The 131,461-nt window shown below is 41.7% G+C and overlaps 2 protein-coding genes and 1 long non-coding RNA gene across 8 annotated transcripts; 2 read left to right on the top strand and 1 right to left on the bottom strand.

The window, feature by feature from the left end:
• The first annotated feature begins 12,663 nt into the window (after positions 1 to 12,663).
• Siah1 (siah E3 ubiquitin protein ligase 1) lies at positions 12,664 to 31,280 on the top strand. Of its 3 annotated transcripts, none has more exons than XM_034523135.2 (2): positions 12,664 to 12,806; positions 29,884 to 31,280. In XM_034523135.2, the coding sequence occupies exon 2, from the start codon at positions 29,886 to 29,888 to the stop codon at positions 30,732 to 30,734; it is 849 nt and encodes a 282-aa protein (XP_034379026.1). In that variant the 5' UTR covers positions 12,664 to 12,806; positions 29,884 to 29,885; the 3' UTR covers positions 30,735 to 31,280. The 3 variants fall into 3 exon arrangements, with proteins under 3 accessions (XP_034379026.1, XP_076771676.1, XP_034379024.1); XM_076915561.1 differs by lacking the exon at positions 12,664 to 12,806 and adding an exon at positions 21,886 to 27,398; XM_034523133.2 differs by lacking the exon at positions 12,664 to 12,806 and adding an exon at positions 27,405 to 29,054.
• A 6,974-nt stretch (positions 31,281 to 38,254) lies between these two features.
• On the bottom strand, positions 38,255 to 121,777 carry Lonp2 (lon peptidase 2, peroxisomal). 4 transcript variants are annotated; one of them, XM_076915559.1, is made up of 16 exons: positions 118,271 to 118,368; positions 117,794 to 118,221; positions 113,374 to 113,608; positions 110,526 to 110,657; positions 108,743 to 108,865; positions 107,237 to 107,400; positions 105,905 to 105,999; positions 102,076 to 102,334; positions 93,355 to 93,496; positions 85,496 to 85,646; positions 83,724 to 83,850; positions 79,733 to 79,866; positions 46,312 to 46,454; positions 41,893 to 42,100; positions 41,345 to 41,535; positions 38,255 to 38,643 (listed from the first exon to the last, which is right to left on the bottom strand). In XM_076915559.1, exons 4-16 carry the CDS (start codon positions 110,646 to 110,648, stop codon positions 38,422 to 38,424), a joined length of 2,082 nt encoding a protein of 693 aa, XP_076771674.1. In that variant the 5' UTR covers positions 110,649 to 110,657; positions 113,374 to 113,608; positions 117,794 to 118,221; positions 118,271 to 118,368; the 3' UTR covers positions 38,255 to 38,421. The 4 variants fall into 4 exon arrangements, with proteins under 4 accessions (XP_076771674.1, XP_076771675.1, XP_034379022.1 ...); XM_076915560.1 differs by adding an exon at positions 114,989 to 115,113 and having other exon boundaries at positions 117,794 to 118,346; XM_034523131.2 differs by lacking the exons at positions 117,794 to 118,221; positions 118,271 to 118,368 and adding an exon at positions 121,134 to 121,777.
• Positions 121,775 to 123,651, top strand: LOC143434935 (uncharacterized). Its single transcript, XR_013104808.1, has 2 exons — positions 121,775 to 122,068; positions 122,773 to 123,651. It is a non-coding gene; the product is annotated as an uncharacterized LOC143434935 (long non-coding RNA).
• The last annotated feature ends 7,810 nt before the right edge of the window (positions 123,652 to 131,461 follow it).

Raw genomic sequence — 131,461 nt, 5'->3', positions numbered from 1 at the left:
AGTGGCAAAAAGTGGGTCGTGAACTAAATGAAAAAATTAAATGTGAAGGTGATGGTGCAGTTAATCCAACACTTTTTTCATTCTGGGGTATTATTAGGGACATTATTGAGGATGCAGACAAAGATTCGGGTAAGCGCCAGCTCTTGTCGGTCGCAGAATACTGCTTATCACAATCGTGCCCTGGCTCCGCTGGTTCCTCCCGCCCGCCATCTCAGGCCTCTGTTCCTTTTACACTTATTGATATGCCTCATGAGTCTCAGCTTCCCTCCTCGTCCGATTCTCCTCATATTTATCCTGATTTGTTGGCTTTGGATTCTTCTCCCCCGGCCTCGCCTGTGCGCCCTTGTCATAGTTCTGCACCCACGGCTCCTTTGCCCCGACAATATGTGCCCTTCAAAGGAAATATAAAAATAGGGATTTGGATGAGATGATTCGTATTTGCAAGGATGTAGATCCCTTTGCCCAGAGGGTCTCACAAGCCATCAATCTGGCTGTGGGAGCAGCCACTTCAGCCACTAATAGTGGGGCAAATGCATCCACCTGTTTTAGATGAGGTCAACTGGGTCATTTTGCTAAACAGTGCCCTCAGGGTAAACCCATGGCTCAGCCCCCACCTCAATGAAGGGGGGAACGTTCACTTCCAATGACCCTTTGCCCTCGCTGCAGGCGAGGCAAACATTGGGCTACTGCCTGGCGTTCCAAAACTGATATTTTGGGCAATCTCCTCCCTCCCCTTCAGGGAAACGGGATGCGGGGCCAGCCCCGGGCCCCTCAGCCAGCCTCCTCCTTGCCAGCCTCGGGGAACAGCCAGGCAGGGCCACATCAAACCTTCCATCAACAGCTCCCAAACCAGCCTCAGCCCTTTGTAGGGCTACCCCAGGGAGTGCAGGATTGGACTTCTGTGCCTCCTCCAATACAATATTAGAAGCTGGAGAAGGAGTTCAGATAATCTCTACTGGTGTCTTTGGGCCTCCCCCACCCCAGACTTATCTTATTCTGGGCAGAGCTTCTGCCACACTCCAAGGCATTACCATCTTTCCTTCAATCGTTGATAACGATTACTCTGGAGAAATTAAAGTATTGGCCACTAGCTCCAGAGGGCCCCTTCACATTTGCCAGGGGCAGCAACTTGCACAGGCCCTTCCCCTTCCATTAGACACCTCCACACCCTCCTTGGGCCTGTCCCGGGGTGCTTCCACCCCGGGGTCCTCTGATGTCTATTGGGTCCAAAAACTTTCACAAGAGCGCCCACAATTAAAACTTAAACTTAATGGCAGAACCTTTGAGGGCATTCTTGACTCAGGAGCCGACTCCACAGTTATTTCACAGGCCTCTTGGCCCTGTCAGCCTTCTTTAACTCACCTTCAGGGCATTGGCCAGTCCAACAACACCCTCAAAGCTCCCAGTTGCTCACTTGGGAGGATCCTGAGGGCAATACTGGACATGTTAGACCATTCATTGTACCTGGCCTCCATATAAACTTATGGGGTCGAGATATATTAAGTCAAATGGGAGTTCTTATGTTTAGCCCCTCTGCAATTGTTACCCACCAGATGCTGGACCAGGGGTTCATCCCTGGACAAGGCTTGGGCAGACACAACCAAGGGATCCCCACCCCAATTGTAATTACACCAAAGACCTCACGCTCAGGACTAGGTTATGATTCAAATTTTTCCTAAGGACCATTGCTCCTCCTGCACGCCAGGCAGATAAGATCACCTGGAAGTCAGATTCCCCTGCCTGGGTCGACCAATGGTCCCTCCCTCAACACAAACTTTCCGCAGCCATGCAGTTGGTGCAGGAACAATTAGATGCTGGCCACATTGTACCCTCCACTTCCCCTTGGAATACACCCATTTTTGTTATACAAAAGAAAGGGGGCAGATGGAGACTGCTCCAGAACCTCAGAGAAATTAATAAGACTATGGTTCCAATGGGAGCCCTCCAGCTAGGCCTCCCCTCCCCCGTGGCAATACCTAAGGGTTACAATAAAATGGTTATTGATTTGAAAGATTGCTTTTTCTGCATCCCCTTACACCCAGAGGATTGCAAACGTTTTGCCTTTAGCCTTCCCGTTGTTAATTGCATTGGGCCATCTCCACAATTTCAGTGGAGAGTCCTACCTCAAGTCATGGCCAATAGTCCCACCCTTTGCCAAAAGTTCGTGGCTCAGGCCATCGATCCTTTTCGCATTAAATACTCTGAGTTATATATTGTCCATTATATGGATGACATTCTTCTGGCTAGCCCTGATGAGACCTCCTTGCTCAGGATGGGCCAGGAGTTGGTAACTGCCCTCCAAGACCTCGGGCTACATATTGCCCCCGAGAAGGTCCAGCTACAGCCCCCACATTTATTCTTGGGTTTTGAGCTTCATCCCTCTAAGGTTCTCTCTCAAAAAATTGAACTTAGAAAAGATTCCTTAAAAACACTTAATGATTTTCAACGCCTCTTGGGAGACATAAATTGGCTGCACCCTTATTTAAAAATAACAACTGGAGAACTTAAGCCTCTATTTGATATTCTCCGAGGAGATTCTGACCCCTCCTCCCCTTGAGCCTTAACCCCTGAGGCCACCTCTGCCCTCAAGCTCGTAGAGAAAGCCATTCAACAACAAACTGTTACCTATTATTCTCCAACCTCCCCCTTGTGACTATTGGTTCTTCCCACCGTGTTTGCCCCCACGGGATTATTGTGGCAGACTAAACCTTTATATTGGCTTCATTTGCCTGCCACCCCTTCTAAAGTGCTACCTGTTTATCCCTCCTTGGTGGCACAGATCATAAGGATGGGAAGAGAGACCTCCCTGAAGCTTTTTGGTAAAGATCCTGACCTTGTCAGCGTTCCCTATGATGCCGCTCAAGTTCGGTGGCTACTTCAGACCTCAGATGATTGGGCTATTAACTGTATTTCATTTTAGGGAAAGATAGATAACCACTATCCCTCTGACAAACTTGTACAGTTCCTTGAACACCAAGCGGTGATTTTCCCTAAAGTGACTAAGAACATTCCCATTCCTCAAGCACCACTGATTTTTACAGATGGATCCTCCTCTGGGGTTGCAGCCTTTAATATAGGTGGACAGGTCTCTAAGTTTCAGACTAAATTCTCCTCAGCACAGTTGGTAGAATTGGTTGCTGTTATTCAAGTCTTTAAGACCTTCCCAGATTGTGCCTTTAATCTTTTTACTGACAGTGCATATGTAGCTCAATCAGTGCCTCTGTTAGAGACCGTTCCCTTTATAAGGCCGTCTACCCACGCTTCCCCCCTCTTTTCTGAGCTTCAAGAAATAATTTTGGCTAGGTCCCATTCATTCTTTGTGGGTCACATACGTGCCCACTCTGGTCTTCCTGGACCCTTAAGTGAGGGAAATGACCTCGTTGATAGGGCCACCCAAGGGTCTCCACTTACCTTGGCGACCTTGGCCTTGCCTTCTGATCCTGTACAACAGGCACAAAAAGCCCACCAATTACATCATCTAAATGCCCAGACCCTCCGACAGATGTTCTCTATTACCAGAGAACAGGCACACCAGATAGTGCGTCAGTGCCAGGGATGTCTCACCCTCCTACCTGAACTACATTTAGGGGTTAACCCTCGTGGTCTTACCCCAGGAGAGATATGGCAAATGGATGTTACTCATTTTGCCCCTTTTGGTAAGCTTAAATATATACATGTTTCTATTGATACCTTTAGTGGTTTTCTTTGTGCCTCACTACAATCTGGTGAGGCTACCAAAAATGTTATTAGTCATATGATTTCTTGAAGTCATTCCTGCCATTGTGTAACAGAGCAGGAGGTGGGAATTTTAAGAACTGGACCAGGTTTTGATGGGGATGTGGAGACTATGAGAAGGCAGTCACCTCTGGACTGGGTCTCCCGGGCATGACTGCTCTATTTTTGTTAGACCTTCCGCAGGAAGCTAGTTTGAATAGAGAGAAAAGGGTGGCCAGGAGCTTCCCACGCACAGGAGGTAAACTATAAGCACAGTGGAGCCCGGTTGCCAGCGCTCAGGGCCTCAGGAGAGCGGACTTCTGAGAAGAGCCCGGTTACCATCCTGCCCCAGTTCCAGGGAGTCAATCAGACACTGATGCAATCGCTCCGGCCCCAATCACACGCCCCATCTCACAGGTTCCCTACAGATGGCGCTTTGTATTCCTCCTCTCAGAGGAATCGCTGCCCTTTCTCTTCCAGGCTTTCAGCAGCTCCCCTTGCTGTACCAGAGTCCAAGGAGATGGCAATTTGAACCGCTTGGATTACCAGGTTTCATTAGGTAAGGACAACTGATGCAAGATGGCCCAAATAACCTTCGTGGGACAGACACGGCTTTTCGAAGCCAGCAGAAGTCTGCCAAATTGAACGATGTCAGATGAAGTTCTGTGAATATCTATGGCCTTCTCTTTGGCACCAGAGAGGACTAATTAAATGCTCGTGGAGTGCTTTGAAGTTTTTAGCTCTTAAGAGTTATTATTCTGGGTAATAGAGGGAAGTAGAATTTTTGGCTCAGATATAACAGTAATGATGTAAGCCTCAGCACTTATTTTGAGCATAGCTTTAAGGCTGCCTTTAAGAAAAGGAGAAAGAAAAGAAATGCAATACATTATTGAAAAGTCAGGTTAGGTAATTCTTCCTATTTTACACTGGGAGTTGGACAGACCAGAGGAGTGCACCATCGCTTACCTACATCCTCGTATTTAGTTATTTTTCTTGGGGTCTTCCTGTGAAGTTCAGGCTACTCTCAAAAATCCCCATCCTCTTGCTTAGCCTGCTGTTTGTTGAGACTGGGATTAAGGATTCACTCATGGGGGTGACACAGTGGCTGGGGATCAGTGGTTAAGAGTACTGGCTGCTCTTCCTGAGAGACCCTGGTCCAATTCCAGGACCCACCTCATGCAGGTCACAGGAAGTCTCATGGTCTCTGACTTGTACATATCTGTTAAAAGTCTTCAAAAGATGGCTTCTGTGCCTAGTAAATCACAGAGGCTTTATTTTGGGGGGAATTTTGATGTACCCACTGATGCAATAGAAGCATGACTGGTATGTGGCTAACCATTTACCCCCACTGGATTTGAGCTTGTTTCATAAGAACTTGGTACTATAAACCTGGTCAGAATCTCCCTATCTGGAAAGGTCACTTTACTGTTGTTATATGGTCATGATATCAAACTGCCTTCTAAATATTTATGTTTCACTGATTCGTGTTACTCCTAGCCTTGGTGAGAGAAATTGGTTTGCAGTGGGCAATGGTTAATTTATGACCAGTCCCGGTCCTGAGGATAGGAGGCTTTGAGAGCTCTGCCCTAAATGGTCATCTATAGCACTCCCTTCAATGGCAGCAAACACTGTGGGAATGAATGGAAAGAAAGTAAGAGCTACCAGAGAGAAAGGAATGCTATAGAAAACTCTCTTTTGAACACGACTGTCATGTTCATGAACTCAGAGCAAGAGTAGCTACCAGCACAAAATTGGGTTCATCAAGATTCCATTATGGATGGAGGAAAGTTTCATAAGGCTCCACCCCTTTCTGGAGAGCTATGGGAAGTTCAGGGATGCTGGCGTACCCACCTGTAAGTTGCCCTTTCTCCAGATCTCCATTTATACTCATGTAATTGACCCTAGTAGGATGAAAATCAACTATGGTGGTTTGAATGAGGTTGGCCCTCAAAGTACATGTGTTTGACTACTTGGTCCTCAGTTGGTAGAATTGCTTAGGAAGGGGTTAGGAGGTATGATCTTGTTGGAAGAGGGATCTCACTGGGTGCAAGCTTGATGCTTCAACACTTCTCACCATTCCCAGTACACTCTCTGCCTAAAGTTTATAGATCAAGATGTGAACTCTCAGCTCCTCTAGCTGCCTGCTGCCTTGTCTTCAAACCTCGGCTATAGACTCCAGCCTTCAGGGGTCATACGCCCAGATAAACCCTTTCATAATTTGCTTTGCTCATGGTGTTTTATCACAGCAATATAAAAGTAGTAAAGATGCTAACCAACTAACCAACCAACCAATCACCCAACCAACCAATCACCCACCCAACCAATCACCCAACCAACCAATCAACTAACCAATCACCCAATCAACCAACAAACAGAATGAAAATGGGAGGAGAAATTAATGGGAAGATGAAGGGTCTGGGTGGAACAGTGAAGAAAAGATAATGTGAGGGGAATATATAACCAAGGAACATCGTATATATGTATAGAATTATGAAAGAATAAACATTTTATTACAGAGATGACTCTATACCTCTAAAAAAAGACATTTGGAATGTAACTGTCAGTATCACTTGCCTGCATGGACCACCAAAATGACAAAATAATAAAAATATGATTTTCTGACTTGTTGCAAAATGTGGTGGCCAACATGACATCGAAGGAAGACCACAGTCATTCACAGCTGAGGGCTTATGCATTTTCTGACCATTCGGGAGCTTCTTTCGCAGCTAGCTCCATTCTTGCATACCTCAATTATTCCTCCAACTTTCTACCCTGTTAAGAGTCTTTTCTGGATGCTGTTTAATGGTTCTCAGACCCCAGAGAGTGAATGGACTGGGACAGGTGTGTCTGAAAAAGAAAACATTGTTTCTTCTCTGCTTTAGGTGTGTCTGACATGCCTGGGATGATCTGTCTTTTATTATTATTATTATTATTATTATTATTATTATTATTATTATTATTATTATTATAGCTGATAGGAATCTGGGAGGGAGGAAGAAAGTCTCTGTGTCTAGCTAACTGATGGCAGAGTGAAGCTTTGAGGGAATAGGGGTATGTCTCCAGGGCTGTCACTGCAAGTGTGTGGTAAATGTGAGCCATACAAAAAAAGAGATAACATAGCTGGGCCCTTGCTTGTATGATCCTAGCACTTGAAAGGCAGAGACAGAAGGATTGCTCTAAGTGTAGGGCTATCCTGGGCGACATAGTGTAGACAGGACAGCCAGGGCAAGAGAAAGAAATCTTGTCTCAAAAGAAAAGACCCAGTCAGCGAGGTGGCTTGCCACCAAGCCTGAGGACCTGAGTTCAATCTCTGGAACACACGTGGTGAACAATGAGAACTCTGACTCACACACATACAGCTTGACAAGTACACAGGCACACAGATTTAGAAATTAAAATAACAAAAGTAGGAGAAAAGGGGAAAGTGTCTTCCAGGGTGAAAGACACAATACTAGACTGTAAACAGGGCAGGCAGGAGACCTAAGTAGGTGGTTGTCGTGTGAGGTGGTCTGCTGTAGATAGTCGCATGGCATAGAGTCATCCGGACACTGGAGAGCAGCAGTAAAGTCTTGACTGGTGTGGTCAATTTGGCAGCATTTTTGTGTTTCCTTCCTTCCTTCCTTCCTTCCTTCCTTCCTTCCTTCCTTCCTTCCTTCCTTCCTTCCTTCCTTCCTTCCTTTCTTGTTAAAACATGGTCTTGCTATGTAGCCCAGGCTGGCCTCCAGCTTTAAAAACTGTCTCAAATATTGAGAGGACAGATGTAGCATGTTCAGTCTGACAGGGACTACTTTTTTAGTACACACAGAGGACACCAGGCATTGACAAAAGAGATCAGGCAGCCAGTGGGCTTCTTTAAACACCAGTGATGTGTTCATTCATCAGAGTGAGGCATCAAACCTTAGTGGCTTAGTGAGGAGAGACTTGAGAAATAGGTTTTCTAAAAATGGATGGACTATGGAGACCCTGGAAAGCTGTTAACCAGTGAAGCAGCAAACAAGAGATGAAATAAACCCAGGATCTGTGCTTTGGAATCTGGCACTGCAGGTTACTGGAGAGAGTCATGCTGGCTGAGGCAGTTTGAAAGTTACTGTGCTATCACACTGTATTGGAGGAGTATATTTGGATATCTGAGTTATACACATACATGAAGCTTGAATTCACCTCTGTATATTTTTTCTTTCTGAGATAGAGTCACATATACCCCAGGTTGTCCTTGAACTTGCTCTACAGCCCAGGGAGGATTTAAGAGTAGTCAGCACACCTACCTAGCCAGGTTTACAGGCATTCCAGAGTACTTGAAACTTAAATAGAAGCTGGGTGTGATAGCACATGCCTATAATCCCAGCACCCAGGAGGCTAAAGCAGAAGGGCACAATATAGAAACCAGTGTGAGCTACACAGCAAGATGTCTCAGGAAGAAATCGGGAGAGGGTATGGCAATGCAAGACTCTGTCTCTTTAATCTACTTGCTCTTACTTCATTTCTTAAGAATATCACCAGGCATCACAGAAAGACTTCTTGTTGAGGCAGTGCCAGGAACTGAGCATCTGACCAGTATTAACTATCAGGGTAACGTGGATCCATAGAAAACCCTCAGTGGGGATACAGTTATGGGTGCCACCACACTTTATTCTTAAGAGGGTCTCACAGGTCAGGTGTTTTATGTCCCACCAGAGATGTGACTGCCACTTGACAGGCTCTTTCAGACACCCTTATTCTCAAATATCTTCTTCACAGGGCCTGAAATCGCCTTATTTACAGCATTATTCATTGTTTACAAAATGCCTTTCTGGTCTAGCAATGCAGCTTAGTAGCACAGTGTTTATGAAGCAATAGCAGGGTTCTGGGTTTGACCCCAGCAGGGCAAACATTAAAGTAGTGCTTTTCTATAGTTTCATGGAAATCCCATTATGCTCTATTATTTTACTTTAAAATGGGGGTTCATTGACTTTTTAACAGTGAGGTTCATGTACTACCCATAGCTATCACCTGGACTTAGCCAATTGGGTTTCTTTTTTCTCTCTCTCCTCTTCTCCTTCTTCTTCTTCTTCTTCTTCTTCTTCTTCTTCTTCTTCTTCTTCTTCTTCTTCTTCTTCCTCTTCCTCTTCTTCCTCTTCCTCCTCCTCCTCCTCCTCCTCCTCCTCCTCCTTCCCCTCCCCCTCTCTCTCTCTCTCTCTCTCTCTCTCTCTCTCTCTCTCTCTCTCTCTCTCTCTCTCTCTTCTTTCTTTTCCTGAGACAGGATTTCTCTGTATAGCCCTGGCTGTCCTGGAACTCACTCTGTAGACCAGGCTGGCCTTGAACTCAGAAATCCGCATGCCTCTGCCTCCCAAGTGCTGGGATTAAAGGCCTGAGCTACCACTGCCCGGCACCAATTGGGTTTCTTAAATCTCATTAAAATCCTGAGATGAAATAAATCTGATATTAGCTTTGTATAAAAAGAAATCAGAAAAAAAAAAAAGGAAGAGAATTTTGACTTTTAGAGGCGAGCAGGTTTGAAACAAGGGAAAAGCGACAAGTCAGGAGAAAAACCGTGAGAGAATTCTGGAGGCAGAGCAAGATTTGGGTGCCAATGTAACAATGCTGACCCCTTGGGATTGGCCTTTGGCATCTCTGAGAACATTCTGTCCTGGGGACCTTGCAACTTCAAAGACTCCAGTAATTTACAAGGTTCTTGGCTGTCTGTCAACATCTGTTGAGACAGATGCTGTCATTTTCAGATGGACAAGTGCTATTGGGAGAAAGGAGGGGTAAGTGGACGGGCAGAGATTTAGGCAGGCAGGGTGTTAAAACCTTTAATAGTCACAATGGCAGGTTCTCATCGTGTTACTGTATTCAGAAAGACAGAAATTGAGGGTGGGGTGGGGTGGGGAGTGGACTATGTCCCGCCCCACGAGCTGCTGAGTCTCTCTTTTCCAGACCTGTATCCTTTAAAACCAAGGTCAAGGCTACATGACTCCTCTCCAATGTCTGAGCAAATGCAACACTCACCCCTGAACTGACTCTGTTGACTTTCTTATACAAAGGAATTGCAAGTTTCTTCTAAAAAGTGAAACATGGTTGTTTTATATATTCTTTTCCTTTGTTACTGGGGACCAAACTCAGGGCCTCACCAATTCTAGGCAAGTACTTTACCACTAAGCTACCACCTCAGATATTTTTTGAAGTCTTTATAATTTATTCAGACAGGGGTCTCACTGTACCTCTGGCTGGCCTGGAACTTGATATGATTAAGCTGATCTTGGATTTACAGGGCCCTGCCTGCTTCTGTCTCCTGAGTGCTGGGATTGAAGGCATCCCACCATGTCAGGCTGACTTTTGTAATTTTGAAACAGTCTCACTAGGTTACTCTTGAACAAGAAACTGGGGCCACAAGAGAGACACCATGACTGACTTGCCACTTTTTCTATTTTATTCGGGCAGTTTGTTGAGACCAGAGTTGTGCGGTGTTTTGTTTTGTTGGTGTTGCTTTGAGACAATGTTTCATTCTGTGGTGACCTGGAATTTACAATGTAGTCCAGGCTGGCAATGAACTTTTTTGTTTTTTGGGGTTTTTTTTTGTTTGTTTGTTTGTTTGTTTTTTGAGGCAGGGTTTCTCTGTGTAGCCCTGGCTGTCCTGGCACTCACTCTGTAGACCAGGCTGGCCTCGAACTCAGAAATCCGCCTGCCTCTGCCTCCCAAGTGCTGGGATTAAAGGCATATGCCACCACTGAACTTTTACCTCAGCCATGAGCCATTATTACTCAAAATTATATACCATAATTCTATTTTATAAGTATTTAACTTATGCAATAATGATATTGCTAAACTTCAAAATGTCCACTCCCAAACAAACCTTTTTTGGTTCATTTTACATTAGTTTATTCACACTGGTGACTTCAGAATACCTGCCTTCATGTAGCCACTCAATTCTTGGTCTCCATTTTCATGTTTTCTACGTGTGCTCCAAGCTTTCTCCATTTGAAGCATGTGTCTTGTGCTGGGTACATGCCTTTAATTCCAGGTAGAGGAAGGTTTATCTCTGAGGTGGAGGCCAGCCTGTCTACAGAGTGAGTTCCAGGACAACCAGGGCTACACAAACTAATCTTGTCTTGAAAAAAACAAAACAACAAAGCAAAATAAAACCCTCAAAAGCCGGCATCTTGCTTTCTGCTGGGACCTTAGCATAGCACAATTGGAGGACTAAAACTGGGTTTATTTACTTTTTTCTTAGACAATATCTTCCAGTGTAGCCCAAAGTGACTTTGAACTTTTTGGTGATCCACTTGCCTCAATCTCCCAAGTCTGGGGTCTACAAGCATGGTTCACCTGTCCTACCTGGATTTGGATCCTGACTCTGATACCTAGCACCTGAATGATTTTCATGTGCCTGTTCTCACACACCTGAGTTAGGTACTTCATTAGTACCAGGCACTTGTTTTGGGAATTTTTTTTTTTTAATCTCACAGTGGTAGGGGTACGTTTATGTTTGTGTCTCCTACTAGACAATAAATACTTACGTGCCTAGCTGATGGTTCAGCATTCTCAGAGGGCTAGTATGATGATTATCATTTATCCCACCAATATGAGAGTGAATGTATGATTTCCTACTTGGTTTCATGACTAAGCACAGTTTATGATGAGTTATACTCCCTAGGTAAATAAAGTATTTGAAATGAACAAGAACACCACTAATATCGACAATCTTTATGGACCTACATAATGCAAGCTCCTTATCTGGCTTTTGAGCTTTGGGAACCAGCAGATTAGTAGTATATGCTGCATTTATTTATTTATTTATTTAACATTCTCAACTGGACGAGCTAATGGTCTCAGAGGAAGGTCACAACGAGATATTAGATCGAGAATAGAAGTGTCTACATAGGCACAGATTACAAATACGTTGAGGAAAGCTGAACATTCTTTGAGAACAAATTTGGGTTCTGGGAGGGGGCGGAGTTTGTGCTGATGGAAATGCTGAGAGGAGACTTTCTTGATTTCTTGAAATCCCATAGAAGAAAAAGTGCTTTCCTCACAGCATTCCGTTTCTACAATTCTTCCCTGAAAATCCGCTCAAGATTCGTAAACGCCCGACATTCGATTAACCTAGTCAGACCGAGGGATCCATCAAAAGACTGTAACGGGAACTCGTGAGATGGCTCAGCAGAGGCCCTGCCGTCAAGGCAGACCACTCGCGCTCCACTCACAGCACCCACACAACCCCACATCACAGAATTAAACTTAAAGGCTTCTACCCCTTCACTCGCAACTGGGGACTGAGTCTCATCCCAGGCAAGCACTTCTCACGAATGCACCCCTAGTCCTGAAGATGAGGTCTTCATTTATTTTGGATAGAGGGACCCACCGTGAAGTCCTTGAACTCTACATAGACCAGGCTGCCCCCAAACTTGTGAAGATCCTGCTTCTGCTTCCCTAGCGCCCGGCTTCGTTTTTTAATCTAAAGCAGTAGGATGGACAGTCCCCAACGAGGAGCTTCTCAGATGAGTGGGGAAGTGGAGTTAAAGGCATGCTTCTAACTGGCCAGCTTTCAGCTAGCCTACCGGGAGGCGCGGCCCTTTCTTCCTCCTGGAATGGGGTCGTGGCGGCCGCTACAGGCCGCGGGCCCAGAGAGAGGCCGGCGCAAACCCAGTCAATCCCACAGGAAGGGCCCGAGACAGCGCAGCCGCCTCACGGGGATGCTCGGGGCTCAGCTCCGGTAACTGAAGCGTCTCGACGCCAACCGCCACCGCGGGAACCAGTAGCGCGGTACGCGCGCGGGCCGGAGCCGCCAGCCGCTTCTGCGCCTGCGCAGCCGTGGGAAGCCCCGCCTAGTCGGGCTCTGTGCGCGCGCCCGCTCATGGCGGCCGCCGCAGTGTGTGGTACTTAGCGGGTGCGCGCGGCGTGCTCGAGAGCGCGCGGGGCGGCGGCGGCGGCGGCAGGGAAGCCGGGCTGCCGGGCGGGCGCGCTCTCGAGGGCGGCGGCCCAGGGTGTCCCGTCGGTCTCGGCGCCGGGAGAGGTGGAGGAGCGGCCCGCGGTGGCGGCGGTGGCGGCGGCGGCGGCTGGCGACCGGGCGCGTTAGACGGGGCCGGGGTCCGCGGCGCGCTCTCCGCCCACAGGTAAGCGGGCGGCCTGGAGGGAGGAGCCGGCCGGGGCCCGGGGAGGGCCGGCGTGTCCCCTCGCGGAGCCGCGGCGCCTTTGTCTCGGCCTCTCCGGGCGGGCCCAGCCGAGAGCGGCGGTGAGGGGAGGCGGAGGGCGGGCGGGCCGCCGGGGCTACGGTCCGCGCCCTCGCTCGGTCTTTGTTGTGCGGCCCGGTGTACGGCCAACATGGCGGAGGTCAGCCGCGCGCTGCGCGGGCCGCGGTCGGGCCTTGCCTCGGCGGCTCCGGGAGGGCGGCCTCCCCCGGACCCGTGTCTTTATTGTGCGGGGGAGAACGCAGCCTCCTCCCTTGTTTATGTCGCCACGAGCAAGCGCGCGGACGCCCGCCTGGGCCGCTCCAGCCTTTAAGCCTAAGCCTTGCTCCGCCCAGCTTCCTTTGCGGGATAGTTCGGGGTCCTTCCTCCACGCTCCCAGATGCAACTTAGTGTGTATGCCCGGGGCCGCTGCGGACCGTCCGTTCCTGGAAAGATACAGAATTTGTTTACCCTGGCAGAAGAGTCACACTTGTGCATTCGGAAAACGAGGCCATGTAGCTGATTTGTCAAAGTCATGGAACCCCTGAATGTGGCTGTAGGACAGGGATCTTACCGCTGTTCCTAGCGCTGAGCATTTACTACTTCTTGATAGGCGACTGAACTGTTGATAGGCGGGGTGAACTGTTGACTGATTAAAGCGTTTGGAGCATGGGCTCCGAACTCTACCCCCATGCTTTGATTCAAATCCTGCCCCACTGGTTTGTGACCTTGGGCACTACTTTGGTGCTTCATTTTCCTAATCTGCAAAATGGGTCTAATGGAGAGTATTTGTCTCAAGCCTGTTGAGAACCGATGAGGTGGGAAATAGTTGATGTGCAGAGAGCTTAGAGTAAGTGCTAAGCTCTTAGAGTAAATGATTACTGCTAAAGGCCTTTGCCTCGTAAAATACGCTTAAGTTATTTTGGCAAGGATGCTTTGGAAGTACATAGACCAGAATGTTTGAAATCGGGTTATATAAAATCGGGTTCGTATTTGGGTTTTACTGTTTAAAAAAATGAAAGGATTTAGAGGACAGAATGAATGCTTTTGGAGATGATGGACTTTTGGAATTTGAGTGATAGGGGATGTGAATGGGTAGATACTGTACTGTACATTGTGGAATTTGGAAGGTCAAATGAAGTTTCCTTTTAGCAGTTTTAGTTTATGGATCAGTTCACTTTCAAGGACTTCAATTACCTAACTTAGAAAAGTAGGACAGTGACTCCCTTTAATTAGTGTAGTTACCTGTGGTGTCACCGTCTCCTTCAGAAGCTGCTGAAGAGCAAAGCCTGCTGTGACATGGGATGGCATAGTAACTGTCCCGGAGAGATTAGCTCACGTGGTGGGAATTGTGTTTACCTATGGGATAAGTTTGTGACGGGTAGAGGAAGACTTTCCAAAAGTGGATTCCATATATTTTTTTGTTTTGGAAATTTAAATAATGATACAAATTTGTAATCCGGATAGTTTAGTTACAGTTTTGTCCAGAGATTTTTATTTACTTAAAGTGGTTCTTAACTTTATTATGTGTGAATTGGTTTAAGAGACCCCCCTTTTGGCATTTTTGCACCAGTTTTGTAACAGTATTTAAAACTGGAACAGTGTAGCAAATTTGGGGAATTGCAAATTTGACTGGATAGTACGAAGTAAAGAAGGAAAGAAAAAGAAAGGTAGGTAGGTTACATTTAGAAACAAATGTAATTTATTTTGCTTCAGAATATCTGCTCCCTTAAACCTTGGGGGAAATTCCTACATGAGAAAGCTGGACTTGGTGGTAGAAACATGAACACCCTAGTTGCCAGGAATTCCAATATTTGAGAGGCTGAGGCAGGAGAATAGAAAAGTTTAAGGTTAGCTTTGGCAGTCTAGTGAAACCATGTCACCAAAACCAAACAAACACAAAAATCATTGTATTCTTAATGTCTGTAATCCAGAAGAATATGCTATTCTATAAAAATTAATAAGTTACAGGGAAGTACCCAGATGAGCCACTGATCTGAAGAGTAGGATTTTGTTTTTAATGTGTAAGATATTTTGAAAACCAGTCTTACATAATTAAGGTAACAAAACAAGTTTAGTGACTTTGCATAGTTTTAGATGACTGCGTAAATCATTTTATGGTAATTGGTATACTCAATTTTTAAAGACTGGAAGTTCTCTTTAACTAATTCTGTTTCAGATCTTTAAATAAAAGTAGAAATTTCTATATGTAATTAGTGAAATAGTTACTGGTGATTGTCTGATGGCAGAGGTTGGAAGAGGGCAATCAGAGCTCCTGGAGCTGGAGTTACAGGTAGTTGTGAGCTGGCTGATGTGTATGTCTGAACTGGGGTCCTCTGGAACAAGTGCCCCTAACGTAGCCGTAGCCGTCTCTCCAGCCCTGATTTAACTGTTCTTATGGCTGCCTAGTGTTATCAGTGTAAACTTTCTAATTAAACCTATAAACCTGACTGGAAAGACCTTATGTAGTCTCACAATCCTTGATGTGTTAGTAAGTACAAAGCCTTGTCTGAGCTGGCCCTGTCTGTTGCTTCCTGTTCGATGGACTGTGTGCTTTCAGGACCAACAGACATTGAGTATACACACCTGAGATCCTTGAGAGCAGAGATACTGCCTGCTTCTGCATTAGTAAACAATGTACACATAGACTAAATAATTAAAGATGCAGTAAAACACTTCTAAATGTTATCAGTTACATTCTAGTGAAGAAGTAAAATTACAAGTTATTTTATGTACTATAAAAGGAGTCAAAGGCACTGAAGTAGAGACAGGGTAGTAACATTTGAAGGGAGATGAGGAACTGGAGCTACTAGCCATTTGAAGCAGGGGAGCAACCTAGTAAAGGTCCTTGAGGCTGCAGGGATTTGGAGTGTTCAGGAGCCAGGAGAGTGTCACTGAAGTGAAATGATGGACGGAGGAAACAGGAAGGTGGGTCAGATTCTACTGAGTCAGCAAGGAGTGTGCAGTGAAGAGAACTGAGGAGAGTCAAAAAGGTTTACTTACCAGGAGAACAAGCTACTGACTTTTAAAGGTAGCTTTAGTTGTTTGGAGACTTGATTATTTTTTATAATCTGTGCTAGCTAATTATGATCTGGATTAAATAGCTGGCAGTGAAGATGAAGAGAAGTGGATGGGTTTGAGGTATGTTTTGGATACATAATAACAGATCTTGCTGATGAGTTAGATATGAGAGGTAGGGAAAGGGAGGAATAAGATTTCTGGCTAGAATGACTGTGGGTTGTGTTGCCACTTGTCAAGATAAAAAAGACTGGAGGAGGTGTGATGAGCCATGGTGGCAGTAAAATTTAGAGCTCAGATATGCTTATGTTGATATCTATGAAGTCTGAGGAGAAAGAAATCAGAGGTATACAGTGACATAGAAGCTAGATGGGGCAAGTGGTGCATGCTTGCTCGGGTTGGAGAGAGCTGGTCCAAGAGGGAGGGTAACATTAGAAGTGGGGAGATGGCAGGCCGGGTTCTTCTTGAATTCTCAAGGGAGGAAAGTTAGTGTGTAAGCTTGATGGAGGGAATGTAAAGTAGTTTTGGCTTTAGTGGTTTCTGCTGTCTTTCTGAGAAAGGTGAGGTGAAACCCTGAGTCAATACAGGTATAGTGTATGTGGCAGCTACACTCCTCAAACATCTGAGGAGGGAGAAAGAGGAGCTCCCACCAACCGCTTGCTGGTGACTCCTGATTGCTGTTCAAGGAGATCCTAGGGGAACACTAGAGCAATTGAATGATGCACTTTGGCTCCTAAATGCAAGCTTGTTTGTCGACACTACATAAGCACAAATAGAAAGGTACTCAGATCCTGTGTGGGCCTTGAGTTTTCATAAAGAGACCTCCCTATTGTAACCAGTCCTCTGGGTTAAGAACATTATCAGAACAAGAAACCCTCTTTCCTCATCTCAATTACCACTCCCCACAGGAGGCAGCCCTTGCCTTTGAATGCCACAGAAGGAATTTACTTGTTTCTGAGCTTTCTGTGATGGATTCATGCTGCACGCGCTCCTTTCCATCTGTTTTAGTTCTTGTGGAGTGTGTTCCTGACAAGGTCATCAGCCATGACGTTGCATCCCAGTCCTTATGCGTGTGCGCGTGTGCGCGTGTGCGCGTGTGCGCTCACGCGTGCTTTGCTGTAAGTCAACAGAAACTTCAGTTTGAATAATGCTGATAAAATCTGACCAGGTGATTCTGTGTGGTAAAGATCGTTCATTAAATTCAACATATTGAACATATTTGTAATTTTATTTGTACATTTTTTGTTTGTTTTGAACAGAGGTTTGGTTACATGAACCAGAAGGAGAAAAAACAATCTGTATTTGTAAACAGACTGACAGTGAGAAGTATTTCCTTTCTTCCTTTCCCTTCTTCTCTTCCCTTTTGGTTTTCTGTGAGGTTCTCATTCTGTAGTTGGAACTCTTGGAACTGGAGTTATAGGCAGTTGTAAGATGCCATACAGGTGCTGGGAACCAAACCTGCGTCTTTTGTAGGAGCAGTAAGTGCTCTTAAGCACCAGGCCATCTCTTCAACTTCAGTTTACAGAAGATTTTGTCATTTACAACACTTACCTATTTTCAAATTATGTATCTGTGTGTGATATCTGTTTCTGTTTAGTTGTGAGATAAGGTCTGGCTGTGTAGTCTAGATTGGAATTCACTGTGTAGTCCTGTCTGGTTAACTTATACCAACCCTCCTGAATCTGCCACCTAAGCATTGAGACTGCAGATGTGAGCTATGCCTAGCTTCTACAAGATTCTTGTTTTATTGTGTTAGGGATGGAACATAGGGCCTCTCAAGTGCCAGGCACACTTCTGTCACTCAGCTTTACAGAAGCTGGCTCACAGCCCTCTCAAGGGTTACAACTTTTAGTATTTGGTGTTTTGCCTGTATGCACCAGATGCATGCCTAGTGCCTGAGGAGACCATAAGAGGGCGTTGTATCCTCTGGAACTGGAGTTACAGACAGATGTGAGCTGCTATGTGGGTGCTCGGGAAGTACAGCCAGGGTGCTCTTTTTAACCCTGGGCCAGCTCTCTACGGAGTTTTAAAGAACAACTCCCTTCTTGCTGTTCAGGGACAGCAGGCTCAGCTGACTATTTTTATGCTTATCTCGGTTGGTTTCCTGCTGTGGATGGCCCTCCCCCTGCTACACTTACTCTTCCCAGGTCTGTGTGTGCCTCAGCATGGCTACACAGGTAGCTTATAATTGGATCAACGTAGCAAATGATGATGTTACCATTTCCCCCATACTATTTAAGTTCTATTTCTTACAGCTGGCACTCTTTGTTTTATGCTTTGCTTTGTTTTTGGTGCTTTGCTGTAGCTGTCACCATATCCCTTGCTACTTTTCTAAATGTTCAAGTCACTTGTTGGCTTCGGGTAAGTCACTGCCTTTCCTAGCCTAAGTTGTCATTCTTAGAGCTCTCTTTACTGCACTGAATTTATTTTAGCTGTTTACTGCAGTCCCTGTTCTTTCTTGCTTCATTCCCTGACTTTGAAGAGCTTGTCCAGTTTCCTGAGATCACACATAGAGGAGGTAGTTAGTTTCAAATCCTTGCATCATTATTTTGCTCTCAACATAGTTTGATTTGAATAGATGAGTTTCAAGATAATCATTTTTTTTTTCAAGAATTTAAAAAGCAATACCATATTGCTTTGCAGTTGGATATTGCTGTTCAAAAGTGCAGTGCTTTTGTGCTTTCTACTTACCCATCCTAGAAATATTTATTGAGGCTATGCTGTGTGTATCAAGTATTGTTTTAAGTATTTGAGGTCCCCCAGGTAAGGGCGAATGGTCCTGGAACAATAAGCATTAAGTAAATTGTGTAGTGTGTAGAAAGTGCTAACAGTCTAAGGAGTGCACTGGGAGGACAGTCTAAATGCACTAGGGAGGACAGTCTAAGTGCACTAGGGAGGACAGTCTAAGTGCACTAGGGAGGACAGTCTAAGTGCACTAGGGAGGGCTGGGGAGCAAGGAGAGAAGAGGTTAAGAGGGTTAAAGGTTTTAGGAGTGCACAAAAGAGGGGCTAGTTGTGAGCTGCCATGTGGGTGTTGGGGATTGAACCTAGGTCCTCTGGAAGAACAGCAAGTGCTCTTAACCGCTGAGCCATTTCTCCAGCTCCATTAAATGAGGCTTTTATTGTGTTATCTCTCAGGCTGTAGACATGCTCTACTGTGCTCAGATTAAGGTTACAATTCAAAATAGAGAAATGAAGTTGGTGTTATTGAGGAAGTAATGTATGTATGAAGATTTGAAGAAAGTTAAGAAGTTAGCCATGTGGACATCTATGAGAACAGTGTTTGAAGACAAGGTCCAGTAGGACAACCTAGCTTTGTCATGGAAAAGTAAAGAGAAAGAAGAGATTGATGCAGAATATTGCAGATACATCATCATCGTCCATTTATAGGATTTTAGTTTTCATTCTTGTATGAGCAGCCAGGGGAGGGTGTGGAGCAAAGGAATGAGATAATGTGATACAAATTTGAATTGGACTAAGCTTGCTGTGCTTAGAACATATTAGTGGCTAAATGTGGGAGACAAGTATGGAAAGACAGGAAGATTGAATTAGGAAGATGCTGTAATCAGTCCTCTAGGAGAGAAAATGCCATCTTAGGCCAGACGATGCTGTAAAGATGTTGAGGAATTTAGATTCTTACATGATTTTTTTTTTTTTTTTTTTGAGGGACAATAAGATGTTTTTTCGAGACAGGGTTCTCTGTGTTCCTGGCTGTCCTGGAACTCACCAGACCAGGCTGGCCTCAAACTCAGAAATCTGCCTGCCTCTGCCTCCCAAGTGCTAGTATTAAAGGCGTGCGCCACCACTGCCCGGCACTGGCATTTTATCTTTAACAAAGGGAGAAAAGTAGCTATGGGTTTAGTTTCTAACATTTCTAGGAAACAGTCTCACAGCAAACTGACAAACTTCTGTTTTTCTCTCTGTCTCTCTTAATTGTTTTGTGACAGGGTTTCTCTGTGTGACAGCCAGGGCTGTCCTAGAACTCACTTTGTAATCCAGGCTGGCCTTGAACTCACAGAAATCCATTTAAACTATATATGTATATTTTATACACAGATTTATATGTATGTGTGTAGTTTTAGGTAGATAGATATGTAAATGATTCCTTATGACTTTTTCAGGCAGTCTTCCTGTTATTCTGCCCTCCATCTGTGGTTTATCTTCCTCCTGGACAAGTCATCCCCCCTCCCAGCCCCCCTTCTATTTTCCCATATCTTCCACCAATTACTTATAATCTGCTATTCCCCTCTATTGCTCTTCCTCCCTCTCCATAGTCCCCTTCACTTTCCTGGTTTCAGAAGTTACTCTAGGTTTTATTTATTTTCTTACCAGTGTAAAAAAAGGTAGCAGGCATTTGGAGAGAAAATGAGTAGTTCAAGGTCACTGAGAAGGACTGGTGAGGTAGAAACTGCCACCATTAGTGAAAAAAGTTTACAAGGCAGGAAACTAGCTGATCTGTAAATTTCGTCATATGTTGGTGACAGTTCACAACTTGCAAACAAAATGTACTGAAATATTTTATTTCAGTACATTCAGTGTGCTAAATTTATTTAAGGCAGCTGTGGAATGCATGCAGATAGATTGTTCTGGAGGTCAGAATACGTAGCTGGAAATAGAGTTTTAGTCGGTAGTGTTTTTATCTAACATGAGTGGGAGTGAAGCTCTGAGTTTGATCCACAGTACTTCATTTTTTTTTTTTTTTGTTTTTTGAGACAGGGTTTCTCTGTGTAGCCCTGGCTATCCTGGAACTCACTCTGTAGACCAGGCTGGCCTGGAACTCAGAAATCCTCCTGCCTCTGCCTCCCAAGTGCTGGGATTAAAGGCGTGTGCCCCACCGCCCGGCAGATCCACAGTACTTGATAAAGCTGACCATGGCGGCAAAGAGGATCAAGGGTTCAAGATCACCCTAGTGAGTTAGAGACTAGTGTAGATGACGTGGAAGCTGTTTCAAAAACAAAATGAGCACAAAGTTTTATTCAGAGAGCTAAGTGTCTGGGCCAGTTTGCCTCATTGAGCCCAGAGAAATGTTTCAAATTCTGCTGTTTCTTTGGATTTGGGGATATTTGCATAGCCTTTACTAGTTAAGCATTTCTAACCTAGAATTCTAAAATGGCCCAAAATTAAAAAAAAAACATTGAAGTGTCATATCATTTTGGGTTTCAGATTTATTGATGCTTTGCGTGTGTGTCTAGACATTCTTATAAAAATAAAGAATCCTACAAACAGCCTGTTGAGAGGTAAAGACTGCCTAAAATCAACATATATTGCATTTCATTTGTATCACTAAATAACAGAACACAGTGCAGAGCTTACCTAGCCTAAGTGGAAAAGGCAAGATCTTCAAATGTTGAGAGTTAATTGTCTAACCTTTTTCAAAACTTTCTTGAGATACTGTGGATGTAATAGAAAAGGTGTACCACTTTATTTTTCCTGGTAAATGGGAAAGGGAAACATTTATTATATTTCCCTATATCTGTCATTAAGTTTCATTTTTCTATGATCAACTGTTCCAAAAATACATGGACAATTCCAGAGAGAATGCATAAATTTCCATTTATATTATAGACTCACTGCCCTGAGTCATGAATCACCCTCGTCTGGTATGGCCATGCTGTATGTGCTTGCTACCTTCCCAGTAGTCAGTCAGGAGCCACCTAAGTTACCATGCCGGCTTCCATGAGACAGACTACTGTGGCACTATAGTGAGAGTCTGGATAACCCTGGTTGTACTTAAGAGGGGATTGGAGCAAGAGCTCAGCAGTTTAGAGCATTGGCTTCTCTTCCTTAGGACCCAGGTTTGGGGCCCAGCACCTACATGGTGGCTCATGGCAGTTACTCCACCAGTTCCAGGATATTTGAAACTCTCTTCTGGCTTCCACAGACACCAGCCACCCACAGTGCACAGACGTACACACAAGCAAAAACATTTATACACATAGAATTCTAAGAGAAAATTTAAACAAGTAGCTCAACTTTCTTCAAATGAAAAGGTCAAGTTCTTGATTTAATATGGAAGAAAAGTTCTCAGAGAATACATGGAGTAAATTATTGGTAGTCTAAATATGCCTAATTTTAAATTAAACTTTGTCATCTCCAAACCACAATATGTGTAGGGTGTAATGCTATTCACAATTCCTGGCATCAGCTGTGGGTCTTAGACTTGCTTATGAATAAAGAAGGAGAAATATTGTATTGGGATAGTAAAGTATTTTGTTCAGGGGATGCTAATGCTTCATTTTTGACATTACAGTAGGCAAATTGTGTGTGCTGTCTAGTAGTTCTGATTGCACTGAAGTCTGAGATTTGCGGGGTTCCACGTACTTTTGAGAACCCAGTACTGCTGGCAATCATTTAGTTATTCTTGGGTTTGGTGTATTGACAAGAGAATATATTAAGGTAATAATGACAGATCACTTTTTCTTTGGCTGAAGAAAGACAGTAGGAAGAGGTTTAGAAGATTCACAGTGATGATGTAACATTTAGCAGGCTTGCTTCTGTCTGCAGTGCCCTCTTTGGTTGGTTGGGTTTGTTGTTTTTGAGACAGGGACTCTTGTATCTTGTAGAACTAACTGCAGTGAAGTCTGAGATTTGCGGGTTCTCTAGCTGGTTGGGAACTTAGAGACTCTGTCTCTGCCTGCTGGGATTAAAGACATTGCCTTATCATGCCTGGCTTATAGTACCTACCTCTTGATGTTTCAAAAGGGATTCCTTAAAAACTCTGTCTTTTTCACTATCTCCCCCTCCCTCACCCCCAGGAGAGGGTAACTATGCTCTTTTACAGCAGAAAATGGAGAACTGCTATTTTCTTAGCCCTCTCCAGGCTGACTGTATGCATACTCTTTGTCTTGATGATACAGAGGAAGTTCCTTTATTTTCCAAGGCACCCGCAGACGGGCATGGACAGGCTGCATGCACTATGTTTCCCCTGAGCTATAGCCGGGTTGTTGTTTTGTTGATAAGTTTTTGAGATAGGATCTCACTAAATTGTCCAGTCTGGCCTTGAATTCACTTTTACTTGTCCTCAGCTTCTCAGTGTAGCTGGTGGGATTACTGGCCAGACCCACCAGGCCTGGGTACATAGAGGAAGTTCTTTCTTCTGACAGATTGGTTCTTGTTTGAATTAAAAATCTCCCTTCACCTTGCTGTGTTTCTTGGGATCTCCTTCTCCATTTTGTTTACTGGCTCTTTAATGCTTACTGCATTCTGGTATCTTCTGCTTAAAAACAGAAAAGTGAAAAGTCTATAAGCCTTCCAACCTCCATGTACTCGGTTTCTTTTTATGGGCTTCTCCCTAAGTGCTTCTCTCACCACACCCACTTCATCCTTCTGAGCCACTCTTACCAAGTTGTATCCAAGGCTGCTTTTGCGGAAGTCTCTTCTGGGTGGCTTGGATCATGGCTGCTATTACTATTTCCTTACCATGTGATTACTGCCTTGCTAAAGTGAGTAGGGGAAAACACCCCCTTTCTGCTTTACTCTTAAGAACCTTAACCTTTGATAGGTAGGGGTTTTATACATATCAAGCTCTCCAGCCAGCAACAGTTGGGTGTCCTGTAATTGAGTTCTGTACTCTCTCTCAGAAGTTTGACGCTACAGGTTAAGCTCTGGGTCTGGAGGTTTGGAGGTCACTCTGAAATTGTAGTTTACACATCTAACCAACAGTATGCTGTGGCTGGATATAAAGCAGGACTTACAAGACTTCTTTCTCTGATTTGATAGCTAGGGTGGCTCACAGAGCTCTGGGACATATTTTGCTGATGTCCATTTGTTATAAGTGATAATTATAAATAACATATGATGAGCATCCAGGAAGAAGAAATGAATAAAACAAGTTAGAAGGGAAGGAGTTTGGAACTTCAGTATCTTCCTCTTGTGTATACGCTCCAGACCCGTCAACATATCTCTCTTTCTGGAAATAGCCCTATGCTTGTGGGGTTTATGTGGAGGCTTTATTATTTAAACATGGTTGATTAAATCATTGTCCTTTTGCAATCAATCTACCTTTAGCCAGCCAAGAAGCTCCCCTCTTTGAAAGGTCAAGTTTTTGAGTGACAGGCCTGTATTCTTGGCCACCAGCTCTGTCTTCTACCTAACCTGTTAACACCCAGTGGTCAGCCATTCATTAGCATACAAAAATTTCAGGGATTTTGGCACTGTATTCTTTCCTCTCCAAAGTACTGATTAGGGCTTGTATCTCTGTGCTGGTCTTAGACTTCCATTTCTTGTTAATCATTTGATTAATTACTTCAATAGTAGTTTTTTTTAAAGGTTCCTTCCATCACTATTTTTTGAGGTTTGCATAGTTAAATATATCTGCTTATTATTATTTTACTACTTTTTGAAAAAAATAGGAATAATTTGAGTTCCTTGAAGAATTTAAGGGAGATAATTTATCCTAACAATGATGTACATTTGAGTTTTTATGTCGTTTACTTTGGCTTCTCTGGTATTACCTTCTGTTAATAACTTGATGTTCCCCTTTCAGTTTTTATACTAAGTTATGGCCTCCATGTTACAGCTTCCATATGAACAGTAGAACTGACTTTACTTAAGAGTTTGGGGAAAATACAAATGGCCTAGTGGTGGAGCACTTACTTCTTTGGACTATTTGAGGGTCCTGTGTTCCTAGACTTGGGTTATAGCATAGACTGCGTTAGCAAGGTTCGGTCGCCCATCCTCAGTAAGTGAGTGAAAAGAGCCGACTTAATAATGAAGAGCAGAGAAGGGAACTTGTTCACTGCAGCCACCGTGGGAAGAGAGACAATAACAACTGACACCTCTCCCTAACTAGAATTTAAAGGGAATGGGAAAGATACACCTAATTAAGCACTTTGGCCAAGTGATTGCCCTATCATTGTCTTTAGTGGAGGGCAAAACCCCTGAAACCCCACTGGGGGGTTTTCTGTAAGCTCTAAGAGGAGCTGCTAGAGAGCTCGTAGTGACCTAGATGGGCTTGGCCTTAGAGAAGCTGGACAGTTCTTCCCAAGGGAGGGCCTACTAGCAGGCTTAAGGAAGAAACAGAGTAGGCAGCTGAGAGGGGAGGTGACGTTTCAGGAGGCAGCTGGGGCAGAAGCTGCGGAGAAGATAGCTTAGTGGGACTGCATTTCCTAGGGGGAGGCAAGAGAACGCAACCTGAGCTGAGGTGGATGGAGTTTCTTTGTGACAAGAGTTTATCCAGGATGAACCCAAACTGAATGGCAAACTTGGCAGAGAGAAAAAAAATTCTAAACCACAGAGGAAAGGTGTCCCTTCCCACATGACTGGGGCCCATGTAGGGCCAGAGGAGCTCCTGGCACAAAAGTAGCACTTGTAGTAATAGTAGACAAAGCTGGCAGCTTCGGGTAACACTTAGCAGGAGAGATGACAGAGCAGGGAAAGAGGGAGACAGTAAATGTTGTGGTAGAGAGATCCAGACATACGCATAGCAGGTCAGAGCTGAGAGATTGTGTGGAGTGCCTAGGTGGGTGCCTTGGGAGGGTGGAGCCGACTCTAGGAGCTACAGAGACATTAGGGCATAGACAGGGAGAGGAATGGTTAGGACGTGTGAAAGCTAGGAGTGGCTGTAAAATTTGGGATCAAATCTGATAGATGGCAGGAGCCAGCAGAAACAAATGATCCAGACATATCCTAGAAGAGTCAGCAGCAGCTTGGCTCAAAGAGGGCGAGTTCCTAGGAAGAGAGCTCATATATGCCAGTCCCATGGTTTCACCACCAGACGAGTGGAAACAAATAAAAACGGAAGGACATGATTGCCCCTCGGTGTGGTTTTGGAGGCTTGTTGTAGGTATGAGGGAGAGCATAGCCAGAAGCAGGGACATTGGAGCGCCCAGAGTGGCCCTGAGCCTGGCCTTGTGAGGGAAGGGAGAGCCAAGAGAGAAAAGGGTAAATAGACAAACAAATGAATAAATAAGTAAATGGACCTGGTAATCAAAATGGCTGGATTAAATAGGAAAGGCAGATTTTAGGGTAGAGGGCAGGGTATGCCGGCGACGTATACATTCACATGTACATAATATACATAAACACACAGGCACATACACGCAGGCAAAACGTACACATAAACAAGTGTATATGAGCTGGACAGCTCAGTGGATATAGTGCTTGTTTTTCAAAAGGCATGGCACCACGTACAGCTAGGTGCAGTGAGCAGTCTGAGAGCTGGTGAGAGCTGGAAGACCAGAAGTTTAGGGTCATCTTCAGCCTCTCAGTGCAGTCTAGGATCAATGAGTGAGCCTGCCTCAACAAACAGACAACCCCCTCCCCCAAACAGAAAACCTAACAATGGCTAAATACTCTCACAATATTAAGACAAAATTAAAAGGTATTAGTACTATTTTTTTTTCTGTTTAGCTTTTTGCGAAAACGGGCTTGAGAAATTTAGAAAGTCCAGGTTGTAATTTCTGTTTTTAAAGATGTTCAGTGTAATCTAATATTAAAGTGAGGTGAAAGTGATTCAACATGATAAAGGTGGAGTTGAAGCTGAAAGTGGGCAAAACCCATGGTATTGGAGCCCTCACTGCCTGCCGGGCTTTGATTGTGTCAAGGTTGTCCTAAGCATGATGTAATACCAGCTTAAACCTTTGAAGCTCCATCTGACACCGTCCAAGTCTGAGGTGCACAGGACTTTATGGGGCAAGGGTAATAAGCCTTGTTTTTTAAACAAGGCAAGCTTCTCTAGTTTAATAAGGCCAGTTAAGAAAGCTTTCCCAGAGTGGGATGAGGGTATAATCTCATTTTGGAGGTAGAAGTATAGTTTTATGTGTTCTGAGTGTGTTTACAATTCTCGCTGCATTGGAAGGGGGCATTTGAAATAGGCTGGCACACAAGCAGCAGAGTTAGATTAGAATTGAGGAAGATGGTAGTTGAGGCCTGGAAGTGGTGAGTGAGTTTGGGGAGAATGTTTTTCACTTCGTGCAAACTTGAGAATTCTCAGGGCAAAGTCCTTGCCTTGCTGTACACTTCCCTTCATCTCTGTATGTATGTTTTCTCCCCCTGGAGCCTTAAGAAAGCACTGAGACCATGACCCTCGGAAACATGTTCTACTAGACTTAACTGCTGCCAAGTGTACTGGTTTGTGTTGCTGGTGCCGCCAGGCAGAGCCGCTCAGGTGGTCTGTGGGGCGGGGCTTAAGGCAAGGTCCGCCCCCTTGCTCGGCCCTGCCCTGTAGCCTGCCAGGTGTTGGAGCCTAAGCTGCAGGACGCCAGAGCTGCCGGCCTTCTTCTGTTGATTCAGTTATTGGAGATCACTGGTTTAAGACCACACAGCTTAGAGTTCATGGGAGGTGGTGTCTCTCCTGGGGGCAGCCCACCGCTGAACTACTTTTAAGACTGAATGGAAGTGAGCAGCCTTCTGTGCTTAGGAGCCCAGGGCCCAGGAGGGGTTTCTGCAAGCTGGCCTTGGGGTTTGCAGGAACCTGGAGCCTCCATTCTTATGACCTGGAAGCCTGCACACTTTCTGCACTCCTGGAAGGGAGTCCTCACATGCTTGCCAACGGTTGGGACCAGGACCAGGAAGAGGAAAGGTACCGACATAAAAGCAACTGTTTCTAAGACAGAAACTAGACCTGCAAACCTGTGGATTCTGGTTTAAGCTACACTGCTTTGTCTGGCTCTGTGAGGTCGGCAGTGAGGGTTCAGTGGAGCCACAGCAGCTCCTATTTAAGTCAAGCTTCAGGTGTGTCACGACTTCTTCAGACTTGTCCTTACTGAAGGCCTGCTTCGTGGTTGAGAGTGTGGCTCAAGACGGAGCCAAGTCCTCCCTTTCTGACTTGGTCACGGTGGAGGAGTTTTCTGTGCTGTAATACCTCCGACCACGTTTTATTGTGCATGCTCAGTAGAAATTAGTATGCTTTCTACAGTGTTTGGAAGGTAATAAAAATATGTTGTAACATGAACTTGAATTTAAACTGATAAGTGCTGGAGGTATTTTGCTAGGTCTAGGCACTGGTCTCGTGTTTTTCTCATGAATTTGTCTATATTGTAGATAAATATAAACTGAGGTCTTTGATGTGACCAGAGCTGTTTTTGAAGGAATCACTTTTCAAATTACTGTGTTCCTTTAAGTGAGTGGGCTACACTTAACATGGTGGAGTAGATGGAAGCTGACCCTTTGTTTCACAAGTGACAAATGGATAAAATGGATAAATCATATGCATAAAGAATTTGCTCAATTGGAAACTAGATTACAGAATGCCCCTTTTTATCATGATGCCTGGATCACAGGGCTTCAGATGGTGAGAGCTGATTAATCTTCTATTCTTACATACCACAGGCTTGAGTCTTGTGATGGAGGGTTTTTTAAAAAAAAAAACAAAAAAACAAAAAACAAACCACTGTGTGTGTGTTGGAGAGGAAACCAAAGGCCATTACTTTTTTGCCCTTTGAACTTGAGAGTATTGCTTTAGTAACAACAACAAAAAAATGTAAATTTCCAACTCCGTTCCTGGTTCCCTTGTTTACCGTGTCTGCTGTCTACTGCAATCTAGAATTCCAACTGTATTGACTTGGCTACATTTGTAACCACTTTTGTTTTTGAAATGTTAAAGCCTTTGCAGCAGAATGGTTATAATTGGCAAGAAGCGCTGTAGTTAGTGTAGTCTCAGGGAGTGCACCTTTCAGATATCGGTTGATCTTTTGTCAATTTCTGAGACAAATTGTGACCTGCTATATCCCACAGAGGCAAAGTCCTGGAGAAAGGAGCTTATTGTGGGTGACCCTCACTAGGTGGTTCTTTCTCCAGACAACTCGAAGCACTGTGGGTAGTTACAGGGAAAGCTGCAGCCCACGAGGGAACCCAGGGAGTTCTTTGCTCATACCCACCCAGCGTTTGCTGTTCTGTGGTGTTCTCCACTTTTTCCTATTCCTTCAACCTTGAGATAGGGGGCCACTGACTGGGAGACAAAAATGATACCTAGCTGGCTTGAAAAAAAGACTTAGTAGATAGCTGCAAATAGATAACAGGATGGCAGCGATTCCTTTCCCTGTGATCTCTGAGCCCCATCACAGAGCACACCTCTACTGATGCTGCTCTTCACTGCTGGCAAGAGTTGACCTACTCTGATGGGCTTTGGCATATGAACTACCTAGTACTAAAGCAGCAGGTCCTGAAGCTATGAGCAGACTCAGACCCGAGAAGAAGTAGATGGAGGTGGAGACTTGGGGGGAAAAATCCAGCCCAGGTAAATTTTATATTGTATTTAAGGTTTTCTTCTTTTAAAAATGATTTATTTTTATTTTATGTGTATGGGTGCTTTGCCTATATGTATATCTATCTGCTCATCATATGTTTGAGTGCCCTGGGTGCCTCTGAGCCGCCATTTGGGTGGTAGGATTTGAACCCTGGTCCTCTGGAAGAACAACCAGTGTATTTTAACTGCTGGGTTATCTTTTTAGCCTCCAGTCCTTTATATGTTTTTTTTTTTTTTTAAATGGGGTTTCTCTGTGTAGCCCGTGCCTCGAACTGCCTCCCTCCCAAATGTTGGGAGTTAAAGGTGTGTGCCACCCTGCTCAGCTGTATATAAGTCCTTAGTACAGTTCTGTAGTTCTTTATTGTTTAGGCTCTTTTTTGAAATTTGGTCTTACTGAGTAATCCTGCCTGGCCTGAAACTATGCACACCAGGCTGGCCTCGAACTCCCTGATCCCTACCCATTTGTGTGTCTAGAGTGTAGGGATTAAAGGCACGGCCACAATGCCTGGTACGGTTCTTATTCTGTGTAGTCCACCTAGAGATTTCCAGTGCTTTTAAGAACAGAAAGCTATTTTAAACATGCTATAGAACATTTTGGAAATATGGTTTGCTCATCATATACCTCCAAAAAATTAACCTTTAGTATGTAATTTTTACTTGTATATGGTTTTAAAACTATATTTAACCTTATTCTTTTGTTCACAATAAATTTTGTGGTATGTTTTACAAGTATTTATGGCATGTATACATACATATTTATAAATGTTATATTTGTAACTTTTTCTCCTGCTTCCTTTTATTTTCTTGTTTTTCTTTACAGAGATGAGCCGTCAGACTGCTACAGCATTACCCACTGGCACCTCAAAGTGTCCACCATCCCAGCGGGTACCTGCTTTGACTGGCACAACTGCATCCAACAATGACTTGGCGAGTCTTTTTGAGTGTCCTGTCTGCTTTGACTATGTGTTGCCACCTATTCTTCAGTGTCAGAGTGGCCATCTTGTTTGTAGCAACTGTCGCCCCAAACTTACGTGTTGTCCCACCTGCCGGGGCCCATTGGGATCCATTCGCAACTTGGCTATGGAGAAAGTGGCCAACTCAGTACTCTTCCCTTGTAAATATGCCTCTTCTGGATGTGAAATAACTCTGCCGCACACTGAAAAGGCAGAGCACGAGGAGCTCTGTGAGTTCAGGCCTTACTCCTGCCCCTGCCCTGGTGCTTCCTGTAAGTGGCAAGGTTCCTTGGATGCTGTCATGCCCCACCTGATGCATCAGCACAAGTCCATTACCACCCTGCAAGGAGAAGATATAGTTTTCCTTGCTACAGACATTAACCTTCCTGGTGCTGTTGACTGGGTGATGATGCAGTCTTGTTTTGGCTTTCATTTCATGTTAGTCTTGGAGAAACAAGAAAAATACGATGGTCATCAGCAGTTCTTTGCAATTGTACAGCTGATAGGAACACGCAAGCAAGCTGAAAATTTTGCATATCGACTTGAGCTAAATGGTCATAGGCGCCGATTGACTTGGGAAGCGACTCCTCGATCTATTCATGAGGGAATTGCAACAGCCATTATGAATAGTGACTGCCTAGTGTTTGACACCAGCATTGCACAGCTTTTTGCAGAAAATGGCAATTTAGGCATCAATGTAACTATTTCCATGTGTTGAAACGGCAATCAAATATTTCTGGCCAGTGTTTAAAATTTGCATTTGACTTCACAGAGAATAAGGCACCCATCTGCTTGCCAACCTAAAACTCTCCTGGTAGGTAGAAGCTAGACATGAAGGTAAATAAAGAGAAAAGCTGTTAATACAGGAAACAGTTGCATGTAGTAACACTAATATATTTAAAAATAATTCAACAGTAAACCACTGAAAAAAATATATATACCCAAGATGGGCATCTTTTGTATTAAGAAAGGAAACATTGTAAAATATTTCGGAACTTTGTGTTTGTTGTAGATTGTATTGTTGACAATTTTTCGGGGGTGTGTGTCTGTGCACGCATGCGTGCACATGTGTGGTTGGTTTTCCTTTAACTGACAAGCCATCTGCGTGGTCATGGGCCACTGCTTTCCCCTTGTGAGTCAACACATAGTGCTGCTGTGGTTTTGTTTTTGTTTTGTTTTTTTTTGTTTTGTTTTTTGGTGTGTGTGTATTTGCTAATTTTTATTCTAGTTTTTCATTAAATAAATTTGACTTTCTTTTCTGTAATTCAGGTTTTTCTCACTTTTGTACCTTTTAAGTTAGTGTCTTTTTGATATTCATAATTGCTTAATGTCAAAAGTTTGTGTTCAGTACATACTTTCTTTTCCTTCAATCAACTTATTACAAATATTTTTAATTCAGCCCTTTTGTGAAAATAGGAATTCCAGAAAGGAAAGGTAGCAGAGCAGCTGTCAAGGCTGAGGCAAGCACAGGATGGTCTTGTCTCTCTCCATTACTGTCCTACGTGAGTCACACCGTCAGGTCAGGCTTACTCTTTGAAAGGTTAGGTTAGGGAGTAAACTCTGATTTATATGAATTTAAAAGAAAAAATCAGGCTTTTCCTCTCTTCAAATGTCTTGGGCAAATCACATGTTTAAATTGGTTCTTGTATTTATTGGTTTTGCAAAAGAGTGCATCATCATACACAGTATTTGTAATTAAAGTAAATCATTTGTTTTTTAAAAAAGGCAGTTTGCAAAAAATGTTTTTGGTCTTTTATAATTCTCATTAAAAGATTATCTGGCAAATTAAAAAAATTTAATGTGTTTATTAGCTCTAGGTTTTTGTTTCTGTTTTTTTGTTTCCCTGGAGCTGAGGACTGAGTGTATCGCCTAGTACTTGCAAATGCTCTGTACCTGAAGCACATCCCCAACCCGTAGCCCTAAGTTTGATGAAGTCCAAAGGTGTTTTCCTGTTCCAGTTTGTATTTTAGAGCAGAAGATTGTATGCCACTGTTTTAAGTATGTTTTATTCTGAATCACAAAAAAGACTAGACATCTCTCCCATTTTCATTCCCATAAGGACATTAGGAATATGGCTAATTAATGCTGATCACTCTTTTCCTTTATAAAAAAAAAGTGAGTTATTTTATCTTTTCCTAGCCACAGTGGTGGGGTATTGACTCTGCAGTCTGGTTTTCGAGTTTCTAGGCACTAGTTTTTTTTTCAAACTTAATCAACTGCATGACCTTGGGCCCAGTTGCTAATGTGATAGATGGAGTTAAATCATGGTATGTGTAGGGTTAAATTAGGAACAAGTTCACAGGACATCAGCATCCAACCAGTGTGAAGCCCTGGATTTTGTCTTTAGTGTCATGTCCCTACTAGATACATTCATGCACACAGCAGAAATCTGGCCATTGGTAACTTTATATTCCTAGCAGGTACCCGAAGCTTAGAAAGTCATTGAGATTTAATTTGGGTTTCTCCCTTATCTTAATTCTAATTCTGGATCATGGAGTCTGGTTCTGTTAGCCATTTCAATACAGGTAAGCCTTATATTGAATTGGTTGTCCTGTGCTTATGTAGTTATATTTGGGGTAAAAGGAATAGTTCAGCTATTCCTTTTATAACCAGATTTTTACTTGTATGAATATTTACAAAAGCTGTGTGTGTGTGTGTGTGTGTGTGTGTGTGTGTGTGTGTGTAGACAAGCTCTGGTTGTCCCCGAATCCTACCAGCATCTCTCCCCAGTCCTCCAGGTGCTATGAGGAAAGATAAGTGTCATAATGCTTGGATGAAAAGCAGCTTAGTGTGTCTCTAGGGATGTCATTTTGTGGTTTCACTGTATTTTGCCTAGACTTTAAAATCTCAAAATGGCGTATCCAGTGGAGATCCATATACTCTTCACTTGTGAACAGTTAATTTTACAGTTAATGCATGTACTTGTTTTTGTACACATTTGTTTTCAAAGTGTTGATTGGTTATATAACCGTCACCACATAATACTACCCTAGATACTACTACCATTTTGATAAGTCTTGAGAAAAGTTGGTTATGGTTCACATCTGTTGTCTAGAGCTTGGAGGCCAAGGTGCAGACTCCAGAGCTTGCTCTTGTCTTGCAAGCTTTTGTCTCAAAATGGAAACAAACAAAACTTGGACCTGCCTCTCTCCCCACCTTCCTTCCAGGCTTAACCTAGGGCCTCCTGTGCCCTACAAAGAAGCAGTCCACTGAGCTGAATTCCTAGCAGAAACATTCTGGTAACTTGACCAGTCACTGTAATCTTAGCTAATATTTTGTTTGATACATCAAGATTTTTTATTTTTGCCATATACAATTTAGCCTATACATTCTTAGTATCATATATCAGTATGTTTTGGGCATTAATATTTTAAGTCTTTATTTTTATTTCTGGAGAGGCTTCAATGGACTTCAGAAGTATGAAAGATTTTGTTTACCTTCTGGCTTTGCTAATTCTAGCAAGTAAAGGCATATTTTAAGTAAATTTACCAGCAGGTCAACATTTATTAGCTATTAAATTTTAAGTCTTCATATTCTTTTTTAAAAAAATATTATTTATTTACTGTATATGAGTACACTGTAGCTGTCTTCAGACACACCAGAAGCGGGCATCAGATCCCATTACAGATGGTTGTGAGCCTCCATGTGATTTCTGTGAATTGAACTCAGGACTTTTGTTTTCAATCCTGTTTCTGTTGCTCAGGATCCAACCAGGATCTCCCATGCTGCAGCTCAGCTCTTAATCTTGCATTTGTCATGTTGAATTGAGTCCTGGGCCAGTTTAGTGTGTATCAGTAGTTGCAAGGAGTTTTCTTTTGCTTTAATTTTTAAAAACTGTATTAAGTTGAAGGCTCACATGTATGCAGTATACACTTAGATGAATTTAGTTCAGGAAAAGTGACAGTCATTCCTCATTTCCTGTCCTCAAAGAATTCTAGAGCTCTTTAAACTCAGCACGTCTGCAATGATAAATAAACAAATAAATAAAATGTAGAATTTTCACTTAGATTCCTGTGAGGAAATTCTGGTAAGCAATCCAAATTTAAGAACAAAACATGGGCTAGAGAGAGAATTCTGGCTGAGGGCACTGACTGCTCTTCAAAGGACCTGGGTTCAGTTCCTAATACCCATGTGGTGGCTTTCCATTTGTAACAACAGTTCCAAATCTGATGCCTTCTGGCCTCCATGGATACCAGACGTGCACATGGTACATGAATATACTTGCAGTTAAAACACTTGTCCACATAAAAAAATGAAAGTTAATTTTTCTTAAGTTATCAAAAAACAAAAACCACCCATAACCAACCCAACACTGGATCAAACTAAACACACCCGGCGTCTGTTTGTGATCTAGATGGACAAGAATCAGATCAGAATGTCACAGTGAGTAGGGTGTTATTATTTACAGGTACTGTCACTATTTGTATACATTACCCTAAAAAAGTTAATCCAGACCAGCACTTGGGAGACCATAGGTCGAGGATCGTAATCTACCCCCGCATAGGCAGGTCAGCCTGCTTGGGCTACACAGTAAGACCTCGCCTTCCCCAAAGAAAAGGTGTGCATAGTGTTGTGGAGGACTGTAAGACTAAGCAGTGCTCCATGGTGGGTATGTGTGCAAAACACACAGGAGTTCTCAGTGTTGTACTTGCCCATTTAAGCTAGTTACATCATTTACCAAAAGAGACATTTATCAAGATTGCATCACTCAGACAATATTCAGCTTTTATACTAAGCACTATAGTGGATCTCAAGTGAGTTTTTATTGACATTTTTTTTCTAAAAGTAAAATCCATTTGTTTATATTTATTATGTAGTGTTGAACCTTGATCATCAAATTGGAGACCAACTCAGCTTTTCTTGTCTAAGTAGCTGCTAGGTGTTCTCATGGGAAGGAGCTCACAGTGCAGTTTCTCCTTTGGTTGTTAGAGTAATGTGATCTTGAACATGTTATTTCAATAAACAAAACTAGTCAATAATCCCAGCCGAATTTTATATTTGGAAGAATTGTCAAATTTAATGCTTGTATGACTTACTGTCAAAGATTTACTAATAGTGCAGTTTATTTCATGAAAGTGTTTTATATATAGGAGGAGATACTGACTTGAGTTGATTTTGGTGGAGGAGATGCTGTGTCTTGACATTAAGCATCCTCCACAATGCCTGGCGGTGTCAAAGGCTTGGCCTCCAATAGTGGTACTGAAGAGTGGATCACCGATAACTTCATCAATGGATATGTGTGTGGCTGAATAGATTGTTGGGGGAGGACTAGCTGGAGGAAATTATGTTACTGGGGGATGTAGTTTGGAACTGTGTCTTGTCTTTACATCTTCCTCACTGGCTCTTCTGCTTCCAGCTGCTATGAGGTGAACAGCTTTCCTCTGGCATGCCTTCCCTTTCCACCACAGTGTTCTGCTTCAACACAAGCCCAAGGCAACAGGGCAGCTGTGTATGGGAACCTGAAACTACAAGCCCAAAGAAATCTTTTTCAAAGGTATTCTGTCACAGCAATACGGAAAAGTATTGGACACTAATGGTAGATGTCACTGCCTCCGGTGTCCAGATGGGAATCAGAATGTATCGTAGCATAAGCAGCTGCTCTGAGTTGGGAGTTGGCACTGCAGATGAGACTCTTGTGTGTCCCCACTGTTATGAAGAAGGGAAGAAGGGGTGTGGTGTGGCCACAACACAAAGTGTTTTTGTATTTTAGAGAATGAAGCTGTGACCTCTCCAGTGCTAAGCAATTATTCTACCCAACTATACCTCTAGTCTAGATTGCAAATTTTAGTTGCTCTTGGGGGAGAAGAAAGAAAAATCATGTTTTAGCACATACACTGACCTAGTGGTTTTTTTTTTTTTTTAAGATTCATGTACATTTTATGTCATTCAGAATCTAGTATATCTATAACTTTATTTATAGACACTGATTTACTAATTGGTATTAAATATCTTAGAAACAAAATTTGACCCTGAATTTTGCATATAGCTTATTATGTGACTCAGGAGTTCGGAGTCTTTGTAGTTCATAAAAAAGTCCAGAGGAATAATAAATTGAAACTATACTATAAAGTTGATAACCAAGGTACTTACAGCTTTACTCAGCTTTGATACCTGAAAATTTCTGAGCATGTGAGAATGGTAGATGGTGTGGCCAAGACAGAAGAGCTGGAGCTACAGCTGGTACTGAGGGGTGATGCATGTAGCTCAGTGTCTGGATACTTAGCCAGCATATGGAAGGCCCTGTATTTAATCCCTACCACCGTCCTACACACACAGATCAGAAAGTTGGACAGAATTATATATAAGTTGTTTGGGGTTTAATAAGGGACAAATAATATACTTCTTACAGATCCAGAAGTCCAAGGTCAATATGTTGTTAAGTTGAATGGTGAGGGCCATATGCCAGTTTCCAGGATGGCACCTCAGTGTTAGCGTCCTGGTGGAGGAGGAGTATACAGGTACAAAACAGCTAGTTCTCTTGAGCCATTTCACAGGGAGTGTGGAACACATGGATTTCAGGTCATTCTGATGACAGCACCACTACACAAGTTCTACTGGGTACACGTCCCAAAATAATTAGAAAAGCAGGGACGTGTACATTCCTGTTCATAGCCATCAGTCACAAAAGATGAGTGGATAAACAAAATTTGTCATGTGTATCCAGTGGACTGTTCAACCATAAAAGACAAATCTGATACATGGTATAGGGGTAAACCTGACACTTGGTGAGATGTCAGACAAGAAAACATGATGTCATTCCTCCAAAGCACTTAGCATAACAAAGACCAGAATAGTTATAAGTCTGGAATCGAGGGAATGAGTTCAGTTTTTCTGATTGTGCTGAAAAAGTCGTGGACAGTGGGAACACTGAAGGTCACAGATATCCCTGAATTAGATACTTACAAGTGGTAACTTTTATGGACATTTTCTCTAATCAAAAACTAATAAACCAAAAACAGTGTTAGAAAAAACAAAAATCTTACTGGTAAACCTCAAATGGGCCCCTTTAGAAAGGAAAGATGGTCTGGAGAGATGGCGCACCAGTTGAGTGCTTTTCTTGCCGAAGATCCAAATTCAGTTCCCATACCAGGCAGCTCAGAACCAGCGCGCGCGCGCACACACACACACACACACACACGAGACCACACAGAAGAAAAACCCCACAAAGACTGACTTCTGACAGCCCAGAAGATGCCCTGTGAAATTTCCTAAGTATGTGGAAGGTCAGTGCCAATGTCTAGGACCCAGAGAGCCCTGAGCTTTAAAAGACGTTCTCTGTTAACCTCAGGCAGAGCTGGGTGTAGAGACTCCCTGGATGGAGGCAGTTTCTTCACTCTCTGTGAAAGATTACTGATACCTCAACTAATGTTTGTATAGACCTTTTCCCACAGTATAGTGTACCAAGTAGTCCTGGATCTGACATTTCTTCCAGAGATTTTATTAGCAGGCCTGAGCAGGAGTTCAGGTAACTTGCAGACCCTGTTTCTCATCTAGAAGTGTCAAAAATATTTTTATATTATGTCTTCTTAGATTTTGTAATGCAGGATTCTGACTCTAGAATTAAAATTGTATTATGTTGGATTCTTGTTAAATCAGCAATACTACTAAACTATTATTTCACACATGGACATGTTAGAAACTGGGTTCAGAAAGCTAGTAAGCATAAGGGGCTGCCTTTATCCTTTGGTACCTTGGACCAAGTACCAAGACGGGACAGGCATGGGAAGTTGACATGCTTGAGATTTGGCATAAACAAATAGAAGGGGTAGCAGAAGTGAGGACTCTGAGTTTAGGGGCCTTCCCTGAACACATAGCTCTCCCTTTGGGCCTGTACTTTAAGGTCACAGGCACCTGAGGCTCTTGTGATGCAGTAGTGGCTGCCAGCACGTGCCCCTGCCTCATATATGATTGGTTCCAGGATCTGATAAAGTCTACATGTGGCTCTCCACATGTAGACTTTGACACAGCGTTTCCCTATGTAGTCCTGGAGCTTGCTGTGTAGACTGTGGCCTTGAACATCAGCTTTCTCCTCTCGTGTGCCTGTGCCACACCTGGCTCCCTCAGTTATGAAGCACAGCAGACACACTGGTGAGAGGAGTTCCTGGATCTCCGGTTTACACCAGTTGGATTCAGGTCTATAGTGGGCCTAAGGGTTGACGTTTCTAGAAAGTTTTTTTTTCTAGGACCACAGAGTACCTCTGTCTTTCCCAGGGGTACCAAACCCACCAAAGACGAGAATTCTAGGTTTAATTACTTTATTAAACCAACATTTCTGTAATAAACAACAAGTGCTTAGACATATATTGCTATCTTGATTATGTCCACAGATTAGGGGTATTTTGTTTACTCATTTGGTGCCTCAAACCTTGCCTTGCCTCATAATTAAATTCAGCTAGCGTTGGGGCCTATAGTTTGCTGTCAATGAGACCAGGTCTGGTCTTGACAGTAAAGCCACCATCGAAAGCTGCATTTAGAACTTCATCCAGGCAGCTCGCTGTGACAAAACTTAGATCTTGTCTGACGTTGCTTGGGATCTCTTCAAGGTCCTTTTCGTTCCTCTGAGGAATTATGATCTGCTTCAGTCCTGCTCGGTGTGCTGCTAGGACTTTGTCTTTAATTCCACCCACCTGCCAGGCAAAAGAAGACAGCTCTCAAGGTTCACAGTCACTGCCAAGTGGATCTACATTGTACTGAAGTGTCACTGACTCAGACCTTCAGCCCACCTCCCATCTTGTGATAGTATGAGCTGGGAAGTCACTGAAAAGCTTAATGGTAACCTAGTAAACATTTGTTACTTCTACATTAAATACTTTTAATGAGAGAAAAGTCAGAATCCTTGGTGGCTCTAGATATTTCTAATTGTCATCTGCAGCCTTGTGTCTAGGCTGGTTGTGAGGCAGCATTAGCTACAAGACAAACGAAGACAACTGACATGTTGATTTAAATGTTATGGAATGTGTACATGGGTTGAGCATCATGCTAGCGCAATACAGACCAGTTTTGTTTTTACAAAATAAAGATTTTTAAGTTAACAGAACAGAACTGCTCTTCTACAGGAAGCTCAGTTGTATTACAGGATTATTCCATATGACAAAGCAAGGCTTTTGTGCTACCTAAAAATGAGAACACTCCAAACTAGACACTTAAGATAGGGTATTTTTTTGTGACAAATCACTGTCCATTGGCTTGGCCTTGAACTCCTAGAGATCTGTCTGCCTCTGCTCCCTGCCCCCAGTGCTGGGATTAAAGGCATATGCCACTAGTCCTGGCCTCTCTTGTGGCTTAAACAAAACAAAACAAAACAAAACAAACTATGTTCATAATGATTCCTTCACAAAAGGTGGAGTCTAATTCCCTTCCCCAATGTGGGCCTTGTCTGTGTGAAGCACGCTGTGTTGGAAGTGATGCTATGTGAATTTCAAGGTTAAGGTATAAAAAGAAAGCTTCTGCCTGGATTGTTATCTTGGATTGCTTGCCCTGGAGGAAGCAAGGTATCAAGTTTGAGCTTATCTACACAGACTGGGAAAACGCCCAAGGTGAAGAAGACTTGGGCCTCCTGAGCATCATGCAGGTCTTCCTTCTCAGTTACCTAGGTGACTGTGGTCTGTAATGGAGACCCTGAGCCACAAAACGGCTGCCTACTGGCTTGGCACCTTCTAACCCCTAACTGGCTAGGTTGTAGCCTTCCTACACAGCTGTCCCCACCCCATACTGTGGTCTTCTGGAGCACCTTCTCCAGGGCAAATCCTCAGACAGACTGCTTTCTTCCAGTATGAAATGTCTATTTTATACTAATACTTGATTGAGGGTAAGACACTATATATATATAAAGTACTGTCACAGTGTATGTGCACTGTCACTCAGCGGGAAAACTCCAAGAACATCTTTGCTGGTTGGTGCAATCCTTCGGGTTGAGGCCACCTTCTGCTCCAGGATATGCTCTGTTACTTCTCTGACTTAATAGTCCTTCCATTTCCCTGTTTGCTATAACTGGATGTTGAATATGCCAGATTGATTATATATAGCCATTTTTTTTTAAAACCAGTACTTCAGTCTTAGCAAGTATTTCTTAAAAATTCTGTTTTTCTTCATGGTCCTTGCATGATTGAATGAAAATATTGGAGTACAATTAATTTTAGTGTTTTTTCAATATTAGGAATTGAATGAAGTCTTACATGCAAGACTAATTAATAATAAGCAACCTCTCTGCTACTGAGCTATGTTTCTGGCTCCTTTTTACTCGGAGGCAAGGTCTCACTAAGTTGCCCATGCTGCTTCATTCTTCCTGAGTTGCTGGGGTTTTTCGAGTGCCTGGCCCCTTTAGTGATCTTAGCTACTGGTGAGTCTATAATCTACCCTCCTCTGTATAAGGACTTGGGCAGAGAAGAGAGTATTTGCTGTTGCCACTGCTCCTCCTCCTCTTCCTCTTCTTGTTATGGCTCTGTCAAAATTTTGTCCTGTCATCTCATCACAGAAAGCCCTAATCCTCAAGTCCTCTGTGTATTTCCACAGCGTTTGCATCAGGGCAGGAGATGTCCTGGAGCTCAGGAACCTACAGATACAGGCAGGGCTTATGAAATTGTTTTCTATAAATCGTGCCAATTACAGTACTCTTAAGAGTTCTACAAGATGCTAGGATGTCTCAAAGGAACTTGAAAGAGTGTGGAATGAGCTTACAGCAAACAGTCTCATTTTATGTACATGCAGTTCACTTAATTGTTAGGTAGAGAGAAGAGACTGCAGACATTCAGATGAACTGCTGATCTACCTATAACCACACTAATATTTCTTTTCCCTTAAATATTTTTAGATACAAGGGAAACTTGGGAGATGGTCAGGTTTTCTTTTACTTGACTAAAAGTTTAAAATATAAGTTAGTGGCAACTAACTTATATTAAAGTTAAAATAAATAAATATAATATTTTTTATTATATATAAATAATATATATTTTATTAAATATTATATATAAATAAAATAAAATATAATTAAATAAAATATATAAAGGTGGTGGCGCACACCTTTAATCCCAGCACTTGGGAGGCAGAGGCAGGCGGATTTCTGAGTTTAAGGCCAGCCTGGTCTACAGAGTGAGTTCCAGGACAGCCAGGGCTACACAGAGAAACCCTGTCTCAGAAAAAAAAAAAAAGAAAAGAAAAAAAAAAAAAAAAAAAAAAAAGAAAAAAAAAAAAGTTAGTTTCCAGTATTAAATTTTTAATGTCTATTTCTAACCAAAGTTTTTTACAGAAAGAAAGCTACTATTTATGTAAAATTTAAGATTATTAATTTAAGTAAAAATTAGAAGTACACAATCTGTTTTCTATACTCACTGGAAGAACAAGCCCTCTCAGCGTAATTTCCCCAGTCATGGCTACATCTGAACGCACAAGCCGCCCACTGAAAAGTGAGGCGAGACAAGTTACTATGGTAACACCAGCAGATGGTCCATCTTTTGTGACAGCTCCAGCTGGGAAGTGCAGATGGATGTCTGTGTTGTCAAGAAGATCAAAACTTCCAAAAGCTTTAAAAAGGGGAGGAAAAAAAAAGGATTTTTAATGTAGAAAAATTAAGCCCAGTTTTTTTTTTTCTCTGAATCAAACACAAAACTGAATGTTTTGTATAAATGGAGCCTTTAAGATATTAATGGATACTGTACTTAGAGTGAGGTCTGGACGGTCAGATTCCCTCTCTCAAGTGTGATTTAAAGCAGGGACTCAGCCCAGAGCCTAATGTGATCACTAGAGTCTCTGCAGGGGTCAGAAGGCAAGCCCCGGACTTTAGTGAATGGTGTCACCTTTGTCTCAGTGTGAGATACTTCCCGTATCATGGGCCAAGACCCTCCTTCCCAGCTGTGTCCCCGTGCAGTTAGGCCATGTACCATTAGTCAGGTGGTATTTCTTCGCATTGCTTCGAAGCCAGCTGATGGCGAGGTGCGCAGACTCCTTCATGACATCCCCGAGCTGGCCGGTCAGGGTCAGCTGGCCTTCGCCGTCCATCCGACTTGCCTCCACAAACATGATTTTGCCACCCAGGGGAGTCCACGCTAACCCTATCGCCACTCCAGGTTGACTCAAACGCTCAGATACCTTGAAAGATGAAAATATCAGTTATGTCAACATGCAGAATTGTTTCCAGAACATTTTAATCACACAGTCCTGTAAGACTGCAAACTTAAGCACTAACTTCTGACAAGTTATTACCTGACATTATTTTGACGCACATCTCTCACTATCTGCATGTTTCTAATTTAGCATTCACCAGATGTAGTTTAGCCCTACAACATGGGTAAGGAAGTGACTTCCAAGAGCACTTGGGTCCAGTTACATATGCCTTGATTTTCAGGTATTTTCATTGGACTGTACATCTCTATATATCCAAAGCCTAGTTGGTTTTTAGTACATGAGTTTGCTTCAGGGAGCAACCATCCTCTCACTAACACTTGTCTGACAAGTGACAGCTCTCATGGGCTTTCTGTCACCACTCCTTGGTGATAACCTAGACTCTGGGCAGTGCTGCCTGCATGCCAGTTTAAGCAGAACAAGCTGCTTAGCTGGGATTATGAGTCTAGGTGATAAATTACCGATTAACACACCCCAGGTATGAAAATGCAGAGTAACAGTTGGAAGCCAGCAACGTTAACTTTGCACCCCCATATCTCTAGATTGTTCTATGGTGTTATCTGTGTTGGAGGTTAGGGACAGTGTGTCTCCAAGTACAATCCAGTGTGCAACTTCTCTGCTGTCAGGTGCCTGAGTTCACTATGGAATTAGCAAGGACTGGCTGGTTCCTGGGGGAGGGTTGGGTGCTCAGACCCAGTTTCTTTCTAGCAGGTGTGTGCAGTGGAAACCATGGCATCAGTGAAGCAACGGGGTAGTTGGCCAACTTTCACAGGCAGATGGCAGTTTCCCTCGTCTTCAGCATCAGTCCAGCTCTTCTCTCTAGCACTGGCACCTGCTCTTCTATATTTGAAAAAGAAAAGACTAATATTTAGGTCAGTGCTGTTTAAGAACAACACAAATAGATGAAAGAGTTCATAATTTAAAAAAATAATATTGAGTCTTTTTTTTTTTTTTTTTTTTGGTTTTTTGAGACAGGTTTTCCCTGTGTAGCCCTGGCTGTCCTGGAACTAACTCACTTTATAGACCAGGCTGGCCTCGAACTCAGAAATCCGCCTGCCTCTGCCTCCCAAGTGCTGGGATTAAAGGTGTGTGCCACCACTGCCCAGCTTGAGTCAATTTTCTTATTCTTTCATTACAGGGCTCCTTTCCATGGCTGGATGCACTAGCCTTTCAGAATGCAAAGTCATGTTTAACACTTGTTTAGCCATTTGTTACAATTTATTAGCCTAATCACATGGTTAACAGTTGAATCCTCAGAACTAATAACAATGTTGCTTCAAGAAGCCAGCAAGGGGCTGGAGCAGTGGCACAGCAGTCAAGATCACTTATCTTCTTGTCGAGGGTCCAGGGTCAGCTACTAGCACTCACCTGGCGGTCCAGCAAGCTGCCTGTTAAGTCAAGTTTTAGGGGATCCCATTTCTTCTGGTCTCCATGGGTACCAAAGATACAAGTGGTACATATATATTCAGGGAAAACACCCATATACATAGGATTTAAAAAGAAACCAGGCTGGGAGGATGATGCAGTGGGCAAAAACTTGCCCCACAAATCTGATGACTTGAGTTCCATCCCAGTCTCAAGTAAAAAACTGAATATGGCAGTGTGACTCTAACCCCAGCATTCCTCCAGGAAATAGGAGGCAGAGAAGGAGAAGCCTGCAGACCTGATGTGTGGTGTCAAAACCAAGAAGGACCCTGCCTCAAAACCAAGGTGACTCTCAACAAAGCAATTTCAAAACCCTGTTTACCCACCAGCGCTTACTACCTTCCCACTATGACTGCTGACTTGTGGCGTCACCAGGTTTAGATGGTTTTCCTAGGTTAGGGAGACGGGCCAGCTGGTAAGGTGCTTGCTGCCAAGCCTGAGGACCTGACTCTGATCCACAGAGGAGCCCAGACGGTGAAAGAAAACAACGGCTTCCTGAAATCTGCCCTCTGACCTCCACATGCATACTGTGGTATGTGCCTTTGTGCATACACATAACAGACACATAAACCTTTTCAAAATGGTTTTCTCATATTACTTGTGAAAGTATCTCCAATTCACCCATCTTCCAAGGCTTTGTGCGTGTTAGCAAGAAGCACACCTCTGAGCTCTAACCCCGGCCCTCAGGTTGATTTGTTATTTTCCCACTCATACACCAGTTAGGCTAACATGCAGATTGAGGAAGCAGTCAACATGTTTAAAGAAAAGCTTAATGAATGCTAGACAGGATCTCTTAGTGGTTACTTTTTTTTTTTTTTAAGAAAAAAATTAAAAGCATTTGTGTATGTGTATATGTACATGCATGCCATGGGCACACTGTGGAGGTCAGAGGACAACTTTGAGGAATCTGTTCTTGCCTTCCACCATGTGAGTTCTGGGCACTGAACTGCCTGGATCTCAGACATGGAGGTAATCTTTATCTTGCTGAGTTGTTTTTCTAGCCCTATTGGTTTACTTCAAAGATAAGGAACATTTGCATATCTAATTGTGGCCAATTTTATATTGCTTTTATGTCACATGACTAAAATAGTGGTATGTTCAAATGTGCAGAGTTCTCTGTGACCTTTTTAGTCTAGGGGAAGACTTACGATTTTACATTCACTTTAGTGCTTTCACAAGGAGCCACAGCATCCTAGTCAGGCTCTGGCAAGCATCACAGGAATATGACTGTGACTATGTTCCAGGACCAACAGAGTACCTCAAGGTAAAAGACAGTGGTTACAAGAGCACAGCCACAAGTGCCTGACTCTGTGGGGAGCCTGGAGAGACAAGGCCCTTGTCTGGGGAGAGGATGAGTAGCCTTAAAAAGAAGAGTGGGTTTGCAGACTGACTAAGGGAGTCTCTTTACGTTCCAGTTGGTAGAAGTATTCACATGTACAGCTAAGACGCTGTAAGAGTCAGATGACATCAGAGAGTGCTGCTAAGACTAAGACATGTTTACAATTTCTCCTTTTTGTTCTTTCTGCTCTTTCTCCTAGAATGGCAGAAACACATCCAAAGCCAACATCAGCTAAGAAGGGTTACATAACATGTATCAACCCTTTGTTTTAATATAGTTTAAGTACTCAGAGAACTGCTGGAATGAGCTTTTTCTGGGAAGTCTAGAAAAAGAGACCATGGAACTTGGGATAAGAATCTCTGTCTTCATCATTAAGTCTTCACTTCAAACAGTGACTAAGAGCAAGAAAGCCCAAACAGTGACTAAGAGCAAAAAAGCCGATTAACTACTTTTCTCAACCAAAACTAAGCTCAGTTTTTAAAAAATTCAAATCCATGGTATCTTAAGAATTTAAGCAACTCCAAATTACCTTTGGTTCTATGATTCAAGTTAAGATTCACTGGCCAGAATAAACAAGGACTGTTCTGGTAACCCGGAGCTTTGTGGGGGAAGTTCATTAGCTTCAAGAGCCAGTTACAAAGTTAATACATGAACAAGGTAGATGGGTGTGGCGAGTCTTCTCCCCTTTGTTGTAAGCCCTCAGGAAAACTATCACCATTGGTAATGATTCTGAATTTTTTGCTGGAGAGACTGCCTTATGCAGAGTTTAACAGATCTCATTTTCTAGACATCTTTACAAACCTTTCCGAGGAATTGACCTGTGAATGCACCTGAATGTCTAAACACCACAGACTCCGTACACAATGCCTTCAACACCCTATTTTATAAGCTACTTCCATCTGCTGCCTCAGCTCATCCTAGCTCTCAGGCTTTCTGTGATGTGGGATAGGAAAGAGAAGAAGAAGACAGTGACAGCGTTAGAGCAGCACAGAGTTTAACCCTTGAGGAATATCTACTGGATGGATAGTAGGTTAGTGCTGGCAGCAGTCTGGTTTTCAAATAGTTGAGATCAGGGCTGACTTGCTGCCTCCTGCACAAGCCCTCGGTGGGCAAGACAACTGGACATCCTTGATTGAAATGCGTATGAAGGAAGACAGGATTCTTCTGCATAGGCAAACCAATGAGCATGAGCACTCATGGAGTGGAGGGATGACTCGACCACGCCAGCCTGGCTGCCCAAAGGAAGACATGACTCCAGTCACTCCCATTCAAGAGCCACACGATCACATTAAGCACCTAAGGGCAACACTACACAGGGGAAGTTTCATTTAAGACAGAACTGAGCCTCAGAAACCCCAACTCTACCCCGCCACCAAGCAAGTACCAGTGTAAACATAGACACGAGAATCATCACCTCCAGTTCATACAGCGGTGGCCCCAGGATGTCTTTCAGGGCATGGGAGTCGATCAGAATCGGCATTTCAGGAGGCAGCGCCAAGTCTGCAGCATCACCAATGGATTCAGGTTTTGCATCTTCCAGCACGTGCTCTTTACAACCTATGAGAAACATTTATTGAGAGGTTCCGAGAGAGCTGTTGGTCTGGAAAGTCACTACTAATGAACACCAATTGGAGGCACAGTGAACAACGCCAGTCCAGTCCTCTTATGCACTTACGGGCACAGACTTTTACCTGTACATAGGCTGAGGAACAGCACAGACTTTTACCTGTACATAGGCTGAGGAACGGGCACAGACTTTTACCTGTACATAGGCTGAGGAACTGGTCTTTCAAAGCCCTTAGGGAGCATTTGCAATTGCCTTTACTTGTTTACTGTCTTTGTGAAAAGAGGCAAACTTGACTTGTCTTCTTTTAAAATATAATTTTTTTTTCCCATCGAGAAATCCTGGTTGAGTGTGGAGGCTCAAATCTTTCAGCAATTGGGAAGCTGTAGGAAGGCTGTTGAAAATTCAACGTCAGCCTGGGCTACATGGCGAGTTTCAGGCTAGCCTAGGCTACAAAATAGGATGCTGTCTATAATCAAATATCTTTCAAAGTAATACCATCGAGGCCACATAAGATGAACTGTATTCCAGCCCTTGGAAGGCTCAGGCAGGAGAATCACAGTTCAAAGCATTCCTGGACTATAGAGGGAATTTGAGAGCAACCTGGGCAACTGGGGAGACTGTCTCAAAAATAACAAGTCAGGCACATGGCACACACCTTTAATCCCAGCACCTAGGAGGTGGCAGGTGGACTTCTGAATATAGACCTACCTGGTTTATGTAACCAGTTTCTAGATAGCAAAGGATATCTGTATAGTGAGACCCTGAATAGTATAAAAAAGAAGTTAAATAAATAAAAAGTAAAAGCATTGGGGATAAATTCACTGTGAGAGTGTTTGCTTAGCATGTATAAGGACTTAGGTTCAAAACGTAGCACTGAAAACGAAAACAATGATCACCAGGTACAATTCGACCAAGGGCCCGAGACTAGATGCTGAAGGTGCAGACACAATACATTACTTTGTACAGTTCTGTTGGATCAGCATAGCCTGGGCCTTAGGACAAACTCTCTCTCAGGGGAGTTTGATATGGTGTTCATGTTTTTTTTTTTTTTTTATGTTTTTAGAGATTGGGTTTTACTAGGTAGACTAGGTTGGCCTCAAATATTCAAACTGTCTCAACCTTGTGAATGCCACAATTTCAGATGTGCCACCGTTTCTGACTAGGCATCCTGCCCCACTTTCTAATGGGCAATGTGAACCTGGGAATAACAGAACCTTCTTGAGCCATGTGTGGTTTTTGTTTGTATGTTTGTTTTTTTTTTTAAGATAGGGCCTTGCTATGTAGCCTGGGTTGGCTTCAAACTCACAATCCTTTTCCTCACTCTTGAGTGCGGGGATTGTGGGCATGTGCCATGGCACCTGGTCAGCAATGGTTCTGTGTGAGGATAAAGCTCAACCTTACAGTTATTACTTGCCCATGCATAATTGGGCATGCTACAGTGAAAGATACAGAAGCCTAGTGTGAGGTACTTCTCCATACTGGAGCATGCTGCTTGGATGCTGAAGTTAAAAGACCTTGTTCTCACTTGGGTAGCACATGGGCTGAACGATGCTGAGCTGAGCTTACTCTCCTCTCCCAATCACTTTTTATAATTCATCAGATGCAAGATATTACCTGACCTGCAATCAGACCTAATGGAGTTAAAGTTTAAAACTGTAGGGTCTAGGGAGCTGACTCAGCAGTTCAGAGCACTGGGCTTGATTCCCATCATCCAAATGACAGCTCACAACTTTTGTAACTCCAGTTCCAGAGGATCTAATGCTTCTTTTAGCCTCTTCAAGTGCCAGGCACACGTGGGGTGCACAGACATTCATGGAGGCAAAAAGGCAAACCATCCATACACATAAAAAACTAAGCAAACACCCTACCCTAAACCTGTACGGTGCTGGTGAGATGGCTTAATAGGTAAAGGCATCTACAGCCAAGCCTGGCAAGTTTGGTTCCCAGGGCCCACATGGTGGCACAAGAGGACTCTTAAGAGGTCCTCTGACTTCTGTGTGCATGCACATGTGTACACACACACACACACACACACAGAGTTTTTTAAATTAATACACTCATTTTAGACAGACTCTCGATATGTATCATTGGCTGGTGTTCTTTGGGAACTTGCTATACAGACTAGGTGGGCCTCAAACTAAAAGAGATCTGTCCTTCCTGTATGCTGGGAATATGGTATGTGCTACCATGCTAGGCATAAAAATGTTTAAAAACTGTAGAAAACTATGCCTCTCTTTGTCTCATAGCTAGTGTGCTGATAAGTTTTTGTCAACTTGACACAAACTAGAGTCACCTGGGAGGAGGAAACCGCAAGTGAGAAACTACCTGCATCTGATTGGCTTGTGGGCATGTCTATGGTTTTGTTTTCTTGATAAATGATTGATGTGGGTGGGTCCATCCTGCTGTGGGTGGTGCCACCCACCACATGCCATCCAGGTAGCCATGGACTGTATAGGAAAGCAAGCCGAACGAGCCATGGAGAGACCTCAGTAGCATTCCCCATGGTCAGTGTCAGTTTCACCCCCAGGTTCCTGCTGGAGTTCTTGCTGACTTCCCTTGATGACGGACTGTGAAGTGGAAGTGTAAGCCAAATAAACCCTCTCCTCCCTCAAGTTGATTTTGGTCATGGTGTTTATCACAGCAACAAAAAGCAAACTATAACACTAGTCTTGTTTTCCCTTGGCCTTGTCTGGTCTGCTATCTTACAATGTACTTATAAACTGTTTCATCTTTTATGACCCCTTTCATAGTCCCAGTGAAAGTGATTACTGTGCACACTAATAAGAAACATAGAGTGATTACAGTTGGCTAAAATTGTCATAGCCGTGCCTGTCATGCACACGACCATCCAAGGTTTGCTGCAACGGATCCTACAAAGTCTTTTTGATTTTCCTAACTTCCTCCATAGTATTTCTTTCACAGAAACTGAACAATTGTTGACTATATTCTGTGGCTTGTTAAATGGCAGACTTTCTGAGAGTGACTATTTTCAGCAGCATTAGATCTTAGAAGGAGAAGAGAAAGTAGGTATCACTTGTCACACAGAGAGAAAAGGTTACTGACCACAGAGTGCAAGGAAGAGACGCAGACAGCTGCTGCCTTGCTGTGATGCACTCTGTGAGCTCTGCTGAGGTGGAGCTGCAGTTGTTGGATTTTGTTTTACCATCACCAAAGGGGTAAGACTACTTGGGTGAAGGTCAAGACAGTATGGAGCCAATGTCTGGGAACAGCTGACCTTTTCCAAGTGTCAGTGCTTTGTGCACAGAGGGAGAAGGGTAAGAGCTCTTTCCACAGAGAGGGTAGCTCTTTCGGTACTAGTCAGCTCAGAGCTCGTCTGTACTAAGAACCTTCCATAATTAAAACATATGACTTGATCACCAGCATTTGTCTCTACTTCCTGACCACTGGCAGATGGAACCAGTCACTATGCCCTTGCTGCCATGGAGCCACCACGATCATGCCTTCTCCTCAAGCTGTGAGCCAAAAGAAACCTCTGCTCCTTTGACCTGCTTCTTGTCAGGTACCCACAAGAAATCTGGCAGAGTCTGGAGCAGTGGGCTGGAGATGCTGTGGAATGCTGCAAGCTCATGGCATTCTGATGGAACCTTGGGAAGCCACAGTGCTAACAGGAATGTAGAGAGAGGGAGCGGGGCTCATGAGGTTTCAGAAAAAACATCAAAGGCAGCTGGGAACTGCACTTGGCCCTCAGTGTTACATTCTGGCAAAGAATGTGACTATGTTATATCTGTGTCCAAACACTTTGAGTAAAGCTAAGTCCTAAGTAATGAGCTAAGTTTGAGGTGGAGGAGATTCAAAGCCAGCGTAACATCCGTGCCTGCATGGTGACTGCTCACTGGTCTTTGCCAGACAGAGCAGACAAGGTATTTTAAAAGCCATGCCCTTCAGAGAGGAAAGGAATGTGAGTAAGTTTAAAGCTGTGAAGAGTTAAGGTTGGAGGCAGGGATAGTGCTGACAGGATATGCACAGTGGTTAGAGATTAGTGCACTGAAGAGGGCAGAGGAACCTGGCACTGCGTGGGAAAATGTAAAACTGCCCTGAGATAAGACCTCACCCACAGAGAGCTCCACATGTAACAATGCAAACTCATCTGAAAACAGAATGCCTGAACAGAGGGAGCCTCTAGGGCATCGTACGAGACCAGGGGTACTCAGAGAAATATTTCCAGGCAGAGACCATTAAAGCTGTGGTCCAAGGGAACTAGGTTTTATCTTAAACTGGTAGTACAACTTACCATCGTCTACATGGTACTGGTCTTGCAGGCATGCAAAATAAAAGAATTATAGGATCATACAGGCTTACATCAAGATTCCACATAGCCACCAAAGGCAGGCAACATGTAGTAACAGTGGGTTCTCTGCATGGGACTCCTGGGCTGACTGTGTGAAGCTGTGAGAGTGGAACCCAAATTGTAACAGAGCCTCAGATACCAGGATGCAGAAACATTAGGCTGAGGAAAGCTGCACTGCGAGAATAATGCACTGTGGCAAAGCTGGCAGCACAGGGTGGTGGTGGGACATAAATGGTACTCATGTTGCAAGTAAGAAGAACTGTCTTACTTAGGAGGTTGTGTGGGTGAGCACCAAAGGTCCAGAAAGCTGCTAAGCCCAGGCAATATGTATCAAGGTTGGAAAGGAATTATAACCTGTGAGATACAAGAGAACCTTTCCTCTCCAAGTTGCTTTTGGTCATGGTGTTTATCACAGCAATAAAAAGCAAACTATCCCAACACCTCCCATGACTAGTCCTACATCTGAGTATACGCCATACTGGCCTTGGTTCCTCAGCCTCTAATAGTGATTTAGGTCAAATGGGCCAGTGTTATTAATTGGTTTGTATGACTTATACAGAGTGGGTGTATCAAACAAACAGTGGTGGTTGATCTTACAGTTAATATTCCACTTAGGGAACAATAAAGAGGTGATACCCGGTATTCTGAGTTCTTGGACTAAGGAGTTATTTTCTGAACTGCACAATCAATTCTGCCACATTAAAGTTCCACATGAACACTGCAAATATGTCAACGGAAAGAATATAGCTGATAAAAAATAAACCAAGCAAAGAAATAACTCCAGATGTGTACATGCCTAGGCAGTAACTTAAGAAACACAAAAACCAAAGCAAACTCCAAAACTTACTAATTCAACAGTATTGGTGAGAGGGAGTTAGATGAACTGTCAGCTAGAGAACTCAAAAGAATGACATAATGATTTGCAAAAATGTTCAAAAAATAAAAATAAAAGTATAAGCACCTGATTAAGAACCAAACAGCTGAAGGAAACAAGGAACACGATGCAAGCTATTCAAGAGGAATTATACTAAGACAGATGGACTGAAGACAGACCAATCTGACATGAGGGAAATAAAAAAACATTAGTTAAATGAAAATCTCTGTGGAAAATGTTACCAATAGAACAGATCAAGGAAAAGGCAAAATACCTGAGCTTAATGACAATGTGGAGAAACTGGACAAAGATAAAACAATAAGAAGGGGCCGGCAGGAATTCCAAATACACGTGGCACACAGAAAAGACCAACTGTATAAATCACAGACAAAGAACGAGACTATAATCCTAGAGACACAGAAAACATTAAAAATCCTAACAGTCGGACACGGTGACACACACCTTTAACCCCAGTACTTGGGAAGCAGAGGTAGGCACATCTCTGTAAGTCTCAGGCCATCTAGGTCTACAGAGAGTTCCAGGCCAGCCAGGGCTGCACAGTGAGATTCTTTCTGTCTCAGTAAACAAACATCCTAACAAAATTTCTCAAAATTTGGAAAAGAGATGCCAATCTAGACACAGGAGGTATTTAGGATACCAAACAGTCATGGCCAGAAAAGAAAAAGACCCCCTTCTGTCATATTAGAAGGGAAACACTACATATATAAAACACCAGAAAGTACATGGAGAGAAGCAACTGTGAGACACCGAGTCACACAGAGGCAGGACCGTCAGAGTAACAGCAGGTTAGCTGAAACTTAAAGGTGTGAGGGTCTAGACAGATGTACTTCAAGTTCCAAAGACAATACCAACCTGACCACTACATCCAGCAAATCTATCTGTCCTAAATGAAGGAAAAATGAAACTTTCCACGATAAAAACAGGCCAAAGGAATGTATGAGCATCAAACCAGCTCTATAGAAGTTAACTAAAGGAATCATTTGGACTGAAGAGAAAAAACATCCACCTATAAGGTCACAGGTAACAACAAGCCATATGAGAATAATAGTTAAGGAAGAGAAAAGGGTAAAAAACAAAATACTACAAAGTCAACAAAATAACAGAAGTCAATACATACTTTTTAAAACTAGCTCTCAATCTTAATGGTGTCAATTCCCCAATCAAAATGCACAGACTAGTAGAATGGACCAAAAGGCCAGAAATGTCTGTTTGATGCCTCCAAGAAACACATCTAGCCATAGATGACAGATACTACCTTATTGTGAAAGGACAGACAGAGGTAGTCCAAGCGAATGGAACTAAGAAACAGGCAGGTGCCACTGTTCTAGTATGTGACAAAACAGACTTCAAATCCAAGCTAGGAAGAAAAGACAGTCACTCAATATTGATTATGGAAACAATCAAGAGACATTATGATTCTAAATATATGCCCCAAAGCAGGTGGATTCAATTTCATGAACAAAAACTAATAGATGTAAAGGCACAGATTAGTGTTAGTACAACAAAAGCCTGTGACTTTAGTCCCTCGTTCCTATCAGCTGACAGGGCCTCAGGAGAGATGGCTCAGCAGGTAAGAGTGCCAGCTGCTCTTCCAGAGATTCAGGTTTGGTCCCAGCAACCACACACCAGCTTACAACCATCTAAAACTCTAGTTGTAAGGGATCTGACATCCTTTTAGCCTCTGTGGGCACCAGGCACACACATGGTACATAGTATATATGCAGGCAAAACAGTTGTACACATAAGATAAAAAAATTAAAAATGAAAAACCAGAGAAATATGTGACTAAAATGATTATAGAGCAGACGGAGTTAACAGACACTACAGTACATTCTACTGAGGCACTGCAGGATGTACATTTCCTTAGAAGCCCTTTCTCTAAAATAAGTTATGCATTCGGACACAAAGCAAGTCTTAACAAATACATGAAAACTGAAATAATTCCTCATATTCACTGGTAATAGAATAAGACTACAAACCAACAGTCAGAGAAACTCTAGAGCATACACAAACTCCTGGAGATTAATATCCTACTGCATGATGACTGGGTCCCTATAAAAATCAATAAAAAAAAAATTCTTAGAATCAAATGAAAATGAAAACACAACATTCCAAAACTTACAGGATACAAGGAGAGCTGTCTTCAGAAAAGAAGTTTATAGCTGTACGTGTCTACATTAAGAAATCAGAGAGGTTGCAAACAAACAACGTAATGAATGATAAACCTCAGGGCCCTGGGAAAATCATAAGACAAGAATCATTAAAATCATTAATATTAGTGCTGAAATTATGATATGGAAACAAACAAAAATGCAATGAACCAATGGAACAAAAATTAGTTCTTTAAAAATACTGACAACCCTTAGCCAAACAAATCAAGAGACAGAGAAGACCCAAATTAATGCAATTAGGGATGATAAAAGAGCCATTACAATCAACTCCAGTGGAATTCAGAAAACCATTTGGTCTTATTTTGAAAGCATGTATTTTACTAGATTGGAAAAATCCATAAGAAATGGATGAATTTCTACATGGATTATGATGTATAAAAATTAAGCCAAGTTGAAACAGACAATTTAAACAAATCTGTAGCAAGTAGTGAGGCTAACATAGTAATTAAATCTCCTTCAACAGAAAAAAGTCCAGGTCCAGATGGAGTCACAGGTGGATTTTCCCAGACCTAGAAGAACTAACAATACTACTTCTAAAACTAGTCAATAAAACAACAAAGAAAGGAGTATTACCAACCTCCTTTTACAAGGCTAGTTTTACCCTGATACCAAAGATAACATAAAAAAGAAAAGAAAAGAAACAAAAACTTCTCTGATGTATTTAGATGCCAACGCTTCCAACAAAATATCTGCAAACTGAATTCAAGAACACATCAAAAAAGATCATTCACCAGGATCAAGTTGGATTTAACTACAGCTAAGATGTACACCAATGGAAAACCAAATGAAAAAGAACTCGGAAACAAACCCATGGTTCAACACATGTAATCAATAAATGTTACCTATGATACAAGGAGACTCAAGGACAACATGGTTGCTTTCATAGATACAGAAAAGGGACCTGACAAAACCCAACATTCCTTCATATTAAAAATTCTGAAGAAATCCTGAATAGGAAAAACATCTATGACAGGCCTACAGCCAACATTATAAAACTAGGGATACCCCAAAGCAGCTCCACTGCTGTCCACTTTCTTTATTCGTATGCATTACAGCATAGCAAGACTAGGAGTTACAGCTTTAGCAGCAAGAGAGGAGAACATACAGATACAGATGGGCAATTAAGAAGGCCAAGTGCCTCTATTGTAGGTGATATGATTCCCTGTGTAAGAGACCTAAAGACTCTAACCAGAAGAACCCTTAAAACTGACAGATACTTTTAGCAGAGTGGCAGGATACAAAATAAACACACTTCCTATATACTGATGGAAAACAAAGTAAAAAACAATCAGGAAACAATCCCATTTACTACAGTCTTTAAAATACGTTGGTATAAATATACCCAAGTATGTGAAAGACTTCTACAGTAAAAACTTTACAACACAGTTTAAAGAAACGGAAGAGAACTGGGAGTGGTGGTGAATGCCTCTAATTCCAGATCTTAGGATGAAGAGGTGGGTAGATCTCTCTGAGTTCCAGGCCAGCCTTGTTTACAGAGTGAGTTTCAAGACATCTAGGGTTATATAGTGAGACTCATTTATAAAACAAAACAAAATAAAACCAAAACAAAAAACCTCAATATTTTGAAAATTGCCATACTTCAAAAGCAATATATAGATTCAATTTAATCATCATCAAAATTACAATGCCATTCTTCACAGAAATAGGAATAACAATCTTAAGATCCATATAGAGGTGGGCAGTGGTGGCGCACGCCTTCAATCCCAGCACTTGGGAGGCAGAGGCAGGCGGATTTCTGAGTTCGAGGCCAGCCTGGTCTACAGAGTGAGTTCCAGGACAGCCAGGGCTACACAGAGAAACCCTGTCTCAAAAAAACCAAAAAAAAAAAAAAAAAAAAAAAAAAAAAAAAACCATATAGAATCACAAGAGACCTTGAATAACCAAAGTAATCCTGAGCAAAGAGAATCCTGCAGGAGTTAAAACCATGCTTGATTTAAAGTTATATTACGGAGAAATAATATTAAAGACAGCATGATTGGGAAGGTAAGGGAGCTCAGAGAGAAGCATCTGCCACTTTGATCCCCAGGACCTACGAAGTGGAAAAGAGCCAACTCCTAAAACATTATCTTCTGACCTTCATATATGCCTCATGGCATGAGTGTACACACACACACACACACACACACACACACACACACACACAATAAATAAAATATAGTGAACTAATTTTAAAAAAAGCATGATCCTCCTAACAAAAACTGGAACATAAATTAATGAAGTTGAGGACTGAGATGTAAGGTCTTACAACTATACCCTCCTGATTTTTGACAGAGGCCAGTAATACACTGGAGAAAAGATAGCATCTTCAATAAATGATACTGGGAAAACTGGAGAGACATGCAGAAGGATGAAACTAATCCTTTATCTCTCACCATTCACAAAATCAGCTCTAAACAGGTCAAGAGCCTCAGCATAAGACTTAAAACTCTGAAACTGCTACAGAAAAGTAACAAGTGCATGTCAAGACACTGGCTTTATGTAAAGACTTTCTTAATAGGGCTCTGATCGCTCAGGGAATTAAGCCAATAGTCAACAAATGGGATCTTGTAAGATTAAAAGGCTTTTGTTCAGCAAAGGCAACAGATAATCAAGTGAAGAGACAGCTTACAGTGCAGGACAAAGTCTTTTCCAGTGATGTATCTGACAACAGAGTAGTGTCTAGAATATACAAAGATCTCAGGAAACTAAACACAAAGAAAAGAATCAGCCCAACAAAGAACTAGGTCACAGAATTACCAACCTGGAAGGTATTCCAAAGAATGCAATAGCAGCACTTCTCGCTTGGCGGCAACCAGCAGCTGACTAATAGATGAAAGGCCTGCTCGACAGGAGGGAAGTCGTGCTTATTATTGAAAACGTAGCCAACTACTTGTGGCTGGTGGGGCCAGGGACCTAGAGGAGATCCGACTACTGCCACTTTTCTAGACCAGTACAATTTCTAATTGCATTCTAAATATTTATCCTTATATCCTTAAATGAGCAGAGCTCTTGCATCTCATCAAGAAGCTTCTTTTGCAGCAGAGACTATTACAGAAATCCACAAGGGTGCCCAACCCTAGTAGATACATTTATAATAAGACCTGTACACCTAAGGCTCAGGAAACAGAGAAGCAGCAGAAAGATTGTAGGAGCCAGAGGATCTGGATGCCTGCTGTGAGACAATGTCTTCTATATGACATAGCTGTACCTATGGTATCCCAAAAGTATGGTTGCCTAAACAATACCTGCACAACACAGTTGTATGCCACTGTGGATGGGAGCAATCTCGAAAGAGCTACCCAAGATAAAGCTCTAAGTCATTAATGGCTGGTAAGGGCTATCAGTCTTCTCTAAGAATGAACCCCCTGACGAGCCTCAAGTAGTCTGTTAAATACACACACACACACACACACACACACACACACACACACACACACGAACAACTCTAAATGGGCTCAGGATGTATTTATATAGTTGTGTGTGTGTGTGTGTATACATATAATCGAAGAAGCCATGATCTTGAGAGGAAGTGGAGGGAAACATGGGAAAAGTTGGTGGGGGAGGTGAGGGTTGGAAATGATATGAATATGGTATTCATATACTCTTAAAAGAAATCCTTTTAATAAGAAAAGGGGGAGTAGGTGGGGAGGAGCCATGGAACCAGAGTTCTCAAAAGAACTAAATGACTAAAAAATATTTTAAAACATATTTCACAATCAACCATGAGGAAAATGAAACTTAAATGAAAGCTGCTTTGAGATTCTGACTCAACTCCAGAATGGCAACCATCCAGGAAACAAGGACAACAAATTTGGATTAGGATGTGTGGGAAGGGGAGCCCTGTCACAGTTAGAGGGAGTATAGACTAATATGGCCACTATGAAATTCAGTGTGGTATATCTCTTAGTTGGAAATACATCTATCATATATGACTGAGCTATATCATTACTGAACATATAACTCATATACTCAAAAGATCTCATATCCTTCTACAAAAATATGTGCATATCCATGTTCTTTGCTGAAATGTAATCAGCCTAGATGTTCATCAACTGACGAGTGGATAATGGATGTTGGCATATATACACAACTATAAAGAAAAATGAAATTGTAAAAGGCACAGGAAAATGGGTAGGACTACGAAATTATACTAAGTAGCCCAGAAAGATACACAACACATGTTCTCTCTCACATGGATCCTAGCTTCGCACTTTTATATTTCTGTGTAAAATCCGGAATGTCTATAAAGATCAGGAGGCTTAAAAGAGGACAGGGGGAGGACTGTGACAGGGAAGGGAAGAGGCCTTAAGGGAGAAGGGGAGAGCAAACACATGTTCTGTGGAAGCAACAGAGGGAAGGCTGGGATTAAAGGTTTAAGCAGGGCTGGGGGCGGGGGAAGACAGAGGAAGGAAGGGTCAGTTAGTCAACACTAAGGATTTGTGAGAAACCTTTATGAAAACCCACTAGTTTATAAGCAAATTAAAAACATAGTTTAAAAAAGGAGTTTGAACACAGATACTCTGCATAGATGGACGAAGCAGAATATTCCAGAAGACATGGGCTATTAAATCAAAATTTCAGTTCCATCCAGATGGCGGCCACATCCCATTGAGTTAATGGCAAGGAAGGAGTCAAGAGCCCCTGCCCCCCCCCCAACAGCACAGGTTTTGTCATCGTACCTGGTTGCCCTATAACCGTCGTTGCTGACAACATGGCCTATTTTTGCTTCAAGACATAGAAAAACCAAGCTGGAACTGATCTGAAAACTTTCTCCTTGTAGGTTTATTAATATTACTAAGGTGCACCAGGAGACATTTATTTCCCAGTACAAGAGTGGCACACAAGTTCCAGGATAACCACCAACTTTTTGATTGGATCTGAAGCCTGTTTCACAGGAAGGAATTTATGCCTGATATTGTAAACCTGATTAGAAGTCCCTGGCTTGGGAGGTGGTAGGCCTTACAGGTAACTTACCACTGTTGTTAAATGACATTTTAAACTTTGGCCAGAGAAGTGTCTTTTGCAATGGGTAGCAGTTAGTACAGAAACTCGTTAACTGGTCAGAGTGCTGAGCATAGTGACTGCTAAGTGCTCAGTCCTGAACTGGATATGCATCAAGCTGTGCTTGAAATGCTGTCTTATGGACATGACATGGCCACTGCACTCTGGAGCACGGCAACTATGGCTACCTGCACAAGAGCAGGCAGTACCCCGCAGGCAGCACTAACTAGACTCTGCATTGAAAAAGAGGATGTGAGACCAGGCAGGGGATGTGTTGCAAGCAGGTGCTCTAGAGAGTGTGAGCAAGGAGGCGGGGTCGATATAAGCAAGGTACATTGTATACACGAGATTGTCAACAAATACAACAGGTAGGAGAAAAACGAGGTCAATCTCACCCCACACCCTCCTCTACTTAAACTGGTTTGAAACCAAAAGGAAGTTGAAGTTTTAGAAACTGACTTACTATCTTAGACTTTATAGTCTAAGAAGCTAACTCAGGATATAGCCAAGAGGTCAGAGAAAAATCAAGGCATTGGACTGCATTAGGTATCAGGGAAGCACACAGCACAAGGTGTTCCAGAGGGATGCTGGGAGTTACAGGTGCAAGGCAGAGCAGAGCAAGATGTGGGAGTGACTTTCCCAGGGACCAGGCACACTCTGGAGTTGTGGGAGGAGAGGTCAGGGTCTTTCCAAGCAGCTGTCTGCTACTGAGGAGAGACTGGAGCTGTCCCCTTCGCCTTTCCCTCTGCCACAGAACATGATTTTGATGAAAGCATGTCCTGGAACCATGGAAAAATCACAAAAAGGGCATAGCAGGGGAGGCACTGCAAAGTGGGGGAGGAGCTGGCAGCATAACTCAGTTGGTAGGTAGGGTGCCTGTCTAACACACATGCAATCCTGGCTTCGATCCTAGCAACACGTACGAAGAAAAAAGTGTGGTGGCACGTGTCTGTAGTCCCAGCACAGGTGGTGAGGGTCAGAGTACGAAAAGTACAAGGACACATAATGAGTTTCAGGCTAGCCTGGGTTACAAGAAACTCTGTCTTTAATGGGTGACATAAAAAGAAAGATTATAGGGTAATAAAGCCTCAAGAAATTACAGCAGATCTCTAAAAACCCAGAGAACTGCCTTTCAAATAAATCTTCCATTAAAATGGTATTCCTTAAGATGATCTGCCTTGTAGGCCAGGAGTGTAGAAAGCTTAATATTGTAAACGAAAATTCCTGAAAAGAAGCTGTGTCTGGCTACGAACAAAAACCTCCTGGAAGGTATTTGTGTCTGCAGAAATTGACAGACCAATTGGAATTTCAGTACTGTGGAGAGATTGGAATTCCATAGGTTCAGAGGCTAATTACTTTATCTTGGAATAGTTTTAGCTTTCTGGAACAGCCATTTCTTGCCATACTCTGTATCTGAACTAATGCCTTGTGATCAACAACAACAACAACAACAACAACAATGACAATAATAATAGCAATAATAATAATAAACTCTTAGAAGCTATTAACTTATTGGAAAACTAGCTTCCACTAAACCAAGAGCTATGAATGTCATCAGATAGCATCTTGAGCCTACAGAAAAGAATCCCCATCTTAATGTATCTGCCTCTCTGGTATAACCACCAATGTATTTTAAAGTTGGCTTGATTTATTATTTTCTTTGTTCTATATAATGATAAAACCCAGTGACTCTGCTCCTACATTGAAACATGGAATTTAAGGCAACATAATCTGGGTTCCTGGGCCATGGTTACTCATAATGGCTCTGAAATAAGTTATCTCCTATTCCCTTTAAGAGAAGAGCTCTGAGCATCAAAAGACAGCCCTAGGAACGGACACCTACCTTAGCTTGGGACAGAACATTTTAGTTATCTTTTTTTTATTCTCTATACTACTTGCCCAAGCTCAGTTCTATAAGTTCAAGAGCTACATTTTGTGGTCTTTGGGCATAATATTTCAGAGAATATAAAATGTGTATTTGTTTCTAAAGAAAGCAGGATTTCAGTGTCTGAGGTCAGGTGGTCACACAGTGTCCTTAGGCAACAGTTTTCTGATAACACCTTGGTCACCTACTGAGGTTAGGGAGTTTAGGTAGGACTGGAAACTCAAGCACATGAGAGAAGCATGGTATTAAAAGATGGCCTGAGCTGGTTCAATTCTTCATTTTGTACCCAGGGAAACAGACCCTGGGAGGGGAAACAAGTCACCTGAAATCCACAGCAATCATAAGATGTATCAGGCCTCCTGCTCTCAGCCAGACTGATCTTCACAGTCCAGTCTAGAAAAGCCACTTGAGCCGGGCGGTGGTGGCGCACGCCTTTAATCCCAGCACTTGGGAGGCAGAGGCAGGTGATTTCTGAGTTCGAGGCCAGCCTGGTCTACAGAGTGAGTTCCAGGACAGCCAAGGCTACACAGAGAAACCCTGTCTCAAAAAACCAAAAAAAAAAAAAAAAAGAAAAAAAAAAAAAAAAAAGAAAAGCCACTTGGAGCTCAGAAGTTCCTTGACAAGGCAAGGCAAACTGGTAAATCTGGAGAGAAGGTTACTTGAGCTGGACATGGCAGAGTGCATGCATACTCACACCACACAGAGAGCTGAGGCAGTAAAACCACTAAAGGCCATCAGTCAGAAAAGAATCAGAGCCACAGAAAAGATTGTTTTCTTATTGTTCTGGGAATCAAACCTAATGCCCCACGAATGCTTAGGGAATTGCTTCACCACTGAGCCCCTGCCCCAGCTTCTATAAGGACTTCTGTAACTGAAGACAACCAGCATTAGTGATATTAAAGCATACCTCTGCACTTCTGTGACTATCACTAGGTAAAACCCCAAAAGACTAGGAAATGAGTCTGAAGAGAAGGGGCAAGTGGTCTGGTTACTCTCAAGCTGTCTGTACAACGCTACATCTATCTTTCAAGTCTGTTAAGCTGCATGAAACTGTTAGAAATAAAAATGAATTGTATCTGTGGGGTACAGGTGACCCCTCCACTTCTCCACTTTGCATTTCTTAATAAAATAATTTCTAGTTTCAGCATTCCTGATTGTGTCAAAGTTAAATCTTTTTTTCTTTTTAAACACAGTGGTTCTCAACCTGTGGATTCTTTATTGAACTGGAATGTAAAACCTTACATGTTTTCTCAACTGATGAGTTTCTTAAATCTTTGACACATGTTAATTTATTTGAAATTAATACTGTACAAGAAACATTTCTTTTCTTGCCTGGCAGCAAACACCTTTACTCTGCAAGCTACCTTCTCAGTCCAATAGACAAGATTTTAACTGTGGAAATAGTACACTGAAGCTGGCCTGGTTCTATGAGACAAGCTGTGTATACAGAGGATAACTGACTTGGAGAAGCAGAACTGCCCAAGCCTTTTGGAGCCCAGAAGATAGTGAGTCCAAGCTGTGGGACACTGAGCTATTTCCACTGTTGGGTTTGGTTTTGTTTGTTTTGATTAACTATACTCTGATTCTTCTGTTCTAAAATAAGAAAGTATGCAATTTGTTTTGGATTCACATGAGCTCATAGTTAAAAGACTGGATTTTTGAAGAAGACTTAAAACTTTCACATCATTGAAGTTCTTAAAGACCATAGAACTCTTAAAGTTAGACTTGCTGGGCAGTAGTGGCGCATGCCTTTTATCCCAGCACTTGGGAGGCAGAGGCATGCGGATTTCTGAGTTCGAGCCAGCCTGGTCTACAGAGTGAGTTCCAGGACAGCCAGGACTACAGGACTACACAGAGAAACCCTGTCTCCAAAAACCAAAAAAAAAAAAAAAAAAAAAAAAAGTTAGACTGGTTTTATATTATGATATAAATATAAACAAGATCTTGGGGACAAAGAAAGGAATGGTTATGGCTTAACAGTGTCAGTCTGCATGCCAAGTAGATAAGGACTCAGTTGTGCTGGTTAGTTTGTCGTCTTGAGACAAACTGAAATCACCTGGAATGAACCTCAGTCAAGGATCTGCCCTTATCAAACTGGTCTATGAAGGCGATTTCTTGATTAATGCCTGATGTGAGTTGTGTCACTCCTGGGCAGGTAATCCTGGGGTTGTATAAAAGCAAGGCAAGCCACAGAAAGCAAACCAGTAAGCAGTGTTCCTCTGTGGTCTTAGTTTCTGCCTTGAGTCCCTGTCGGGCTTCCCTGATGACAGACTATACATCACATGTAAGTAAGTGTAAGACAAACAAGCCCTTTCCTCCCCACGCTGCTTTTAGTCATGGTTTACAGCAACAGAAAGCACACTAGAACAGTAGCCAGCCTGGAGCTTAGGGTCTCATTCTAGGATTTCAGAAAATTAGCAACTGCCTTGGTTTGGGGGTATGATCACCTCAAAAGCTACTCAACTGAAGGCTTTTAGAGCAAGTTTACACTCAGGCTTCTTTTGACCTTTCACTCACCCTGGCAGCGTACATACATCCACATGAATTCAGATCTGGGCCTAAAATTTAGAATTTTAGTTTGCAGAAGGCTACAAAAGCCCCCAAGCTTTATCAGCAAGCCAAGTGTCTTGAAAAATAAAAGTGTCTCTGAAGTCCATATTTCCCAACAATAACCTCAGTCCAATGACCGAAGCAGATTTTCAATTATTCTGAGCTACCAATGTAGTCAAAGGACAGAAAAGAACTCCCAAGATGAAGGAGAACTTCCAAAACTGAAGATGTGAAACAGAATCATTTCCACGCCCTGTTTGTGTAACTTGGTCTTGAGTAAGAAACTTCAGTGTTGAGTAAAATGTTCTGAGACTGCAATGACTGTTACAGCTTTTCAATGACCAAACTTGCTGGCAACAGGCGGAGTTCAAAGCTGCCCAGTCTGAAGATTAGGAAAATGTAGGTTAGCTTTACTCAGCCCCTATAATAATACAGAAATGGTGACTTGTCACGACCTTACCATTAGACCCAAGCACGTACTCTAGAAACTAAACCTTACTTCTGAGTCTTGTAGCAATCTAAAATAATCACCCCCAAAGCATGTGCTTTGTGGTTTTGGTATACGGAGACAGATACACAAATTATTCTCTTCATTCTAAATCCACCCGAAAGAAAGGCATGGAAGGTAGGTTAAAATGTTTGAGGATGTCTTTTTGCTGGGGCAGACTCTTAGCTGGTCTGCTCCCATGAAGACACCATATCCTGACCCATCCTAGAGGAACCACCGCACTCAGAGCAGTGGATAATCCCCTGTACTCAGAGCAGTTGAGGAAGCTGGATTCTCAGGAGCTCTAACACGCCAGGATCATAGGATTTCAGAATCCCAGAGGCAGCCTAAATCCCAGGAGCTCTTCCACCCAGGAGTTCAGGATGACAGGATCACAGAGGCAGCTGGACTCTGAAGAGTTCTGACACAAGCAAGATAACAAGAAATACAGATTCCAGTCAGAGACAGTGAGTACAGGTAGCACTAGAGTTAACCAGATGGCGAAAGGCAAGCTCAAGAATATAAGCAATAGAAACCAAGGTTACCTGGCATCATCAGAACCCAGTTCTCCCACCATAGCAAGTCTGGGACACCCCATCACACCAGAAAAGCAGGATTCAGATTTAAATTCACTTCTCATGATGAAGACAGAGGACTTTAAGAAGGACATAAACAACTCCCTTAAAGAAATACAGGAGAACAGACGTAAACAGGTAGAAGCCCTTAAAGAGGAAACACAAAAGTCCCTTAAAGAATTACAGGAAAACACAACCAAACAGGTGAAGAAATTTAAAAAAAAAAAAACAAAAACAAAAAAACCCAAACCATCCAGGACATAAAAATGGAAGTAGAAACAATAAAGAAATCCCAAAGAGAGACTACCCAGAGATAGAAAACCTAGGAAAGAGATTGGGAGTCATAGATGTAAACATCACCAACAGAATACAAGAGATAAAATAGAGACTCTCATGTGCAGAAGATACCATGGAAAACATTGACACAACTGGCAAAGAAAATGCAAAATGCAAAAAGCTCCTAACTCAAAACATTCAGGAAACTCAGGACATAATGAGAAAACCAAATCTAAGGATAATAGGTATAGATGACAGTGAAGATTCCCAACTTAAAGGGCCAGTAAATATCTTCAACAAAATTATGGAAGAAAATTTCCCTAACCTAAAGAAAGAGATGCCCATGGAACATACAAGAGGCCTACAGAACTCCAAATAGACTAGACCAGAAAAGAAATTCTTCCCATCACATAATAATCAAAACACCAAATGCAAAAAAACAAAGAAAAAATGTTAAATGCAGTAAGGGAAAAAGGTCAAGTAACATATAAAGTCAGACCTATAAGAATTACATCAGACTTCTCACCAGGGACTATAAAAGCCAGAAGATCCTGGACTGATATCATACAGACCCTAAGAGAACACAAACGCCAGCACAGTCTACAATACCTACCAAAACTCTCATTCACTATAGATGGAAAAACCAAGATATTTCATGACAAAACCAAGTTTATACAATATCTTTCCACAAATCCAGCCCTACATAGGATAGATAATAGAAGGAAAACTCAAGGGAAACTACAACCTAGAAAAAACAAGAAAGTAATCTTTCAACAAATCCAAAAGAAGATAGCTACACAAATAGAATTCCACCTCTAATAACAAAAATAACAGGAAGCAACAATTCCTTAACATCTCTTAACATCAATGAACTCAATTTCCCCCACCCCCCAAAAAAGATGTAGACTAACAGATTGGTTACGTAAAGAGGACCCAGCATATTGCTGCATACAGGAAACACACCTCAGTGAGAAAGACAGACACTATCTCAGAGTAAAAGGCTGCAAAACAATTTTCCAAGTAAATGGTCCCAAGAAACAAGCTGGAGTAGCCATTCTAATATCAAATAAAATCGACTTCCAACCAAAAGTTATCAAAAAAGATAAGGAAGGACACTTCATATTTGTCAAAGGAAAAATCTACCAAGATGAACTTTCAATTCTGAACATCTATGCTTCAAATGCAAGGGCACCCTAATTCATAAAAGAAACTTTACTATAGCTCAAAGCACACAGTGTACCCCACACAATAATAGTGAAGGATTTCAACACCACACTCTCAGCAATGAACAGATCATGGAAACAGAAACTAAACAGAGACACAGTGAAACTAACAGAAGTTATGAATCAAATGGGTTTAACAAATATCTATAGAACATTTTATCCTAAAATAAAAGAATATACCTTTTTCTCAGCACCTCATGGTACCTTCTCCAAAACAGACCATATAATTGGTCACAAAACAGGCCTCAACAGATACGAAAAGATTGAAATAATCTCTTTCATCCTATCAGATCACCATGGACTAAGGCTGGTCTTTAATAATAACAAAAACAGTGGAAAGGCCACATACATGTGGAAACTGAACAATGCTCTACTCAATGATGACTTGGTCAAGGAAGAAATAAAAAAAGAAATTAAAGACTTTTTAGAATTTAACAAAAAGGAAGTTCATAAGTTCATACCAAAACTTGTGGTACACAATGAAATCAGTGCCAAGAGGAAAACCCATAGCTCTAAGTGCCTACAAAAAGAAACTAGAGAAAGCATACACTAGCAACTTGACAGCACACCTGAAAACTCTAAAGCAAAAAACTGCAAATACGAGAGGAGTAGACAGACTGCAGGAAATAATCAAACTCAGGGCTAAAATCAACCAAGTAGAAACAGAAAGAACTATACAAAATATCAACAAAACCAGGAGCTGGTTCTTTGAAAAAATCAACAAGATAAATAAACCCTTAGCCAGACTAACCAGAGGGCACAGAGACAGTATCCAAATTAATAAAGTCAGAACTGAAAAGGGAGACATAACAACAGAAACCAAGGAAATTCAAAAAAATCATCAGATCCTATTACAAAAGCCCATACTCAACAAAACTGAAAAATCTGGATGAAATGGACAATTTTCTAGAGAGATACAAGATACCAAAGTTAAATCAAGAGCAGATAAACCATAACCCCTACAGAAATAACAGCAGTCATTAAAAGTCTCCCCACCAAAAAAAGCCCAGGACCAGACAGTTTTAGTGAATTCTATCAGACCTTCAAGAATTCTATCAGACCTTCAAGGAAGACCCAATACCAATTCTCTTCAAACTATTCCACAAAATAGAAACAGAAGGAATAATACCCAATTCATTCTATGAAGCCACAATTACGCTTCTGTAAAGCAAAGGACACCATCAATAGGACAAAGCGGTAACCAATAGATTGGGAAAAGATCTTTACTAATCCTACATCTGATTAGAGGGCTAATATCCAATATATACAAAGAACTCAAGAAATTAGACTCCAGACAACCAAATAACCCTATTAAAAATGGGGTAGAGAGTTAAACAAAGAATTCTCAACTGAGGAAACTCAAATGGCAGAGAAGCACCTAAAGAAATGTTCAATATCCTTAGTCATCAGGGAAATGCAAACCAAAACAACCCTGAGATTCCACCTCACACCAGTCAGAATGGCTAAGATCAAAAACTCAGGTGATAATTAGATGCTGGCAAGGATGTGGAGAAAGAGGAACACTCCTCCATTGTTGGTGGGTTTGCAAGTTGATTCGACCACTCTGGAAATCAGTCTCATGGTTCCTCAGAAAATTGGACATAGCATTACCTGAGGACCCAGTTATACCACTCCTGGGCACATACCCAGAAGATGTTCCAACATATAACAGGGACACATGCTCCACTATGTTCATAGCAGCCTTATTTATAATAGCCAGAAGCTGGAAAAAACCCAGATGTTCTTCAACAGAGGAATGAATACAGAAAATGTGATACATTTACACAATGGAGTATTACTCAGCTAAAAAAAAAAAACCAATGAATTCATGAAATTCTTAGGCAAATGGATGGAACTAGAAAATATCATCCTGAGTGAGGTAACCCAATCACAAAAGAACACAGATGGTATGCACTTACTGATGTGGATATTAGCCCAAAAGCCTGCAATACCCAAGATACAACTCACAGACTACATGAAGCTCATGAAGAAGGAAGACCAAAGTGTGGGTGCTTTGGTCCTTCTTAGAAGGAGAAATAAAATACTCATGGAGCAAATATGGAGACAAAGTGTGAGACAGAAACTGAAGGAGGGGGCTTCCGGAAACTGTTCCACCTGGGTATCCATCCCATGTGCAGTCACCAAAGGTAGACACTGATGTGGATGCCAGGAAGTGCATGCTGACAAGAGCCTGATACAACTGTCTCCGTAAAGGTCTGCCAAAGTCTCATATATACAGAGGCAGATGCTCACAGTTAACCATAGAACTGATCATGGGGTTCCCAATGGAGAAATTAGAGAGAAGACTGAAGGAGCTGAAGGGGTTTGTGGCCCAATGGGGAGAGCAACAATACCAACCAACCAGAACTCCCAGGGCCTAAACCTCCAGCCTGGGAGCACATAGGGAGAGACCCGTGGCTCCAACTGTATATGTAGGGGAGGATGGCCTTTTCGGGAAGAGTTGGGAGAGGATGTTCTTGGTCCTGTGAAGGCTCGGATGCCCCAGTGTGGAGGAATTTGATGGTGGTGAGGTGGGAGTGGGTGGGCTGGTGGGGGCACATCCTCATAGAAGCAGGAGGAGGTGGGATGGGGTGGGGGTTCCTGGGTGGGGGAAAAATGGGGATAGGGGATAACATCTGAAATGTAAATAAAATATCCAATAAAAAATTAATCCAAAGAAAGTTTGAGGACTTTTATATGTAGCTAGGAGCCTTCCAATTACTTTTACTTCACTAAAAATAGTGAACTAAGGATTTTTAAAAAAATAGTTCTATTATGAGACATAAGCTTATATATGTCAGTCTACCACTTTTGTGCTTGGTGACTGCAGAGGTCAGGAGAGGGCATCTGATCCTCTGGACCAGAGTTACCAATGGTTGTGAGCCACAAAGTGGAGCTCTGGGAAGCAGATCTTCTGCTTCTTCTGTAAGAGGAGCAAGTGCTCTTAACTGTGGAGTCAACTCTTCAGCCCCATGAATGAAGTTTTTAAGCCTTCAAACAAGAACAAGATCCACACTGAAAGCTGACATTATTTCAATTTTTGCTAAAGATTCATTCATTCATTTATGGGTCTGTATAGATATTTTTTCTCCTCAAAGCCACTTAACAATGGTCCAAACGTATTCTTACTGTTTTTGTGTCACAGAAATTTCTACTCTCTCAACACCCAAAGACAGGATTTCTTTAGAATTCTCAACAAACTAATTAATCTCTGGGAAATGGGGCTGTATCAACAGAAATGAAATGTACAAAAACCTCAAAACAACAATAAATGGTGTTCGTACACTAAAACTAGATACAGAGAAGATGTGTGTTTTCTTGTTGCTAAACCTCCTTGTTGGGGAGACATAAGTAGAGCCTACTCCTTCTCCTAGAGGTCCAGTCATAACTCAAGATATAATTCCACCAATGTTCACACTGGGGAACTGTGGCAGAAATTTCCCTGCCCAATCTATTTTAAATATTAGTGCAGCAGGAGGCCTGTGACTGGACAGGGAAAAGGGAGACAGAGCTAAGAGTGGGAGAGAGAGAGATACAGGAGAGAGAAGAGGAAGTGAAAATGGAAACATATATAAACTAGCATGGCTTTAACCAACTATAGGTAGATATGAAACCAAAAGGTTAGGATAAATAGGATAAATTGTCTAATCTGTGTTGGCATCTTACCATTATTAACTGGCCTTGAAATTATTGTGTGGGTATCTTGGGATTTGAGTATTTGATATATATAAATCTGACTGGTTAACTATAAGTGTTAAGAGTTTTGATTTTACTATGTGTGATGTGTGTTGTGGTGGCTGATTGTGGGGTGGACGATCATTGTGTGGGGCTAGTGTGGCTGAGAGGGGAGCTCTGGCCCTGTAGGAGAGCCTGCTGAGATGAGGACACCTAGCTGGAGCCAGGTAGTCTGCCAGTGCTGGACTTAGAGCAGGAACATGGCCGCAGAGCTGAGAGCCAGCCAGAAGGTGTTTTTTAATATCTCCTGCTACAAATGGCGCCCAACGTGGGACATCAATTTGTTGCTGTAAATCTCCAACCCAAATAAGTCCTTTCAATTGACTATGGCTCCAGTTTGGGGGAGAGGAGAGAGAGAAGGATGGAGGAAGGGGAGGATGTGGAAGGACAAGGGAGAAGAAGCACATGGCTTGGAAAAACTGCAAGTTATAGGGGATCTCATAGATCAGGAATAGAGTAGTATAGTGGTAAATCTGCCTAATCTAGGCGTGCTGCTTATATTCATAATTATTGAGTCGTGTTTTCTTTGGCCAGGCTTATTTGGGTTGGAGATTTACTGCAACAGGGAACTAATAAGTTTACTGATCTTCTTTACAGAGCTTAGGTGATGGGTTACTTATAGGGGTATAAGTGTTCCTACCCTGACAAGCCACCACTGGAAAAACTTTACCCAGCAGAGATGTTGGCTTCCCTGTATCTATACTGATGGAGTAAACTTCCTCTAGTCTTCCCCTGTCTATGCCCCTCTTCCACATGCTATTAAGGCAGAGTTGTACACAAAAGGTAGTAGAAAACAAGGGAGTATGGCTAAATCTCACAAGATGATGGTTGCTTGGCTTGGAGGACAGTCACTTGAGACCCCTCTTCAAGTAGTACATTGCTGGGCACAGTGGAATTTGACTGTAATCTTAGTATTTGGGAGGCTGAGGTAGAAGGATAGTACATTTGAGGCCAGAATGGATTATAAAATGCACCCCCTACTCCCAGAATTCCTTGATCACTGCTTCTTGATCCATCAGGAACTCTAGGAGTCAGTTGAAAGCTTTCAAGCATCATGATTGACTGTCCCTTAAATGGTGAAAAATCCAACCTTCCTTCCTTAACTTGGTTCTGTCAGGTATACTGTTACAGCAACAAGGAAAGTAACTGACACAGTGGCAAAGCTAAGAGTACTGCCTGTTGGTCTTAAGAAAGATGAAGCCAAGGCATGACCACTGAATCTACTTTGTTATATACAATTCTGTAAGGGGTATACCTTGACTTGTTAATCCTTTAGTGTCAAAGACTTACTTCCTTAGCTATGGCAGAGTCCTGGACACTTGTGGGGGACAGAGATGTACAGCAGATGTTGGCTGTGGGAAGACAGCATGATTTGAGGTTAACATGTGTGACCTAAGATGCATGAGTTACTTGCTGTATGATCCTGAACAGATCATCTCCTCTGACAGCCAATTCTTCCTTCATAAAATGGAACAGCTGTACCTATTTTGTGAGGCTTTTATGATGTGTGGAGATAAGGCATATAAACTGAGCAGTACACAGTAGATGTTTAAAAAAAAGATATTTAAACCTGGTCTGCAAATATAATTCACTGGTAGAGTTCCTGCCTAGCATGTGTTGGGCCCTAAGTTCAATTCACAGCACCAAATAAACAGAAACAAAACCAAACAACAAAACAAAACAAAACAAAAAACCCAAAAGTGAGGAAAGTAATGGTTAATCCCAAGGTGGGAGGAGAAAGAACACCGACCTAAGTCATCATGGCCACATTAATTAAAGCAAGCTTTTTCATTTGTGTACATGGGCAGCCTTCCTATAAAGCAGGATTCAGGGGGTGGGGGTGGGGGTCAGCATTGGAGGTGAGGAAGACAAAAATTTTATAGAGCTCAGGGGTAGGGAGTTTCTAAATGGGAGATTTATCAGGAAAAATAGGCGGGGTTAAAGGAGCAGAACATCATAACAAGTTAGTCCTAACAACCTCCCGAAACAAAGACATGATTGTCATTTCTGGGACAGTCAGTACAGAGCCATTTGAAGTTAAGGTTACAAGTGGAGCACAGTCCAATCCTTGAGATTCAGTGGCTTAATCATAAACAGGAATGAACCTAGTTTGTCTTGACTCTAAGACGGCTTTCAAGCCTAAGATGGAGGCAGGCTTGTTCTTCAGCAAAAATAAACAAATTTTATTTAGGTGGGAGAGGGCCTGTTGCCATCCCTGTCTCCTAGCACTCAAATTTTTATTGAGTCATCCTTTCACAGCCTATCACAGGTGGCATGTGTAACCCAAAGAATGTGGTACCAGTATTGTAAAAAGTTGTCGATTCTGCCTCTGGCTTTTACTACCTTTTTTACCTAACATATTACATCCCCACTGTGGGAAGCTAGCTGCTATGTTCTAAGCCGAAGGAGAGGCCCCCCATGGAAAGAAAAGAACTCTAGCCAAGAGTCAAGAGGGAGCTGAACTTGGCTAACAACTAAGTGAATTGGTATTTTCAAGGTGAGCTTGCCACTGCCTGCAGCCTTACTACAAAACCTGAGGACAAGTCTCAACTCACAGACACTTAGCTACTCTTTCTGCTCCTGGATTCCTGATCCATAGAAATCATGAAATACATGATTGATAAGTAGTTTTAAAATGCTTGATAGTTTTAATTTGCTGAGTTTGTGGGTAACTTGATAAAAAGAAAGTAACTGCGTAACAAAGTAAGAAAAGAAATCTTCCAATTTGGAGAGTAGTCAGAAAGAAAGTTGAAAACAACAAGTACTTTGAAATTCAAGAGACAAATCCTGTAACAAGCATAAGATTCTTACAAGACAGCAAAAAGGACGTAACAAAAAGTTGCACAAACCTTACCACCTAAAAGTATCATATATACTAGTTTTATTTATTTTATTTATTTTATTTTTTCTGAGATTATGTCTCATACTGTTGCCTAGGCTAGCTCAAATTCCTGTTAACCCTCTTGTTTCCTACCTCCTAAAACTCTTGGAGTACAGGTGTGAGCCACGGTACCTGATAATAGACATTTCATTACTATATTAACACACTTAGAGCAAGAGACAGGAGAATGAAAATCTTCAAATTTGGAGACTAGTCAGAAAGGACATTGAAAAAAATAAAAATCATCTGATTTTTCTGCAGGAACAGCTTCCTGTTTTGTTAGGAGTGAGCTATACTTAAAATACCCAAAGCATGTTTTCAACTTGAAAAGTCAAAGGCAGGAAGACACCAAAAACAACTCTGACAGCTAGCAGCCCACCACAGGACCAACTCTTCCCACAGAACTAGAACCTGAGAGGAGCTAACACAGTGAGTGGGGTGAGGAATCACACACAAAGGGCAAAGCAGCACTTGAGGGCATCTACCCTAAGTATGAGAGCTCAGGGGTAGGTTACTTTCCCTTCACCTACCCCATTCCTACTTATAGGCAAGGTTGTGGTTATTTCCAAGAATTAAAGTGAATGAATGAGGAGCTGTAAGGTGCATGCATTTTTAAAACTGTGATGGTACCTAGGAAGAATGCATTAAGGCATTGAGATACAGCATTTCCATTAGGCTGAGGCATTGTAAGTACACCTTCTGGAGGACAGGGGGGCTAATACAAATCAAAATGCACCTCAGGCTAAACAGTATCCACACTCAACTATACTCTGTCCTCATCAGAGAGAGGCTGGGATCTCGCCAGACCAGCATCCTGTGGTAATCAAAGGGCTTAGCGGTTTATTATCAGAAGATAAGCCTGTCTTTATGGAAATAAAATCCAACCACAGTTCTTAAGATCCTATGGATTGGTAACAGACAACAGGTCCAGGTTACCTTACATGGATAGTTGGTTTTCAAAACGTCTGAAGTCCATAGAATTGACGTTACAAATATTTCTATATTAATGTTCATTTTGATTAGAGACCTGTCTGCTCCTGACAGCTTCCTGTTGTGGATTCTAAGAAGAAATTGAGCATCCTTGGAGTTACTCCAGTTGTGCAGTGACAGCCACTAGGCAAGAATTGCCTTTTTCCATCTACAAATTACTGTCCAGAAAAGGACACACTTGCAGAATAGTTGACTGATTATATCTGCCTAGACAGAGTAATCAGCCCTTAATAACTCTGCATCACTAAGGTCTGTCAGATGATTCTGGGCCAGAAGGCTGAAGATTTGATGCTCCAACATTCTGTAGTATAGGGGCTTTCCAGGTGTTCAGTGGTCTCTATAAATTGGCTAAGTTTTAGAAGCTATGCTTAGTGCTTCCCATAATTTCAGTTAACTCAGTCATTCTGGATTTCTGACGGGGTTGAAGACCTATAGTCTCATAGCCAATCCTGGCTATTTACTTTGAGAGAAAAGATCTGAGTGGATGGTTTTCAGCTGACATTCATTCTAAAGCCAAGAAAAAAGCCAGGTTCAAAACTAAGTGTTTTAGTTAGGAAAGATGACAAAGGTTCTGGTTAGTCAACAAAATGATGGACTGGGTATTAGGACTATCTTGTACCTCACTGGTACAAATTGGCATAATTATGCTCTAATTGTATTTTGAGAGAAAAGTTTTATTTTAACAGGAAGGGTGATATGTAGGAGGAGCTAAGGGGGAAGGAGTACTGAGAGGAAGAGATGGAGTAAGGAGAGGAGGAGAAGAAGGAGAGGAAAAGCAAGGTGATGAGAGAAAGAGGAGGGGGCATGGAGGCAGATGTTCACCTGTCTCTACCAAAGGTAGTTGATATATATACGTTGGGTACTGGGTTACACTTCTGATTGAGCATTACCAAACTTATAAAGCCTTTGATTAACATTTAAAAAATTGTATAAAAGCAAAAAGGAAAAGGGGGCATGGGATAGGGGTTTTCTAGGGAAGGGAAATGGGGAAAGGGGATGGCATCTGAAATGTAAATAAAATATAAAATAAAAATTAAAAAAGGAAGTCCAAATACAAAAAAAAAAAAAAAAAAAGATTGGGAGCTATGCTGCCAAGTTTAGAGAGGAGTCCACTCACTGGATAAGGGAAGTAAGGAACACTGTTTGTTGAGTGTCTATGGTGGGATTGAAATCAAATCAGGACCATTTACTTGCTAGGTGGTGGGTGGCCTGCTCTCTCCCCCTCTGCCTTTGGCCAAGAATGCACTCTAGACACGAGCTACTACCCTCCAGACTTAGATGCACCTCTTTTTCTCTTTTCTTATCTGGGGGACATGGGCTAGAATGCTGCACTGTCACAACTTGGACATGCTCAGAAGATGAGCTGTGCTTTCAGTCTTGAAGGGATTTAGTTAAAGTGACTTTGAGAACTCATTTGTCAAAACAGCTTTGACTTCCTTGACAAAGGAGCTGGGAAATTTGCCATTTAAATCCTTCCCAAATGTGACTATCTCCTAACTAGAGCATGTTCAGGGTGGATTCCAGAGACCCAGGAGGAAAAACAACTGGGAAGTGAAGGCCCAACCAGACTCACAAGGAAGATTGAGAACTCACAAGGAAGGGGGTCACATCAGCAGTGAGAACTGCATTCTCAGAGAACACATTCTAGCAGGAAAGATCATATTTTCGGAATAAGGCTAAACCAGAAATAGAGTAGTCCTACAAAGTCTAAAACAAAGTCCTGACAGATTCAAGAGTGGTCTGCTGGTCCCTAGTGATTTGAGAGGAGAAAATATCACCCTTTTTAGAGGGCAATGATGGCCATTATGAGGAAGGAAATGAACATAAAAGAAATCCTAAGAAACAGAATACTTAAAAAAAAAATGAAGAGGAAGAACAAGAAACAGGGCTGGGACAGAACTCAGTGCTAGCTTAGCATGTGAAATCCTAGGTTCCACACCCTGCTATGTACAAACAGAAGGCATGATATAAAGTAAAGCAAAATAAAAACAGAAGACAACAATTATATTCACCCAACAGCAGCAGCCACAGCTGGCAGGTGACAGACAGACTCACAGCCGGATCAGATGACAAATTGCTCAGATGGGTACCTTAGATCCATGTTGAGTATCCAAGAAAACAGGGTCAAAGATGGATTAAAGAGACAATGAGAAGCGCAAGCATGGTACCACACACCTTAATCCCTACGTCTGGGAAGCAGAAGCAGGAGATTCTGAGATCAAAGCCAGCCTGTTCGAAAAGCTCATTTCCGGACAGCCAGGGCTACACAGAGAAACCCTGTCTCAAGAAACCAAAAGAAATGATAGATAGATAGATAGATAGATAGATAGATAGATAGATAGATGAAAAAACAATTTCAATGAAGAATCCCTTGGGAAAAAATATAAAACATATATGCATAATTAATGGACATTTCACTGGGATAAATATATGTATGTATACATATTTACATCTACATATATTTATAATTTAATAGTCATTTAAAAAACAAAAAGCACAATTTCTGAACATCGTAATTCCATAGGCTTAAATAGCAGAAGTCAGCAGTAATAACCTGGAATAAAGGACAACAAAAAATATAAAAACTGCATTAGAGAGTGAAATTAATGGGGGGAAAAATAGAGTAAATGACAGGTTTAGGTGCTGGAGAGATGGCTCAGTGGTTAAGGGTACTTTCTGCTCATCCAGAGGTCCTGAGTTCAATTCCCAGCAACCACATGGCTCACAACCATCTGTAATGGGAGCCAATGCCCTCTTCTGGTGTGTCTGAAGACAGCAACAGTGTACTCATATGCATAAATAAATAATTCTTAAAAAAGAAAGTGAGACAGGTATAGTTTTTTGAGTCCCAATGGAGAAGGAAGGAAAAAAAAATGAAAAGAACATGTGAGAAAAACAATTGACGCAATTTTTCTAAAACTGATAAAAGAACGTAGTCCACACTTTCGAAAAGCCTGAGAAATTCTAGGATGAATAAATGTAAGTAATCACACCTGGTGGTACAAACCCGAAACTCCAGCTACTCAGGAGCCTAAAGCAGGAGAATTGCAGGTTCAAGGCCAGCCTGGGCAACTTAATGGAGGGTGGAGGAGAAAGAAAGGAAGGAGGGAGAAAGGGAGAGAGGGAAGAAAAGAAAGAAAAGAGAAAAAGAAGTGAGAATATAGCTTAGAATAGAGACCTTGGCTTGCATGTACAATGCTCTAGGTCCAACCTCCAATACTGCAAACAAATGAACAGACAAGTTACACTTTGCCACATGTGTATGTGTCTGTTCCCAGAATCCAAGGGGCAAGTCACAGTGTTTACTGGAGAATGTGAGAAAGATTTATGAATCAAATGAAGATCAAAGTGGACAATTTCTCTGCTAATGCTAAGGCTTCTGAAGAAAAGCCTTACCAGATATTTGTGTAATTGGGCACACATGACACTAAGTAACTGAATAGCAGACATTTGTCTAACTCTACAAATACCTGAATATGTAAATGAACACATAGAATATTTGTATTAGCAAAAGACAGGCAAATATCAGAATAAGACTTTAGTTGTGTGCTTTTATTCAACCCAACTAATACCTCAGGAAAGAAAAAAAATTAGAACATCCTAATACCATGTAGAAAAAAAAGATTCAATGCTTTTATGAAAGGCCTTGCTTTATAGTTAGCTGAAGCACTGATGTTCCACTTGTTTGACACTAACCAACTGTATCCCTCGTCCGCCTTCTCAAATCCTCCATTTCTATGTGGCCAGAGTAATTCTCACTACACTCTTACAGACATAAAGACAACTGTTCACAGACCAGAGCTCTGGGTCTGCTCCAGAAAGTTTGTTGAAAACACTGGCAGGTTCTGCCTGTTTTGAAGCTCATGGCCTGAAGTTACTTTTCTTCCTGGCAGTGTCCCTGAGTCCAGCATTATTTCTAACATTAAAAATAACTCACCCACTGAATTACTTGAAATTTCTGTAACAACTGTTTTAAATAAATAACTCCTACTCTAAATAAATCATTTTCTAATCAGAGATGCTCAGTTACTGAGTTCCATTTGAACTTTCTGGCATGAAAACCCAATGCAGATTCTTTTGTAGAAATGTTCCTTTTGGCCGGGCGGTGGTGGCGTATGCCTTTAATCCCAGCTCTTGGGAGGCAGAGGCAGGCAGATTTCTGAGTTCGAGGCCAGCCTGGTCTACAGAGTGAGTTCCAGGACAGCCAGGACTACACAGAGAAACCCTGTCTCAAAAACCAAAAAAAAAAACAAAAAAAAAACAAAAAAAAAGAAATGTTCCTTTTGGTTTGTTGGGGGCCATAAAGACCATTTATTATAATTATATGATATACTATATATATTTTAATTATGATATTCCTTGTAATTATTCTATTAACTCTGAAAGACAGTCTTTTGTCTCATGATATCAGAACCCCTATGTCTGTGCCTCTGGTAAGGATTACAATCAAAGTATCTGAAACAAATGTCTTCTTAATTAAGAATGCATTTATTAGGTAATAGCCCAACTACTCAAATTTGCTCAGCTATTTGATCGTGTACAAGATAACCTGCAATTAAAGAAAACAATGACAACAAAACTCCAAGTAAATACTCTGATAAAAATTATATGTTCAAGTTGGGTGTGGTGGCATGTGCCTTTAATCCCTGCACTTGGGAGGCAGGCCAGCCTGGTCTACAGAGTGAGTCCCAGGACAGACAGGGCTACACAGAGAAACTGTCTCAAAAAAAAAAAAAAAAAAAAAAAAAAAAAAAAAAAAAAAAAAAAAAAAAAGCAACCTCCACCCAAACCCCCCAAAACAGCCTAAAAACCGAACAAACAACAAAACCTACATCTTCATAAATAGTTCCTAAGCTTCTTGAACAAGTTCTTGGATATTTGTAAAGATAATTTAAGGATATTAGAAATATGCTAATGGTTATATATAAAACAATTAAACTGCATTATAACTATGGAAAATTCAGTTTGACACCTCTGAATGTGTTAAAAATTCTAAAATCACCATCTAAATCTTAAACATAAATTTCCAAATGAGTTGTATAGATACATTTCATCTTAGTTTTTTCTATTATATCACAGATACAACAGAAAAACAGCCTCAGATGTCCGCAGGCTGAGCAGAGGAGAGCACAGGAAGAGCACAGCTCCTAACTAAAGAGGCAAGAGAAAGCCGTGTCCTGCCTCTGCATGGCCTTCTCTGGTTATAGGCATTTACTTGCCTAAGCCAGGTTTTACAACTACAAGTTCTACAAAGTGTACTCTGAACATGTCTTCATAGTTCCTCTATTAAATCCTAGTAACTCTCTACAAAAATGATCAAAAATGAAAACCTACAAACTCTCAAGAACAAGGAGGTGAGAATGAAGGTAACTGATAAAGGGATGCTGACAAAATTTTGGAAAATAGAACGTAAACAGACAAAAGGTAACAGGTTGGTTAGAGAAAGCAGAAACCTCAGTGTCTAGAGTTGGGAGGGGTGATCAAAAACAAATTGATTTGAGCCTTGAAATCCTAAAAAGGCTCAGGAAATTGTGGTATCCCTGAAAGAATGAGCAAGAACTGGCCCAGCCTGTTTTGTGCAGCTCTGACAGAATGCCATGGCCTAGGTAAGCTATAGTGAATGGAATGTGTGAGACTCCTAATTTTGGAGGCTGAGAAGCCTAAGAACAAAGAACTATGCCAACGAAGGCCTACACGCAGTGTGACAGAAAGGACCACATGACAGGTGATCACACACATCTATAATCCCAGCACTCCTGAGGCTGGTGCAAGTTCAAGGCCAGCTTGTTCTATACAGTAAGAGCCTGTCTTAAAACTACCAGATGATGAAGAGGAAGAGGAGGAAGAGGAAGAGCTGTCCAAGTCTGCCAACACATATCTCAATACACTAGAAGAGATTCATGTGCTTTTCTCACACAGCTTCTTTTATAATTAAATATAATTAATTAATATAATTCTAATAACTTTATTTTAAATTATTTAAGGATGTAACAATTGCCTGCAAGGGTCCAAAGAGAACACAACACTATATGTAAAGTGTGCGCATGGTAGAAATCTGGAGAAAAATCACTGAAGAATATTGAAGAAGAATTAACTCTTGGCTACTTGTTTAAAAAAAAAGTATTGAGAAACCAATAAACCTTATGTTATTCCATTCTTAGTGGACAAACTATTACTGAAGCTGTATACACTATTGCTTCAAGGACTGATACCCTCCTTGCTCCATACTCAACTGACAGGACCATTTACTTTTCCTGCAAGACTGAGAATAGCATAATAAAGCCACAGACCTTCTCCATCAGCCAGTTCTGAACGGTCCAGCTTGCTTTCCTTATGCTGGCCTTCTGCAACTTTCACTGCGACAGCCCGGCAAATAGCCCCAAACTTTCTGTCCAGAGAACGGACTCCTGCTTCTCTGGTGTATCTGTTAAGATAAAACTGTTTTACTTTTGGATAAATACCACCTGTAAATAAGTAAAAGAGCAACAGCCAGTTCCCTAAGGAAACAATGTAGATTTGAAAGTTAATTGTTCAAAAACTACTAACATCTCCACATAGAACATATTTCATTAAAATTAGTAGGGTTGTTTGTTTGTTGTTTAATATTAAGGTGTCTTTTCAGCAATGACGATTTCCTTATATATATTATCTTCAACTGTTACCTTTAACCAAGTTTTTGGCTGTGCAATATAGACACCTAAAGTAAATCTGGCAGTACATTAAATGCCACTTATTTCTTGGTGATATATTAAGGAGTTTACTGATTCCAATTTGTCAATGTAATTTGGTTCCAATTTTTTTGTTTTTTAATACCAATGAAGGAATCAGGGAAACTGACTAGAGCTTGGTGTCGCCTGCAATCTCAGCACTTAGATGATAAAGGTCGAGGGATCAAGAGTCATCTTCATGGGCTGCAGGCCAGCCTGGGCTAATTGGTACAGTGTCACAAACAAACAAATTTAAAAAACCCTCTAATACCTAAGATAGAAATAAAACCAAAACAAAAAACTCCAAATCATAAATCAAGAAACAGGCTAATGAACTGAATAGACAGTTCTCAAAGCAGAAACACAAATGGCTACTAAAGATCTAAACAGTGTTCAACGTTCTCAGTCATGAGGAAATGTAAAGTAAAACTGCACTGAGACTCCATCTCACCCAATTAGAATGGCTGTCATCAGAGAAGCAACAGATGCAGGCAAGGATGTAGACAAGAAGAAACACTGTATGGAAGCCAGTGTAAAGCAGTGGTTCTCAAACTTCCTAATGCTTTGACCCTTTAATACAGTTTCCTCATGTTATGGTGACCCCCAGCCATGAAACTATTTTTGTTAATTCATAATTGTAATTTTGCTGCTGTTATGAACCATAATGTAAATAGACGATATGCAGGATATCTGATATGTGAACCTTGTGAAAAGGTCATCAGATTCTCAAAGGGTCACTACCCACAGGTTGAGAACCACTGGTATAGAAGTTACTCATAAAACCTAAACTAGAACTACCAGATAATCCAGCTATACTAATCCTGGGTGGATACTTGCAGGTCTGTAACTCAGCACACCAGAGATTCTTATATATACATGTTGACTGCTGTACTACTAACAGAAGCCAACCTAGCTGTCTATCAACAGACAGATTAAGAAAATGTGGTACACAGACACAGTAGAATTTTACTGAGCAGTAAAGAATGAAATTATGACACTTGCAGTAAAATGGATGAACCTGGAAATCACTCACATTAAATGAAATAAGCCACACTCAGAATGAGTAACGTATTTTCTCAAATACAGAATCTAGACTTGAGTCTAGATTTGTGTGTGTGTGACATGACAGTAGAAAAGGACTGGGGGGAGGGGCATGAGAAGGAAAGGAGGAAAACGGACACAGAAGCAGAAGAGGAAATATGTGAAAGAGGAAGGAGAACATGCAGACAGCGAGGGAAGACAAAGGGACAGGCGAGAACAAAGTATAAAGATATACATGCATGTATGTCTTGATTGTCACAAGAAACTCGTTTAAGTAACTACTGTGGCTTTCTCAATGTCAGCTGAGTACTGGAGATGAATACAAGATCCCAAGGCTCATGCAAGAGACAAATAACCAGAGAGGCAAAATCCTAAAAGCAAGTCAACAGAAATGACTGTGGAAGGGGCAGGCAACAATAGAGACTGAACCCAGAGCTTCACGCACATGAAGTAAACATTCTATCACTGATCTGTGTCCACAACCCGTGAGAAGTACTAAAGAGACAGAACACCGAGTTTGAAGAAGATGTCTGTTTATAGTGTGTAGACCTGAAAATATTTCCTTTTAATTTCAGGATAAGTTCCAGAGGCTTCAGGTGTCTCTGTAAGGCAGGAGTATAAATTCTTAGGACAGAGACTATGAAAACATACAACAATCAGACTCTCACCAGGAAGTTCACACGGAAGCCCAGTCAGTATCTGAGAGCTACAAGGTTCAAATCAGCTTGACACAGGGAGGAGGGGGTGAGAACACCAGCATGGGGACAGCTCACAGCACACATGAAAAGCCTGGCTATGATAGTATGTGTCCTGTGTCTGGCAACTCAGTGCCTAGAGCTTAAGTGGAGTAGTGTCCAGTGCACTCTCTGCTGCTGTGTTCTGTTTAAAGTATTAAAAGTAGGAAGACTGCTTGAGAACGGCCCTAATGTCTACTGCCTTTATGATATCATGTTTTCATCTAACCAGTATGTAAGAGGCAGTAATTGGGAACTACAAATAACGACTGTTCAGCATCATCCTCAGACATAGGCAAGCCAGGTGTCCTCTCAATCACACCCCCTTTTCAGATGTAGACACTAGCATAAAGGTTCTAGAGGCTTGTTAGAAGCCCAGAGTGATGTCACTGCTGGAAGACTTTGGCTAATCACTCAATTTCTTTTTTCTGGCATTATTCACAGAGTATATGTCAAAACAAATTAAGAAAAAGAAACTCTTGGGTCAGATTTAATCCTATATTCTGACTCTAACTAAATAGACCTGAAGAAAAGTTGGCATAGATCACAAAGCAGTGAGAGAGGCCCGGCAATCATGAAGAAAGGCTTCAAAGTTCTTGAAAACAAGAGTTTTCAAGTTCTTGGCACACCCATGTTGTTTGAATGGTGTAATCCATCTGCAATAGTGAGCCAGGAAAACTGTAAGAGGCTATGGCCAACATCAATTCCCAACAGGGTCTATTTTTCATTCAAACACATGACCTATAAATGAGATGAAGTAATATTTTACTCATGGGGGAGGGGGGCAGAAATGGGAGGGAAAGGACTTTTTCCTACATAGCTCTGGTTGTCCTGGAAGTCACTCTGTAAACCAGGGTGGCCTCGAACTCACAGAGATCCACTGCCTCTTCCCCCCAGTGCTGAGATTAAAGGCATACGGCATCATGGCAGCCTCTACTCAGAAAATGTATGCAGTACTTGTCACAGGCTTAAGTACTTGGTAGCAGCTTTGGGAAAGAACATTCTCTATCACTCCAGTGTTAAGTTTCAACATTAAAAACTTAAAGGATTATTATTTTTTAAAAGTCTTTTAAAGAAGAAAAGAAAAAGATGAACCTAAAAGGAAAAAGTGTCTGAAAGTAGCAGCTTGACTTAAGGATTTTTGTTGTTGTTATTGTTGTTGTTTTGCTTTGCTTTTTCTCCCAAGACAGAGTTTCTCTGTATAGCCTTGGCTGTTCTGGAACTTGTTCTGTAGACAAGTTAGAAGTGGCCTAGGACTCAGAGGTTTGCCTGCCTCTGGTCCCAAGTGCTGGGATTAAAGGTGTGTGCCACCATGTGCATAAAAAAACCCACTTCTATATTTTTCATGAGCTTGGTTAATACCTATTAAATTAATCCGTCAGTTTGCTATTGTGGTAGAGGAGAAGTTTCTGCTGGATGACAATCATTCTCACCGAAATGGTTTCACTATGAAATTCCTCGTCTCCTAGAGCTAATCATAGCTATAGCTGCTTTCAGCTGCTAGAGGAATTCATGCTCTAGGATGCCTGTTAAATGCTTCTTCAGTGCACAGACCTTCAGTAAATTACTGGCATGGAGAAAAAGATCCCATCTTTAGCTGGGTGGTGGTGGCACATGCCTTTAATTTTGGGAGGCATAGTGCTGGTGGATCTCAGGGCATTCAAGACTAGCCTTGTCTACATAGTGAGTTCAAGGCCAGCCAGGGCTACACAGAAAAACCCTGTCTCAAAAAAAATAAATAAATAAATAAATAAAAATAAAAAATAAAAAAATAAAAAAATCCCATCTTCAAGACTGACCTGGTGATGATGGCCAGAGTGGTAAGCTGGGGGATCTGAATCTGCTGAGGAGTTAGCCCGTGTTGCTCCAGCTGCTTAGGGATCAGGTGCCTGTGGGCTATCTCGATCTTCTCCTCCTGTGTGTACCCTGGAAAAGAAGAGACCTTTTTCTCTAAGTATCTACCAGTCTTCTACATTGCCACATTTCTTTGGTTTTTAAGATTTATTTACTTTATTTTATGTATATAAATGTTTGAGGTGCATGTATGTCTGTGTACCATGTACATGTCTGGTGCCTACAGAAATCAGAAGAGGATATAGTATTCCTTGGGACTGGAGTTACAGATGGTTGTGAGCCACTATGTGGGTGTTGGTCATTTGTGAGAGCAATAAGTACTCTAAGCTGAACTATCTCTCTAGCCTCTGCCACAGTTTTAGAATAAAACTGTGAGATTTAGAATAAGCTTAAGTATTATTTCAACTAACACTGTAACCAGAATAAGGAAATTTAAACTAAATCAGTTTGGAATTAACTTCACATTTTGTAAAAAAAAAAAACATATAACATATTTAAGACTTTATGTTCTTATTGGCTACAAAGCCCCAGTGAGCACTGATTTACTTTATCTTTAAATTCTGTAAGAAAACAAAAAATTCCACCTAATGTACCCTCTCTAATAAACAATGGCTTCAAGTATGGGTTGATAACTCATCTTCTGGGTAGGAAGAAGAGGCCTGAGAACATCCATAGGCTAGAGGACAGGCTGAGCACAGCTGTCAGAGGAAGAGGCAGCATGGCAGAGCTCACCTCTGATCCCCTCACTGCATCACTGCAGCTCATGGACTGGACGCCCTCATGTGTAGTTTCTGGACAACTGAGTCTCAAGGATTACTTTAGCCGTGTAAATACACAAAAGCAACATTTTACTTACCACATTTTAAAACTAAACAAAAAGGTTTTCAGGTAATTGAGAAATTCAGTTAACATTTATGGAAGAATAAAAATGTGTAGAATGAAAAATACATTACATTTAAATTTTGAATATATTTGAGTTTACCCTATTTTTGCTAAGTGAATACTTACTGATGTTGGATCTTTTTAAAGACAAAATAATTTTGAGCAATTAAGTAAAGTGAAAAGATTAGGATCTGAGTATAACTTAAAAGGTTTTTTTTTTTTTACACTGTAGTGAAAAGAGATAGTTGAAAAAACAACCAACCATGTAACTATTTGACATCATCTCTGAGATCTGGAAGAGCACAGCCTGAAGGCACCATGAGCTTTCAGGTGAGAGTGAGGCCAGAGTCATCCAGAGGAAAGTTAGAGTCAATCATTGTGTAATATTTTTCCAGAAAAAGGGCAGAACTGTCAAAGCCTGATAGAGAGGGGAAGCTGTAACTGGGTTTTAGACATCAGCTTTGTATAAATAAATCTTTTTCATCTGTAATTTTGGGAACTGCTTCTGAGAAGAGTATCTGACATTCTAAGAAGTTATCATCCCTGAAGGCAACATTGCAGCTGAATGTGAAGTCAATGCTGGCTCTTTCTTGATGTCTTCCAGAACATATACTAACTCTTACCTGTCATGGTACAAACAAACAAACAAACAAACAAACTCACTCTTGTTGCTTGACATTGACTCTACAGAAAAGATGGTTTATACCCTTTGTGGAAAATCTGAAGATTAAATAGTGACAAATTAACTTCTGGACAACTGAAACTCCATAGCAGGAACAACTTTAGAGGGCATGCGCAAAGGAGAGGGTGGGCTATACACTTATGAATGAAGTACCTGGAACCTGAATGATCTCCATCCTGTCCAACAAAGCAGGTGGAATAGTAGCAGTAGTGTTGGCAGTAGCTATGAAAAGAACTTGGGAAAGGTCAAAGGCCACATTTAGATAGTGATCTGTGAAGTTATGATTTTGTTCAGGATCCAACACCTAGGAAAGAACAATTAACATTTAAACAAACTTAGTTCTGACACCAACCTAAAACCCACTCACTGTACTACTCATGTACTTCAGGTTACAGGCACTTACATTCTCAAATCCTCACACTTGTCCTAACCTTCAACATACATTCGCCCAGTTGGCTCACAACTATCTGTAATGGGACCCAGTGCCCTCCTAGCTAGGAGGTCTGAAGAGAGTGACAGTGCACTCACATAAATAAATCTTAAAAAACAAAAAACAAAGCCACTAGTTAATTTTAAGTCAAACTCCAATCTTGAATTTTAGAAACTCACTGTATCTCTCTAGATCACATTTCTCAGAAGATCCCAATTTCACATTTTATAAGAACTAATGTTTAATATTATAAAATCAATAAAGTACTTTAACTCTACAAAGAAAGGTCTAATAATGAAATGTTCTTGGTTACGGATAATCACACCATCAGACTGTTCAGATGAAGTAATATTTTCCCCTTAAAATTAAGACAGTGGGTGTGATAGTTAATACTGGTGTCAAGCTGACTGGATCTGAATCAACTAAAGGAAGCCACTGGACACTCCTTCGAGGGATTTTCTTGATCACACTAATGGGGGTGTGTGTGGCACATACACTGATTATTTGGACACAGAACTTTTAAAAGAGGTAATTAAGGTTACAAGAAGTTAGGAGTGAGGTCCTAATGCAATCTAGCTGGTATCTTTTTAGGAAGAGGGTGTCCCTAGCTATCCATAAACACAGATGACAGACCTTCAAAAGCCACAGAGGCCCTAGAAGGAAATCTGCCAACATCCAATTTTAGACCTCCAGCCTTCAAAGTTGCCAAGTTTGTAGAAGTCACCTACACTAGTATTTTGTTGTGGTGGGCTTAACAGATGATCCATTCTTGTATTGCATACAAGTAAACATGTTTATGTATATGTGCGGACATAATTTTACCATGTTCTATGAAGAGAACACACAGAAGCTATGGCACAGATGACAGGCTTCAAATATGAAAGGACTCAAAACATGATTCATAGACAAATTTTTGAAAAAGAGTAGTCTGAAGATACATGCTATCTAAAGAAGAGATAAGCCACAATTAAAGTGCCAGAAGCAAGCACTGAAATCATTTGGGATGATTCCAGTGGGATGAAGCAGAGCCAGGAACTCCAAAAAGCTGCTTCTCCATAAAGGCAATGAGCCAGCCCGCTGACAAAAATGGGCAAACCGATCTCCTCAGATGTTCCATTCCAAAACCAGCTGAGTGCTGTATATTCCAGGAAACACTGGATTCCTGCGAATCCTGGTTCAAATGCTGTGGTATTTGATATTGTTTTAACCCCACCTCCCTTTCACAAATTGACACAAGCCCAGGAAACTGCCAGCTTTGTAACTAGGAAAAATGTGAGAACCTGTAGCCTAGCAACCTCGATAGGGCAGAGCAGAATTAAGAGCTTTCTGGCCTCTCCCCCGGAGAATTGCTGGTATTTAGTCCACACGGCATGCTCTTGGAACAGCTCTTTGACCTAAGAGAATATTTGTACAATCAGTTCTATTCCAGCAATCAATGGCAACTGTTTAATGCTGCAGCTGCTTGATACCGTAATACCAGTTGGGACTAACATGGCAACCAAAAGAACCTACCAAGAGGGTCAGGGATGTCGTCAGCAGCAAAAATCGGTACAGCACTTGCAAGGGTCTGAATTCTTTCCGGGCACCATATACACAAAACAAAACGAACAAAACATTAAAAGGAAAAAATTGGGGAGTAAGATGCTCACTGGCTGCTTTGTTTTTAAAGCTCTGGTGTATTTATTACTGAGAATCCAGAAAGCTGTATCTGTGCCATACATGATCAGACAAGGCACTGTGACCCAGATAAGACTCCCCTTCTGTCTCATGGTGCCCTCCTTTCCCACCATTTGTTAGCAAAATCTGAACTTATCGTCTACTGTGGTGGTATATAAACTTCGTGTCTTCCAGTTGAAGGAGATACCCCTAGTATGTTTTTTTTTTTCCCCCCAAAGATACCACTGGGAAGAATACAAGGTCAGGTCCCAGAGCAAAAAAGACGGACGCTCAAGGAGGCATAAACTGGTTACAGGCTGAACAAGAGATACAGAGTGACTGTTAGTAGAGAGATTCCTTTGAGGAAGACAGTGGGGGATCAGAGAACTCAGTGACAGGCCATTCCTCCAGTACAGAAGTATCCCATGGATGGCATCATACAAACACTTGCATCTCACTTCCTGTAGCTTTCGCAGGATCCTTAATTTAGCTAGAGGATCTCAAAATGCTAGCTTTTCCAAATTTTAAATATTATAAAAATGGACTCAATAAGCACCAAATTTAAGACATAGTTTAGGTAACATTCTAGGATAATATATTAAACATTGGAACCATAGTGAGGTATGGTTTCAGAGCAAGTGCTGAGAGCAGTCTAATATCCTCTACTGGAACACACTTGCTTTGCTGTTTCTTTCTCATTTATTGTAGATGACTTCCTAACTTTTCTGTATCTTCTGTGGCCTACTGACTATTCATGAGTATGTGAAATTCCATGTATTTGTGACTTCCTCCATTGTCCACATTGATTTCTAGTTGCTGTGATGTTTTAGGAGAACCCACAGTATGCTTTTATTCTTTTAACTTTATTGTAGCTTGTTTCACAGTGCAGCATTTGTTCTGTCCTGGGGAGTGTGCCACGCGAGCTTAAGAAGACTGTGGATATGGCTTTAGGTAGAGAGCATTCACAGACGGCCACGGGGGCTGGGTTTTCCATTCCTCCCAGTGTCTAATTAGTTTACAGCACAACTGAAAGTAGGGTGGTGAAGCCATCAACCACTACTGTCCAACTGTCTACATCCCCCTGTCTGTTTCTGTCACACTTGTTCCATGGGTCTTGGGGCTTGGTTGATGTGGTTGTGTGTGTGTGTGTGTGTGTGTGTGTGTGTGTGTGTGTGTGTGTACGCTGGGGGAACTATTGCAACTTTCTGGCTAGATTTTCCTTGTTAGAAATCACTGCTCTTTAAAATCAACTTTGTTTGATGTTAGTCATAGCGAATCTAGAGTCGTCTTTGTTGCTGTTTGCACACAGATCTTCTATTTAGTTCTGCTTTCTGCTGCCTTGTGTTTCTGATTGGTCAGCCCAGTGCAGCTCTGATCCTTCTACCTCTGTGGTATTATTATTAACATCACACTATCATATGTGTACTCTGTCATATGCACACTGTTCTATATAACTGCTTTTTAAACCATTTAGGAGAAGAGAGAAAGTCTTCTCTAGTGGGATCCCTTTATTGGTGCTTTTGTTTGTAGTTCTGAGCTGATCACCTTCAAGTCGAAATTCTCCTTTTGTGTTTCCTGAGAGTTTGCTTCAAGTGAATTCGTCTCTTTATTTTGGAGTACCCTTATTTTACTTTCATGTTTGGAATATGGTCTGGTTAGGTTATTAAAAAAAAAAAAAGAGGACATGAAGTAAGGAAGGCGGAGAGGATGGAGCTGGATCTAGGACGAGTTGGAGGGAGGAGTGAATATGATCAAAATACACTGAGAGCACGTAGGAAATTCTCAAAAAGGTAATAATTTTTTTTAAAAAAGGAAACATTGTTCTTTATTTTTTTCTTTTTGACACTTAATTTTTTAAAATCATAAAATGACAAGTTACATATATATTATGGGGTACAAAGTAATGCTATGATTTATGAATACAATGTGAAATATTAAGATAATTTTTAAAAATTCATTTGTTTACAGATGATTTAACCATTATTTATTTCTTTAAACAATTGTTCCATTTTTTTCTGTCCCATTATGCACATGATGGTGTGCTTAAGGACATTTTCCTGTTACCTCAGCAAGACTGCAAAATTTTAAAAAAAAATCAACAAAGTGTATCTAGATGCCCTTTGTAAAGATAATCCTGTCTGGTTTAGTTGGAGGATGGCAGCTTACATTACTCTTGCCTTCTACTTCCATTTGTTAGTAGAACTGCCCATTCTAACTTCAGTTGGTTATTTCTCTCTTCACATGGGACTACTGAAGCTGCTGGTAGGTTCTTACAGAGATGAAACAATGGCAAGTGCCAGGATTTGAGATGTATATTTGGCCAACGATTCCCTGCCATGGCATCTCTTAGGAAGGCAGGAGAGGAGAGACGTGTTAGGGATCAGTCAGTCATAAATTCATATAGTAATTCCCCTACTCTAAGATTTTAATGGAAATTCAGTACTCACTAAACTCCGGTAGAGGGAGTGTTAAATTGAAATCTAAAAGAACTGCTCAGAAAACAACTAAGCTGTTACACAGTTGTACACATTCACAGGCAGCTGTGCACAAGTTGGATAATAAAGAAAAAGAAAGTTAGAGGAAGACAGAGCCGGGTGCCGATGACTATTGACATTAATCCTAGCACTCAGGAAGCCAAGGCAAGGGGATCTCTGTGAGTCTGCAGCCAGCCCAGCCACACAGAAAAACTCTGTCTCAAAATTTAAGAAGAGAGAGACAAGATGAGACACTGGGCCCAGCCAAGAAGAGTGTGTTCTGTTCTTCCATGGCTCAGAAAAACGCACACACATAGATGATGAATGCAGTGACACCCTAGACCTTTTGCTCTTTCCTTCATGCTCAAGAGACTCCAGGTGCCTTTTCTAAAGAAAATGAAATCTGGGAAGAAAGACCTCACTGGGGCTGGAGATGGCTCAGTGGTTAAGAACTCCAGTGCTGCTTAGGCAATGGACTACGGTTTGATTCTCAGCATCCATGTCAAACAGTTCCTAATGGCCTGTAACTCTAGCTCCATGGGATGCCCTCTTCTAGCCCCCAGGGGCCTCCACACATGTGTGCACACCCATAGACACATAAACAAAAAATAAATAAATTGGAAGGGATAAAAACCCAACATGGAGGTTCCTCAACCTCATGGCCTAGCAGAAGGCCCTAGTGTGAATGCAGTCAATGCATTCCAGTCCTGTGTTCACAGCTTAAAAACCAGCACTTCTCTTTTTTGCTATTAAATACAAATACACAACAGAAAATGGGCAAATCCAGTTTAAGACTCTAACATAAGATACAGACAACAAATAGTTTAGAGAGAAGGAAAATTATTTTTTTAAAAAAATCTATCAATACCTTTTTCACAGAATTACCTCTATGTATCAAAAGCAGGATGCTAAAAAAGAATTCGTAGAGATGTCTTTGAAATGACTAACACATGAAAAGGTTCCTTTTTAAAAAGATAAAGCTGAAAAAGTTCTTACAGAAAGTAGAACAAAAAATAAAAGGGATGAATTACAGGAAAGAGAAGACATGGCAACTACAGATCTACTGTCTGCGTGGGTGGAGAGGTGGCTCAGTGCTGAAGGGCTTGCTGCCTTTGCAGAGGACCCAGATTCCCTTCCTAGCACCCACTTAGTGGCTCACAACCACCTGTAATCCAGTCACAGACATCCAATGCCCTCTTGTGGACACTAGACACAAACATGGCATATATACATACACGCCACAAAGACTCATACACATAAAACAGAAATAAAATGTTGAGTTCTAACAAAAAGGAGCAAAAAATTACCAACAAAAGAATTTAAAAAAATCAATCTTTCAAAATGAAAAACAAGAAAAGTTTGAAGACTCTTTATAGAATCAGTAAAAATGCTTGAGAAGAGAACCACAACAGGCAGGTTATTATATACAAATATATATATATACAAATATATATATTATATATATATATATTATAAAGTATTATTATATTGTATAAAGCTGAACAACTAAGATCAAGAGGTGACTCTAAGTTTTTAAAGATTTATTTATTTATTTTATTTATACAAGTACACTGCAGCTGTCTTCAGACACATACATCGAATCACATTACAGATGGTTGTGAGCCACCATGTGGTTGCTGGGAATTGAACTCAGGACCTCTGGAAAAGCAGTCGGTGCTCTTAACCACTGAGCCATCTCTCCAGCCCAACTCTATGTTTTTTTAGAGGGCAAAAGTGTGCTTGTACATGCAGATAAGCACTGGAGAAGCCAGGAAGTTAAACTCTTAGGCATCCTTCAAAGGAAAGGCATGCTTACTTAACCTGATTTCCACCTGGAATACTGGGAATGAATGTAGTTTTACAACCTGGTGATCCTTTGCTGTCTGATGGGCCAGGTTCTGCCTGTGTATCCCAGAATTGATGTTTTACTTATCCTGGCCCCTTTCCTCTGAAACCTTGAACACTACTTCTAGGCCATGAAACTCATCCTTGTGAGAGATGTCATTTGTACTTTATATTTAACATAGATTTCTATGTTATCTCAGGGTCAGGCCAAATCCTGACTCACACAAGGATTATGTTTGGCTTAGTTATTCTCAATAGACCAGTGATTTTCCCTAGACCAGTAAGTCTCAACCCCTTTGAGGGATAAATGACCCTTTCGCAGGGGTTGCTTAAGACCATTGGAAAACACAGATATTTACATTAAGATTCATAAAAGTAGCAAAATTACACTTATGAAATAGCAATGAAAATAATTTTATGGTTGGGGTCCCCACAACATGAAGAACTGTATTGAAGGGCAGAGCATTAGAAAGGTTGAGAACCAATGATCTAGACCCCTATCTTAAGCACTACTTCTAAGTCAACAAGAACTCTTCTTATAGATGAAGCCACAGGTACTTTGTAAAGAGAACTGATGTAAACATGTCTTAAGCCTTATTGTACTCAACAGGTTGAGTTGTTACCTGAAAAATTTTCAGCAAAATTGTTCTATGTTTAAATATGGCAAAAATATATAAGCTGAGGCCAGACTTGTAAAGTCTTAATCCAGCAGCTGTAATTTAAATTGGGCTGACCCCAACTTCATTTCTTCATCACCCTGACGTTCTCCCTGCCATCTGTAAAAGTCTCTCAGGGACCATTACACAAAAATTTCAGAGGGTAAAGCAGGACAGAAACATAGTGACTTCCAACTGGAAGACTCACAATGGTAAAACCTGCAACATCTGAGTGCCTGCTGGTCCTGAAAGCAGAACAAAAATGGTGGAAGTAAACAGAAGAGAGACGATTCGATTTTCAAAAGCGGGTATAAGAAAACAAAAAGGAGAACAGGACCCCTGTCTGGCTCAGCTCTGAGGGACCACATAATCTGTAAATGTTACCAACCAATAATGAGGTAACTAAAAAAATAACAATTTATAAAGGAAGATATGGAATCAAAAAAGTAAAGGCAAAAATCTCAATTTCCCTTAGCAGAGTCTGTGCAGATGAAGCAGATCTGTCCTGCAGGTCTGAACTTCCTCTTTTGCCCCTCCCCAGCCTCTACTTCTCCCTCTCCAGGATCTTGCTATATAGCCCAGTCTGGCACTGAATTCAGTCTCCTGAATAGCAAGAATTACAGGCATGTGCCACTGTGCTTGGCTAAGTCAAGCATTTAGAAAATGGAGCAAATTAACAAAGCCTTTTGGGGGCTAAAGCATAGGAGAAGGATGGGCTCTGGAAGAAGAGGAGCTTATACTTTCTGCAATAAACTTATTACTACTCTGTGAATAACAAGCCATGTCTAAAAGTTTATTTTATTCTTAAAAATTAAAAAGAAAGACATCACAAAGTCTACACTCTACTGTTTTTCTTGTAACTAACTACACACCACTCTACACATGACTTAGACGTGGCCTATGCTCACTCATACTCAAGTATGACTTCATAGAGAATTTTCTAAACCTTACCTCAAGCAGCGCAGCTGCAGGATCCCCCTGCAGGCTTTTCCCCAGCTTGTCAACCTCATCCAACAGGAACACTGGATTGTTAACCCCAACAGTCTTCAAGCCATTGATGATGCGACCAGGCATACTGCCCACATAGGTGCGCCTGCAGAGAGCAAAGCCACAGCAGTGAGGATCAAGAGGAAACAACACCGAGAAGCCAGGCTTTGAGACTGGAAGAAGTCCTTAGCTCTCATCAGCACACAGGAAGGACTTTTTTTTTTTTTTTTTTGACATACCATATGTAAAAACATTATGGCATGTTAAAAAGGTGTTAGGTCCATTCTAATTTCCTACTTGATTCTAACTAACTGCAAGTTGCTCATGACACTGGAAGAACTAACTATAAGGCACATAGTTCTGGTTGAGGGAGAAAGATACAAATCTCTTGTTTTTAAAAGCAATAATATGATATGAACTATAGTAAATAGATCTGAGGTAAACGGTACTGATACCAAGACTCCATTACCCTGGTCTATTCCTGCCCCACATGCACTAAACGGTATAACTCAGTTCAGTCCTGTATTACTGAGTGCAAATGTTAGAGGCTGTATTGTCACATTTGAATCAGTTGTTATGTAATTACAGCAGATGTAAGCATGTTTACACAACTGAAAGAGGCCCCTCTCCCTCACAGAGCTGGCAAGCTTTCTAAAGCTCTCTACTGATTTTATGATAGCCTTGCCTCCAGCAGGCAGATGCAGATGTTGCTTCTGAGAGGGTTTCAAGGGCTGTCCGCCTGCAAGAGATGATCAGCAGTAAGTGGGGCAGAAGCAGTTTCATCGGGACCCACCCACCCACAGAGCTCATTTACAGAGCAAGCCTCAACTCTGCCACATGACTGTATAAAGTAGGGCAGAACAGAGCGACCTTTGAAAAAGCAAGAAAGCCTGAAAAGCTGTCACAGAAATGGCTTTTATCTAGGGAAGATGAACAGTGCTGGAACTAGATACAATAGTGTCTGTTTACAATAAGAAATTAGCACTTCAAGGCTTCAGAAAGGGGTAGGGTACTTGACTAGCAAAGCACAAGGCCCTGGGTTTCACCCTAAACTGAGCAGGAGGATCAGAAGTTTAAGGTTATTCTTAGTTGTATAGCAAGTAAGGCTGGCCTGGGATAAACAAGACTTTGATTTAAACCACCACCACCACCACCACCATCATCATCATCATCTACCTTTGTAAGAGCCAGAGGTGTTGGGGTCCACACTAGCCCCACGTTGGGGCGGCCAAAATAATGTTGGGGTCCACACTAGCCCCACGTTGGGGCGGCCAAAAACATCGCAGCCCAGGCAAAATGTTGAGGCCCGGGCTGACCCACGTTTGGGCGGCCACTGTATCCCGGCCCAAGCTGCCGGCTCCGGTCTGCAGGTCGGGGTTCAGCAAGAGCGAGGGTGAGGGCAGACTCGAAGAATGGAGACCAGACAGGGTGCGATTCAATCCCATTTATTCTTCAGTCTCTCTTCCTCTAAGTGTCTCCTTCTCTGTCTCCTCTGTCTGCTGTGTCTGATTCTGTCTGGAGCCAAGTGTCTTCTACCTAATGTCTGATGTGTCTGATTCTGATCTGTTCTGTCTCTGCCTTTTATATGTCTCACTTCTAAGCCACGCCTCTAAGTTACATCTTTAATCACGCCCTTAGGTCTTGTCTCTAACTCTGATCTCTACACTTCTAAGTCATACTCTTAAGTCACACACCTTTAATCTCACACACCTTTAATCTCACACACCTTTAATCTCAAGGTATCTAAACCAAGATTATCAGAGTGTGCTCAGCTGTTGTAGGCTATTGTAATCCAAGTCTCATGTCAGGGTATATGGCTCAAGATGGCTGCAAAGCTGATAGCCGCTTTCTGCTAAAAGTCGGCCTCCAACAAGAGGTGATGGATGACTCCAAGGAAACAGTGTCTTCCAGACACACCAGGACTGATGCACATATGAACTCAGAGAGACTGAGTTAGTATGCACAGGGCCTGCACAGGTTCAAGCCAGCTAAGAGGGGGGAAAAAGATACTCCTCTAAGATCCCACCCCTTACCAAGAAGCTATCTGCAGTTGACACCTGCTGGCAACGGGAAAAAGTTTTCTCTAATAGAGAAACCACACAGAAACACTTAAAAAAAATAAATCTTCAAAACAAAATCTCCAATGAAAGTCCAGCAAGCAAGAAAAAAGTTGACAGCCATTGTCTTTGTATGAAAGAAAAAACTTGAGTATTTCTCCTTAATTTTTTTCACATTCTATACCAATGGTGTGGTGGTAGTAGTGTTTGCACCTTTATCTCCTGATGCAAAAGTTTTAGCTCAGAAAGGGGAGGGTGAGAAAAAAAGGTAGCACTCATTTCGGGAACTCTGCTTACCCATGCACATTTATATGTAGCTGTTCCTTAAATCTGATAAAGCAATAAGCTTAAAAGAGATTCTGATGATCTTCAGAATAATAATATGACTCAAATACATCGTGTCTAAACAAATTTGATAGTTACTCTTCTGGTAGTCATTTCTAGATCTCTATAAAGACAATTTGGACTTATCTAAAGGGCTGAATTACAAAATGTAGTTCGGTTTTAACTTTACACAAATTCCCCAAAGACTCATTCATTCATTCATTCATTCATTCATTCATACATACATACAAATACATATATATATATACACACACACACACACACACACACACACACACACACACACAAAGTGTTTGAGAAAGAGTGGACACACACACACACACACAAAGTGTTTGAGAAAGAGTGGTTTTGGATTTTTTCTGGCTTTGTAATATTTGCATATATACATAAGAGATGTCTTGGGACTGGGATTCCTATCAACATACAAAATTCACTTATGTTTCATACTCATATATAAAGCATTACATAGCTTACAGGCAATTTATATATTTCAAACCTACATTAAAATTATTTTTAATATTTTATATGTATGGGTAGTTTGCCTGAATGTATGTCTGTGTACCATAATATTTGCAATGCCTTAAGAGGCCAGAAGAGGACACCAGAGCCACTGGAATTGGAGTTAAAGACAGTTGTGAGCCAACATATGGGAATCAAACACAAGACCTTTGGAAGAGCAGTCAATGCCCTTAACCACCAAGCCACCCTTTATCCTGTAAGAGCACCTGTATTTTGAGACCTAGTGTATGAAGTTAGGTGTACAGTTTCCCACTCAGGCATCAAGTCAGCACTTGAAAACTCTTGGTATTTTGGAGCACTCCAAATTTACAGATGAAGGATGCTCCATCTGTATTAATGCTATTTTCAGACGTGTTAGAAATGCCAGAGACCTACATTGTCTAATCACTAAAGGACACAATAAATATCATATGGTTCATACAAGAAGAGAACAATCGTAACTGGTTGTATATATTAATTAGGGAAACCTAAACTTAGGCCTGGCATTACTTCCTTTTCTCGTTGCTGTGACAGGAACTTGACAAGAAGCAAATTAAGAGAGGAAGGATTTATTTCACTTACAGTTGGAGGGTAGACAGTCATAGAGGAAGGATCTATTTCACTTACAGTTGGAGGGTAGACAGTCTATAATGGTGAGGAAGGCATGGGAGCAGCTCATCACGTTACATCTGCTGTCAGGAAGCAGAGTGACATCAATTTGCTCTGTCCCTTTTATTTTATTTACTTATTTATTAAGTTAGGGTCTCATTATGTAGTTCTGGCCATCCTGGGACTCACTTTGTAGACCAGGCCAGCCTCAAACTCACAGTAATTTGCCAGTCTCTGTCTCCTGAATGCTGGGATTAAAGGCCAGCACCACCATGCTTGTCCCACTTTCTCCTTTTTATTCCTTCCAGATGGTGATGCCCAGGTGTGGACTGGCTCTTTCTATTTGAATTAACATATCCAAGAAACTCCCTTGAACACACACCCAGGGGTTTGTCTCCTATATGATTCTAGATCTTGTCAAGTTGACAGTCAATGTCAAACACCCAGGGGGCTTACGATAAACATCTTTTAGAAGAGCTATATGCAAAGGCAGGTGGTAAGGAGGGTATGAGCACCAAAGAATATCTACTGTACTTCAGTTAAAAAAAAAAAGAAAGAACCTACTGACACATCTATTTTTGTCTTGTAAAGAAATACATGGTTTATTTATAACTTTCCTATTTCAGTTACAGATGAAAATTTGTCAACATACAAGTCACAGGATTTTCATCTCCTTTTAAAATTGAGCCATGATATCTCGCAACAGCAGAACTTTATTATCTGTACATGTAGGTAGCAAAGTTATTCCAAAAAGTCAGTATCAACAGTGATTTGAGATATACTGTAAGGATAAGTGTTATTTTTAAATTAAAGAATAACTAATAAGAAACAGACTTATGGGTGGTGAGATGGGTAGACTATTAAAGTGCTGGGCAAACAAGAGACCCAGAGTTCAGAACCCATGTAATGCCAGATGATATGACATTTGCCTGTCAGTCCAGCCTCAGAAGGTAGAAAGAGATCACTGATGCAAGCTGGCTAACAAAACTAGCCTGACTATCAAGCTCTGCTTCAGGTTTGACAGAGAGATCCTGCCTCAAAGAATAAGGTGGGAGGGAACTGAAAAAGATCCTTGACAACTGAAAGGGAAAGTACTGGCTCAGGACCCCCAGCACCAAGTTCTCAGCACAAAGGAGATTTATTTGCTCTAGACAGACAGGGCAGGGAATAAGAGACAAAGACAAGAGACAGAGGACAAGGGAGAAGGGGACAGGAATAAGGGAGAGGGAGGACAGGTATTTGTTCTAGAGGACAAAGAACTGCCTCTGAATAGAGGGAAAACAGAGGTGGCCCACAGGGAAATGGTGGTTTATAAAAGCAAAATGGGAAACCCCATGTTAGGATGAGGTATTTAATTTTAATTGGGCATGTAACTTAGGTGAGCCTAAGGGGGCTTTTGATTGCTGGACTTCAATACTTTGATAGCTGACCTTGATAGTCAGCCTCAGGAGGAGGAAGTGACAAGTAAGAGAAGAGACCTTGGTGGCTAGCTTTAGGAATTTAATCTAATGGTTTTTAGCAAGGCTGAAGGAATGGGGGAATAAGGGCAAAGCTTGCCAGAGCCAAGTCTGTCACAACTGAGCTGGCCAGAGTCCCTTCAACAATCAACCTGGAGTCTCCATATGTACACACACATGCACTCATTCATACATGTCCATACACATGAGAACACACATACCTGAATGCACGCACAACACACTCATACACATGCATAGAAAAAGACAAAAAGTCCCCAGATTTATGCAAATACAATTTCATAAAATTCATCCCCTAGGAAATTACTTCATACTGAATTTCTAATAACTCAACAACAGGAATGGGCATTTTGTGACTTACAGACAGAAAACCATGAGGAGATAAAACTGCCTGAGTGAATTAACAGCTAAGTTCTACTTCATGCCTCCTTTAAGTCACTCGAAATAAGATGAAGAAAACAAAAGGCTCCTTCTCATCAGGTCACTATTTTAATATGTAAGTGTAAACCAAACCTTTCTTTTTCTCCTCTGTCTCCCTCTCACCTCCTCATTTTTCAACTACTAAAAATATAGTCTTTGGTTGTTTTTAAAAACCAATCCCTGACTTACTAGCACCTTCTTTTTCGATAGACAGGTGCAACTAGCAAATGGCCGGAAGTCCATGCATGGGAAAATGTTGACCAAGTGAGGGAGACAACACAAAGCGGCCACTTCTCCTTTTATCCCGACTGTAGAGCAGTGGTGCCTACTAAGAACACAATTTCCCATGAATGCCAATAGAGAGCATATGCGTAGCTCTCAAATGCCAAGGCCTGGGTGTTTCCTATGGCTTCCACTGTCATACAGAAGGAACTACATGTCCTCAGGGACACCAGAGCTGTGCTCTACCCTGTATTGCTCCTTCTGCTGCTTCCAGTCACCTTCAGTTCATAACTGGGACATGGACCCACATTCTGCCCTTGTGTCTCCATTTCTCAGCAAACTCACCCCACTGTGTATGATGCTCCAACAGTATTCAAAGAAAAACAATTATTGGGTTTTAGTAATTTAGAAGAGGGGGACTGTAATTCCAACAGCACAAGGGTAGACTGCTGTACTGTTCAATAAACTATGGAAACCACATGTTAGAACATAATTAAATACCAACCAGTAAAGTGTATTTAAAGTCCAACTAAATTTGCAAACAAACCTAAATATCTTTTGGAAGAGAGGACAGCAATCACAGTCTCTATATGTGAATGTTGCCATGCTCCCCCCTTGATGATAATGGACTGAACCTCTGAACCTGTAAGCCAGCCCCAAAGAAATGTTGTCCTTATAAGAGCTGCCTTGGTCATGGTGTCTGTTCACAGCAGTAAAACACTAACTAAGACATTATACCATCCATTTCTAATGAACTCATAGTTACAAATACTTTAGGCAATGGGGATCATAAATTTTAATTTTCCATAGGTTTAGCTCTCAATACAGTCATGTAATACACAAAATATATTCACTTGAGAATCAGTGACAAATTTTATTTACATGTAAAAATTTAGAAGAGAGATGTGTTTACATTCAATAATGTCTGTAAGAAATGATGAGACCCTGAATGGCTGTAATCCCAGTATTTGGGAGGTGGAGGCAAAATATCTTCAGTTTAAGAAGCTTACTACAGAGTAAGTCCAAAGCCATGCTGGATTATATGAGACCCTCATCTCAAAACACACACATACATACACACACACACACACACACACACACACACACACACACACACACACACACACAATCTGTGATAAGACCCATGATAGTATATATTCACTACTTGCAAGAAACATTTTTTTCATAATTCTGCTAAATAAATATTAACACCAAGAATAGGATAAATAGCTTTGAATGTAATTTAAAAATCAGATTAAAGTCTATAAAATGCCATACTGACACTTAAAAACCTAGACCTGTTTTCCTGAGAATTTAGATTTAAAATAATAACAAAGCTAAGTTTTAAAGAATACTCATTTGAAAACAGTAACAAATTTTATGTATAAATAAAAAATTAACAGAGATGTGTTTAAACGCAAGTGTTTAAATCAAGTCTGTAGACCTGATAAGCCTTGCAGCCTGTGTGCCAAGCACTGAACATTACAGAATTAGCACTATGGAGGAAGAAAACAAAGACTCACTCCAATCCATCAGGAACATGCAACATAAACTCCAACATCACCTAAACCCCATGAGACACACTATTTTGCTTCAGTAAGAAAGGAAATAATCCCAAAAAAATTAGAATAAAATTTGTTTAAGGGCCCATTGGGTTAAGAGCACTGAGGATTCTTCCAAAGGAGCTAGGCTGAGCCAGGTTCAAGTCCCAGCACTTGCATGGTAACTCACAACTGTTACTCCAGTTCAGACACTCTCATACATACAGGCAAAGCACCAATGCACATTAAAAATAAATTTAAAGAGGGAAATACTCCAAAGTGATAGAGAGTAAAAATCAAGTCACTTCGCTAGAGTAAGCCTCATGAGTTTTGTCAAAATCAGATTTCAGCCCAAATTCTTTGTGGCTGGTCTGCAAATAAAAGTGCTAATTTCATTATGAAAGGGGACTACAGCCTTTAGTGGCACTCAGGAGAACAAGATAGTCTAGGCAGGAAAATGATCTGCAACTGCCAGCAAGAGTGTCCCAAATCAACTGCCCTAGCCTGAGGTGTCCCCCATTCCTTTTTAGAATCTTTGCATGCTTTCTAAATGCACATTCTTCACTTATGAACAAGTGAAAGAGAATAAGCCTTCCTTCCTTTTCTTCTTCCTCCCCCGCCCCCTTCTCTCTCTTAAAAACAGGGTCTTACGTAGCACAGGTTGGTCTCAATCTTGGTATATAGTTATGGCTTGCCTTAATCCCCTGGCCATTGTGCTCCCACTTCCCAAGTGGTAGAATTACAGGCATGGGCCACCAGATCCAGTAAATAACCATTTCTTGAAGAAGAGATTTTTTTGTTTCCCATCATTATATAAGGTCAGTGATTCCTGTCAAAAGATCACTGGGAAAATAAGACGTGAAAAGTGACCATATTCTTTCACTAGCAGCTCGGTTTCCATGTTTCACTCTGTCTGCATGCTAGGCTGCAGTGCTGAGGCACATGGCAGCTTCCCCACGCTTCACGCTTCTCACACATATACTCTAGGCTTCCCTAAAGCCTCTTCCAGTCAGGTCCACAGGGAGAACCATAGAACCAAACAATGGAAAGGAAAACCACATCTGATTATAATAGTGTAGGCTGCCAAAATAACATTCTTATAGTTTTTTGGTTTTTTGTTTTGTTTTTTTTTTAACAAAAAGTGAATCAACATGAAAGGGTAAGCTGTAATGGTTATGCTAACATTTTTCCTTAGTGCAGCCTGGTTTTCATAACAGAAAGACTACAGGCAGAATAAAGTTACTCTCAAAGATTACTCACCTCCTCATATCCGCCCATAGCACTGCAATTACTCATTAAAATGCTACAAGAGTTATGATTATTACTTAGGTGATGCTACTAAGCCAAAGTTAAGTGAAAAGTCAACATAATATCCAATCACAAAGTAAATCACAATTCTATAATTCTACTTAAGCTAGACTATAGCAAGCTGAGGCATACACTAGTTAGTCTACTGAACAAATGTCAAAGATAAATCAAAAGGCAGAACCGGAGAGGAGGCAGAAAGCAATGTGTTACCTGTGCCCTCGGATGTCAGACTGGTCACACACGCCCCCAAGTGCAATCCTGTGGAACTCTCGACCCAGTGTCTTGGCCACTGACCTCCCCACACTTGTCTTGCCTACTCCAGGCGGGCCGACGAAGCAGAGGATTGGGCCTTTCAGGTTATTTTTCAGTTGCCTCACAGCCAAGTACTCCAAAACCCTCCTCTTTAGTTTCTCCATGGCATAATGGTCATTGTCCAGAAGAATCCGGGCTGCCCGGATGTCCAGGCGGTCTGTCAAACAATCCAATAGGAGTTATTTCAGCACTTGGAACTTTTAACTCTTTTCAAGCTTTACCAGAATATTATTTAGAAAAAAAAATGACTAAAAACAGATTTGGATCTCTCTGTCTTCAAATGTATTAAGCGAACAAGGGGTTTGGTGGGTTTTTTTTTGTTTTCTTTTGTCAATTTGGCACAAGCTAGAGTCTTCTGAGAGGAGGAACCCTCAACTGAGAGAATGCTTTCATAAGATCGGACCATCGGCATGCCTATGCTGCATCTTCTTGATTGATGCGGGAGAGCCCAATCTCCTCAGCTAGTGGTCGTGGTCCTGAATGTTATAAGAAAGAGGGCGAAGCAAGCTATGAGGAGCATGTCAGGAGCAGGAGCTCCTTCACAGCCTCTGCGTCAATTCCTGACTCCCCTGGACTAACAGCTGTAAAATCAATAAGCCCTTTCCTCCCCAAGCTGCTTTCAGTTAATGGTGTTTATCATAGCAATAGAAAAATGGCTGAGACAGAATCCTCCATTTTGTTGGCTTGTTCATTTAAAATTTAGTGTCTCCAGAGACATCCAACCATTAAAATCCTGTGCTCAGATCATGTCATGTGCAATGATTTTCTACATATACATTATTCTCTGGAGGATATAGTTTCTATTTATTTTATTCTGCTGGAATTTTGTATTTAAAAAGCGGGGAGGGGGGGTAGCAAGATGGCTCAGGGGATAAAAGTGCCTGCTACACAAGCCCGACAACCCAGAATCCCCATCAATGTGGAAGGGGGAACCAACTCCATACAGTCATCCACTGACATCACTCCTCTCCCAGTAACAACAACAATTGAAAAATTTAAAGTATATTTTCTTATTTAGTAGTAATAATATATATGACCCAACCCCAAACGTTGACACTAATGAAAAGAAGAAAGCAGATACCTATGACCTCATTCTCCTAACAGTTTGGCTGTGTTGTGAATGTGAGATTACACATGTATTTTTCAAACTGAGACTTTATGGGGTCTTCTGTAAAGTGCATTTCTTTTCTTCCCTCATATAATCTGTTAAGCAATGTTCAATAGGAAATATACATTTCAGTAACACATTGTAGGACTTTAGAGTTTATTATTCAACTATCCAGACTCAGCCAATTTCCTATACTGAACTGCACTAAAAACACATTAAAAGGCTCATATGCTGTAAACACATGGGATGTTTTACTGAGACTACACAGATAATAACATATGCAAATCAATAATGTAATACATTAGCTGAGTGAAAGACAAATCTATACAATCATCTCAATAAATGCAGCAAAGCGTTGGGCAAAATTCACTTTCTTTACATGATAAAAATTCAGCAAACATTGTGGTGGAAGCAAATGACCAAGAAAGCAGGAAGCCAGAACTGACCCAGGTAAGGTGCCCAGAGATGAGCAGCCCCACAGCACATGAGCAGAGCGGAAGCAGGGAGGAGGCTGGAGCTGACTCGGGATAAGGTGCCCAGGCTACTGAGAGGAAGCATATTTTTTTCCTTGGGGTTGTAGCCACTGGTATGTTGCCCATGCTTCAGTGAATGGCCCCACACCTGTGTGCACAGTGACAGCACTAAGCAGATTAACTGGGCTACACAATAATCTAAGAGTGTGGCTCTGGCATAAAAATGAACATTCATAAAAATGGAATAGTACAGAGTGCAGCAATAAACCCAGACATACGGGCCAACTGACTTTCAATGAGGCCTTCAAGACTGCACTCTAGGGAAAGGGTAACAAACACTAGAGGGAAAACTGGATAGTGCATGCAGCTGAATGAAAGCCCTAGAGCTGCTCTTGGCAGTGATAATTCTGAAATGACATCAGGAGTGATTCATCAAAATCAAAGTCAAAAGGCTGGGGATGGTGTGCATGCTTGGTATGGTGTGCAATTCCAGTACAGGATGCCAGGGAAGGAGCACTGCCATGAATCTGAGGCCAGGTGGAGCTTATGCATTATGACCCTGCTAAAACAAAGCAAAGCAAAAATTATCCTATTCTTGTCAGAATGGCTACTTAAAACAAAACGAAGGAAGACAAGAACCACCAAATTATAGCCAGACTTGTGGCACAAGCCTGTCATCCTAGTATTCCCCAATATAGGTGGAAGGCAGGGGAGTCCTCTTTAGTTATATAGTGAGTTCCAGGGCAAGCTGGCCTATGTGAGACCTCATCTCAAACAAATATTAAAACACATTATAACAAGTAATAGTGAGAATATGGAGAAACAGTAGTCCTCATACACTATTATAGGAATATGAATCGGCAACTCCAGAATTAAAACAGTACAAAGGTTTCTCAGCAATTAAAAATAAACCTACCATATGATTGAGCAGTCCCCATTTCTGGGTACATGCCCAAATGATTGAAATCAGGACCTTGGAGAGTACCTATATACTAACACAAGATGCAATATGATATTATTTATAATACCCAAGAAATGGAAGCTGTTCAAATGTCCACTGAGATGAGATGAAGAAAATATGCTATATTCACGTAACTATTATAATTTAGCCTTAAAAAAAAAAAACCAACACAATACACCAAAAGAAAACAAAACCAAGGAAATCTCATGACTTTCAATACAGAGTTCATTACACTAAGAAATGAGCCAGAACAGGCAGACTGCATGCTTGCACTTACTGTGTGGAATTTACAACTCTCAGAAGCAGAGTACAATGGTTGCCAGGGTCTGGGGAAGAAAGGGTATGGGAGGGTGACAGTAAAATGTTCTTTATGTTAAGTTAGACAAGTGTGAGTTCTGGAGATCTACTATGTCGTACGGTGTCTCTAAGCTAACAATAACGTTTTGTATTCTTAAAATTTGCTAAGAGAAACAGTCAGGTGGATCTCTGTAAATTTGAGGACATCCTGATCTACATAGTGAATTCCAGGACAGCCAGAGCTACATACTGAGATCCTGTCTCAAAAGCCAAACCAAACCAACCCAAATTTGTTAAGAAGAGGGCTGGAAAGATGACGCCACAGTTACGAGCACTGGCCGCTTTTCCAGATGACCCAGGCTCAGAGCAAGCACACACAGGGCTTTTCACAACTGTCTGCAATTCTAGTCTCACGGTATCTGACAAAGCTCTCTTGGCCTCCTTGGGCACTGCACACATGTGATGCACACACGTAGAGGCAAACATCTATACACACAAAATGCTTTTAAAATGTGGCTAAAAGCATTTGTTGCATGTTCTTATCACCTCTCCCTCTCTGACTGTCATACACATGAATGAGAAGAACACAATGAATGGGAGTTGACTTTGGGGAATAATGGTACATTTACAGTGCAGATGATGTTGATGATTTCATGAATGGCATTCTGAATTTCATAAAGATGTAATCATGTGTGCAACTGCCACTACATCTCAGTAAAATGGTTTAAAAATAATTAAAAGTAAAATTATTTATTGTCTTTGGTTTTTGAGATAGTTTCTTAATGTGGACTGTAGGAATGCAGGCATGTCCCGCCATGTCCTGATGGAATGTGCAGAATGAGCTTTCCGGTGACTGTGACTGAGAAGCAGATGACACTGTAAGCTCACCAGTTGTACTTTTGTTCCAAGGAAGCTCCACCATAAGTTCCAAATAATTTCTAGTCAGAGCATATTCAGGCATTGACTGAGGCATTTTTTTGAGTCTGTAGGGAAAAAATATGTAGCCAATAGGTTCAAGAGCACAGTAATTCCACAATGACAGAAAACCAAGCATGCTTCCTTATCCTGCATACCTTTCAAACCTGAACAAAAGTTTTAAAGAGCTGGCTGACAAGCTGGGTTTTTTTCTTTTATGTACAGAAAATGGGTGCTCTAGTAAACTCTGAGGTTATCCTGAATGTACAATCCAAACATTTCCTTTACTTTGCTTGTATAAGGAAAAACTGAATGTCCCCATCCCTTAGAGTTAACAAATCCACTGCAGTACTGGGGACAGAACCTGGGACCTTCCTAGTATGTGACAGGCAAAAATGCTACTGCTGGGCTCCAGCCACAGCTGTCCTCTGGAATTTATAATCTAATGAGAAGCAAAAACAACAGAGGTGGGCTACACCGCAGTAGCAGAGCACACACTTAATGGCCACGAGGCCCAGGGTTAACCCCTAGAACAACAAGGTCAGCACAGACAACACTGTAACTAAAGTAAGAAATTTGGACAATTCCTTTTGACACTGAAAAGACAGCTACAATAGTTAGATGTGAGAGCAGAATGCAAGCAGAACACACATCACCTCTCAGTTTCTGAGGAAAAGATTAGGGAGAGTGGTGTTAATTCAGAAGTTTTATGGATGTTTTCTTAGGTGAGCATGGTAGTATATGCCTATAGTTTATTCAATTTGGGAGGGTGAGGCAGGAGGATTAAGTTCAAAGCCAAGGCTAGCCTGACCTACAGAAAAATCCTTTCCAAAAAAAAAACGAGGAAAATAAATGTTCAAGACTCAGGCTACGCAAAGCAATGGAGACAGAGAGAAAGCATTCCACTGATCAGAGAACTAGGCAGGGTAGGGCTGCAGGGATGGCTCAGTGCACTGGCTGCCTTCCAGAAGACCAGGGTTTGATTCCCAGAACCCATATAATGGTTCACAACCATTTGTAACACCATCTCAGGGGATTCAATGCTCTCTTCTGACTGCCTCAGAAATAGCCATACAAATTAAAAAATAAGTAAAATTTTAAAAGGAAAAGGATTAGGAAGGATAATAAAGACAAAAGTTGGCAATGAATATGCATAGGTGGTCAAAGAACTGATCATGCATAAGAAAGGAGAAAGAATAAACAATAACTCAGCTTCTAGTCTGTGACTTGAGGTAGCATAATCAAGTTTCCATAGCAGTAATTTTTAACATTAACAAGCAAATAAAAATATTAATGAACTTTTACCTTTTTATTTCCTTGACACAGACTTTATGAGCCTGTTCTGGCATACTAGATGTTCTTATTTTTTTCTCCAGCATGACAATGTCATCATTATCTTCTTCCTCCTCTTCATCTTCTAAAGTTCCTGGGATATGTGTAATCCTCCTGATGGGACGAATTGCTATAACCTAAGCAGAAAGTATATGCCAAACAAACTAAGCTGACACAGGAGGCCTAAGAATAAAGGGCAGCCTAGCAACAGAGTGAACCCAGTCTCAAAAATATTAAAAATAAAACAAGAAAGGAAAGAAAAAAGGAGCAATGAAGGAGAGGATAGGGGGTGGAGAGAAGAGAGAAAACGAGGAAGAGCAGGGTGGGGAGGAAAGAAGCATTAGGCTAAGGGAGGCAAGGGTGGGTGCGACATAAACACCGTACGGCTACAGTCTGTATCTTTGAGAAATAAGATTCAGAACTACTAGGAGGCAGATGTACACATTCATACCACAAAAGGTAAAGCAGACCAGCACACTGTGGACAAGGTGTACATACCACAGACAGGAAGTGACTGGAGGTGTCCTGTGCCCTTCTCTGCATTTTCTCATGTGCACTGCCAACGACACTTAGTAGCTACCAGTGCTGCTCCCATATGCAACTGTCTCTTAGCATTTCCACCCCTCCCACACTAACTTCAACTCCATCTGTCTCTGACCCGGCCTGGGTGAGTGGCATCTTCCTTACACTTGCCTATGATGTTCTGCTTCTCCAGCAAGGGGCTGTTGACTCCAATGCTCCCTCACCAGTCACAGTGCTTCAGTGAACTTCTGGCTTCTACTCTATCATGCTAAAACTGTTCTTTTTCTGAGCCAAACCCTTCTCTATGTCAATTCAAACAGACTTTCCCTCCCTCAAATGGTTTTTATTTATATTTTCTTTTCCCATGATCTTACTACCATATTTTGAAAGTATGGTATGTATTCCTTGAATTTTCAACTCATTAGTATCATGAACTAACTGCAACTTTTACTAGAGGAAAATAATATACTATCATTTTGGGAATGTTGGTGAGAACTGAGCGGAGGCTTATATGCTAAAGTAAAGTCCAGGCAATTAGAGGAGCTGCCCTAGACACACCAAGATCTTCTCAGAAGCAGTGAACTTTTGCCTTCTTTCTTTTCAAATTCTTCCATTTTTTTGTTTGTTTGCTTGCTTGCTTGTGAGTTTATTTCGAGCTAGGCTCCTGCTGTGCTGCCCATGCTGGCTCCTATCTCCTACACTCAAGGGATCAGCTTACCTTTACTTCCCTAGTAGCTAGGAATATACACACACACCTGGCTTTCAAGCGTTTCTTTCCTCAAGAGAGCTAAATATCATTACAGAAAGAGACATGTAATAAAAGAGTAAGCTGGGTATGGTGGCACAAGCCTATAATATTGTTACTCTTGAGTCTAGAGCAAGAGAACTGCCCTGAGTTCAAGTCCAGCCTGGAAGACAGAGCAGGACCCTGCCAGGAAAGAAAAGAGAAAGATTTACCCTCTTGTCGTCATCTTGTTTAGGTTTTCGAGTCTTCTGAAGTAATTTCAGACCTTCAATCTGTCTAACAAGCAGAGGTATGGTCATCTTGAACCGATCCTCCAGGCTCACAGCATCTAAGATCTAGGAAGCATGGTTGATTAATAGCACCCTTTCCAGAAGCACATGTTTTACATACAAGCAGTAGATTAGGGCCTTAAATTACGAGAAAGGTAAAACTATAATCCTCATGGCTCTGGCCCTGTTGTGGCCCTATCAGTATGGTGTGGCAGGGCCTGGGCAGTTATCACTAAGCTGCTGAGGTAGAGCTGTTTAAGGAGTAGCTCTGAGCACTCTGTGTTGTCTTGGGCCTCACCTCTACTCCAGCCTGAACCGCTTACATTCCAGCTACTTCACACTCTTGGTGTACCCTGGTCACACTGTTGCCTGGATCAGCCACAGCCTCCTCAATTTTCAGTGTATAACAATCATAAGAATAATGCTTTGTCATGGCCAACACCACCAAATTAACCATATTATCAGCAAAGAAGAAATGGGAAAAATTTTTATGAGACATAAACAAAAATATTGATTTTTATTTTAAAATGAAATTATATACTCCACGATCAAGAACCAAACATATAGCTGGGCCTGGTAGCACAGGCCTGTAATCCCAGCTACTTGGTGGACTGAGAGATGGAGATCTCAAGTTTCAGGCCTACCTGGACTAGAGTGACTACAAGGGCCTAAGCAACTTAGTAAGGCACTATTTTATAATGCAAAGTAGAAAAAGAAAGCTGGGCACATAGAATGGCAGTAGACTGCTTGCCTCGTATGTGTGAGACCCCTATTTTTTTTCTCCACACAATTAACAGATCTCAAGGTCAGTGTGATCTGATAACTGCTACTCTGCACTCCATCAGGATACCATGTTCGCTAATGCTGCAGCCAGGTGACCCTGAACATGCCTGCTCTCTCCTGCTTCTACCTTTTGCATCTGCACCCAACCAGGGCCTATCAGTTGAGGTCCTGAGTCTGGATTCCTAGCAGCCATGTACAATTTGGGTATGCTGGTTCACCTCCATAATCTTAGCACTTTGTTGGTGGGGAAAGAGCCACAAAACTGTCAGTCAGTCTGGCCAATCAAATTGTTTTACGTTCAGTGAGAGACCCTGTCTAAAGAAGTAAGAAGTGACAGAGAAAGCACCTAACATCAATCTCTGACCTCCCCTGATACACCCCAAATATGTGAACATTTTTTTAAAATTAAATATTTACTTTAAAAATCACTCTTTGCTTCCTCTGTTTTCTTAAACTGACTACCACTACTATTGAGTGTACCCTCACCCCCAAATATTGATTATGTAAACAACAACATAAACTTTGTTTTGTATTTTTTTTGCTTTTGAGATAGTCTGGCTATGCAGTCTAGACTAGCCTTGAACTGCAGATCCAGAGTGTTGAGATTATAGGTATATGCTACCATACCTGGTAAAAATAATCACCTTTGAAAATCAGTTCATATTTTCTCTCTCCACCTCCCACTTCCTTCTCCTCTGATCTTGATCTCATGTAGCCAAAGCTGGCTTTGGTCTCCAAATGTGGCCCAGGATTACCCTGAACTTCTGATCTTTCTGCCTTTACTTCCCAAGAGCTTGGATGACTGGCAGAAGTCATTTTTTAAGTTACAGCACTTTAACTACTTCTTTGAGTCTACAGGATGTGTTTATAAAGGTGAAAATGGAAGAATTATCCAGATCTAAATGACAAGTAACCACCCATGACATTCCGGAAGGGCACATACCTGGAGCTTCTCTTTGTTGCTTGTTCGAATAATTGAAGTTAGAATGTCTGGTAGAGCTTCCCTTGGAAGACTATCTAAAAGACGTCTTAGTTTAGCAACTGCAGGGACGGACATATCCAGCATTTCAACCAACTAAAGGAAAAAAAAAAGAGTCTAATGAAATGAAGCAGTGGCACGTGTGAACTGCAGTAATCAGACTTTCATACAGGTTTAATGTTTGGGACTGCACCTTTTTGAAAATCACCAATTCATACATGGTTAGCATTTAGAGTCCAAGAGAGAGCTCAGCAAGTACAAGCACGACTCTCAAGACCTGAGGATGTGGCAGAAGGAGAGAACTGGCTCCTGATCCCACAAAAATGATTGTGTGCGCAGGCATACATACAGACACATGCAGACATGCAGACAGACAGACAGACACACACACACACACACAGGAATAAATATTAGAATGAAAAGCAAAAAATGGCTAGTTAAGTATTTAATACTAAAATTTGCACAAGGCTTTGTAAATTTGTTCTATGACTTTAAAACTCAAATTCCTAACAAAACTATAAAAAGATTATGATGATTCCTTTGTATTCCCTGCCTAGATTCAACAATTCTTCATATTTTGTGACGTCAGCTTTGTCTCCGTGCACTTCTCAGACACACTACAGGTAAACTGTAGGGACCATGCTTCTTGTTCTTAATAAAAAAAAAAAAAAACAAAAAAAACCCAAAACATTGTTTTATGTAACTACAATGTAATAATTATATTGGAAATTGATAGCATAGATGATGCTAATATGACAGCCAATTAGGAGCTAAAATGCTGATTTTTACTATAGTCTGTGGGTTAATTGGTCTGCACACTGATATTTAGCTGGGGGGGGGCATACACAAAACAAAACTTCCATGCTAGAATATTACAACAGATTAAGCTGAAGATAAGCTTCCAGCAACTGTCACAGTTATTAGGACTAGTGAACAGATTCCCTTTTTTTGTGGGCACACAGTAGGTCTATTCTTTCTCACGTCCTCTGAATACAGGGGCAGCTACAGTCTTACACCGATCTTTGAAACATTCCTTCTGGGCAGAAATGCTAAGTCATTGGAAGAGTTGCCAGATTTCCTTCTTCTGCCTCAGCATAAGGAAGAAAACTTGAGATTAATTCCAGTCTAAGTGTCACTGAAAGGCAGGTCATTACCCCTACAGGTTTAGTCACGATGCCTTAGCAAAAAATAAGCCTTTGTTACATGAGTTCTGGTTTCCGGCTAATCATCAAAACCTGGTTCATGCTATCTAATTTACAAATGATATATTAAATCCTCATGTAAACAACTCTAATAGGATTTCATGGGCCAGGGCTAATTAATCAGCTCTGAAAATACTGTAATGAAGGGAACTACCCATTACTTTCCAAGAATCGGGGGAATTAAAGTACAACCGCATGAAGATAGTGTTAGGTGGGAAAAATACATAAAAACAAACAAATAAAAAGCCATTAAAAAAAACCCCAAAATTCAAGGAATCAGAATCAAAGAAATTAAATACAATCCCCTAGCCCTGTGATTACAAACTATTTGCCACACATGCAGGACAGCTGACACAGGGTGGGACTCAGGTTTGTAGGAGAACAGGTCTGTAGGACAGTTACAACACAAGATGAGGAGAAATGATGAGACCCAACTGAGCGGGCCCAGGGAAGGAAGAGTAACACCACACGGCAGCTGCAACGCACATAGAGCCTACCGTTTAGAGAAGAAAAAAAAACAAGAAGCAAAAATCACTAGAAAATAAGGAATGAGGTTTTTTTTTTTTGTTTGTTTGTTTGTTTTGTTTTTTTTTGTGCCATCCAGCATGGCTATAACTATTGATTTCTATGTAGTAACTAGAGCTGAGGCAAGAGAAGCCTAAGACAAGGTTTGTAAAGAGTCTTTACAGTACTAGGAAATCTGAACTTTATCCTCAAGAGAACCCTCCCCAGTCTTGGGCATACAAGTAAGATACACTGCCTCATCCAGTTCTTTCTTCCAGTGCATTCTCCCTTTGGCCCTGATGTTACAACTCTAGATAGAAATTATGTTCCTCTTACTGTTTACCACATCAGGAGTGACTATTATTTAGAATGACCTTCAGATGCAGGTGCCACAGGCTGTGCACCTCAGCTCTGCACTTCAGTCATCGATGGTGTCTGAAATCAAGACCTTAGACGCCAGCTAGTCCTCACAGATTCAGTCAGGGTAGTAGATTACAGCAATCGAGAAGCAGAAGACTACATTTAATGATACAATTTTGCATTTTATTATGGTTTTTAAGTAAAACAAGGTGGAGAGTGGAAATGTTTTATCTAGAGCTGATAAAAAAGCCTGACACCCAGAATTCAGAAGTGCATTACTTCATATACAACCACAGCACGCTTCCATCCCAGGGTTTTAGCAGGCCAAAGGTAAACCATAGGTAAAATTGTCCACTATTTCATCCTCACAGTCCCTAAGCCGTGCCGCGTGACCTGGACCTGAAACAACATATTTCTTTATTCTGACTAGTACTTTAGTAACAAGTCTACTGTACTTCCATTTTAGCACAAATCACTTCTGTTTAGTAGCTACCAGGTTGGGAGGCACTGGAATTATAAAGAAACTGTAGTCCTGTCTTTGGGAACACCTGTAGAAAGACTTGGCCAATACGCCCAGGATGATTTAAGTGCAACCCAAGGCAAAAGCAAACTGGACCACGCTCTAAAATACCACAAAACTGTTTCAGTATATGCAGCTCTACAGCTTCATCACCTTCAGAGTCATCTGACCTCAAGACAGCAAAGCAGCAGCAGGAAAGGTTTTAAGGAAAGCGGAAGCCACTCACCTGCACTGCATATCTGTAGAATTGCTCCGACAGCTCTCCAAGCTCCTCCCTGGTTTTGCAGGTATTGGGAAAGTCCTCAAGTCGGTCCAGCTGCTCCACTTCAGCCACAGGATATGGCTTCTCTTTCAAGACTTGCACAATCTGGAACCGGCACAGGCCAGTGATCAGTAAAGTGTAGTGTGGCTTGGGCCAATTACTGCCCACAACCTGAACTGCCAGGGCAGCCGTTCCAATTCTGAAAAATACATAAAACATTGGCATTACACTTAACACGGCAGAACTGACATTCCCTTCAAAAAGTGCTGATTTAGCCAGGTGTGGTGGCTGCATACAGAGTAGAACCAGCCCAAGTGAGTTTAGAAGTTGTTAGAGGCGGCAAAGCTAGATGAACCAAAACATCTGTGCCCTTTGACACTGGATATGAAACCAGAAATGTTGGTGTTTGACTTGCTGGGTTTTGGCACAGTATTTCCTCACTATGCCCCGATTTCTCCCTATTGGAAGGGTGATATGTATCTTCTGCCACTGTAGGTTGGACTATGTAATTAGCTTTTTGATTGCAAGGCATTACAGTTAAGAAAGTGCCTTGAGTCTCAAAAAAAATTTTGGAGTTTAGAATTCAAAACTGTTTCGAGACTCTGCAAGACTATGGGAACTTTTGAAGTTGGACTGAATAAATTTTGCATTATTATCCAGCCATGAGACTGAGTGCTGTGGAGTAGACTCTGTTGGCTTGAGTGAGATGCCCCCTAGATTCTTGGGCATTTAAATACTTTGTCCCCGTTGGTGATGTTTGGAAAGGATTAGTAGGTATGACCTTGCTGGAGGAAGTGAATCACTGGAGGTGGGCTTGAAGTTCCAAAGCCTCCCAGTGTGCTCTTGCTGTTTCCTTGTGGTTTGAGATGTGGTGAGCACTCAGATACTCTGGTCACCATGCCTGGTGCTTACTGCTATGCTTCCCACTAAGGTAATGATGACTCTTTTCCCTTTCAAATTGTAAGCCCAGATAAACCCTTCTATAAATTCCCTTGGTCATAGTGTTTGAATACAGCAACAGAAAAGCAATTAAGACACTACTTATCTCCAGACTTTATATGGGAAAGTAAGTTAAGCAAATAAACTAGTCAATGAATCTAATTTCCTACTACAATACAAACATTGTCTTTACAGTTTGTCACTGTTATGGCTAATCTAAATGTCACCTTGATGAGACTCTGGGCATGCCTATGAGAGATTAACCTGACTCAGTTAACTGAGGAGGTAAGGCCTGCCCACTGTGAGTGGCACCACATACCCAGGTCTAAGATACTGCTCTGTATAAATAAAGGGAGAAACTGAGCTGAGCACAGCATGTTTTGCTGTCGGCTTCTTGATTTGGGATGCGATGTGACTAACTACTTCAAGCTCCTGCTGCCCTGACTTTCTTACATAAAATGTGAGCCAAATAAGCCCTGGACTCCTGAAGTTGCTTTTGGCAGAGTATTTATCACAGCACGAGAAAAGTATCTACAAAACCCATCCTTCTAAACAGCCTTGCCCTTTTACTAGAATATGTACCTTCTAAGATACAACCAAAAGTTCTACTTTGAATTTACAACTTCAGGTCCAGACTTACACCTTTGGTGAGTGAGGTCTTTCCCTTTAGGCAGCAGCCCTGCAGTAAATGCATTTCTCAGTGCTCTGATTTTGTTAAAGGTCAAAGAAAAGTTGAAGTTCCCAGTTGCTATGTATCTTCCAGCTCTGTAAAACATTACAGAATGTTACTCCATGCTAAGTCTGACTGGGGGGCTTTGGTTCCTATGATCTGGAAACTGCCTTGGACAATCCAGGTGCTCCAAAAGTATCTGAAAACCCTCTCTGCAGTGGTAAGAAAATCTAAATGGAACACTCAAGAAAGGCAGTTTTCTGGGGTGAGGGCAGAACGGAATTATGTAGACTTTGCCCTGTCTACCAAATGTGACCTTTGCTGTCATTGCTGTTTCCATTCTACTTAAAAGGCCTCTTCTCATATTAAAACTCACAGCCCTCCGAGTCTTTTCTGTAACGGCACTAGTTAGTTTTGCCCAAACTGGGGGAACGTAGGGCTCTTCACTCCTCTCTTCTATCCCCTTCTATGAAATCTACACTTAAAACTACCTATTAAGAGCACAATATCACCATGAGGGGTAGGTGTAGAATGCTTTGCCATTATAAAAAGCTTCCTTGAGTTTTATTTTGCTATATCCCCCCCCCAATGTTATGGGTAATATAAGAAGGTACCAACATTTCCTGTGACAATTGAATAATTGAGATTCAAAACTGGGGAAACTGAGTGGCTATCCACAGTTACAGTATTTGTTGCAATGGAGTTTCTGACTTAGGTCTTAGGACAATTCTCACCACAATGGATGATATGAATTTGCCCTATCAAGTACATAAAGACTTTGGAAGATCTAAGTAGATTCTTCATTACATACCTGCTAATATAAAATATTAAATCCAAAAATTTTATCATTATCACACAGTATTTCTTAAAAGCCTAAGAATATTGATAGGTGCAAGTAGGAGGGTTGCATGGGTAAAAATCGATCCTTCCAGTTGTGAGACTGTGTGACTGTTACCGTAAGTATCCTAGGGATTATAAATGCCAAAGAAACCAACTTAGGGTCTCACAGATGGGTAAGAAAGCCAACAAACTAAATAGGAGTTGGGGGACTAGCACTCTGAGGAAAGGCATCCATGAACCCCGAACAATAATGTTAGGTAGGGCCCAGTGAGATGGCTTAGTGGGAAGGATGCCTGTGGCCAAGCCTGTAGACATTTGTTAAATTTCAGGGACTACATGGTGAAATATGAGAAATGACTCTCCCAAGCTGTCAGACCTCCACATGTGCTGCGTGGAGCGCATGTCCTGCACCACAGATTCAAAGTAATAGAAGCTTTTAAAATGAGAGGTTGAAAATAACTGACACTGCAAACAGTGTTAAATGATTGCCTGTTTTCATTAATGAAACAGCAAGTCATGCAGGAGCCACTAATTATATAATTCAGCTAAGCAAAGAAATACAGGCAGTCCTTACGTGGCATGAAAGCCAAGTTCCACATTCCTTTAAAGAAGCCTCCTATCCAGCAACATGCCTATATACTAAGCATGAAGAAGGGACTGCTATACAGAAAAGCCAGCAAACAGGTGGTGAGGAACACAGGAGAGCAAATTTGTTCTGCTAGACAGTGGGTACTGGAGCTGGTCACCAGGAGGCTGTAAAGGAAACTAGGCAGGATCAGAGCCCTCCACTCATCTCTGGGAATGACTAGCATCCAGAAAAGGAGGGAACTGTGAAGGAGAGATCTGTGTATAGAAACAGGTAAGCGTTAGTTAGCTCAGTGTTCATACTTTGAAAGCACAGAGCATTTGAAAGCCATAACAGAGAAAAGATTTCAGAATCTCCTCTGAGGAATATAGTATGATCTTTCTATACAAAGGCTTTTCAAGTAACAAACAGTATTTCCAGTATAGCTATGACCTGGTGAATGCTTACAGTACTCAAACTCTGTGAAGACGTTTTACAGAAACTCTCTAATGTGAATGATTGGACTGTGATGTGGTTCAGTGGTAGCATGCTTTGCTTAGCATGCTGAGACCCTAGATTTAATTCCCCAGCAATATATACAAACCAACAGCACTGCCAGTTAATTCTCAATTACCTAAAACAAAGGCAACATATGAACATTAACGTGAACATTACCATGCACTTGAATTATTGATTAGTTTCAGGCAAGGAAGATTTAGTTACTGTTATTTGCAGATATTGCAATTAGCAACTCTCAAAAACCTTGCCAGAATAATATAGAAAATTACTAACTCAAAACTAAAATATGACTAACTTTACTTTTTAGATTTTTCCTTTTAAATTTACATGTATGTGTCTCTGTACATGTGTGCACTTCTCAGGTGTATGCCACAGCTTTATAGAGGCCAACGAGATACCCTCAGAATGGAGTTATGGGCAGTTGTGAACCACCCAACCTGGTCCTGGATAAAAACTGGTAAGCCACCAATCATTAATTAAGAAAATGCTCTACAGCCTGATCTTATGAAAGCATTTTCTCAATTGAGGGTGTCTCTCTCTCTCTCTCTCTCTTTCAGATGACTCTAGGCTGTATCAAGTTGACGTAACAGGACAAGTGACCCCTGGTCACCTGACACACAAACACGTCACTTTACCTCTCCTTTCTTACACATCCCCAAGATCACACATTACCCTCAAAATTACAATATAAAACATTTTACAAACTTTAAAAGTCCCACAGTCTTTATAATTCAAACACATTAAAATTCAGTCTCTTTACATTTCTTTTAAAATCTAAAATCTCTTTTAAAACTTCAATCTGTTAAGTGTGGGCTCCTGTAAAGCCAAATATAAGTTAAGTACTTTCTTACTTCAAGAGGAAGAATCAGGGCACAGTCGTAATTTGAACAAAGGAAAAGCAAACTCCAAAGGTATAAACAGCACAATGTCCAGTTATTTGGGATTCACTCATGAGCTTCTGGGCTCCTCCAAGGAGCTTGGGTCACTTCTCCAGCGCCACCTTCTGTGGCACACACAGACAGCTTTTTAATGCTCCTGCTGGCTCCATGCCACTGCTGCTTCTGTTTTGGGTGGTGATCTCATGGTACTGACTTCTCCAAAGCGCTGGGGTCTCTTGTCCAGCTGGGCTCCACTTTCACCAAAAGCCTCTCTCTCCTAGCTCCTTTCAGCCCTGCATACAGTGCCAAATCTCAGCTGCTCTCCATGACCCTTTCATGCCTTCAAAACCAGTACCACCTGGGTGACACTACCAAGTTTAGCTGTCAGCCTGAGGTAAAACCTTGGTCACTTCTGGAACACAGCTTCTGTGTGTCAGCCTGAGGTAAAACCTTGGTCACTTCTGGAACACAGCTTCTGTGTGTCAGCATGAGGTAAAACCTTGGTCGCTTCTGGAACACGGCTTCTGTGTGCTGACTCTGAGGAAATACCTCCCAGGTGATTTCACCTTAATGATGCTGGTTTGTTGTTAATCACAGCTGACTCTTCAGCACCAACTGTCCAGCATCCATTGTCCCAGCTAAACAAAGGCTTAACCTTAGTGGTTCTGATCTCTTGTTAATTACAGCCAGTTCTTCATTTCCAGCTGACCAGATGCCAGATTCTTCAGAGAAGGCCCAGATCAGTCTTTGCTTTCCTCTGAAACTTCATGAGCCAGGCCTCCATCACCTGCACAGCTCTCAACATTAATCTGCCACAGAAAAGCTCAGCAAGCTTTGGACGCTCCACGAGTCTAGCTCAAAGTTCCAAAGTCCTTCCACAATCCTCACTAAAATCACATGGTCCGGTCTATCACAGCAATACCTCACTGTCCTGGTACCAATTTCTGTCTTAGGGTTATAATTGCTGTGATGAAACACAACCAAAGCAATTTGGTGAGGAAAGGGTTTATTTCACTTACACTCCCAAATAACTGTGCAACATCAAAGGAAGTCAGAACAGGCATTCACATAGGGCAGAAACCTGGAGGCAAGAGCTGATGCAGAAGCCACAGAGGGGTGCTGCTTACTGGCTTGTTCCCCCATGACTTGATCAGCCTGCTTTGTTACACAATCCAGGATCACCAGACCAGGGGCGGCACCACCCACAATGGACCGGGCCCTTCCCCATCAATCACTAATTAAGAAAATGCCCTATATTTTATAGAGTATCTTATGAAGACATTTTCTCAATTGAGGTTCCTGCTTTTCAGATGACTCCAGCTTATGTCAAGTCGACATAAAACTAGCTGGCACAACGTCTGAATGCCTGACCAGATTTGTTTAATCTACCACTTAAAGAACTAACAGGGAGGAATAAATTCAAGCTTGCCTACAGCCTGGTTTTATAGAGATATCTTCTCAATTGAGGTTCTCTCCTCAGATGACTTTAACTTGTGTCAAGGTGACATAAAACTATCCAGCACACATGAGAAATAAATCAAGCTAGATTGGGTAGCACAGGTGTATAATAACACTGGCTTCTTGGAGGGCTGAGGCAGGAGGATCACCAGTTCAGTACTTCAGTAAGCTACAGAAGAGTTTGTAGCCAGCACAAAGTACTTACTCAGACTCAGTATCAAAATAAAAAGTAAAAGAGCTGAGGACATAGCTGAACAATAGAGTACTTACCATAGGTTCAAGGTCTAATGTTCTTCCCAAGAAATAAAACAAAACATTTAATCACAAGAATTTCTGCCTCAACTAAGTGGCTGAACACAGAATGTAAAATAATATGGGAGAAATAATCAGAGGTTTAAAGAATGAGGTAATATGTTAGAAGAGACTGGTACTAAATATAATTTGCTACAATAAAGTAATGAAATTTTAGTGTTCAATACTATTTAGGCAATAGTCAAGAATAGTTCAAATGGGGGTCCATTTTTTTCAGGATGATACAATGTAAACTATTATTGAGTTCTTGTGGGTTTGTTTCATGCTTTACTGTTTATTTTGTTTTTAAAGAGCTATCAGTCTCCTTTGAAAACACGAGGAAAAGATATAAGTTGTCTAAGTAATGTAGTCAGTCCCATTTATGAAATCCATTCAGAGTCAGGAAGCCTTCACTTGAAAATAAGGAGGGGAAGGAGGCTCTCCAACCTGGAGAAACATCTTCAGTACAAGACACAGAGCAAGAACCTGAGAGGAGAGCTTGAAGACAACATCTGATGAGACATTCTATAGACTAGTACTGTCCAATAAAAATATGAGCCATACTCATGATTTTAATATCCACAGGTGATTTTAGGTGAAATAGTAAGAATATTAGCATTGCAACATTTATTCTATGTAACATTAATCAACATTTTCACATTTTCTCAAAATATAGTGTGCACTGTACTTTTATGGAACACTTAGGGTGACCAACTGCCTTGAGCTGCCTGGAACTGACAGCCTTTCTGGGCACACATGCACACCAGTGCTAAAATTCATACTGGAACACACTTCAAGTGCTCTATACCCACAATCACTGGGCAGTTCAGGGAAACATGGCTATCCATAAAGCATGGTGCAAAGCAGTCTGCACTGACACACACCTAAGAGACACATTAAGTTTCAAAGTCGCAGGGGAAGAGTCAGACACGGGTGAAATCTACCACCCAAGTCACCGAACCAGAGCCAGGACACAGGGCTATCCAGTGACAAGCCCCGGGCCTAAGATAAAAATGCCAGAAAGGAGCAAAGGTGAGATGAGAGGCTAAGAAAGAAGGCTGGAGTGGAAGACCCCAAGGAAAATGCGAACAAGAAAGGCTCTTCATGAAGGGGAGTCCACTGGGGATAGAGAAAATGGGTAACAAGTGTAAAGCAAAGCACCCAAAAGTTAACTGCGTAGTTTAGGCATGAGCAGGAAAAAAAGAAATCTCTAGATTACAATGTTTCAACTGGAGAACATGACAGGAAGCTGACTGAAAGGAAAGAAAGGGTACAGGGTGAAAGGTGGTATGGGGGAGGGGCCGGGAAGTAAACAGCGCTGGGCGGGCGGTGAAGAAGGCCCTGTAGGACTCGAATTCAAATCAGATTAACAACAGCAACAGGCAGGAAATAAACTGCACAGTTTCCACCCGTGTCAGGTATTGCTCCGTGACTTATCTGGCTCACTAACGGTCACTGGTGAAAAGCGTCACTCCCACTTTTCACGTAGAGGGGACTGAGACAACAACTGTGCTCAAAGGCCGCCGGGGCGCGGGTCCCGGAGGCCTCCGAGTGCCCGGCCTACCTGTGTAGTGGTGGCAGGTCCTGCGTGTCGCTAGCCGGGTCGGGTGTGTTGGGGATGACTCCTAGGATAGTGCTCTGCAACGACGTGCCCTTGAGCAAGCGGCTCCGCACCAGCTGCAAGTTGCGGGCCGTGTCCACACTTGTGCGCATAGTGGAGCCGGGCAGCAGCACACTCTCATGGGTCAACAGCAGCGGAAGGCGGCTGGGGATCTGGATGGGGCTCACGGAGGACATGGCCACGGCCGTTAACACCAGAGCTAGGGAGGACTTCAGCTGAGAGCGCTACACCTCCTACGCCGCACCGCAGCCGTAACTCTACGGCCCGCCCCCAGGCTTGAGTGAGTGCCGCTTCCGGCCCCGCCCCTTCCCCAGGCTTCCAGGCTCAAACCCTGACTCTTCGGCCCCGCCCCCAGGCTTGAGTGAGTGCCGCTTCCGGCCCCGCCCCTTCCCCAGGCTTCCAGGCTCAAACCCTGACTCTTCGGCCCCGCCCCCAGGCCTTGTGCTGCTGCTTCCGGGCCCGCCCACAACCCTTCCTGAGGCTGGAGCTACTAGGCCTTCCGGCCCTCCCCCATGCGAAAGCGTAGCGGCTTCTGTCCCTGTCCCTAGACCCAGGCCCTTCAATTTCTGGCCGCATCCCCAGGCTGGTTCCCTCATCAAACACCTCCGCTTCCGGCTAGCCCAGAGATACGGTGGGCCCCGTGGCCCAATTTCTGTCGCTTTGTTCTGCCCTTCTCTCTGAATCAGTGATGCCAGATGTCAAGAAGAAGGAAACCTGGTGCACCGCATGAACAGTGCCTGCATTTAAATTCGAAAGGAATGTTGGGAAGGACGGTGTGCACTAGACATTTGTTAACCTTTTTAGTGAATAGATTTTTATATTTTAACAAGTACCATATACCTTTTACTCGGTTTTCCCTATTATGTTGCATAACCAAGGTTCGTTATCAAATCCAGGAAATTAATATTACCATTACCTAATCCATAGATCTTTCTCCAAGCTTGTGGGTTTTACTATTGCCCCTAATTTTTCACTTTGCCTATTATCTAGATCTCTTAAATCTGTGAGACTGCTTTCATCTTTGCTTTATTAGTATTTTAAACAGATACTTTTAAAAGGGCATTTAATTATTTTGTAGAAGGTCTCAACCTGGATGATAGATTCTAGGTTGTGTGAGTCACTGAGGTCTAGAGGGAGGGTGAACTGGTAGATGATGAACTTGGTTGTAACACACGAATCATTCCTCTTGGGTATGCATTGTGTTGATATCTTGAGGTAGACTCTGGGAGTGATATGAAGGGCTCAGGTCTACAAGAGCTTACCTTTTGATTGAGAGTCTTATCTTGGGAGTTGGGGGTGGTGGTGGTAAATTACCTATACTCTCTGAGACTATTGGTGTCTTTTTAAAAATGGTACTGGGGATCGACCAAGGACTTTTGCACATGGTAGTTATTTTATGAGGAAACTATGACCATCTTAAAAACTTCGGGGCATATTTTAAAAACACTTGTTTACTTCTTTTTATCATGCACACATATTCTAAAAGCAACAAGCATGTGTTTTGTTGGCATACTAATGGCTGGGCTTATTTTATGTTTAATAAATTAATTTTATTGATTTTATTATCTTCTTGGTCTTCTAGGACAGGGTCTTAACTGAGTCACACAAAATGATCAAAGAAAAAGAGTCACTCCAGGATGAAACCTTGTATGCAGCAGAGATAGCCTCTGGTATACTGAACCCCAAACAGCTGTGCAGAAGCATATAATTGTCACACAAAAGTTGTTTTTAGAGTAAAACAAGTTTTCCATACCAAAACCCAGGTTTAATCTATGAGTTTCTTGAAGGAGCACCAAGGCCTTGCAACTTCAATCCTTATTGTGCACTGTTTGCTGTACCCAACAATGCAAGATGTTTCACGTCTGCCAGGACCTTCTTGTGACTAAAGTCACACAACGGCTGTAAAAGCAATCACCATTTTGTACAATGATGTTTTTCAAGGTCTAAGTACTTCCAGAAAACAACTACTTCATTCTGATATTTACCCTAGATACAATGAATCTACTATTTATCTCACTACAGGTCTTGCTAGGAAAGACTGATTTTCAACTTGAAATCTTCCTATCTCAGCCAGAAAGTGCCTGGATTATAGATATGTACCCTCATGTCTACCTTAGACTTAGTTTGAAACATGCAAATCCACATTGCACTATAAAGGTATGGTATGGTACAGTGTGGTGGCTTGAATGAAGAATGTCCCCCTTAGTCTGAACTGTTTAAATACTTAGTCCCCAGTAGATGGCACTGTTTGGGGGGGGGTAGCTTTAGAGGAAGTATGTCACTGGAAACAGGTGTTGAGACTTTGAAGACCTGAGACATTCCCAGGTCACTCTCTCTGCCTGTATTTCTGGTTTAATGTGAACTCTTAGCTTTCTTTTCCTGCCACCACTCTTTGCTCTACTGTCATGGACTCTAACGTTCTGGAAACTGGAACCTAAATAAACTCTTTTTTTATATATAAGTTGCGTTGGTTATGGTGTTTTATTACAATATAAAAGTAACTAATACACATAATGGGCCCACATTCAAGTTGCTTGCTTGTCCGCATGTTTCTATGAAGATGTGCATTAGCTCATTGGAGAGAACATCAGGAATCTACATATAATGTCTTCAGTAAGTGTGTGGCTTTCTTGTCCCCCCCTCTTTAAAGCAGGATTTGAATGAACTTCATTCATTTATCTAGAATGTGTTATTAGATATGTAACCTAATATGTGTTAGACACTTACTTTATACTGAGTACTATGCTAGGGAACAGCCGTGACTTGAGCAAGCAGCATGGAAGACAAAACCAGCTGCAAAGAAAACTCATAAATAATCATGTGACTTGGCTGTTTAGGAAAGCTGCTGTGAAGAAGTGTGAGAGAAAGGGGAGGAAGAGGCCAGCTCTTCCTCTCCGCTGAATCAAACTCTTTCTAACTGAATACAGCTTTGTTTTCCAGATCCCCAAAGCATAACACCCCCCTTAACATGCACACGTTCATGTGCTTGTTCTTTATTCATGGGAGCTTACTACTTGTTACTCTTTTGGTCTCATTGCTCAGGTCTTCATCACTGAGAATCCTTCTTAGGATTTTGAGTCTCCCTTTTTTCCCAACATGATTTATGTGAATCTATCTATCACCAAACTTCCTTTTATTTTCTCAGTTTTTAAAAGTTGGGTTCCTACACATCGTAGCTGGGCTGTTACCCAACAGAATCAATATTGATACCTAGAACAGAGTGTAGCTTTCATTCTTAGATGGTTCCTCAGTTTACCCTAGTGGCTTCATCTTGCGAACTTCAGTTGGCCTGTGAAACACTAGTACTAGTTCAACTATCTTTGTTCTGCCTTTGGCATCACAGAAGGCCCAAGTAGCTGTTGGTGCTGCTCTCTCTCCATCCCATTCAAAGTTACACTTTGGCAAAGAGTGACTACCCTTGTCCAGAATGCACAGCTGTAGTATGAGGAGTCAGAGAGTAGAATAAAAAGGCCACAGTGACTCATACCCCATTTCACACCCAATCTCTTAAATTTGACACATTTTCCACCATCTATCTATCTATCTATCTATCTATCTATCTATCTATCTATCTATCTGCCTACCTGCCTGCCTATATATCTATCTACAGTTAAGTTTTCTTCATACTGAAACATATAACAAAAAGCGATTTTGAACATATAGTATTTATATATACCCTCCGATATGGTCATTTCTGGTGTGTGTGTGTGTGTGTGTGTGTGTGTGTGTGTGTGTGTGTGATACACATGTATGCATGCACCCATACATGAACACATGGAGGTCAGAAGAAGAAATAGGATGACTTCCTCTGTTGCTATCTGCCTTATTTGAGAAAGAAACTTTCTGACCTTGGGGCTCACCATATTTGTTGCTAGGCTAGTGGCCATCAAGTTTCAGTGATCTCTCCTTCTTCACTGACACAGTCCTGTGGTTACCAGCATTTTATTTGGGTGCTGGGGATCTAAACTCAGGCCCTCAGGCTTGCACAGCCATCTCCCTATCTCTTTGTCTGCATTTTTGAGTCAAAGGCTTGGGCTATCCTGGCCCTGAGTTGAAGACAGGCAAATGGAATAATGAAAGGATGCAGCCAAGAGACTTCAGGTCTCTTCGTGCCCAGGTCCCCACCACCCCAGCTCCCATTAGTGTTCTCCTAGGGCTGGCCTGCTCACCAGTCCTTGGAGGTCTTGAGAGAAGCCTGTAGACTATGTCTGGAATGCTGCATGGGCTTCTAGTTCTAGTGATCACAGGTCCCTTGAGTACTGTTTGATTTACAGGCTGCCTCCATTGACATCGAAAGGCCTAGAATATAGGTGCCTAAACTGGCATCTGTTGTCCTGCGGACACCACAGAATCCTGTACAATACCAGCTCACAAGTACCTACTGGCCCTCCCTGCTCCCCCAGCTTCTCACTTCTCTTCCCCTACGCCACTTCCAGCTTAATAGAATCACCCCAACTTCCACCCCAGTAAGGCTAGTGCTTATTCTTGATACTTCTACGTTAAATTTGTCCAGCCCTGGATAAATCTGTTTATCATCTATCTTGTATTCCTCTTTTCCCTGTCTCTGTTGACAGTAGCAGTCTGTGATCTTGTTTGAACGGTTCTCACTGATGCCTGAGGTCTCTGTCCCTGCTACCTTGCTCAGGTCCACCCTACCCACTGTCTCCAGGTAATTATCCCAGAACACAGGTGCCACTTGGCTACTGCTTTGTGGAGACTCAGAAATTTCATAGAGGAGTTTTAAAATATCTTTAAAAAACAAAAGTATATTAAGCTTTTGGCTCAGCAAATCTACTGGTAGATATTTAAGGTGTAGAGATTTTTACCCAAGTATGAAAAGAACCACACCCAAGAAAAGTCACATTGTGCTTCGTATAGGACAAAAGGCTAACCACACACCAGGTGTGCATTGCCCTGCCTTCCCTTTTCCTCTCTCAGATCCAGAAGGCCAGCCCCCTCCTCGCCCGGTGATTGGCTTCTTGCCATCTTTATTACTTAATCAATTAGGGGAGAATTCTGCCATACACAGTAACTAGGTTTCTGCCATGAGCTCCTAACCCATCAGGTGCCCTGTGAATTGTCCTTATCACTATGGTCTCTATGAAGCCTCAAACAATTGCAGCCCCGTCTGTTGAGGAGCATACACAGTACAAACGTCTTAGATGATGCTTCAGCCGAAGTTAGCGGTTCAGCAGTTGAAAGGTGCAATTAACAGACTGAGTCAGAATGAGGTTTAAGGCAGTGCTGTGGGAGCCAGAGAACAGCTGTGTGGAGCTGGCTCTCTTCTTCCACCTTTCCATGGTTTCTGAGGATCAAACTCAGGTCACTTGCCTTAAGTGGCAAGCTCCTTTATCTGCTGAACCATCTTAAGAACTGTCTATTTTTAATTAATAATAATTCCCTTCTTTTATACTAAGCAAAATTAAAACACAACTTAAAAAAATTATTTATTATGTATCCAGCGTTCTGCCTGCATGAATGCTGCAGGCCAGAAGAGGGCACCAGCTCTCATTATAGATAGTTATAAGCCACCATGTGGTTGCTGGGAATTGAACTCAGAACCTTTAGAAGAACAGCCAGTGCTCTTAACCTCTGACCCATCTCTCCAGCCCAAAACACATCTTTTAAATCTCAGGGTGTTAGATTAACAGGTGTCTCAGACTGGTGGATATATTTTGGTTTGTATAGGGAGTAGTTTTATGCTAATGCTTTTGCTTCTGGACTGGCCATGCCACCAGCCCCCACCTGGCATCCCTTTTGCAATACCCGCCTTTAGCTCCAGGAAGTGACCTCTCTACCATCAGCCCTCCCAGCTTCCCTTGAATCCTCGGATAAAACACACACACACATACACACACACACACACACACACACACACACACACACACACGTACGCACGCACGCACAAACGCGCGCACAGTTTGTTCCTTTAAAACTTGCTTCTTGGCACAATTGCTGGGCACTGATATCTCCTGCCTGGAAAAGTGTGCCCTTACCAATCTATTATCTCTGTCTCTCCATCTGCCCTAAACGTCAGTGGCTAGTCCCACCTAGCCCCTACCAAATATCTATGATCACCCACCTGTAGTGGTGGCCACAGGCCCTACCTCCCCTGAGACCTCACATGGTTGCTGCATTCTTCTATCTCCAAAGCATGGCAGAAAAAAACCCTCTCTCCTTCTTTGCATCTACCTTTTTCTCCTGGGACCTGGAAGTCCCACCTGAACCTTCTGCCCAGCAATTGGCTTCTGGTTTTCTTTATTGACAAATCAAGAACCAATTGGAGAATAAGACCTTAGCATCAGAACTCCCCCTTCAGTCTATACTAGGGAAGTCCTGCTACTACATCTGCCCACATGTTTAACCACACCTGTCTATACTTGTCCTTGAGACATGCTACTTTTTGGTTCCAGTCTGAAGATTTGGACCTGAAAGATCAACCTTGCATCAGCTGGCTTACTTTGGAGAGAAGGTTATCTGGACTAGAGGGAATTAATCTAGTTTCTGAAGAAAGACACTGTGGTGGTTTGAAGAAGAATGCCCCCCAGTGGCTCATATGTTTAGATTCTTGGTACTGAGTTGGTAGAGCTGTTTAGAAAGGAGTAGTAAGTATGGCCTTGATGGAGGTGTGTCGCTGGGTATGTGGGCTTTGAGATTTCAAAAGCCCACCACCATTTCCATCTCTCTCTCTCTTTCTCTCTCTTCTACATGTGGAATAAGGATGTAACTCAACCACTGCTTCAGCAACATGGCTGCCTGACTGCTGCCATGCTTCCCACCATGATGGTCCTGGTCTCTAACCCTCTGGAACTGTGAGCCTCAGTAAATTCTTTCTTCTAAAAGTTGACTTGGTCATGATGTCTCTTTACAGCAATGAAAAAGTAACTAAGAGACATTAGTCCATCATGAAGACAATAACCCAGGGTATGATTACCCCCATGAGGTCCAACCTCATGCGTTCCAACCACCTTTCAGTACCATCATATTGGAGGACCAAGCTCTAGCTGAATTTTGGGAAGTGGGGGAAACCACACGTAAATTTTAGCATGTAGAGAATATCACATGAACTTGGATTTCCTTTGCTGTCTATTAAGAAAATCATAGATTTGTATAATGTGTTCTGGCTAATTAAAAAACAAACAAACTTTAAGGTCTTCTTTATCTGCTGAAGTTTATGGGTGCAACCTTGCTTTTTACCCCCGTGGAATATGTGTTATGATCAAGCTATATATGCCATTCCTGAGGTTTGACCAAAATGAAAATACTGACCTTAGGTCATGGATAATTTTATCTGTATTATTTGCAGCATCAAAGCTCAACAGAGCAGCATCCTTTAATTTCCTAATCTCACTATGCAAAGTTAAAACACCCAGAGAGGTGTTAAAATTATGCTAAATACCCTATAGGTGTCTTTAAACTTTTTTCTAATTATAATGGCAATCATTGTAAATTTCAAAAGTAACACTAATCCAATGGTATTTGTCATGACACGTGGGATGGCTCCTAACTCTTGAACCCTGAACCTCCTTCAGATAATTTGAATAGGATATAGAGCATCAATCTGTTGTTCCAGACACCTATATAAATCCTTTTGTATACTCAATACATTAGTAATATTTCTTTGCTAGATGGTTAACAAAAATAGCTGTCTTAACTCCTTGTGTCAAAGCTATTGCAGAAGCAGTGGTGCTAGCAATTAATGCAATTAAAGCTGTTATACCAGCAATAATCAAGCCCACTACCCTCTTGCTTCTGCTTAAAGCCTAACACAATTCTTCCAGAAGTTTCAAGCTTTTTTCAGAGAATCAAGGTTTTCTAATTCTCAGGGCAGTAAGACAAAAGCTGGCTGATAGACCCCCATAACAGACATTCTAGGTTTCAACACACTAACACAACTGGAAAGTATACAGTCAATGCAACTTACAATAAATACTGTAGAAAAGAAAAAAAATCAATTTTAGCTAGACAATTAAAAGAGCCTTAAAACATGCACTAACCCTTGTTTGAAATTCAGATCCCGTCTTAACTTTATCTTTTGCTATCATAACATCATAGAGAACTTCAGCTAACTTCCAAATGTGTTTCTGAAAATGTCCAGATCCAGCCTTCTAAATGAAGAATGTTATTTCCAATATTGGATTGATTTCTAGACCAGTTCATGATTGAGTCCGAATAACTGATTATCTTCAAGAAAAATACAAGAGTCATTTTAATTTCTCTTTTTGATTCTCCATCCCACATGGTCTAAAAACTTGAGGCAAGGCAGCTTGTCCCATCTGAGATCTACACAAGCAAGCAAAGGTGGGTCAGGAACATATGTCCAATACAGCTTCCCAGTCACCATTGTCAGGGCACTCAGCAAGCTCACAAGTCTGCATCATTCTTTGTCCTGGCATCAGCATGTCTCACCCATCGCTCTCATTTTAGTAGGACTGCTTCAAGTTTTTCTCCATTTAGTTTGATGTTGGCTACTGGTTTGCTGTATATTGTTTTACTATCTTTATGTATGGGCCTTGAATTCCTGATCTTTCTAGGACTTTTACCATGAAGGGGTGTTGAATTTTGTCAAATGCCTTCTCAGCATCTAGTGAGATGATCATGTGGTTTTTCTCTTTGAGTTTGTTTATGTAGTGGATTACATTGATGGATTTCCATATATTGAACCATCCCTGCATTCCTGGGATAAAGCCTACTTGATCATGATGGATGATTGTTTTGATGTGTTCTTGGATTCGGTTTGTGAGAATTTTATTGAGTATTTTAGCATCGATATTCATAAGGAAAATTGGTCTGAAGTTCTCTTTGTTGTGTCTTTGTGTGGTTTAGGTATGAGCTGTCACTTCTCTATCGACCAGAAGACAGGAACAACACAACTCGGAGTTCTCAACAGTTTATTCAGGATCCTTAACCATTCTCTCTTTCTCAAAACCCCTCTCTTCTCTCTCTCTCTCTCTCTCTCTCTCTCTCTCTCTGGAAGCCCTTCTCTCCTCTCTCTCTCTGGAAGCCCTTCTGTCCTCTCTTTCTAGAAGCTCTTCTGTCCTCTCCTCTCTCTGGATGCCCTTCTGTGGGCTTTCCATTGTTTTTGTCGTTATTGAAGACCAGCCTCAGTCCATGGTGATCTGATAGGATGCATGGGATTATTTTAATTTTCTTGTATCTGTTGGGGTCTGTTTTGTGACCAATTATATGGTCAGTTTTGGAGAAGGTACCATGAGGTGCTGAGAAGAAGGATATTCTTTTGTTTTGGGATGAAATGTTCTATAGATATGTTAAATCCATTTGGCCCATAACTTCTTTTAGTTCCACTGTGTCTCTGTTTAATTTTTGTTTCCATGATCTGTCCATTTCTGAGAGTGGAGTGTTGAAGTCTTCCTGCTATTATTGTGTGAGGTGCGCTGTGTACTTTGAGCTTTAGTAAGGTTTCTTTTATGAAAGTTGATACTCTTGCATTTGGCGCATAGATGTTCAGAATTGAAAGTTCAAATTGGTTGACTTTTCCTTTTTGAGTATGAAGTGTCCTGCCTTATCTTTTTTGATAGTTTTAAGTTGAAAGTCAATTTTATTCGATATTAAAATGGCTACTTCAGCTTGTTTCTTAGGACCATTTGCTTGAAAAGTTGTTTTTCAGCCTTTTACTCTAATGTAGTGTCTGTCTTTCTCACTGAGGTGCGTTTCCTGTATGCAGCAAAATGTTGGGTCTTGTTTACATATGCAGTCCATTAGTCTATATCTTTTTATTGAGAAATTGAGTCCATTGATGTTAAGAGATATTAAGGAAAGGAGATTGTTGCTTCCTGTTATTTTTGTTATTAGTGGTGGCATTATATTTGTGTAGCTATCTTCTTTTGGATTTGTTGGAAGAAGATTGCTTTCTTGCTCTTTCTAGGGTATAATTTCCCTCCTTGTGTTGGAGTTTTCCATCTAGTATCCTTTGTAGTGCTGGGTTTGTGGAACGATATTGTGTAAATTTGGTTTTGTCATGGAATATCTTGGCTTCTCCATCTATGGTAATTGAGAGTTTTGCTGGGTATAGTAGTCTGGGCTGACATTTGTTTTCTTAGGGTCTGTATGACATCTGTCCAGGATCTTCTGGCTTTTATAGTATCTGGTGAGAAATCTGGTGTAATTCTGGTAGGTCTGCCTTTATATGTTATTTGCTCTTTTTCCCTTACTGCATTTAATATTCTTTCTTTGTTTTGTGCATTTGGTGTTTTGATTATTATGTGACTGGAGGTATTTCTTTTCTGGTCTAGTCTATTTGGAGTATTAGG

The sequence above is a fragment of the Arvicanthis niloticus genome, chromosome 18 (genome assembly GCF_011762505.2).
Source record: "Arvicanthis niloticus isolate mArvNil1 chromosome 18, mArvNil1.pat.X, whole genome shotgun sequence".
Lineage (NCBI taxonomy): Eukaryota > Metazoa > Chordata > Mammalia > Rodentia > Muridae > Arvicanthis > Arvicanthis niloticus.
The sequence above is the reverse complement of the archived record's forward strand: the minus strand, read 5'-3'. Positions and strand labels throughout refer to the sequence as shown.

What these genes read in the sequence shown, in the direction of transcription:
- Siah1 (XM_076915561.1), top strand. Translation starts at nt 27,209, where the DNA reads ATGGAAGTGAGCAGCCTTCTGTGCTTAGGAGCCCAGGGCCCAGGAGGG. An exon ending in CAGGACCAGGAAGAGGAAAG is followed by an intron (nt 27,399 to 29,883) that starts GTACCGACATAA and finishes TTTTCTTTACAG; the next exon opens with AGATGAGCCGTCAGACTGCT.
- Lonp2 (XM_034523131.2), bottom strand. Translation starts at nt 121,366, where the DNA reads ATGTCCTCCGTGAGCCCCATCCAGATCCCCAGCCGCCTTCCGCTGCTG. An exon ending in TCTACAGATATGCAGTGCAG is followed by an intron (nt 110,658 to 113,373) that starts GTGAGTGGCTTC and finishes TTTTTCCTTTAG; the next exon opens with TTGGTTGAAATGCTGGATAT. An exon ending in TCTGACATCCGAGGGCACAG is followed by an intron (nt 93,497 to 102,075) that starts GTAACACATTGC and finishes TGCTCTCTGCAG; the next exon opens with GCGCACCTATGTGGGCAGTA.